This window comes from Phoenix dactylifera, chromosome 12, assembly GCF_051530095.1.
Source record: "Phoenix dactylifera cultivar Ajwa chromosome 12, Ajwa_hap1_PhDact_Kaust_v1.1, whole genome shotgun sequence".
Lineage (NCBI taxonomy): Eukaryota > Viridiplantae > Streptophyta > Magnoliopsida > Arecales > Arecaceae > Phoenix > Phoenix dactylifera.
Window position 1 is genome coordinate 1,343,821 of NC_143201.1, and position 105,266 is coordinate 1,449,086.

General features: G+C 37.1%; 7 protein-coding genes and 1 long non-coding RNA gene across 32 annotated transcripts; 3 read left to right on the forward strand and 5 right to left on the reverse strand.

Moving 5' to 3' along the window:
• The first annotated feature begins 1,903 nt into the window (after positions 1–1,903).
• Positions 1,904–8,205, forward strand: LOC103713096 (uncharacterized). Its single transcript, XM_008799881.6, has 5 exons — positions 1,904–2,597; positions 3,837–3,940; positions 4,677–4,853; positions 5,293–7,184; positions 7,767–8,205. The coding sequence occupies exons 1-5, from the start codon at positions 2,428–2,430 to the stop codon at positions 7,914–7,916; spliced, it is 2,493 nt and encodes an 830-aa protein (XP_008798103.4). The 5' UTR covers positions 1,904–2,427; the 3' UTR covers positions 7,917–8,205.
• Positions 8,206–9,786: 1,581 nt separating this feature from the next.
• On the reverse strand, positions 9,787–16,098 carry LOC103713095 (uncharacterized). The gene is made up of 7 exons (XR_016398099.1): positions 15,949–16,098; positions 13,599–13,666; positions 13,190–13,481; positions 12,908–12,989; positions 12,744–12,825; positions 11,079–11,261; positions 9,787–10,129 (listed from the first exon to the last, which is right to left on the reverse strand). It is a non-coding gene; the product is annotated as an uncharacterized LOC103713095 (long non-coding RNA).
• A 1,271-nt stretch (positions 16,099–17,369) lies between these two features.
• LOC103713093 (uncharacterized) lies at positions 17,370–33,832 on the forward strand. 14 transcript variants are annotated; one of them, XM_008799868.6, is made up of 10 exons: positions 17,370–17,574; positions 23,166–23,316; positions 24,605–24,644; positions 24,908–25,201; positions 25,400–25,485; positions 25,686–25,832; positions 27,411–27,513; positions 31,002–31,114; positions 32,012–32,141; positions 33,474–33,832. In XM_008799868.6, exons 4-9 carry the CDS (start codon positions 24,952–24,954, stop codon positions 32,102–32,104), a joined length of 792 nt encoding a protein of 263 aa, XP_008798090.3. In that variant the 5' UTR covers positions 17,370–17,574; positions 23,166–23,316; positions 24,605–24,644; positions 24,908–24,951; the 3' UTR covers positions 32,105–32,141; positions 33,474–33,832. The 14 variants fall into 14 exon arrangements, with proteins under 14 accessions (XP_008798090.3, XP_088564462.2, XP_088564456.2 ...); XM_088708336.2 differs by having other exon boundaries at positions 24,988–25,201; positions 33,499–33,832; XM_088708330.2 differs by having other exon boundaries at positions 24,988–25,201; positions 31,002–31,144; positions 33,474–33,613.
• A 689-nt stretch (positions 33,833–34,521) lies between these two features.
• Positions 34,522–39,536, reverse strand: LOC103713092 (uncharacterized). Its single transcript, XM_008799867.6, has 3 exons — positions 38,986–39,536; positions 35,147–35,244; positions 34,522–34,884 (listed from the first exon to the last, which is right to left on the reverse strand). Exons 1-2 carry the CDS (start codon positions 39,389–39,391, stop codon positions 35,177–35,179), a joined length of 474 nt encoding a protein of 157 aa, XP_008798089.1. The 5' UTR covers positions 39,392–39,536; the 3' UTR covers positions 34,522–34,884; positions 35,147–35,176.
• A 1,416-nt stretch (positions 39,537–40,952) lies between these two features.
• On the forward strand, positions 40,953–61,784 carry LOC103713091 (pathogenesis-related homeodomain protein-like). Of its 5 annotated transcripts, none has more exons than XR_005513237.3 (12): positions 41,018–41,376; positions 43,089–43,591; positions 46,944–47,109; positions 47,250–47,367; positions 48,607–48,719; positions 48,822–49,208; positions 51,755–51,964; positions 56,667–56,756; positions 58,240–58,290; positions 60,623–60,673; positions 60,762–60,871; positions 61,000–61,089. XR_005513237.3 is itself a non-coding variant. In XM_008799862.6 (12 exons), exons 2-12 carry the CDS (start codon positions 43,269–43,271, stop codon positions 61,493–61,495), a joined length of 2,109 nt encoding a protein of 702 aa, XP_008798084.4. In that variant the 5' UTR covers positions 41,020–41,376; positions 43,089–43,268; the 3' UTR covers positions 61,496–61,784. The 5 variants fall into 5 exon arrangements, 4 of the variants coding, with proteins under 4 accessions (XP_008798086.4, XP_008798084.4, XP_088564527.2 ...); XM_008799862.6 differs by adding an exon at positions 61,184–61,784 and having other exon boundaries at positions 41,020–41,376; positions 60,623–60,871; XM_088708401.2 differs by adding an exon at positions 61,184–61,784 and having other exon boundaries at positions 41,020–41,376; positions 47,270–47,367; positions 60,623–60,871.
• Positions 61,785–63,334: 1,550 nt separating this feature from the next.
• On the reverse strand, positions 63,335–78,165 carry LOC103713145 (uncharacterized). The gene is made up of 7 exons (XM_088708402.2): positions 78,001–78,165; positions 72,859–74,098; positions 71,767–71,827; positions 71,552–71,667; positions 68,333–68,423; positions 66,897–66,944; positions 63,335–63,734 (listed from the first exon to the last, which is right to left on the reverse strand). The coding sequence occupies exons 2-7, from the start codon at positions 74,091–74,093 to the stop codon at positions 63,663–63,665; spliced, it is 1,623 nt and encodes a 540-aa protein (XP_088564528.2). The 5' UTR covers positions 74,094–74,098; positions 78,001–78,165; the 3' UTR covers positions 63,335–63,662.
• A 7,542-nt stretch (positions 78,166–85,707) lies between these two features.
• EMB1997 (para-aminobenzoate (PABA) synthase family protein) lies at positions 85,708–98,841 on the reverse strand. Of its 7 annotated transcripts, none has more exons than XR_005513238.3 (13): positions 98,404–98,841; positions 96,241–96,372; positions 96,047–96,114; positions 95,861–95,925; positions 95,557–95,623; positions 94,862–95,338; positions 94,177–94,437; positions 90,359–90,477; positions 90,154–90,256; positions 89,714–89,796; positions 87,415–88,065; positions 86,705–86,795; positions 85,752–86,596 (listed from the first exon to the last, which is right to left on the reverse strand). XR_005513238.3 is itself a non-coding variant. In XM_039129829.3 (13 exons), exons 1-13 carry the CDS (start codon positions 98,738–98,740, stop codon positions 86,074–86,076), a joined length of 2,805 nt encoding a protein of 934 aa, XP_038985757.3. In that variant the 5' UTR covers positions 98,741–98,841; the 3' UTR covers positions 85,752–86,073. The 7 variants fall into 7 exon arrangements, 6 of the variants coding, with proteins under 6 accessions (XP_038985759.3, XP_038985757.3, XP_038985758.3 ...); XM_039129829.3 differs by lacking the exon at positions 86,705–86,795 and having other exon boundaries at positions 94,862–94,969; positions 95,051–95,338; XM_039129830.3 differs by lacking the exon at positions 86,705–86,795 and having other exon boundaries at positions 94,177–94,412; positions 94,849–94,969; positions 95,051–95,338.
• A 2,975-nt stretch (positions 98,842–101,816) lies between these two features.
• Positions 101,817–105,016, reverse strand: LOC103714119 (protein CHLOROPLAST IMPORT APPARATUS 2-like). Of its 2 annotated transcripts, none has more exons than XM_008801270.6 (3): positions 103,042–105,016; positions 102,194–102,358; positions 101,817–102,083 (listed from the first exon to the last, which is right to left on the reverse strand). In XM_008801270.6, the coding sequence occupies exons 1-3, from the start codon at positions 104,053–104,055 to the stop codon at positions 102,024–102,026; spliced, it is 1,239 nt and encodes a 412-aa protein (XP_008799492.5). In that variant the 5' UTR covers positions 104,056–105,016; the 3' UTR covers positions 101,817–102,023. The 2 variants fall into 2 exon arrangements, with proteins under 2 accessions (XP_008799492.5, XP_038985760.3); XM_039129832.3 differs by having other exon boundaries at positions 102,188–102,358; positions 103,042–104,948.
• Between the last annotated feature and the right edge of the window lie 250 nt (positions 105,017–105,266).

Consider the following 105,266-nt stretch of genomic DNA (forward strand, 5'->3'; position numbering starts at 1 on the left):
CACAAACGCGATCAATTTTTGTCACTTCTAGGTGGCGGTGTTGTGTAGCTTTTGTATGCTCGAGAGGTGTATGCATGAGAAACAGTAAAATAATTTTTTTTTTGACATGTGAAAGAGGAGGAATTATTAGGTAGATTGGATCCATCCTAGACCTAAGGTGAAATTATTTTTGATCGATTTATTTCATTTTAAGATAAAATTATTAGATAAATTGGTTTCATCTTAGATTCTCGATGGATGGATGCAAGGGAATAATACTTTGAATAGATGCTTGGAATACTAGGGGGAGAGAGCCCTACTGTGCCTTCTTACCCAACCCAACATCCTTATCACTATCCATCTTAGTATTGGTGACTAATCTTAAACTTTTGTGAGGACTTATTGGTAGGCATGGGCCCAATTAGATCAGCATAGTATTGGACTCATTTGTTTGGACACTGATCAATAATTCAAAGATCATTTTCAGTTGTGCTGAGTCCAACCCTTGTAGAACTCAGTCGACGGGAACCATGTGTTGGAACTCGCTTGGTTTAACCATAGAACCTAATTCGACTCCAATTGGGCTAAATCGTCTTGTTCTGAACGTCAAGTGATCTGATAAGGCCCAGAATTGAGGAACCTGGTTGACTGGTAAGTTGGTCGTCATTGCCAAGAACCTACCAAGTTTAAAGCGATTGATCAAGAAGTTTCCACCCATTAATAGCAGAGTCCTTCTACGAGAAGTCTAGAATATGCCAAAACGGACACAAGCCATCTTTGATGGAAAAAGTTGCAAAACTCTATCCTTGTAGAAATATAACATCTTTTTCCATTTTTTTGAAGCTAAAGAAGAAAAAAAAAAACAGAAAAGATGGTGCCAAGAATTCGAAAAGCAAAAGGAAAGAGATAGTAATAACAAAAAAAAGCCGTCTTTTATGCATTTTCTTGTACGCCCGACTGATTCAAAAGCAAAGAGGAGGCTCAGCATTTTTTTTTTATAAATACTAATTACTATGTTCATTCTTTTTTGGTAAACTAACTCACATTTGATTTTTTTTATAAAAGGAATTAATTAACAATTCAAATACCAAAGTGGAGTTGAGAAGTATATCTCATGGCCTTTATGGACTCGTTTGGTTCATAATTTTTTTTCCAAAAAATATTTGTTTTGAAAAACTGATGTTTCAAAAAATAATTTTTACAAATTTGGTTAACTATGAAAAAGTGGCGCATTTCAGTATAACTTATATTTGGTTGAGCGTTTATATTTTTAGAAAAGTTTTGTAGAATATCCATTATGCTATTAATAAAAGAAAAAATTCTATCCATTTTTATTTAGAAATTTAAGAGTATTTATGGAAAAAAAGTCGATAAAAATTAAACATTTTCATTTTTCATATAGATTTTTTTTGGTAAAATATGTAAATTTTAATTTCACGGCAACGCTTAACTTTTTTTTTTTCTTAAAAACTTCAATCAAATGTGAGATTTTTTGTTTTTCTTGATCATATTTTTCTCTTCACCCTTTTTTTTTTTTTTTGGTTAAAAAATAGGAGAGGAGGGGGAGGGACCAGCCCACCCGCGTAGCAGCCCCATTACTGGGCCCCCCTTCCACCAGAGAATGTTCGATACAGGTCGCAGGTTTTCGCAGGTTTTCGCGTGCCTTCCCCGACCCGTGGGCTCACCCCACAGGATTCACCGCCTCACGTGTGGGTACGTCACCCCAGCGCCACCTTGGTACAAGTGGAAGGAAAGCATAACCGCCAACAAGCCAGCGGGGCGTGGGGCATCCGGTCCCCTAATTTAATCGACGCCCGCGCGTTTCGAACCCGGGCAACTTGGGCGGAATTATCGCCCCCTTACCACCAGGCTACTACCTTGGTGGCAAAAGCAAAAGAGTCCTAAAAGAGTCCATAAAAGGAATGATAATGAAAACATGGAGCTTTTTTTTTGGAGTGAAGGAATAAAACTCCTAATTTTTCCCCCGGAGTCTCGCTCACCAAATGAGGCCAAGTAAACAGGCCATTAAGGGAAGAAAGGAAACGACTCCCAGTTCTGAATGCCAAGTCCTCCCCCCACCCCATCTCGTCTCCTCCCCACCTCAATGGAACAAATGGCCCCATTTCCCATCTAAACCCCGTCTCTTTTCCGCTAAAATCCCCAATTCTCTTCCCAAATTACGCATTCATATTTTGATCTTTTCCCCAAAGGTCTCAACTTTTTTCGTTCCCCGGTTTCCCCTCACCACAAATTCCCGTTATCTCCCTTTCCAGTCTCCACTTCTCAATCTCTCCATTTTCTCCTTCACAAAATAGCCTTGTTTTCGCCTCAAAGGTGCCTCCTTTATTAGCCTGTGTATACCCTTTTCCCTATCTCCTCTCCTTTTCTTGCGAGGAAACGTCGAATAGGGCGTCTGGGTCTCGGAGGGGGATCGAAGGAAGAAAGGCCATGTCCTCGGCTCCAATCGGGGCTCCATTGCCGGAGCCCTCGCTCCCACCCCGGAAGAGATTCTCGGATCTCCGGAGCGTCCGATGGCGTATCGATCTCGGGATATTGCCGAGCTCGCCGTCGGCTTCGATCGAAGCTCTCCGGCGCGTCACGGCAGATTCTAGGAGGAGGTGAGATTGAACACTTAAAGCTCTTCTCTATGATTTTTGAAGGACTCGATTTCCTGTGACAAAATCCCTTTTTTCCCCTTCTGTGGCAGATTGTTATGGTTTTCATGTACGGGTAGTGATTATTCCGGTTTGTTTTGATAAGGCTTAACGCGTTGAAGCACATAAAAAATAAGCTTTTGATTCAAAGAAAAAAAAAGAGCTTTCGATAAGCTTTTTTTATTTTTTCCTGGGTACTTTTGTTATATTGACATTTTTATGAGGTTTTGATTTTTAGAACCATGTCGCATTCTGTGTTTGATCGACTTCTGTTTGGATTGTGTTTAGAGAAAATTTCCCGACTGTCATCTCAGGAGTGGAATGGCATACTAGGTCTTTATTTTTTATTTTTATAGCCTCCTTTTTTTTTTAAATTTGGAGATCTGCTCAAGGCTATGCCTTCTAACTTATACAACTAATTTATTTTCTTGTGTATCCATAAGAATATGAGGTTTTGATTACCAGTTTTGAATTCATATGTTAAGCTTTTCACTGTGCCTGGTGTCTTGCGTGATTTAGATCTGTTTCTTTTTTTTTTCTCCCCTCCACTTAACTTGCTATCCTTGATGCTGTTTGTATCTCTGATTACCTAAGTCGATTTAACGATTTTCACTGTTGTTGGCACTTTGTTGTTTTGCTGAGCAGGATGGTGGTAAGAGTATTAGAAGTTTAGCAGCAACATTTCTAGTGTGCCAAGACTTTGCTATCTAGAATAGATTTTACTCCTTTTTCTGCGAAGATCACTATATATGTCTATAATATAATCCTGTATGTTTAGCTTAATTAATGTCTATAATCTAATCCTGTATGTTTAGCTTAATTAATGTCTATAATCTAATCCTGTATGTTTAGCTTAATTACTTTTCTTTTGTTGAGAGCCACTCCTGTATGAGAGCCTAGCATTATTATTTTCTTCTGCCTTTTTCTTTTTCCAATGCAATGATGGTTTTCCCCCCAAACGGTAAGTATTAAATCTTAAATTTGCTGCTAATAGCTTGGTAGTTTTTTCACTTTGGCTCTTTATAATTAAAGCACAACCTGCATTTCTATTTGCTGTTCCTCATTGTTTGCTTTGTGTCACTGAATCAATCCTATGTTGGTATGTTCTGTCTTTCTGATCTTATTGTGTACAAAAATAAGCAATTCTTGTAACTTAGCTGGATCTGCCTGATATGTATATTTACTAAGTTTCCCCCTTCACAGATATGCCAGCCTGAGGCGTCGCCTTCTAATCGATCCTCATCTTCCTAAAGATGGAAACAGGTCTCCAGATATTGCCATGGACAATCCCTTGTCACAAGACCCAGGTATATCTACTCTCTTGCTCATGCTTCTGAAAATTTACTCTGAGCCACATAGATGATGCTCATTTTACTTGAGAAAACCCAGCATAAACTATCTTTCCTTGCTTTACCCATTTCCTATATTATCACATGAGTTGAAAAGCTCATAGTTTATTCTGCCTCTAGCTTCTTTGGAAAACTTTATTTATTTTTTTTACTTGTACGCTTTCCTGCTTGGATTTAAACCAACCCATTTCCTCATATCTGACCTTTGGACCTACAATCGGCCTTCTGAAAACGGTTATTTTGGTTATCATCATTTTTCATGATGCCCGTTTTGTATGTTAACTTTGAAAAAATTCTCACGCTGTGATCATCACTTAAGCTCTGAACAACAGTCAAATTTCCGTGCTGAACGAATCTTTTAATTTTTGTGCCATTATACATTCATACCTATAACGCCCATTGATTGTAATCACTAACACCACTTTAGCATGATTTCTATATTGTTGATGTGCCTGGAAGGCTGCAACTCTTTAATCTGTAATCATGAGAAGCTTGTCTAGATATGATACATGCCGTTTACTCCGAGAATACTGTTATGGTAAGACTTATGGAATTCCACAATTAGTAACTTGTGCTATGTATTCCAAAATAAGAAATCAGATGCTTTGATCTCATTATTGCAAAACTGATCCACCCTTTGATTCTGTTTTCTCAAAAAATATTTTACCGATCTTGTTGCATAAAATCATTGCAGACAGCTCATGGGGCCGCTTCTTCCGAAATGCTGAATTGGATAGAATGCTCAACCAAGATCTGTCACGGTTGTATCCAGAAGATGATAGCTACCTTCAAACACCTTCATGCCAGGCTATGTTAAGAAGAATACTATTATTATGGTGTCTTCATCATCCAGAGTATGGATATCGTCAAGGCAAGTTGACCTATCTTTGCTTTTGTTGCATATGCATATCTAAAAGATGATTACAAAGTGGAAGGTCGATCTTTGAATTGTTCTTGATTATTTGACTATCAGTTGAAAGCCTTAATATTGTTTTTTTTTTAAACATGACATAATATTTTGGGGAAAATAGATTTTTTTATGAAAATGGTAAGTAATTATATTTTTGCAAGGCTTTATTTTAAGATAGAATACCTCCTAGAAAGGTTTATATAGTTCCTGATTTTGCATTATATCTGATCCGGCTCTGTTTAAGATCTGGGTGTGATTTCATTGTCTCCAGCTCAGAGTAGGCATCATATTGAAAACATAGTGAACAAGCAAAAGTTATTAATATCATATATGGTCATTTTTCAAAGTTGACCTTTTGATCTTTATACTAAATGACACCGACCTCTATTTTTTTGTGTAGGAATGCATGAACTGTTGGCTCCTCTGGTATATGTACTTCATGTTGACCTGGATCATTTGTCTCGAGTGCAAAATCTCTATCAAAATTGTTTTAAGGATGAATTCGATGGGATATCTTTCCCAGAGAGTGACCTTGTCTCCAATTATGGATTAACAAAATTCACAAACTGGGACACAGTATCTGATAAAGACTGTGATTTCCAAGAAAGCGCACCCACAGTTAGCAGCCTGGATGACCTTGATCCCGACACAAGGGACATATTTTTGTTAAGTGATGCTTATGGAGCAGAAGGTGAGCTAGGTGTTGTCTTAGCTGATAGATTTATGGAACATGATGCCTATTGCATGTTTGATGGCTTGATGAATGGGGCTCATGGCGTGGTTGCCATGGCAGATTTTTTCTCTCCCTCTCCTGCCATTGGATCTAGCACAGGATTACCTCCTATAATTGAAGCCTCATCTGCATTGTATCATTTGCTCTCAATTGTGGACTCATCTCTTCACAGTCATCTTGTTGAGCTTGGTGTGGAACCTCAGTACTTTGCACTCCGATGGCTGCGTGTTCTGTTTGGACGTGAATTTTCCCTTGATGATCTCTTAGTAATTTGGGATGAACTATTTTCTTCTCCCAATAGTACATGCATAGACAATGATGCAGAATATAGTTTCAAGGTGTTATCCTCTCCTCGAGGGGCATTTATTGCAGCAATGGCTGTATCGGTGCTTCTTCACCTGCGGTCTTCACTCCTAGCCACCGAACATGCTACTTCTTGTCTCCAGAGGTTATTAAACTTCCCTAAGAATGTTGACATAAACAAGCTGATAGAAAAGGCCAAGTCATTGCAGGTTCTTGCTTTCGATTCAAACTTCTCCTCGTCTTCATCGCAAAGAAGTCCTGACAGGAATAAGTTGGCGGTTAGCAGAGGTTATAGTCTTCCAACCAGTTTAGCTTCTCCCAAGACTCCACTCCACCCATTACCAGATAGTTATTGGGAAGAGAAATGGAGAGTGTTGCATAAGGCTGAACCTCTTCTCAAGGGGAGTAACTATGATTCAGTTTTGGGTGGAACAATCAAGAAGGCTTTGGTTGAAAGATGTGATCTATCTAGGACAGAATCAGATCCTTCTCCAACAAAGCCTGGGAGTGAGAAAAAGGAATCTCGGTCTTCTGTTAGGCGTAGGCTCTTGGATGATTTGTCTCAAGGTATGAATTCGGAAGCGGATCATGGTAAGTCAGAATGTGAGGAGGTTCCTGGTATTTCAAACAAGGAGTCGGTCTCTGTGGAAGTAGATGCAGGTAACGATATTCCTGAGGAACCGGCTGATAAAAATATTATCGGAAGGATGTCGGACTGCATGGCTGAAGAGGCATGTTTGAGTGGAGAGAATTCTTCAGTCTTTTCCATGGCTACCAGTCCCAATAATAGCATGGGCAATGATCATGAGAATGACTCGGAAAAAAGTAGCGTTACCTCAAATTCATTTATTGGTGATAATGATGAAGAAATAATTCGTGCGGAGGAATGCTGCAATCACAGTGACGATAATCAACCAGTTCAAGACTCTGTAACCACTGCTCCTGCCACCATTATGCCTGAAACAGATGCATCCTTGAAACAGGTAGCAGTTTCGAGGGAACGAAGACCGCTCTCTGGTAAATTTCAGTGGTTTTGGAAGTTCGGTAGAGGCTCTGGTGAAGGGAATGTTGAGAAGGGAGGAAGTGAGGATTTGCAAAGATCCCCTGGTGCTGGAAATGTAAATAAGGATGTCTTAGGCAGTTCAGCTTCTGATGGGTGCTGTAATTCTGGGGTTAGTAGGAAGAAGGATCTTGGTGACATGAAAGTGATGGGCACTTTGAAAAACCTTGGGCAATCCATGCTCGAGAATATTCAGGTAATACATGTGTGATTAGAATTGTAGTAATCTTCTTTTTCACTGCACTTCTATATTCTATGATTCTTTGTCTGAGTATTGCTTAGTACTTAGAGTAAATGGATTTTTTCGAAATTTGACTGTATAAACTTGCAATTTATTAGTGCTAGAGTCCTGTTTTTGTAAAAATAGCATAGAGCTTCATACTCGATATTCCATATAAATTCTCAGTGCCAATATCATCTCTCTCTCTCTCTCTCTCAGATACCTTTTCTGCTTTTTTGCTCCATCAGGTTGTTTAGAACTTTCATTTTTGGCTCAGCAGTTACAGTTTCTAAATTCAAAAGACATCCATTTTCTGCTAAACATATTATTAAATGTTTTTTGGGAAAGATAATGATAATTGTGCACCAACATATATGCAATGTGCATGCATGTCAACAATGTCAATTTTTAGGAACTGCCCTTAGCAAGAGTGACAAATTATTTTGCTTTCCTCTTAGTCAGGACATTGCAATCTTTCAAAGCAGCAGATGAATGTTGCAGGAAGATTCAGATCCCCATTATTGCATTTATTATAATTATGATTATTGGGCTGTTCAGGTGATCGAGGCAGTCTTCCAGCAGGATCGGGGTCAGTCTGGATCGCAGGAGAACTCGTCAAACAACATTCTTGGTGGCAAAGGGCAAGTTACAGCCATTTCAGCTCTCAAGGAGCTTCGGAAGATAAGCAACATATTATGTGAGATGTGAGATGAGTTGATAGATGCGGATGCAAGTTGTAGGTACCATTCTTCCATGGCCCAAGAATAAAAGAATAATCTCTAGGCCTTTCCCCCCTCCCAACCTCTTTACATTATTTGCAATGTATATACCAGTGTCATTCATAAGGAAGATCTGATAGTGAAGAAAAACCATTATCTGATGAGATCTTCCCTTAAGTTGGTGAACAAGTAGGGTGCAGTTACATCAGTAGTAGGCTGCTGTTTTGTAATCGAATGTTTCTATAATATCTAGAGTAAATTATACCAATGAACAGAAATCTTGAAAGTAGTCTGGCTTTCTCCTCCTCCTCTTCCTTATTTTTTTTGCTGGACATAATATTTGGATCTTTGCAATATGATACAAAGTTACTGCAAATAATACCATGGTTCTTGAATATGATGTTAGTGGTAAGTTTTAACGAATATGACTTTAATTGGGGATTGTCCCAATGGTCACACCTGTGTTCGAATTTGGGATGCTGCATTTCAGGTATCTGGGTCCTGGTAATTAAAGAATGATTGAGTCTCCCTTCCTTTCTTTTAGAAAAAAAAAATTCCAGGTATTGGCCAAGAGTAGACAGGGGATGTGCGTCTTAAGCATACAACCTTTAGAACAAAATGTAGTACCATTTTTTAGCTTCAGACAAAGGTGTTGAAAGAAATTTTAGAAGCCTTTTGTTTTCTGATTTTATTAAGTGTATTTGTATGCACGATGTATGAAATGTCCGTTCAAATTCTCGTAAATTATTAGAAAGTAGCTCATATCCGTACTAGCAAAAGAAAAAAAAAAATCTAGAAAGAAGAGAGAGATGATGGCAGTTATACATTGATTTCAGGGAAACCGGATCTTAGAAAGAAGTATACTGCAATTTTGTCAACCCTACCTCCTCTCCCCTTCCTCTCTCTTTCGTTATATAGATTTGATTGGTGACAGAAGTTTCCGAGCAGTCATATAAGCAATTATCTCATTAAAGTTTGCAAGGAATGAGTCAACTTTTCTCCAATATTTTTCTGGATGATGCCGTGTCAATTATTAGTTCAAAGATCCAGATGAATATTGAAAGTATTTAAAGCGTGAATCTTAGTCCAAAACAGAGAACCGAACAAGCAATAGAGATGTGTACATCATTGAATTATAATTGACGTTTTCATTACAATTGCTTGTTTGGATTGGAAAAAAAAAAAAATTCTTCACTAAAATATTTTTCCCAAAAAATTAATATCTAGATATACAATGTTTAGAAAATAACAGTTTATATTTGGTTGAGCATTTATTTTTTAAAATAATTATATAAAATATTTATTATGCTTATAATAAAAACTTAAATATACTTTTAGAAAAAAATATTTTATTTTTTAGCCATTGAAAATTAAACCTTTCTATGTTCTACATAGTTTTTCTTTTCTATAAAATATAAAAATTTTGTTTCCATAAAAAATTATATTTTAGCCGTAAAATAAAAAATAAAAAAATTGGAAACAATAAAAATAAATAAGACAGAAATTATAGAAAATTAGTTCTTCAAGAGCTGATAGTATTTTTTATTTCTTTCTTATACTTTTCTTTTTCTTTTCACTGTGTACATCTCATCCTCCTTAAAGTACTCTTTTATAGTTCTAGGATTATAACGAAGAGATATGATAATCATAATGACAAGACATCTAAAAAACAAGAGAAGATGAAAATGTGGATAAATGTAGACATCCCTAAGAAATAAATGACACATCTAAGAGTTACAAAAGATGAAAAATCCAAGAAGTAGAAAAATCCAAGAGGTGAAAGCTAAATAGTCATCCACCCAAATATGGTGAATTCATAACAGCTTTTTTTATTTTTTCTCTTTAAAACATATATAATATTTTTTTATTTTTTATTTTTTTGTTCACTACATGTTTCTTCCTCCTTGTTTCAATCATGAGGCTATCATGACTTGTCCCTACCTTACAGGAGTCAATTCGGCAAAGTCTTTCTTGCTTCCTTCGCATGTGGGGCAATCAGAGTGATAAGATAAGCCAAAGAAGTGCGACCTTCCGAACCAAACATAACCAGTCAAAAATGGCGACGGCGAGAAGTTTCCGACCGAGAACTTTTAATTGACCGGGGCACTGCAACGGATGAAAGTTACAGCCAGACATTATAGCGATATCCATTCTCGCTTCTGATGATGTGGTATTGAGGTGGCGCTGAACTGGTGGCCCAACCTTTTGTGAACCACAATCACAAATAAGATGAATAAAAAGAAATATTATATTTGATTGATTTTTTAAAAAATAAAAATAAGAGTTCAATATTTTATTGTAAAAAATCTAAATGGAAAAAAAAAATTCAATTTTTATCAGTTAAAAATTATTATTTTTTTTCAAATATACTCTTAAACTTTTTAATAGAATGGAATATTTTTTTTATTTTTAAAAGCATAATAAGTATTCTACACAATTTTATCAAAAAAATCGATCAACCAAATATACAAAAACTATTTTCTCAAGCATCACATGGACATCAATTTTTACAAAAAATATTTCAACATTTTTTTTTTCTTCTGCGAACCAAATAAGTCCTATATCTCATAAACTGCACATCTCCTCTCACCAGGTAAGACCGAAAACTGAACACACAAGGAAGTAGTTTCAGCAACACCACTCTATTTTTTGATATTTTTTAATTACAAAAATAAGAGAACAACTGGCTCGGCTCCCTGTGATTTATAACATTTCACGAATTGCACTAATCCCCTCTTACCATGTCATGCTATAAAATAAGCAGATAAAAAAAATAATATTCAGGGGCACCACTATATTTTCTAACATTTTTAATCACTAAAAAAGAAAATCTTGAAGTTACATAAATGATGGTTACTTCATTATAATATGTTCATGAGATTCTTATTTTTCTGATTATATCTTGATGGATTTTTTTTAAAAAAAATTGAGGAATACCCAAAATAATTATGAAAGATACATAAAATTTTTTACGATAATCAAAATAAAATAACATCAGAAGCAGTCCCATCAGGTTTATTAGATACTTGAATATCCATAATCAACCCAGCTAGTTATTTATTTATTATTTTATTTTTCTAAACAAAGCTGGAACAAGGCTTGATTGTTATACAGAGAGTAATTGACCTTATTTGGATCCAAAACAGGTTACCTAAAAATACCACTCCAAGGCCCGAAGCATTGCTGCTGACATCTTACATGCGACCATGCTCCCAAACTATTTGCTGCTTTGACGGATGCTTGACGCCCCATGGCTTGCACCATTAAGTCTCTCATGAAAAATAAATATATAATAAAAAACAAAAAAGCTTTCTTACTGTCCATTGCGGATAACCTGTACATGGAACCAAGAACTCAGATATTAACCATGTTTCATCCCATGATCATTTATAAACCCTAAAAAACTTGAAAATATCTGCTTGAGTTAGACAAATAAGACCGGCCTATCAACTTATATATGAAAGACAGACCAATGCACCATATTTGTTGACATTTAAGTGTAGCCAAAGCAGCAGTGAAGCACTGATAGAATCAACTGGAGGGCACCACCATATATCATTTCATGAAGGGAATATGATCGAGCAAACAGAAAAAAAAAATGAAAAGCAACTAACCACATCCAAGATGTCCAACTTATAGCTCAATGACTAGAGGCTCATATATGCATCATATGTATCCTTGTGGATGGATGCATGCATGAAACTTCACGACTTACATTATGATGTTACAGGGTGAAACAGTTCGCAAACCATTCCTCCTGGTGTGCTGATCTTACTGTAAGTGAAGATTGTTATTGTGCCTACCAACCAAGAAAACTCAATGGATCACAGGTACAATCCTGTGAGGCACCTTTTCACAGTACATGTTTCAGTACCCGTACCAGTCAGAATACATCGACAAAGTTCAGGGTAAGAATGAAATGCTACCAGTACATAGCATGAGTCCCCTATAAATGCAGACATCTCAAGAGGGAAGTTAGGCTTTTCTATGTGTTCTCTCAAGAGACGAGAAAACTACAAAATTTACCACAGGAAAGGCTGCAGCAGAACTAATAAGAGGAGCTATCAGCTTGTCCTCTAGGTGAGCTAATTTCTTACCATGGATATTTGTTCTGACCTCCAAATTACAACTGCACAAATGAGTGCATTGCGATAACCATACATAAAAGCAAAGAACTACGTAATTTTCTTAAATGAGACTATTAATAGCAAATTAATAGACTACTACTAGTTTCTGTAGTGTGAGAACATCAGCCTTCAGAAGTAGCAGTCAAGGCAGAACAGATGTTTTCCAACATATCCAGCAGTTCACAGAAGTTCATCAGAAAAATTTGTTGTCGGCAAGATAGCCAATCTATTCCCTTAAGGGGTGCAGAGGCACAATGACTATGGCACAGTGAAAGATGAAAGCAGCAATAATAAATATGCTCCTATAAGGAGGGCCAACAAAAATTTCAAATGACCTTGAAATCTGGGAATAAAATCAGTCAGTCATACAGCATGCAGCCAACGAGGTAAAACTAGTATCTATCATCTAAACATTGAAATTGCACAATTGCATGCTCAACAAACAGAATGCACGCATGGGAAACATGTTTTTCCTTCTTCTCAGTAAAAGATGCCATGATATGGTGCGGGTTCAACTCTTGGGGCAGCCACTTTATGCAAAAAAATTGCAACAAAGGCTAGTTTGTTCCCAGTCCACCCCTCCCAAGACCCTGGCTCACTAAAAGCCGCCAAGACTATGGAGTTAAAATAAATGATAAGCTATAATCACCAAAAGACAATCATTTATTAATTAGGTTCTGTTTGCTTACTTGGATGAACATCGGTGATCATCTCTTTTTGCCCGGTCGAAAAGGAGAATGATCAGAACAACACATAGAAGTAAGGCAGGAACTGGAAGGGAACCAACCATATTAGAAGTTTCCTTAAAATGTTTATCTTGAAGAGCATTGATACCACATCAAAAGATGCTTACATGATTAAAAAGAGCCGGCATAGTCCAGCAAAATGCAGCTAATATCTCAGGCACATAGTGGAAGTGACGAGACAAACCCCACCTACCCGACATATGAAATCAGTAAAGCTCATGCCAGAAGCCTCCAAATTTATTTAACAAAGCATAATATCTCACAATGCAAAACGTTCTTCTAAGATAAAGGCCCAGATACAGACCATTCCCAATATTACAAATTGAAGCTTAATAAAATATTTTATTAAAAATGCTAATATATCAGAAGTAGAGCCCAAATAAATTTACCAGCCAGAAGTGAGAAGAAGGCTGCCTTTTGTTTCCCCACTGGTGGTCCGATAGGATGCTACAATCTCATAAAATTCAGCACAAAAAGTCAGAAGAACACCACACTATACTGCAAAAGTATGCAAGATAATTTATGTTGAAAACTGAATCACGCAGAGGATAGAAAACTTTGATGGAGCTTTTCCCCAAACCAAACACTTCCCATTTGTTCTGCGGAATCCTTGTCTTGTCTATCACAGTCATAGTTGATGTATATGTAGAGAAGTCCAGCCACAAGTATAGAGAGTGCAAGCTGCAAATATAAAGGAGTCTATTAGCTAAAAAGAATTCCATGAGAAAGGAAATTATATTTTTACCAGCACTCAGATATCTTTTATACAGCAACTGTGAAAGAGTAAATAAAATTTACCTGTGTACCCAGGAGAAGTATAGACTATGGGACCCACACCAAGCATCCCCAGCAAATATAGAATCCATCTGGCAGAAAGTGAAATAGAACATCATTTAAAGCAAGCCAACACTTGAATCAAGGAAGCAACAGGCAAAGATAAAATACAGAGGAGCACTTAAATCCAGTTCATAGTAGGAGGCTACCGGTGCTACCTGAACACAATAATTTCGAAGTTGTTAAGTGCTCAAACTTTTATATATATGGCCATGGCATGATTTCAGACTCCATAAATGGAGTGCCCAACAAATAAAGCAAGTATTTGCATGGTATCATTGAGTGTCAAGGATAGGTACAAGCAATTGCTAGTGATCCCTGTTATAAAAATTTCATCATGAAAGTTTTCTATGGACTCAACATACTTCGCAATGAGCTGATGCAACTTTTGCTTTTTCCGGGAAGGAGAAGCAGTTCATCAAGGTTACTGGTCTATCTCAAGCTTCAGGCGATATACCTTGATAATGTACCAAAACTTGTCTTTCTAAATCTGATTAATTAGTTACTAATTTCCTACAATGAATTCTATTTGAACAACAAATGCTTCAGGCGATATACCTTGATAATGTACCAAAAACTTGTCTTTCTAAATCTGATTAATTACTTACTAATTTCTTACGATGAATTCTATTTGAACAACACATTTTGTTGAAAAGAAAGCCAGTTTCAAGCATCTTGACATGACCAATTTCAATTTCAATATATAATAAGACCGATCATCACTTAGCACTCCACAATTTTCAAGCTACACCAGAAGAAAATTCCACTCGTGTTTTCTTGGAACCGGCTAGATGGCATCCTTACAGGAGTTTGGAAGCTTGTTCTCATTTCAGCACGTATAAACAACTAAAATCAACCATCAGTGCAATGAATATAGCGTATTATCTGCTGAGGGTACTTAGTAATTATTTTTCTGATCTTTCTTTGTGTATCAAGTATGCTTAAAGCTAGTGAAAATTTATAAAATAAGATTTCCAGGCCACAATTATTACCTTTTTGGGCCCTTTTGGATATTTCAGCAGAAGTTACTAAAGAAAAGAAAAACTTTGGGAATGAAAAGATGCTGCAAAAGAATCCCAACGAAAATATTTACTTTAAAATTTTTCTAAAAGTTGTTTCAACTGTGCGAAATTTTGTGGAAAAGACAGCTATAACAAATACCAGCTATTACAAATTATTCGTGCTCATCATATGCTATTTCTATATAAAGCAATCAATCCTGAAATCCTTCATATGGCATTCCCATTTTTTCTTCCATGTGCACTTGATAGAACCAAAGTGATTGATAATAAACATATTTATGTTTTTATTATAATAATTTTAAAGATTAGATAAATAGATTTATTTTCATTTACTTTTTAATAGATAATGAAAAAAAGCACGAGCCAATCTACACTACAATAAGAAAAAAATTAAAATCATTTGCTAATATTATTAGCAGAAAGCCTAGTTGCATTCCATTACTTCCTCCCAACTCCTGCCTTAATTTTTGACTCCTTTGCAGAACCCACCATCATCTCTAGTGAAGATTTGGAGGCCTAGATATTCTACTCTAATCAGAAGCTCCATGGGAAAGGTTTCAGTCCTGTCTTTGGAGTACCTATTGGAAATGGTGATGGTATAGTTGAGAGCAGCTTGTGCAGTTGTGCATTGATAGTGCAATGGCTTTTAGAACCTAGTGATCTTGATGAAGTGATGGAACCATCCTTTCCCTTAGATCAATCGACTTGCTAAAATAAAACTGCCTAAAATAAAACTAACTACGTTCTAGGAAAAAAAAGGTCTAGAAAAGAGTGTTCTTTTTTTTTTTTTTGTATAAATCGGATATATTACCCCAGAAGAGAGTGATTTAGAGACAGTTCTAGTCATTCCAAATATTTTTTTTTAAAAATAGGTAAAAGTAAAGAAACGAAAAGTGTCATTTTTTGATAAGAAAACAGAAACGGAAAAAAGGCGAAAAAAGAAAAAAAACGCGAAGCGGAGAAACTAGTAGATAATCTCTTGGCATTTCCCTAGAAACTACATCAAACTGAAGAAAAGAAGGATTCTTGGTACCAAAAAACCAGTAAAGAAGGCATGATCTAAAGAAAACCAAGAAGTCAGTTGATAGGCATCGCAAACAAGAATCCGTCTCGCATCACCGTCCAACTAAACTTTCTGTGCCCAACGAATCTCAAGAAAAGATAAAGAAGCGGTAAAAAAATCAGCAAAAAAGAACATCAAAAGAAGGGCAATTCTAGCATCCGATCTATCAGCATTCGGATCGCCCTTCAGGGATTTCAAAAAAAAAAAAGGAGAGGAGAGGAGAGCTCACAGTAGGATGACGGAGGGAGGGCAGAGGGTGAGGAGGGAGATAATGGAAAACGTAGGTGACCAGCGCCGCATGGACGGTCTTCGATTCCCCCATCGCCGCTCTCTCTCTGCCTCTCGCTCGTCTCCGAACAGTGGAAGTGAAGTGGCGCTTGGTCCCTTCTCGTTCTCGTGGTGCCCGTACCTCCGCGTTCAGCACGTGCAATGCACGCGAGCCAAATAACGGGCGAGGGTTTGTAACGGTACAGTCACTCACCGATGCTATACCGATTTATTTCGGCCGATATACGCTCAGATATCCCTAATTAATTAGCTGATATGACATTAAAATATAAGCTGATGATATTTAATCAGTATTTTTTATTTTTATTTTTAAATTAACTCTCCACCAATCTTTTTAAATGTGATATTGAGTTTTTTATCCATGTTTTCTTTCTTGTATGTTATTCAATTTTTGTGTCGGCTGTTGACTTCGATATTTGATATTTCTAGCTTCAAGAGTCTTGGTTCTCATATCCCATATGACTAGTTTTGGGTTTCATGGCTTGAATGAATGCATGAATTCTCACTTTTATTCTGGCATTGTCTTTATTTTTTTTTGATATCAACTTCACAAATGAAATATTAAGAGAATAAAAAAAATGCATATGTGACAAGCAAAATGTATTTAAAGAATTGATGGCTCAATCAAATAATATGGTACCATAGTCCTACAAAAAGCTAATAGTAATCCAAGCCATCCATGATGGTCTAAGGAGATCTAATTAAAGTTATTGTTCTATGAATATACTAAATGAGTGCCATTAAAATATGCTTTTTGTTCAGATCCATGTGATTCTCTTTTTGAAAAATTATTAGATAAAAATATTTATAAATATGTATGAATAACATAAAGAAAACTTGACTTGCCATTTTGAAGTGTAGCTAGATCTAAAATGAGTTCAAACTAACTCAAAATCATTTGCATTATAAGTTATAATTTTGATCATAAATATTTTATGATTACAACTTGTCCATGGTACCTTACAATCAACTAGTGCTTAAAATAATGATGGAATCAACTCATAGTTTGAACCAGGGGTTGGGCCTGATCCAGGACGGCTACTGCCAAAATGTAACCATACAACTTCATGATGTAAAGAGGAAGCATGCTTCCTATAATTTATGTGTGGAGATTGCTCTATCAAGTAGTTAAGTTGAGTGCTTGCTGAGTAAATGGGTGTAGAAAGAGAAGTAATATTTTAAAATTATATTATTTATTTAATTATTTTTGATGGTTCTGGGGGGATGAGTTTTGTAACTCAGCATTTTTTTTAAAAAATCTTCTTAATTTATGTATTTTTTTTGTTTTATTCAAAGTCAGAACTCCGTATAATTACTAAAAAATAGTTATGTTATATATTTATGCATCTGTCTCGGACCCGCATTCCGCATTCTCCCTTCACCCTCTCTATTTTCTCACGTCCTTCGGACTCGTTTGTCTTCTCCCTTTCACCCTTCTCTCCTTCCCTCGGCGAACACCCTGCTGTAACCCTAGAGATCTCCATCGGATCTTTTAGATCTTTTGCATGGGAACGTTATCCGCTCGGAGGATTCAAGAAAATCTCGGAGTCGTTCTTCCAGGGATGAGGTAAGTCCCGGATCGAATGCCGTATGTTTTCCCTGTTTCTTGGTCGTTTTGATGGTTTATGATTTGAACAGCCGCGAATCGTGGTAAGGAATTCGGTTTCTTTGCGTCGATCAGTGTAGTCGTGGTTTGATGTGATTCAGTGCGTTGGGTCAGAACGAATGTTAGGGTAATAATGTCTTAGTGTCTAATGGAAGGGAATAGGAGAGCTTGCGGATCCTGGATTTTAAACTGTTCATAATGGTAATGGCCGACCGTAGAGATATTGGAAGTTGAGTCTTCTTTCTTGGGCGATCTTATGGATGAGGGTTCTGATTTGCAAGAATCTTGAATGTTGACGGATGATAGCATGAGTTCTCTGGACGGAGTTCTTGGGATTGTCGTCTTCAGGAAGAAGAAGGTGAAAGACTGGATCTCATAACATATCACGTTTCAAGACCTATATCTTTTGAGTTGAAAAAGAAAAAGAAAAAGAACTTGGGCCGTAGTAACCAGTTGTGAGAAAACATCAAAGGTGAGTGAAAGATCAAGCTTTGATTCAGTTAGTCTAATATGCAATATAATACGATCCAGCCATTAAATCAAACAATGATAGTATACCTGGGATCTTGTATCTTAAAAATTTATTCAAAAATCAAATTCATTTATGAAATGGCCCAATGAACTATTACTCATTTGAAGATAATTGTCGTTGCAAAGGGTAAATATTTGTCAAAGATTTTCTTCTTCAGAGTGTTTTTATCATCCCATATGTTTTGCATAACCTTTTTATTGATGTTAAGATCTTGCCTTTAGTTATGTTTTATCCATCCATATGGCATTAATTTTATAGTTTAAGATACGATCAACTAAAAGTTGACAATATTTTACAACTATGTTTCACCGGAATGCCATCTATTTGATGGTTCCAAGTTCCTAGTCAAGGCAATTTTTGGTAAGAGAGGGGACTGCCTGGAGTCTTACAAAACCAGCTGGCAGGTACGAAAACTTAATTGTCTAGGGCGGATACATTCATTATTGGTCATATAGTTTAACCGGATGCAATTGAAGAACAACCTTCAAAGATCACAGTTTGATTCAAAGAATCGCCTTCATCTAAATAGAATAAGTTTGAAGCATGAAGCCAGACTGGAACAAAGATTCAAAAAATAGATAATTCACAAAGGGAAAAATCTCATGGTTCTACCAGAGTTTAATGTGAATTTTATCGAAGAATTTGTTGCACCTTGATGGTATACCATGTTTGTATTATTGCAAGGAAAGAATTGCTAAGAAGAGAGCACTTGCAACTGCATGAGAAGATAATGATGATGCTCCATATCCTCTTGTTCCCAGGTACTTTTTAGCACCCCCTCCCAATTTTTCTGAAGAAAATGTTGCAACATTTCCTAGCTTAAGAGGAACTTCTTTTCCATACTTGCCCCTATATTAGGTGATAGTTTGTCTTTCCGACTACAAAAAGCACTCAAAACCCTCTTTCAGCTCTAGATTTGTGACTTCTCCTAGCTTGAAGGTTTTGATTTGTGGGATCTCAGCCTTATCAATTGTATTCATTAATTTTTAGTTTTTTTTGACATAAGAAAAGCTTAGGCAAGTTGTGCATGCGAAAGGGCAACATAGCATTGTTTGGAATAATATTAATTGTTTCTGGGCATAATGACCTATTAATAAGGGTGGGTTACATTCATATGGTATTTTTAATATCTTTTCTAGTTTTAGGGTTGTAAAAATATAAAACATTGTTATGAGCTTGATATGATGGAGTTAAAGAGGATGAGATGTGCACATACATCAGTCTCTAAAATGATGGTTATTGTGTCAAATCAAAGGAAGCATGTGAGGTTTTTTTGCTATTTGTGTTGAATCTGTGAGAATTTGTATAACAAAAAAGGTTTCAGTCTATGACTGTACTTGCTGAAGGAGTTTGAGGTTTTGCTGCCTTAAGCTATGCAAATATTGTTGAGTTTGGAGATTTCTATACTTGAGCTCTCCTAAGGCTTTTTCAATAAAATCTAATATGTTCGATAGTTCATTGATAATTGGATTACCATTGGGCATTTTGGATGGGTGGACAATGATAACAAGTTATGATACTGATAAGTCTGCAGGTTTAGATTAGATCATGAAAGGAATATATCTGGAGTTCATTAGGTGCCTCTCCGTTGAGTAAAAAATGATTATACGAAAAAGAGTGATGGAGGTCTTCTGGTTCTTGGAGGAGTTTTTCATACATCTGGAATCACTCTTTATTATTTGAGGTATTTGATCGAAGACTATATTTATGAGATATCATGCTTCCATCTTTCTAGATTTATGGATTTTATTATGATTGTTATTTAATGTTTTAAAGTGGTTTGCATACTTGAGCACCGTGTAGCTGATGCTAAGGAGAATTTTGCCATCCATATATGTAATGGAGTACACAAAAGTTGTTGCAGCCTAAAAGCTAGTCATCATAGGTACTTCTAAAGATGCATGTCCTTTGAACATGGTCTGATAGAGGAGAGATCAAGCATGTCAATTGTAGGTTAGAACCCTAATTAGTAGCATGGGGTTAAACACCAATATTTGATCTCTTTTGATGAGTTTTTACCTTTTCCCTTTTGCTATGTTAGTCTTTTTAGGTACGCGATCTAAAGTACCATATTAATTATGAGGTCTTGCTAGATTTAAAGTGTAACAATTATTATGATTAAATTAGTAAAATATGTAAACTTTACATTGCTCATGTTTGAACATCACACAATTTTGAGTTTGGTTTGGTGTTGTAAAATACAAAATGATGAGTTGCAGCTGAAAAGTTAGTTGCAACAAGGAAACTTGAAGGTGCTAACCATGCTAGTGTTGAATATGGTCCGTCGAGAAAGGGTCAAACATGTCCAATTTGTAGGTAAGAACCCTAACATGAAAAAGGCATCCATATCCATAAAACATAACCATTGAACCTTGTCCCGGTTATTTGGGGACAGCAGACAATTAAAATAGGCATTACAAATTAATGTATAATATCTTTTAAAGTTTTTTTTTCCTTTTTTTGTGCTTCTCCTTTGTAAATCTCCTCTGGATACAGGTTGAAACTTTATATTGGTTATATATCATGTTTCCATCATCAATACCATGATATCTAAAATTTTGCCCACTGACTCCATTTAGTGAGATTTTGAAAACTATGGATGATTGGAGAAGTATCAAGGAATTAAAATTATGAGCTACTTTATGAAGTTAGGGAGAGGGTAATGAACAAAGAATATAAAACATGATGATAGTGTCATATAAGTAATTTGAATCTATGCATGAAAGCCGATAATGGAAGTCACATTCTTAGTCAAGTGACAGTAAAATATAAAGAAAAGGGAAAAATCTACATATGGTTTATGGTACCAAGAAAGGTGATTTGGTGGGCTTTAAGAAGGAAGGGTGTACATAAATTATACCTTTAAATCTCTGAGGATATGCATGTTGGAGAATCTAGAAGTTTAAGGAGTTGATATGGTACTAAGTTAGTGTACTTTCAGTCATAATAGGCTTGCCACACATATAAGCAATAAGCCCATTTCTTTTAACATTAACTATAGATGAATTTATTTCTTGTCATGAAGATGTACTACTGTACTGCGTATGCCGTTTGCAGATGAGCTAGTGTTGATTGATGAGAAAGCATTAGGTTGAATGCCAAATTGGATTTGTGGAAGAACATTTGAGGATAAGAGCTTAATAATTAGGAGAACAAAGAGTATATGGAAGCAATTTTAGTGAAAATAGAAATAGAGATGAGGCCATAATTAAGATTGATGGATGATAGATACACAAAGTGATCAGTTTTGTTATTTGTGATCTTTTATGTAAAACAATGAAGAGATAGATGAAGATATATGTAATTAAAAATTAGATCTGATTGAATGAGGTGGAGATGTGCTTTACAGTGTCATCATTGACACATACCTTGCCAAATTAAAACGAAAATTTGTAGAACAATAATAAGGCTTATAAAGTTGTATGGATCATAATGTTAGGCAGTAAAGAGGGTTTAAGACAATAAGTTGGATGCCACTAAAATGAGAATGTTAAGGGTTGTGCGGTAAAACTATGAAGGATATAGTAAAAAATATGTATATTAAAGAAGTTATAGAAGTTAGGTAGGTTAAGAATAAAGTGAAAGAGAGATTACATGTCCATGTGGATTGAGGATTCGAGGGTGCTTAAGTAAGGAGAGCTACTTTAATTTGTATTGAAGGATGTAGGAAAAGGAGGGGAAGACCTAATGTGACATAGATGGAGGTTATGAGAGAAGATATGGAAATATTTGAAATAACATCAGAGATAGTCCTAAGTAGAAAAGCTTGCCAAATGAGAATACATAAAGCCAACTCATAGAGTTGGGATGAGGCTAGACAGTTATGGTTATGGTATAATGTTTACGTCATGCTAGAGCTGCATTCTACAATAATTGTGAGAAATAAGAAAAAGAGGTAAGTTTTTCTTTTCATGTGCTTGATTTCATGCAAAAATTATGGTGGAAAGGAATTTTGGTATCCAAATGGATGGAGCGAACTTGTTGGGTTATACGTTAGAAACCTAACCATTATAAATATTTGCAGCTTCATTGTGCCATTGGTACAACAAAGAAGTTGGGCTACTTTTGGGATTTGATTACTGAATTCAAAGGTTAAAGAGTATTTTTCGTTGTTTGGCGGAAGAATTACATGTTTATAGGAATTATTCATGTCTCCTTTATTATTCATTATTTTTTGCCAAGCCCCAAAACCCACTGGTTAGATTAGGAAATCATCCAAAAAAAAAGGGATTGAATGTTGTCTTCCACTGTGTAGATTGCGAGTATATTAATCAAGAATGAGGGTGGTTTGAGGTTGAGATAAACAGTAGAAATGAATGTTGAACCTTCAGCTAAAGGGTCATTGAGGATGAGAGGTGTTTGTGATTAGGACTTTTTGAAGTCAAATGTGATTGAAGATATTGTTGTAAGTTGTAACAGAAATAAAATTCATATCTTTTGTCACCTAAACCCTTAAGCCTAGTCTCAAGTTTCCACATCCAACACTTTAACATGAATATTAATTGGTTTGATTCTTGGGGATAGGTTTGTAGGAATAAATTCTTAGATATTGGAAGGATCTGATATTTAGGCAGACACCTGCACTTGACACATGTAACTAAGTCAATGTAACATTGTTGACATCTTTCAAATTGATTTCTAAGTGCATCTTTAGATAATTTCTGTTATTCAGAAAGTGGACTTAAATGGCAGATTTGCTGTCAAACCCTTTCGTGATACAGATCTTTCTCCTCCGTAAAATATCGAAAGCTTAAAAGTGATGGGTAGAAGTTGCCCTTCCTCTAGATGTTTAACATTTATTGTTTACTCATGTCTTCCTATCCTTATCTCAATCACTTCTTAATATTGATTGATGGTCTATCGCGCCCTAGCTTGCAATTTCTTATTTAGTTTCTCAAATATGTAGGCTCAAGAGTTGTGAATAGTAGTTAGTTTTATTTTGGGTTTGTACTATTATATATTAATTTGGTTCTTGATGCAACCCCACACTTATATGCTTCTTTCTTTTCTTTTTTCCCAGGTGAATCACTTTTTTTGCCCTCTGTCTTTTTTTTTTCGAAGTGAAAAGGAATTCAGCTCAGATAACATTTTTTGCTTCACTAAGAAGATTGCCACTGTCTTGAGTCCCATCTTGAAGATAGCTACTAGTACTCCTGGAGAGATGTCAGAAGGTTTTAGATACTTTCCTTCCGTAAACAATTGATTTTTCCATCTACCATCAGGTCATTAAAAGATTGTTAAAGAGTAAAGACTCCGACCTTTATTTTTATCACGTACTTTTCTCTATTGAACTACACTTTTTCAAGTGTGGGAAGGAGATGTTTCCTTGCCAATTACAACAGATCATTAGCTCAAGATTATGTATAACCTAAAAGGAGATTGTCTTTCATTGAACTCTCATATTCTATAATTTATAGCTAGGATCTGATCGACAAGTTAACAATTACTAAATATTTGCTTTCTATAACAACATTTACTCTATGAACAGGTTTACGGTCATTGCCAGTCAATTTATAAATTACAATGAGTAAAGCTTTTGTGAGATAGAAACAACTGCTGACTATCTGTAGCTTTTGTAGGGTATAAACCATGTGGATAATATTGAATATGCTAGCCTTTCAGGCATAGTACTGAGGCTTAACTCATCTGGGACTACTGTATGTTTCTTATGGGATGCCTATATGTTTTAAAGCATTTTATCTGTATTACAAAAGGGAGGGGGATTTAAAAGGATGGACTTGGTACACGGACCTGATAAAGTGCTAGTTTTGTTATTTTTGTTGTCTTTCATAAGCTTCAAAGGAGCTCGAGGATTGGTTTAATAATACAATAATACAATTAATATAATAGCAAAATCTTCAAAGTTAGCACTCCTAGTTACAAACTAAAATTGGTTTTTGAACCATGTTGGTTTTAAATAATTTTTTCAAACTACGTTCAATAGTTGGGAGTTGGGACCTAAGCTATGCTGTTTTTTATGACGTCTCATATGAAGTGTTTTATTGGGTATGAAATCACATGTATTTTTAAAATTCAAGAATTTGTATTATACTATAAACATAAAGAAATTTTATTTACTGCACTAGGTATCTTTTTTTTTCCCCGAACTAGCTTCAATGGTTTGTTCCAAGATCATGAGATATTATTTGGCTGAATCTTTTGTTGCATGCATAACAGGTAAACTGTTGAGCTGGTCAGTTGATGCTGGTGGAAAGAAGCTTAGCTAAAAAAAAGATATCACATGTATTAGGAAGACAAAATCTATTTTAAGGAGTTAATAATGACTATTTAAATAGACAAAGAGTTCAGTTGATGGTCTGGTTGTCGGTCATCATTAATGGATCTTTTTGTTGTCTATCCTTGAGTAGCATTATCTTTTCTCATCACCCCCAATGCTATTGATTAACATATTGCAGCAGGGAACCTCCTAATTAATGCATTGCACTGCAACATATGCAGGTACCAGGACTAGTTTCCATTAGATGGCATGGAGGTGAAGGTAAGGTGCTTCCTCTGAAGAGAAGGAGTTCCAATCAACTATCTGAGTAATCTTTATTTTTTTTTTCTTGTAACATGCTGTTCAAGACCTTGCCGGCCTGTATGAACTCGGAGACTTAAGTGATATCCTGATGTTACCGCATATACACCTAATCTCGTCCTTTATATGCATTCATCTTGTTTACTCGATTTCTTTAGAGTTTAGACACTTTCTCTTGGTGAGGTGCTTGATTGACATGCTATATATTTTTTTTAATTTTGCAGGGTTTTTGCATTTGAGATGAACTACCAAATTAAGCCATTTGGTGATGTCTGGATATGATTGGATTTTGTTCATAATGCAGTTGGTGTCTACTGGCAGTCGGGCAGAAGAAGCATCAGAGACTGAGCCAATTCTGTCTCAGCCAGCCAATGCTGGCAGTTCCAAGGAGTCCCCATCTTCATGTGAAATCAGCCCTCTGGGTGTTGATGATGATGGTCAAAACATTGATGATGATGAATGTTGCAATCTTGTGAATCAAGACCTACCACAATGCCGAATTTGCCTTGATACTGGAGGTCTTTACTTATTATACTTGGTACATTAAATTTCTCATGGAAATTCTTTTTGTGATAGAGGTGCAACATTTTATCTTATGATAAATATATGCATTAGCTTTCTTTTTCCACACACAGAATATATATTCTGTGCAGTTAAACATTTCTTTCTTCATCTCCTTCCTTTTTTTCGCCATTGAGACTCCTTTTTGCTTTCAGATGATGATCTAATTGCACCCTGCCAATGTAAGGGTACACAGAAGTACGTGCATCGATCATGCCTTGATAACTGGAGATCAACCAAGGTATTGTTTAATATGTTGATCTAATATTCTTTTTTTCACTCAATATACTGCCTAGCAGTGGTTTTTCATCAAATGCTTGAGCCAGTGTGCTTCTGTTCATAAGAGATCTGCCTGCAGTAGTCTGAGATGAATCCATTGGCTAATATGTTGACTGTCTTTGTGGAAGGCAAGCTTACTATCTATTTTCTATCTTCTGTCAGGAAGGCTTTGCATTTGCACACTGTACAGAATGCAGGGCTGTTTTCATACTGCGTGCAAATGTGCCACCAGATCGGTGGTGGTTGAGACTGAAGTTTCAGCTCCTTGTTGTTAGGGATCACGCAATTATATTTGTTGTTGTGCAACTGGTAAATTTTAAAACTATATGCTGTATGGTAACAGGCTTCTAGTTATTCAACTTTACAGAATATCTAAATTTGATCCCATTAATGCAGCTTTTATTTTATATATTTAAATTAGATGTCCCTTTCCTAGGAGAAACTGACAAGGTTCTCTTGGAATCAATATGTTTATCTTTGAATTTAATAAATGTTCAAATTTTCCATTTCGTATAGCTTAGTTTCATGAGTTGCAATTTTAAGAAATAATGAAAGCCTATTACCTTTGTTTAATGTATAAGTGGGTATTCCAAGATAAGATAGTCTTTTAAGAAGTGTTTATTGTACCTTCACCAATTTACCTTACATTGTGTTGTTATATTGAATTAAAACTTTGTCTTGTATTCACTTATCCTGAAAATGTTTTAACTCGCCTGTTTGGAATGCGCTTCTCTCAAATAACTTACTGTCCATTGTAATTAATATATGACATGTGCCTATGTAATAGATGACATTTTGCTAAAAGAGGTCAATAATTCACCTAATAGTTTGGAGCAGTAAAATAGAAGGAAAAGCAACAAGAAAAAAATTTAAAGTAATTAGGAGAAGAATACATTTAGACTCTCATATTAACTATTCCTGCTTGACCTTCAAAAGACCTGCAACATAGATTTCAATTATGTTAACAAGCAAATTCTAAGCAAGTCTTAAAAATCCTAATTTTGTTGGATTATTTCTGAGCTTTCTGGGAACCTAAACTTACTCTACATTTGCTTGTTTCTGAAGCTTAAAGAACTGAACTCAATCCAAAAATGCCTAAAGTTGATGCAAGATATGACATAATCTAGAGTCCTCTTCAAAATATAGCCAATTTTAATACAATGGCATTGGCATTGCTAGAAGTATTGTTGGCAAGGTACGTTGTCTCGGTAGCGGGCCCCATACCGGTCTTATGCTATCATTATGTTAGTACGGTACAGTATGGGGCTGGTTCAGCATACCGAGTGTCAGTGCGGCCTCTGCACCATGTATTGGTACCAAAATAGTACGGTACGGTACGTCCGTACTGCGTGGTTCGGTATAGTACGACGTACTATGAATGTTGGTTCTTGATAGCTAAACTTTGAAGGATTTTCTGAGTTGCCTTTGCTGGATTATCCACTGCAATTGCTTGCAGACACTAGAAACTAGGACTCCACAAATAAGTTTCTGGTAGGTCGTTGCAAAAGTAGTTGAAGAAGAGCAGGGCTGAGTGTGCCTGGTTTAACGAACGGTTTTACTTTTTGCTGTGGAGAGTAGAGAGTGGTCTTAAAAGCTTTGTCAGGGAGCATAATGTTTGGCAAGTTTTCTACTGCATGGGACAAAGGACATTGTCCACTTAGGTGTCATGGAAGCATTTTCTTGTACTAATTCTTCTCAGACTGTTTATTCATAGAATACGTTAGTTCTTTAAAGCTTAAATTTCGATCCAGATATGACCTTTCCATTTAACTACCACTGCGGCACAGCATCTCTTCCCTGTGACACAAATCACAAATTTGATACACTGTTTACCTTTTTGCTTTTGGTTTTGTTTTATGAGTTTCTTTAAGCAAATGTTTTTGACAGGTTGTCGCTTTGTTGAGTATGCTGGTATACAGATTTTATGGCGAGGAACTGCGAGAAATGTTTGGTTATGAGGAACACCCGTATGGATTTTATATAATTGCCAGTATGTTCATATTGTCAACTTCTACTTGATGTAATGCAGTTGCATTTTATTTTAGACAAAAAAATATCTAGTTAGTTATTTTGCAGTTTTCAATTTCTAGAGTAATGCAAATCTTTATTATGCAATTGACAAAAACTTCCATCTCCTTAGCTGAATGAAAGTTGTGTCAGTCCAATTGCATTCAATTTAGTATCTCCATATATGTAATGCTTCATTTTTGGGATCTAATTCTGATCTGTGCATCATGTTGAAACTCATTCCTTTGATAATATTTAATTGAAGATTTCAAACTAGGATCAGTTGCACTGAGGGTCTTCAGATCACTTAACCGTCTAGTTATGCTTCTTCTTACTTTTTGTTCAGTTTTCCAGTGAAGTTAGTGGATGCGGAAATGTTATCTCAATTGGTCAAGGAATATGAAGTTGATTGAATATGGTTCTTGAAATTTGTTTAACAGATGAGGAATTATTATAGCATGCCCATTGTAATCAAAGCTGTTAAGCTCCAAGAAGATAATGGATGCAAAGCTATCCTGTAATCAAATTGCAAAAAGTTATTTATTTTTTATGTGATAAAATTTTTCTTAAAGAATATTTCAGTTCATAAGGTACATGAAGATCACATTTTTGGTTGAATCTTAATTGCCAGAATCCAGAGCAGGTGCGCGAGTGTATACAGGTGCAGGTGCAAGGAAGCAGACATTTTAGAAAAAGTCCTAGCAGTGCTAAGGAAGCAGGCGCCGGTTTAATATTCCAGGAAGATGCTGAAGTGGGTGCATTACACTAGATTGAAAATCCTGGCTACCAAGAGTAAGATAGACTCTATTTGGGCAGTCCTTCCATCTGATTTAGGAAAACTTAATTTAGGAGACAAAAACATCATAGAAGGGAAAATGATGTTTACCATATATCCATATACTAGTACCATGCAACCAAATATGTGTCTTCTAAGACTTCACAGCTAGGCAATGCCCTTCTCTTCCTTGGATGCTCCCTATGTGAATGGGTTGCTTTATAGATATCACATCCCTTTCTTCTAATACTACTGCTTCTGTAATAATTTTTGAAGGGTGAATCTCTTCTCCTCTTAAGTAGGTCTGTCCCTTATGGCAAGTCCATGGTACGCTTTGGTTTTCAAGTAGGCAGTTCTCACAACTTCGGAGTCATGTTAAGCCTCTAGTCCACCATAATATATGGACTGAAGTAAATTCCATAGCTCATCAGGAGATTATATTGGTTTTGCTTCAAATCAAATCCTGAAACTAAACCCTCTGAAAAAAGTGAGACACATCGAACATATCACATCTTGATGAGAACAGTAGTTGTATTAGTAATTGGCACACAAAATTGAAAGTCCCAATAGGATGGGGGGCATCCCGATTGTCCCGTCCTGTTCTTATGAGAAAATGGGAACGCAACAGGGTCGGGACTCTGAAACCCATCTATATAGGGGAGAAGAAGAAAGAGGAAAGAGAAAGGAAGAAAAGATGAAGAAAAGGAAAAAGTGAAAGGAAAGGAGAAGAAAAATGAAAGCAAGAAAGTGAGTGAGAAGAAAAAGAAAGAAAGGAAAGAGAAAGAAGAAGAAAAAGAAAAAAACAAATAAAGGAACAGATGAAAACAAGAAAGAAAAAGGAAAGAAAGGAATGTAGAAGAAAAAGAAAGAAAGGAAGGAAAGAAAGAAAGAATAAAAGGAAAGAAAGAAAGGAAAGAAGAAGGGGAGAGAGATGGAGGATATCTATCAGGATGCATCACCGGGACCGCCACTAGGTTGGGGTGGGACAGCGGGGCGTCCCATTCAATGGAGAAATTAGGACATCCTCATTCCATGGGATTTAAATCCTTGTTGGCATATTGGATGCAACTAATTCAATAGAAGGACTAATTAATGGAGGTTGTTAACTAATTCACAAATATGCATCAGAAGCAATGAATGTGACTGATTCAAGAGGAAGAGTATTTGATTGAAGGTGGTGATTTTGTCATTTGATGATTACATCTTTTTGAATGCCATTGACTGATTCTAGTGCATGGAGTAGTTGACAGATAGTTGGAAAAATCCTAAGGAATAGTTGTTTTTGTTTCTATAAGTTATTTTCTTTGGTTACATGGGTTGATAAGTTAGCTCCTTTTTTTCTGAACTACATATGTAACCCTTATTTTTTCTGATGATTGATTTTTATTTGTCTCTCTGGAATCTAATTTAGAGATAATAAAATTAGGTGCACTTTGTATAGGGAGTGGTTCATTGGGAAGGTTTTAAATTCAGTCCACGAGCTTCGTGGTGACAGTGTCACTCCTCTAAGACTTTACCCAGGAGTTTGAGTTATATATTGTAATTGTGGGTGAATTGCTACTTTCGACCATGTAGGGAGGGGCTGCAAGAGTGTCTTTGGTGGTTCAGGGTGCCTGACCAAGCCAGGCCATGGTCATTTTAAGCACAAACTTGGGTCTGGCCTGAATCTTTATTAGGCTTCAAAATGTAATTTAATTTGTCTGTCATGAATGTTAACATGATAGAAGTGCACCAAAACCATTTCAAAATTATATTTCATGGAGAATTCATGTAATGAGATCATACTGTTTGATTGGGTGGGTGGGTATTGGGTGGGGGGCGATGGAGTAAGTCAGCATAAATATGAATGAAAAAGATGTATTTTCTGATTACTTTATTAATGCTTCATAAATCATCATCATCATCTTGTTATTGCCATCATCTTTACTAGGGGAACATTGACATAATACTGCAAGGGTATTTTGTTGAAGCACATATTTATCTTTGGTAAATGAAAGAGACATGCCAGAAAGATAGTAAAGTAGGTGATGTGAAAAGAAATAAATCAGTGTTGACATTGGTAGACCTGCACAAGGAATTGATCTTAATCATAACTTATGCCTGATTAGTCATAACCCTTCACAGTTATGAATGATTAACTTAGAAAGCTAGTATTGTTAAAGTAGCCATTTGAAAAGAAATAAATCAGTATTGACTTTGGTAGACCCGCACAAAGAATTGATCTTAAATCAAAACTAATGCTTGATAGCTCTTCACAGTTACGAATGGTTATTAATGTCCTCTTATGCTTTAGGATCTGTTTGGTGGACATGCAACCAGCTTATCCATGTAATATCTTCCTTGAGTGGGAAGGTAACTTAAAATGAGGTGGGAGGATGAAAAGTCTGAGGAATTGAGAAAATCTGTAAAGTTTGTAGTCCCAGTATCCTTAGGATACCAAAAGATCATCGTTATGTGGGTCCTGGTGTCTTAAAGAACTGAGAATTGGAGAACAGTAATATCTGGCAATTCCTCAGATTCTCTTTTCCTTCCCTTGCTTTAGTCTTCAAATCTCATATGTGAAAACAAATAGGGTGATCGATTGTCCAAACAGGCCCATACTTCTTCACTGCATTAAGATAGTCGTATCCTGGATCCATACTTGAATTGCTTTCTCATTCATTAATTGGCTCTGATGTCTTTTTTATACCATGCAGTATTAGCTGTTATTCTGGTGGGCTTGCTGTACGGATTCTTCATTGCCATAATATGCGGACAGAGGATCAATGAACGCCATTATCATATTCTAGCAAAACAAGAACTGACAAAGGTTCAGTATGACTGTACTACTAGTTTAGATGTATGAGCTTGTCTGGATCTATCTCCTTCCTGAACTGGAGATGTCTTTCATTTTTCACAAGTGACAGAAATCTGGTTAAATTCTTGTGCATATTTCTGACCACACATATAGATGGGTAAGACTTGGTGGTGGTGTTTAAATGGTAACCTTAGTTCTCTAGATTCTTGCTATCTGACAAACTGCGTAATATGATTTGAACACTTAGAAGTGTAGCCAGCATTTTTTATTTTTTTTTAAATCTTTGTATACATTTTTACCCTACATTACTCATGTACTCAAGCAATCTTCAAGCACTGGTTTCATAAGGTCTGAGAGATATTAAATTTGGCTTTTCACTCACCTGTCTGGTAGCCCAAAGTCAATAAATCACTGGGGCTTAAATGAAGTGTGCACATGAAGAGAAGATAGAATAGTTTCCCTGGTACATTCCTAGTGTTTGCAGCACGAGCACGTTATGTTCCCTTCAATTATTACATGTAGCCAAGTCTTGTAGACATCAGTCTAGTCAGAAATCAGACCAACCTGAAGCTCTGATTTTCTTTTAGCTTGGTAAAGTTCTGATTTTCTTTGGGAGCAATTCCATGTCCATATATAATCTCAAAACTTCTCTTACAAACTCTCCGCATTTTGGAAAGAAACATTTCCGCCGACCTGGGGCGGTGGGAGGGGGGTGGGGGCGTCACTTTCCAAAATGAAAGAGTTTTGTGTTTGTATTCACAAAGCTGTTCATCATGCCATTCTTTTTTCCTTTGCATATTTGTTTTGGCAACAACAATTTTGTTCTTTTTGTTTAGAGCTTTTTGGAATGTCAGTTCATGTTTGATGATATACATAAGATTAATTTATCTAACAGAAGTATAATGCCAGGAATATGTGGTGGAAAGTAGAGACGAAAATAAGAATTTTCCGGAGCTTGAGCCCGCTCATGTTAAGGAGTTGAGAATGCTGGGACTTTACTGAGCTGGATTATGAGCATGAACTACTATCAGGTTCTCTGGTAAGCAGTTGGTTTTGCAAAATGACCTTTCTTACAAATACATCACATGATAAAGGCCAGTATATATAGATGCGTACATAGATACATGCATGCACGCAGGCATATATTGTATGCAAGTGTACTTGTGTGTACATAAACATGTTTTTCAAGTCAATGTAGTTGGTCTCTTGTGACTACCTTGATTTTAAGTTCAGATGCTCAGATATGAATCTTTCCATTTTTCTTACTGTAAGGAGAAAATTTTGTTATGAGTTATTAAATCAGTTTCTACCAACTCCCACCAGGCTAGGCCTCACTGACCTTTGTTGATCTTTGTTAGTGCATGACCTTGACAATCTCAATCAATTCTGTCCTATTTGGGGCCAGCCTGAAGCCTCTTCATTGATTATCAAGGGGTAAAACATTTTTTCAGTTTTTGAAAACTCTATGCAGCAGACGACACTCAAGTGAATGTGGGCATTCAGGTAGGTAACTTTGTGGATTGTGTTAAAGATTATTGAGAAAATTTTTTAGAAGTTACAAACAAATAAAGAGGACTAGTAAATTGGAAATACATTAAGAAAACATAGGAAGAAAATGGTGCATTGTTATTTATCTGAGAACCTAATTTTGTCATATCAAGAAGTAAAATTTCATTATTTCATGTAAGAAAACTTGCCCTTCAATTCAAGTTTATGTAACAAGCAACTCTGCCAAATAATAACAATCAATTAATCGATAGAGTTTGAAATAAACAGTTAGTTAAGAATTACTATAACTTGTAACCAAAGTGCTGGAAAGCAATCAAGAAGGCATGGGGTTCATAGTTTGCCTCTGGCTCAACAAATAGCATAAACCTGCCTCAAAAAATAGTCCTTTCCAAGGCTGGCCGTATGCTGGGGATCGCTTAGGCATTTGGGCCCCGAGTGGGGCAGCTGAGGAGATCTCTAAACCTAGGCAGGCACATATGCAGCCTAAGCGGCTGTTTCTAAAACAATGATGCTAGATCACAATTCCTTTCAGAATGGTAACAGAGAAACAGTTGTTTGGGGTATGTTGACTTGTAATTGAAGAGCATTATCAGCTTGCTGTGTATCAGTCCAACAATGGACTTTGAGAACTCCCATTGCTATGTTTGCTATGCTGATAGAGGATCTTAGCTAGATTTTTTTTCTAGGGAAAAGAAAATTGTGCTTTGTCCCTATCAAGTACTGGGACTCAAGGCTGCATTCACTCCCATAACGAGCTTGACTTTAATTTTATCAAGTTTGACTTCATAAGCATTTCAGCAGAATCTTGTCATGCATTTCTTCAAAGATTAATCCTTGGTTTGACTCTTATAATTTTCTCCAGTTACCTAGTGAAATCTACCTTGTAGATACCAGATGATCGACCACAGCACAAGCCAAATCAACTACAACATAATTGGAGTCTGGAGACAACTGCTACGAAGAAAGATGTAATTACAAAACATATGGAGATGGTTTTTGATTTTTTTCCCCCACTTACAAGGCCAACCTTGCAACTTCTCTCTCCTTTTCATATATATATAAACTATTTTGCATATAAAAATGTTTATGCACATTAATGTGCTGCAAATGTTGAGCTGTCTCGTTCCATGAAATGTTGACATGGAAAAGTCACAAGCATTTTATGATGTTACCCTGTACTTAATAAAGGATTCTAATTTACAAACTGTAGCATTTGACATATAGTTATGTTGTATAACTGATACAAAAAGGTTAGATTAACGAAGAATTACAATTTATTGTCAACGTGTACATGCTTGTGTTGTTGATCAGCCTAATAAAGCTTGGCAGACCAAGTATACTCTCCTGGTTTGTGTTTCCGCATCCTATTCTCGCTCTGCCAGTGTTCGGACATCCTATGAGCCAGGAGTTGCAATCGTTATAAATTTTATCGTGTGTTGAAATATGCGTTCGGGTTAAATCCACAAGTGGCTCGAGTCCCTTGGCCAGGCCCAAGCGGCTCCAATTCCAGGAAAAACAAGGCACTCCAGTATTGGCCTCTTAGGTCAAAAAGGCTGATTAACGCTTGAAATCTAATACACCCGTGAATACTTTTTTTATTAAAAAAAACCCGAAATAAGCTCGCCCAGGTATGAGCCTGAATTTTATTAACTCCCATCCTAATCAGGCATGGGCCCAACCGGGTCAATCAACGGATGTCCTGCACGTGATTCTGAATATACGGGGAGATGGAAGGCAGTCCTCATCGCTATCAACAACGGTAAGATAGTCACGAACTCGACGCAAACGCCTTGCAAGATGGAAGCCACGGAAGCAAGTACCGAGGTAGGTTCAAGAGAAAAAGTGTTCAAGATGACAACGTTGGCGCGTTAAGCTAATGTTTGATCGCAAGGCAAACATCATAGGATCGATTTATCTAAATCTGAATTGCTTTGATACAAAGAGGAACACATTCCTCAGAAGGACCAGGCTCTACAATTCCAGTTTGTTATTTTTTTTACCCCGATCCTCATGCAATGAGCTAGGGAGCTGCGAAGATGGGGGAAACCCTAACTCATAACAATATAAGGTCGCACATCATGAAATCAGAGATACATTATAATACTATTTTTTCTTTTTTTGGTAACTATGATACTAAATATTTTTAAAACTACAGTAACATCACAAGAAGCTTAGCAGGGACGCATTGATGGTCTGTACTTCCAGGTTCACTCAACCAGCTCCACCTCTACTTACATCACTCCCACAGTTGTTTATCTACAATGCATCCAAGCCTGCACATGAAAACAGAAAACGTCAAATAATAGGCATCACTAATAATGAGTACCAGAAATCAGCAAACCCACTTGACCTCAAAAAATTCGATCTGTCTCAACATTAATAAAAAAATTGCAACCCATTGTCTGCAAACATGCCGAGGTAGGCATGAACATTCTGACATGCATGCTCAGGTCAGCTATTGCTATTGTTGGAGCAAGACTAATAAAAGTTTGAAAGGACATAATCTATAACAGGATCCTACGGAGTTTTGTTTACCCCGATTTCAACTTTGCTGGGTACAGAGCATCACTCTTCGTCATCAGACTGTGCTGTGGCCTTCTTCGGTTTCCTTTTCACACGGCGTGAAGAAGTACCTGCAGTCAAAACGCCAGGTTCCCAAAATAATCTGATCAGTAAATCTTATAATGCATTAGTATCATGCTAGCTTCATCTCATTGCATGATCTGCATTAACGCATCCAGAACCACAAAGGAAGCTTCTCAACCCATGTTAGTAATTACCTTACACGGCGAGGCAGCAAAAAAAGCTATCAAATTGAATTCATTCCACAAAAAAACTTGCAAGAGCCATTTTACAGTATGCTAGCCCCACAAGTAACATCGGGAAAAAAAAAGTCTGAAGATTGGTTAAGAAGTCCTGACAATATTGACAAAAGTTGACATAAAATACAGGAAAAATTGCAATAAATAATGAGAAAGTCTTTGCTTATCACAACCAAAATTTGTCAAACTATCAGGATCTACTATCCAAGCAATATAGCCCTGCATAAAGAGGTGAAAGTGATCAATTGATAAAATACATCATCTCTAAATCGTATTTATTTTGGATCAGCCTTTTGTTATAGTCTCACATTGACTAACAAAAGGGGCGCCATATGGGTTTATTATCCTATAATCTTCTCTGCTTTATGAAAGAGTTGCACAGCACATACTTTAGTAACAAAAGAGGAAATATGGTATATTCAACACTTCATTAGTGCAGTCTTTTTCTTAGGCGCATAAAGATTACTGAAGATGGAGATAAACAAATTCAGCAGAATCCATGTTACAAGCCTGTCTTTGCCAACAATGACATGAGTTTATCTTGACCAGTATCAGCTAAGCCATATAGAAACCAGCAAATTATGTAGCACAAACAATGCTTCTTGTGGGCACCATGACCCACAACATTCTTATCCCCGAGAAGAACTAGACGAGAAGACCCAAAACTTTTTGTTTGTAAAGTCACCTGATCTGAAGCACAATTCATGAAATAAATTTTAAAATCGGCGACCAATCAAACTGACGTTCCTCTCACTATTATTGAATCATATACAGTTAGTTCATAGCCACCATAGGCTTCTCCCATAAAAAATGTCATCATCTATCCTTGCCAAAACTTTGCAAATGCAGGCATCTTTCCATTTTTGAAGGCTTTGATTAGGGTTTTAAATACCGGTGGGATAGCAAGTGTCCTACCATCAACCATCCCGAGTGTTGGGACAAGATAAGCCGCGAAGTGGATGGGGAAGGGACGAGACATCCACCATTCCCAGCATTGGTACATGGGGCGTTTTGTTCCAAGGGAAAACAGGAATGTCCCTGTCCCCATGATATTTAACACTTTGATTTTGTTAGTCATCCTTGTATTTATGTTTCCTCCCTAAGATCTATTCAGACAAACTACAAATTCTCTCAGGTCCTAACACCAAGTAAGGACAAAAGAGAACTAGCCAAGTAAATTAGATGAGACAAAAAGATACAATATCTCGGAACATCCGTTATACAGAATGGCTAACTTGTACAACAAGAAGCCATCTAATATTCATCAACACTAGCTCATATATTAGTCCCTCATAAATCAATAAAAGTACATCATTAACATTGTTATGCTGATGTCTTCTAGCTTTTCTCTAATAAGATAGTATGGCAGGAACTCAGAAAATTCATTATAAGATTTTAAATTCAAATGACTAGCAGATATGTCCATAATTTTAAAATTGTATTAAATCATTCTCCAAGAAGGGGAAAAATCCTACTTGCTTGTCAACCAGAACTTGCATTATTTTGCTGATTATAGTTACAGAGCAACTTTCTGTTTATGGCAACCTTATTCTTAGCCGACAAGCTTTGTCCCCGTATATTTCAAAATAACCCTATAAGTCTTTCTCTAGTCTATTTCCAGTAAGACTTACATGGTTATAACTGACAACTTTTCAACTCTTTCACAAGTCTTCCATCCATGTTGATAATTCTACTGCACTTTCATATAGGAAAAAACAGTGAACTTCAAATCAGCATGACCTAGAGAATTCAGAAATCACAAATTTGATAAAAGATCAAATCTTCAATTTAGCTATTTACGAGCTGAAAACAAAGTGGACCTTGGGTTAGTTTGCCGTTAATTTACAATTTAAATCAAATGCAACTGACAACAACAGGCCTGACAGACAACAACAATCCAAGATAATTTTTCAACAGAAGCTATTACAAAAATTAGAATGTTGAGAATCTATAAACGAACCCACAAAATAAACAATGTTTTACATGATCAACGTACTGGAAAATAATATTGCAAACTCTTGCTATTAATGAGGAAAAGATCATGAGCAAGCTGCACCACAAAAATTCATATAACCAGCACAAAATAATCCCTTTAAGCATAAATATGGCCAATGAAAAAATGAACAGACCATGTTAAATTTCAAAATCAGCATGGGCGATTTCAGATGCCTCATTACAAAAAAATGATTCTACAAGGGGTTTGAATTTCAGCAAGTTTATTTTCTTTCACTTCAAGGAGTTCAAAAAAGCAGGAGATGTTTCCTTATGTTTCACTATTTTTTCTTGATCCAAAGAGAATCTACATTAGTCAAACTAGAGCAAAGAAACTTAAAACAAGAAACTTTGAAGAAGGCAAATTCAGCGGTAACAATTGATCACTTCGATCAAATCACGAGGTAACTGAAGGGTAAGGCATTCTTGAAGCTACAAATGGAATAAAAAGGCAAAGACTATGATGAAGAACAAGAGTTTTAGAATTACAATGGTGTGGTTTCATTTAAGGCTCACCATTAGAGTAAATTTCAACTCAAGCAACTGATAGAAAATTTAGGAGAGAACTGGAAGGACCTAAACATGGACTTCTATTATTAAGGAAGAAGATTATGGTACTTGGGAGTGGCATGAAACAAAACCACATATAGTACAATCAAACAATGAACAAGAAATGTATTTCGGAGCAAAGGAAAAACTACACTTATGAATTGAAATTCCAAAGCAATAGGTCCTCAAAAATTTAAACACATACAATCTCACTATCATTTCTGTAGCAGTATCCCTTGATATCAAAGGTATCAAAGAGGTGAGCCTTCCTTGATTCGCTATATGTGGATGGTAAGATGCTGGTAATGACCAAGTTGCAAAGAAGAAATTCTAGCAGATTGCACATAGTGCAGCTTCAACTTGAGAAAATAGAGTATGCAACAGGAACCAGGGAATGATTCTTCTACTACTTCCTTTTAATTTGGTGTATGTGAGAGTTTCTGTTACACGATCAACTTAGTGTAGTACATAGCAACCAGAAGAATGTGTGTGCCTGCGTGTTGTTGATCAACTTAATGTAGTGCTATACCAACCAGAAGAATGTATATAGTTGCATATTAAAGTGATTCAAGTTTTTCTTTTCTTTTAGTTTCTTTCTTTTCTTTTCTTTTTTTCTTTTTTTTTGTTGGGTGTTTGTTGGGGGGGGGGGGGGGGGGGGGGGGTCAGAATCTATCTAGCTATCATGAGATGATGCTGTATTTCCCTAATCTAACGGAGAGGAGAAAAGTAGATCAAAAACTATGACTTGTAAGCATGAGAACATAAATTGACAGAATTAAGATTTGAGGGGAGAAAATCCTCCCTGAAACATGTATGCGAAGAATCAGATGAAACACTAATACTCCCAGATTATAAACAACCAAAAGATTAAAGTAAAGAAAACCCACAAGATGGATATGTTCTTTCGACATTATATTAATGGATAAGAAATTTAATGCGTCAAGAATTTTCCATAAACAGAGCAGATGAAATCAGAGGGAGCAGCTGGAGGACAGTAGACGATCCGGTTACCTTCCAGGAAGTGGGATGACGACGGCCACCCTCGGTTCGTCATGAAGGAGAGGGTCTCCTCCTCCGTCCACGGATTGGAGAGCTTCTCGATGAGCTCGGCTACTCGGTGGGCCTGCTTCCGCGGCGGGACCCAGTAGGAGGCGCCCGGGATGAAGGGGAGCCAATCGGGGGCGGATCGACGGATGATGATGCTGTGGATGGCGTCTTCGAAGCGGCGGACGCCGATGACCTCGATCTCGACCTCGCCCTCGCTGGGCTCGGCGGCCTCGAGGTCCCTCTCCGCGCGGTGGGAGCGGGCGCGGAGGCTGACGAAGCAGGCGGCGGACAGCGGGAGAAGCGGGGATCGGGCGGCGGAGAGGTGGGACGGATGACCTCTGATTAGGGTTTGGGAGAGGATTCGAGCCATCGGAAGAAGACGAGAAGAGACAAGGTAGAGATGGGGAGGACAGAGATTAGGCCGGAAGAAAGAGGATAGAGTTATATATATATATAAGAGAGCGGTGCTGGTGCCACGGCGTCGTCGGGAAGTCGGTTCGAGGAAGCGGAATCGTGCACGGAGGTGTCGAGACCAGCAAGTCAGTAGCCTCGATAACGTTGAGGGGCCTTTGGTAACCCCAACACGGTCACCACGGTAATCTAAGATTTCGATGACTCGAATGCTGGAATGATTTAATATTCAGTGATCTAAGATTAATATGTTTGATAAGTCATGATTCAGTAATAAAAAATAAAATAAATAAAAATAATATATTAAATATTTTTATTATATAAATATAAAATATAATAATATATTTTTACTATAATTTAAAATTATTCTTCAATAATAATATGATTAGTAAATTTTTTGGCTAAATTGAGGGATATTTTTGTCTTTAACTTCCAATCTAGGATCACAATTTCCGACCTCAAGGACGGATATTCCATCATCGGGTTGGGCGGTGGATTGAGGAGTGAAGGTGATTTAGGATTACCGCCACGTAGGATCACCGTGGTGCAACCAAACGCGGTAATCTCATCACCTCCACTCACATCATCCTTGATCATGAGACGATCACCCCATACCAAACGTCCCTGAAACATTACGGCGCTGTAACATTTTTTTTTTCTTTTTGAAATGGATAATTCATACAATTTTTTTTTTAGCGCCAATACATGTTCAATGCCAGAGGGCTCTAGACAGCTCACCATCCTCAACTGATAAGATGCCACTGGAATGACTAGCCACATATAAAGCTACTCAGTCTGTAGCTTTATTTGGCTCTTTAAATACATGCTTGATCTGAAAGATTATTCCGTTGCTCGACATTGCCCAAATATTCCAAAGTAAGGGCGATCCTTTCTCATTCTAGTGGAGGCCGAGTCCTGTAATGTTATCTTTTACAGAAACGGATGCACTCCATCGAGAGATTTTTGTTCTCAGTTGATGATGTAGAAGTGATCATCTACCATACACAAATCTCAGTGCATTAACATGGTATTGGTTGGGTGCTCTCTATATATGTATACATGTGGTAGATCAAAAAATTTGAAAATTGAGGAGCGCATGCCCTAAATCACCAATTGGTAGATCAAATGGTGAAACCATATGCACATAGATATGCATATATAAATATATATATACATATATGTATGTGCATATATATGTATATGTATGCCTGCATCATCGTCATCCAAAAGCAAGTTTAATACTACCCTCTTCATGCTAGTTGAAGAAAATGCAAACTTGACACAAAAAATTTGTTAAAAAGATATTTTTATTTTTCGGGATGGTACACTAATAGTGTTGGATAATGAATGGGCTACAAGATTACGATTGAGTCGTTCTAACTAAAAATTTTGAAATCCAAATACATGTGAGTATAATTTGGTCGAAGTAGAAAGGATGAAGCTATATATTTTTTCAAATGAGAAGCTGGAAAAAAAGAAATTATAGAATTATAAGAATTTCGAGTTACTTGAGATGCGATGACTTGGAAATACTGGAAAATAAAAGCAGCAGCAGAAACAGGGAAAAAAAAATGTGAGGATGCCTGGTCTGGGTAATTCAAATATTTTCGGAATTTTGAAGATAGTTTATTTTACCGGTGTCATCTTTAGATTTCATCAACGTTCATAAATTTATATGCCGCCTCAAGATGCCCTTTATGGCTCCGCTTCGGCCCCTTAACCCTGTTTTTCTAACGCTCTGAGGAGTCCGTGTAATCCCCTGGTCAACCGCGTCGTCTTCCTCCTCTTTCGAGCTCCATTACCGTCCATCGGGACCGCCCCACCACGCTAACGATGGTCTCTGGCATCAGACGGAGACGACTAGGGTAAGAGTCGGGGTTTCGGAGAGGATTTCGAGTTGATGGGGTCGAGGATGGAGCGAGGTTCTCAAGATTCTTCCTAAAGGTGCGATCCTTTGTTTCCTTCTTTCCTTCTTTGTTTCTTTCTACCTGGGGCAACCTCAACACAGGAAATGGATGTCATTAGGATTTGATGGTTCAAATCCTCGTTCACGATCGCAGCATGTTGGATGCGCCCTTAATCGGGACAAATTTGATGCCAATTCGTGACGGATTGGGCCAAAGCCTAGGAAGTGTTCTTTAATATCTTCTTTATGTGAGAATAGGAGGTGGTGGGGTGGAGGATTAAGTAAGGTCATCAAGATCTTTCCTTTCTGAGGGTATGCGGGTTCTTTTCGGGGGAAGGTTTTCCCGTAGCTGTTTTTCCCTTTCAAAGACTGCTGATGGTGCCATTAATAACTCGATCAAGAATTCATTCTGTTGGGATGTGATTTCAATGGCTTTAGGGTTCTGCAAGGCGGAATGAAGCTATTTGAATAACTTTAAATATCTCCTGGTGATGCTAATTATATATTCAAGTGCTGTTCTTTCATGTGCTTGAAACCCATGGATGTCTTAACTCGATAGTTCTCTGATCCAGTCAACCTTAAGCTCATCTGTTGCATATTTTGACCTATATCTCGTACTTTGATAGTGCATTCCTAATTTTTGAGTCAAGTCTGGAACCCAAGAACCAAAGAAATCAGATTGAGAGTAATAGACTGATTTGGCATGTTGACTTTGAGGCTAATCGGATCGTTGACAATATATGAGGAGGGAGAGTGATGAGTAAAACTTGAATTTTTGTCATTGCATAATAGAATTGTGATTCTGGTAATCTAATATCATTAAGATTAACTTTGTAAAAATGTGTTTGTACATTTGTTTTGCCCCCATATGAATAGTAAAACATTGGCTAGATCATGGAGAAGGCTTCAATGGATTCCTGAACTTCAACCTTGTCGGTGGCCAGTGTTCAGGTTTAATTTTGCAAAGGCAAAGAAGAGTTTACACCTATATTTCTGAAGTCATGGTGCAAGGTGTGGCTGAATCTCTTCTTACCAGCTGTTTTGGAGAGGGCAGAGGGGGCCATGACTGAACAAGTTCTTGCTTGGCTTGGGGCTTATGTTGGATCACAAAGTCCGTTTGTATGCAAACGCTGTTATAATCACTCCCTTTCAGGATGCCTGCATCCAGTCCATCTTCGTAACATGCAATTCTTTTAAATAAGAGTGCTGATACATTTCCCCATGCACCTCCTTTGAAAGGGTGTAAGCCTAGTTTTTAGTGTGTTAGAAGGAGGGTTTTGGTTGTTAATTTTGGGCCAAAATGCTAACTTTGCCCTTGGCAGATCACAAAAATCACGAGTTATGGCTTTTTTGTGGAGACTTTGGGGGAGATGAACAATTTTCCTCTAAATAAAACTATACTATTATCCACATGAGGGCGGGGATTTTCTCAGAGTAAATCAAAATATTTCCTATATTGCTTGTCATTGTTATTAAATTATGCTGTAATTAACATTCTGCTACCATGTCATTGCTTGGTGCTAATATATTTGCAGTTAATACTGATTTTTTCTTTAAATTGATATGCACGCGGTCACAATGTAATACTGCTGCAAGCAGTCTGTATAATATGCATGTGTTTATTGATTTTCAGATACCGTTATTTAGCACAGTGTGTTTTTCCATTTTGAGTATATCCCATATTTTAAGATGGTTCTAGCATATATCTATATGTAACTTAAAAGAGTTTCCTGGTTTGTTGGTTCATCAGGTCCTTGAGCTTTTTCTAAGAGAAGAAAAGGTGTGAACTTATGGAAAAACATTAATTTACTCCAAGTCCAGAAGGTCTTATCTTCTCAGGAAGGAGCTCTGTTCTAAGATCACTTCGTCATCAACAAATAAGAATTCTTGTAACATTTCCTGCAATGAGAATTGCAAACTCAAAGGGAGAATGAGGAAGAAGAATATTCCCAATGGCAAGCCTGGGGAAACTCTGCAGAGAATTTCTGATAGCAGTGCTGCTAAGGGTCGATTTTCCTTACAGTTTCTAGGCAATAACAGTTCTTGTATTTGTCATAAAGGAAATAAGAAGATTGCAGCTGGTGATAGTGCAATCACACTGGAGAAAAGGAAAAGGTTGAAGAGGAAAGAAAAAAATACAGAGCATGATGAAGTTTCTCGTCTGCAAAGAAGAGCAAAGTATTTGCTCATCAGAATGAAACTGGAGCAGAATCTTATTGATGCATACTCTGGAGATGGCTGGAATGGTCAGAGGTATGCAAATCTTATGTAATAGAAATTTTCATCCAAGAAGATACAGGGGAAATAAGTATGGGGAAAACCCTTCAAGATGAAAGTTTATTCATTTTTAACTGTGATAATTCTTGGTTATGTTAAACTTTCACACAAGTTTGTATGCAAACCTAAATTTGTGTCAATACTAATTTTACTTTTAATACTTTGGAAATTAAACAGAAATGCTTGTTTACTGTAGATACATGCTTCTTTATCTTGTCTATATTTTTCAACCTCTAAATTTCATCTGTTAAATAGCTGACATGTGTTGCTATTCTTTTGATGAGCTAGGCTTCTAAAGTAGGTATTCAGTGACTAGGAACTGTAACACGCTAACATTACATTATCATGGTGAGCTCATTTGAATAAATTTTAATCAACATCATATTTTACTGAAAACTTGAAGACAAGGCAATATTGCAATAGCAACACAATACTCTATTGTTGAGGGTAAAGGTCTTGTGGGTACCAAGCTCATCATGTAAAGACAATAAGCTTACAATAGCAATTGTTTAATCATGTACACTGATATGTCTTTGTCTTACATGGACTGTGATTGAACACAAATCATAAAATAGCTCTAGACATGAATTAGATGAGCAAAGTCAAGTAGCACCTGTCCTATCTTAAATTATATCAAGAATTAGTTATATTGGGGCATTAATCTTTTATTTACTCATGAAGGTCTCTAATTGTTAGTGACTTTACTTATCTTAAATTGATATTTGCTTTTTTTTTTATGTGCATGACTAGTTGCACGCTAAATTAGAGATTAAAAATTTAATCTAATCATTAAATCATAAACAATTTGACTTTGAAGCAACTATCAAAGATCCTCTTGAATAATTTCAGGACCAAAAGGGGTAACTAGTTGTCATTACTAATTCCATTTTTAGGAGGGCTAGTTGCTTGTTCTTTATCTGTCTATACTCTATATTATGAAGAATCAAACACCACTTGGATGTTACTTGCTCAGGTACTACTGATCAGTAGGTTGGCTATAGTGTCATTATTGGTACATGGATAACGTGACTTTTCTATAAAGAAACAGTAGTTTCCAAAGTTTAGCTTGATTTTAGGTTGTACATGGGTTTTGGTTACCACTTCAAACAAGGGTGGCAGCAAGGTCCGGTACGGTACCGGTCCGGTCCGGTCCGTACCGGCCGGTACCGATACCGTACCGGCCGGTATGCGGTGGTTTCAAAAACCACAGCGCGCGGCGCTGTGGTTCTTAAAAAAAAAAAAAAATCGTACCGGTGCGAACCGGCTGGTTCGCACCAGTACGAGGCCGGTACCGGCCGGTACGGGCTCCGAACCGGCCGGTATGGGGCCGAACCGGCCGGTACGCACCCGTACCGGCCGGTTCGGATCCGTTCCGGTACCGGTCTAGGACCGGACCGGTACGTACCGGCCCGTACCGGCCGGTACGGGCCGGTACGGCATTCCATGGGTGGCAGTGGGTCTATTTTGGGTTGGGTTCTAATAATATTCAAACCTAGATTTAGAATATTGTGTTAGTATCTAAATCCAATTCTCAAGAAGGAATCCATCTAGAATAATATCTAATTACAGTTGGGTTCTAGATTGGATTTTAGGTCCTGATTCCCATCTCTCTCTATCTGTCTGTCTATTTGTTTGTTTGTGTAGAGATGGGTTGTCGCTGAGTGGCTTGGAAGTTTTAGGGACTCATAATAATGGTAGGGGAAGGCGATTTGGAGTAGGGAGAATGGGACATGGAGGCTTGGATGTTGGGCAACATCGACAAATGGGGGGAAGGGGTAGGTGGACAGGGAGGGGCTTGCAACTTTTGAGAGGGATGGATGGGTGGTGTTTGTTTGTTGTATGTGTTTGGGTGGGGGGGGGGATTCGTGGATGAGGATGGATGAGGGCCACTAGGGAGGGATTGGGCACAGGTAGCTACCTTGTGATAGGGAAATGGGTGTGCAGGGAAGGGATAATGGGATTTTGGTTGGGATGGGGTTGTAGCAGCCATTAGTTAGTGGGGAGGGGTGGGCGGGGATGGAGGGCTTCAACAGGGTGTTTTGGAGGGCTACAGAGAAGTGTTGATGGTTAGAAAGGAGGTGCCAACCGTGTGTTTGTATTGGGGGAGGGGGTGGAAGTATAATTTGGAGGGTGGATGGATGGATGGAGGGAGGGAGGGAGGGAGGGGGGGATGTTAGTATTGCTTATACCGATTTCTTGTCTCAACTATGTCAATATTTGCTATCCAACATGACCACTTGATGTAGACAAGAAACTGCCTTTCTGGAACTGGATGAAGAAGGTAATACATGGGATTGAGAAAACCTAGGTGTTTCATTAAAATATACTGCATTTGTATATATATACAGGGGTTTAGGTCTATTCTACTCTACCTAATATATATATATATACACACCTATAATATACATATACCTATAATATATATACACACACACACACACACACATATATACACACACATATATATACATATACACATATACACATATATATACATATACACATATACACATATATATACATATACACATATATATACATATATACAGATACACATATATATACATATATACATATATACATCTATATACATATATACATATATATATATATATATATATATATATATATATATATATATATGGGTCGGGTTCAAGTTACACCAGGTCTACCAAAAGGGTTCAAGTTACACTAGGTCTAACTTTGGTAGAGTTGCACCTTTTTTGAGTTGGATGATGGGGGTCCTACATCAATGATCCAAGCCACCGGATGTGATCCACTGCGTCTAAGTTGCTTACATGCCAAATATCATGTGATTTGGTAACCCTAGCCTATGCATCAAAAGGTAAAATATTGGATAGTTTAAATAACATGAAAAAATTGACCAGATGATGCATAGGCTAGAGATCTCCAAATCATATGATTTCTGATGTCTAAGCAATTTAGAGGTAGTAGATCACATCCAATAGCTCAAATCTTTGATATGGGACTCCCATTGTCCAATTCAGAAAAAAGAGTGTAACTCTACTCGGTGTAACTTGATCTTGACCCTATATGTATGTGCATGTGTATTATGAAAATAAATAATCTTCAATTTTTGATCATACAAGTTGATGATTTGATGACTTTTGCTGCCACCGTTTTTTTGCAATATCATTATAACTCCTATTCTTTACTTTATATAAGTGTACCAAAATAGTTAAATGAAGTCATGATGATTACATTCTGCATCAGTGCCATAAGAATGGATAATAGTGTTTGTAGTAATCATTTTGTTTATTACAAATTTTGCTAAAGTTTTTTGTTTCCTCCATATGTTTCTTTCCAGTCGAGAAAAAATCAAGCCAGAGAATGAGTTGCAAAGAGCTAAGAAGCAGATATTGACATGTAAACTTGGAATCCGTGACGCAATTCATCAGCTTGATTTGCTTAGCTCTATAGGAAGCATAGAAGATTCTGTAATGCATCCAGATGGTTCTGTTTTCCATGAATATGTATGTACAAGTCACTTGAGTAGAAAGCGTAATTATTTAGATTGTGTTGACAATTTTATAACTAAAGTTTGTACTACATTATTTTGTTTGGCATGCTTTTCAGAGTTCTGCATGTTTATGTAAGTATTTTTTTTCTTTAGATTTTTTGTGCAAAATGCAGATCTCATGAAGCTTTTCCAGATAATGACATCATACTATGTGATGGGACCTGCAACTGTGGTTTTCATCAGAAATGTATGGAGCCTCCACTGGAAATTAGTAAGTACTTTTTTTCTTTAGGTATCTTCTACATTCATTGTTAAACATTTAGTTTATCATCATTGTTGTCATCCTGATTTTCTTGTCTTATGCATTCGTCATTACTCTTTTCTGCAAAATTGTTGCTTCATAGAAATACTTACTTAGAGCTCCTGCTAAATATCAAATACTAAATGCTGAGTCTGTTGATTTTGTAGCAGATATAAAGCTATAGCAGGATATGATATCCCACAGTTCAATTTTTTGATCCAAGTTTTTTATTTTCCTTTGCAGCTTCTATTTTTCTGGATGTTAAGCATTTCGAATTATACATGTGTATCAGCATATGTGTAGGATGTAGTGCTATGATGGTAGGCTAGAGGGTCGGAGGAGTTGTAGTGCAGTGATGAAGGGGTGGCTGAGTAAAGATGGTGATGGCAGTGATAGGGCTTTATTGTTGCAGAGAGATGGCTGTGTGGTGACAAGGGATAATGCTAATTGTAGTGATAGGCATATAATGGCAGTTCCAGGGCTAGTAGTGGGGCTGGGTGGTTTTAGGTGATAAAAAAAAGGGTTGCAAGGTGGTGCAGTTATGGCAACAATGTTGGTTGAGAAGATGGAGAGAAGGAATGTAGAAAGTGAGAGGGAGATTGCTTTGTATGTCTTTATGTGTATGTGTGGAATTTGATTTGGTAGGAAGCTACACATAATCAAGTGTAGAAGCAGTTGTTTTTTCCTTAAATGCTAAACATCATTGTGGATCATTCAAACTGAAAATCCACACTGTCCATATTGATTAACATGTTTTTATATGTGTATGGACCAAAATTCACCCAGTCTTGGGCCTTTACAACCATGAAATCAACCATATGTTTTGTAGTTTAATTTTGAACTTTTGATGCAGAAGTAAGAAATCCCTTCACATTTGGTACTTTATTTTAGCCATTTTGGTTAATGAAGACCATGATGTGCATTGGCGATTGTGGATTATTATTTTGGATATTTAGATGGTCCTCCGCGCCTTTTGGTGCTCAGGCATAGCCTATGTGGTCTTGCCCCAGGAAAATTGAAGCTGTGGCCACATACACAGACATATGCACAAGCCTGTCAATGCTAATATTTGCTTCTAACTGAGGGATTTTGTTCACTCTCTAGTTCTTAAACCTGTTATTGCCTCTCTTAATTTTTTTCCATGATGCAGGTAGTTGTTATGATGATGACAACTTTGTTTGTGAAACTGACTTCAGTCTCTTACCTCAGTTCCTCCTGGAGACCAAGGATGGCTTTGCAAATTTTGTGAGTGTAAAATGGAAATTCTAGAAGCCATTAATGCACATCTAGGCACTTGCTTCACTGCAAACAGTAGATGGGAGGTTGGTACTCTCTTCAAGTTACTTGTTCAATGGGAAATTATTTAAAAAAAAGCTGTCAGCCTATCCAGTTATGTTTCTTTAATATATTGATTTTGTGAATAGGACATCTTCAAGGAAGCAACTACTGACCCTGATGTTGAAACATATCTCAATCCTGCTGAAGAGTGGCCATCTGAGGATTCTGAAGATGAAGATTACAATCCTGAAATAAATGAAAAAAGCAGTAGCAGAACAGACATAGAGGAAAACATGACTGCTGATTCTAGTAGTTCAAGCAGCATATTTTGTTCGTCTGACGAAGCTATGTCATATTCTGAATCTGTACATACTAATGGCAATGGGAAATCTCGTCATGTTGAACAAAAAGACAGGAGCAAGGCTAACTTTGTTGTTTCTATCATCAATGCTGAATCTGGAGAAACTGATGACTGCGAGATCATGAATTACCAAAGGCAGCGAAGAGATGTTGACTATAAAAAACTTCATGATGTGAGTTCCACGGACCATATGCATTCACCAATTAAGAATCACATTTGAGTTCCTGTGGGTGCTGAATTTACCAAGTCATCTGCCAAGTCTATAATCTGAGAAGGTTAAATAAAGGATGGATGGGCAAAAATATTCTAATTTCATAACAAATGGTGAAGCTTTCAATAAACTACTACATCCCTAGAAGGTGACTGAAAAGTTAATAATTAGGAAAGGAGAACCAGTGCTTCCAGCTCATGCAAGACATCATTATCAAAAATTGTATGCACCAATGCACAAGCTGCGCGATCTGATGCATCTTTTAGATATCTGCTGAGAGACTAATTTTGCAATTCTCTGCTCTTTTCCAATCTGTCTTACTATAGTAACTGGTACTAGGCCTTTTTTATCAGTCTTCATTAGCCATTGTTATTTTCTAGAAACTACTTTCTGTTTTACTTAAATGAGTTGTGCTAGCAACAGAATGTAGAATTAGTAGACTATTGAAACATCTGAACAAGAGTTAATTGCTAGGAAAGCCTTGAGTTAGGAAGATGGAGATTGCATGAATTAGGTCCTTCTAGGTTATAGCACCTTGGGAAGAAGCATTAAATGTATCAATTCTCTAGTTGAATATTTTTTAAAGAACATCAATAGCTTAAGCTATTTTATTACAGTTAAAGAATGACAGTTTTAAGGCACTCGTAAGTTACCTTACTTACTAGTGCATATATTATAAAGTATGACCTTTTGCAGGTGCACATGCTTTTGAAGATATCTCATTGATAAAAACTGTTTATTGCATGATTTCACCTGTCTAAGATGCCTTGTTCTATTGTAGTACTACATTTAAATGTTCTGAAATTTTTTATTGTCAAACCAGCTCTCAAGATTTGTAGCCATTGATCTTCAAGTTTCAAAAGGTGCCTTTTAGATGGGAGAAAACCAAATGAACTTGGTACATAAGGCTGAAAAGTGAAAACAGATCAGACATTAATATTTCCATATCCATATGAATAAAGATATGGATATTCACTGGTTGCTAAAATATGTACAATTGTATCATATGTATTTTAAATGGGTACCAACGTATATGAGTTGGATATTAATATATGAATATAAATGCAGATATAAATTGAATAGTTAAAAATTGTGGATATATATATAACAGCCGACGACCAGTTCGGTATAGTACGGATCCATTCCTTGCCATTTCGGGATGTACCGAAATAGGGAGAGGAAGGGAGAGAGGGAGAAGGAGAGGGAGGGAGAGGGAGAGGGGGAGAGAGAGGCCCTTTCAATGGGGAGCTTCGAGAAGAGAGGGAGAGAGAGGGAGAGAGGGGCGAGGAAGAAGGAGAAGTAGGGGGAGGGAGAGAGGCCGAGTCCCATCAACAAGGAGCTTGGAGAGCCTTGGATCCAGCAGTGGGGACCCCAAAAGAGAGGAAGAGAGAGACTCACTAGATTCGTCAATAGGGACAAGGGCTTCGAACATCGGCGAGGGCTTTAATAGGGATGATTGACGAGGGTTTCGATGGGGATGACTGACAAGGGCTTCGAACGAGAGATACTTCATGCCTTGATAAACCATTTTGATTCGAAGGGGGTGTACCATGCCTGTAACCGACCGGTCCGGGTACATCCCGAGCCGGCTGGTTCGGCAAGGTTTGGCTTACCTTGGTCTCCACTTTCTTTTTTATTTTCTAATACAAAGAAAATTGTCATAAAAAAAGAAAGAAATAACTGCATCTACTTAATCGATGTCTCTTTTAGTGGATCCCAATAATTCTATGAAGTTACACACTTTGATTAATAGGTTGGCTATCAAGGATGCAATCAACCAAATTAAAGATGGCATTGTGTGGAAAGAAAAAAATGGATTGAAAAATGCTGATGTTGTCACTAATTTTATTTTTGAGTTTATGAGTGCCATAGGGGACTAAATAGGTTTGAAAATGGATTTGGATATTTGAATACAAATCAAATATTTGTGTCTCCATATATGTGTCCACCTTTCTTTGAAGAATGCAAATATGAATAGGGATGCTATTGTTTGTGTCCATATCCATATAGATTCAGATATAAAAATGGATTTGGATGGTGATATTATCAGATCCATTATGATCCCATATCTTTACACCATTAATAATATAAACAAGGAATGAGGCATCATGTGATGATGCCATGTAACTGCTTGGCATACATTGGCATATATGCACTGGCCTGCACCTCTTCCATTTATTAGTAAGGCATTGGCATGGTACAAGCTGGGAGGCACATTAATTACTGAACAATTTGATTCATACAGTTCTGCCCAATAATTAGCCATAATTTCTCTGCGGGAGTGTTATTTCCTTTTTTTTTCTCTTCTGGTCTAGTACCTGGTACCAATTCTTAACAATGTCAGTCAGTCAAATTGTCGAGACAAATTTGCAAGACCCAAAACACTCATTGTTTCGATAATTACTTGTTTCTAGTCATTTACTAGTTCTATTTTCTTAAACTAATATTTCCAACTCAGATGTGCGTTCCATAGTTGTCCCTTCAAGTTTGTTCTTTATTCTCCACAGGAAATGTTTGGGAAGGATCTGACTGACAATGAACACCAAAGTGAAGATGAAGACTGGTGTCCCCGTAGGAGTAAGAGATGGATAAAATCAACCACTGAAACTATTGTGGCTAATTGTGTGAATGAGGATGGATGTGCAAATATGGTATTGACCGAGAAAATATCACATGAGAAGAAAGCCCTTTTCAGGATTCCTCCCAATGCAGTTGAGGTAATCAAACTTTCATTGCTGATGAAAACTTTAATTTATATGCATTATTTTTTCTTGAATGCTGTATTTGGTAGTAATTTATTCAGAGTGAAATAAAAGACCTGCAGATAGTATATATTATTAGATATCGGTAGCTCGTGGAGTGAATATTGGCATGCTGCGGTTTTGCCCTATGCATTTGGACTAAGGTATGGACGCTTGCTTATGGGCAGTGAACCACTTCCGTTTGCATTTAGACTAAGGTATTGATGCTTTCATATAATATCCATACAAGAGAAGCCTATATCATATGTGCATGCACAGGAAGCCAAAACACAGACACACACAGGCAAAGAAAGAAGATGACGAAGAATAAATAAAGGAGAGCTGATGAACGTACTGTTAGACGTTCTCATATTGCTGCTCTGTGAGTTTGAAAATTCAGTAGCTGTTTTATTGGATTGGTTCTATGAAAAATGAAAGTGTGCAGAACTGCAGATGAAATAATAAAGGAAAGTGCCACTTTAGTTATCACAGTAGAGTGGAATGAGAGTATCAAATGCAATTTTCAGGATGAAGTCAACAAAATCAAAAAAACATATGCAATAGTATGTGTTGCTCTAAAAAGCAGTCTATGTGGCCTCACATGCAGCCGAATATGCTTGTACCACTTTCTGACGGCCCCTGAACAGTGGATCTAGGTGTATGTAGAATGGTCGCATAGTGAATGACCAAGTGGCTTGCATAAGCCTAAGCCATGGATTACATGGTCCCCCATGTCCTCTATTGTTTCTGAAATTTCATTTAGCTGTTTCTAAATGTTATATTCTTTTATCTCTTAACATGATTTTATATATCTTTTAATATTTTATGAAATATGAACTGCATAGGCACCTGCTTAGGTGGATGCCTATTGCTTAGGCTTTTTGTGGCGCCTTGATCACCTACATACTGTGGCCACTTTTTGAAACTCCGATAGTATGAGTCTTTGTGTGGTCTTGAGCATTGATCCTCTATCAACTTCTCAACTTCTTAACTTTTCAATAGATGAGGATATTGAGGAAGCTCAAGAAGCAATTTACAATTTGTTGATTTATAGGATTTTTGGTTCAGACTGTCGGGGTAAGTAAAGGTCTTGGGAGAAGGAAGAGAGGAGCGAGCAAGTAGTGGTGCCATGTGGGGTATCAAATGATGCTTACGACAACCATTTATTAAACAGATTTGGGAACGTTTACCAAGTGGTTCTTTTCATGAATTTATGTAGTGTTGGAGTGAGATATTGTCATGTAAACAAGATAAGTGCCAACTAACAATATTAAATAGGATTATGGTCTGCTATCAAAGGAATAAAGTTTTTCATGAAGCTTCATTAAAGTACTGATGTGCATGTATCATATATAGCATGCAATTAAATTATAATTTTTTTTTCAAATAGAACAATCAGCTGGTTGCTGTCTTTTTTGTGGTAGACAACAAAATGGTGTACTCTGATGGAACGAATTCTATCAACTCCCTACAATCCCCAAGAAGCTGGTTATAATCAATTACTTTGTAAATCTGAATAGTAATTTAATGGAATTACCTTCTGGTTTCTCTATGCCACAAACAAAAAAATAGCGCACTCCGCTAATCAAACCAGAAATGAAGTTTTGTTGTCCTTTGAAGAGTTAGCAACCTTGAGATTCGATAAGCAGGAAAAAAAGATAAAGCATCTTTATCTAGGAAGTTCTTGGACCTTATAAAGGAAAGGGGAGTGGAACTGGATATCCCTGGTTAGAATAGAAAGAAGGATAATCTCAAAGGTGATCATGTTCCAAGAAGTTAAGGGACCATCAATAGTCAATTGTGGCTGACTAGATAGTCGATTATGGATGACTAGCTATCAAAAAAATGGTCGCTAGCACTATTAGTTTGGACATTAAGACATTAACAATGGCTGACTATGATTGACCAACTGTGATTTGATGCAAGTTAAACAAGCCATCGGCCAAAATGAAATAGGATTTTCAGCTATATTTTGTAGTTTAAAGAGATGGGTATGTAAAGGGCACTAGGATGTGCAAATTTGAGAGTTTGATATTTGTAGTTACATGTCTAGAATGTGATTTGGTGATAATATTATATTTTTGTTTGGTAGTTGATATGTATTATGGTGGGACCAAAGCTATTACTAATAACATCTGATTACATCCTTGAGAGCTTGATTTCTATAGTTGCATGTCAAGAACTGTGTTTTGTTAATATTTTCTTTTGTTTGATGGCTGTTGTGTATAAGGCAGCCAATATACAAATTAAATTATGGTTAATGGGACTCAAGTTTATTGTTCATAGCATCTAACTACATCATTTACATTTTTAATTGCCCCTTGGGAGATGTATTAGGTTCTTTGAACAAAGGGTTTTAAATACCAGTATTGAGCCCCATACCAGTTTTGTTCTGAACTGGTATGATATCAGTACCGTTACTATCAAAAAGACTAAAAACAATTAGTATGCAAATGATATGATTGGTATAGACATTGGGTATATGACCTGTACAATCAATACAGATTGGTTTAAGAGACAATTGGTTTCCTGCGCCTTTACCAATACTATTTTTCTGTTGGAATGGCATGGCACCGTACCAAATTGACAGTATTTAAATCCTTGCTTTGAAATATATGAGTATAACAATTGCCTGGCAACGCATAAATTTTTAAATTCATAGATTTAGATCACAATGTATACTTCATCTCTTTAAACGATGAATTCCTAGTAAATCTACGAACAAATGTTATATATTTATTGGAGGGATAAGTTGCTTGATGATTTCTCGAGAAAAATTGTGAGTCATCATGGATAGGGTGTTGATGCTCTACCTCTGGACATTCACCAGGTTTTGAAAATTTAATCTCAACATTGTTAATCATTCATTTCATAATCAGGGTCCATTGGAGATTTAGGAATATTTAGTTTAAGTTGATTGGGCATTGTTTAGTCTTTATGCGCCTATTATACTATGCAACATATTATAAAGTGGATAAGAGGGATGTGGTGGTTAGGAGGTTTTATGGTGGATAGCTGGTGCTATTTCCCCAAAGCAGTCTGCTAAACATTTCAACATGCTTGCTAAATATCAAATCAATACCTTACAAATATCCAAAAAAAAAAATCAATACTTTTCAACAACTTCATGCAAAAAATATGAAAAAAAAATTCAAGGGCAAAGATATAAAAAAAACTGTCCATCTAAAATCATAATATCTTGTCAACATTCATATAGTGTGAAGGTTTACAATCTAATGAGAACTACCATCATCCACCAAAAATAACAGCATCACTTATAAGATGAAAATGTCCACAATCACATAACATATAGAAGAAAGATGTTTACAATCACATAAAATAATTCACTTCTCTTTCTCCTCCACTCCACTCTTTGTTCGGCTAGGGCATGAAATAACTAGATGACCTGTTTTTTAAACAACATATTATACCAACTGATTGATGGATGGGTCCAATTGGTAACCATTCCAACCTGCTGTGAAATAAATCGCCAGCTTCGAACCCATAGCAGAGCAGTCGCTGTAGCAGGTTGTTGCCTGGTATAACAGCTTCTTCTACTCAAGGGCCATATAGCAGCACTATGATACTTAGCATAGCATTTTTGGGCGGAAACAAATAAAAGCCAAAGCTGCTGATTTCTACTTAAAACAATGATTCTATAATGTTATGGTGGATCTTGAAGGTACTTGATGCTTCACAAAATTGGAGGGTGCACTAGTATGAAGGGTGATTCACAAAATACTGTGGGTTGGTTGAATGGAGATCATATATGTCCCCCCTTCCATGTGTGGAAGGGGGGAGATATGCCAACATTAGAGAGCTGCTTGTGACATGGCAACTGACCAACATATGCCAACATTAGAGAGCTGCTTGTGACATGGCATCCGACCAACTTTTTGTGCGCTAACATGATCTTTTAAGGGATGCACTTCCTATCTAGATTAACTTATTTCTAGTAGGACCTCTTGCTTTCCTCTAAACTTGGTTGTTTCCTTTGCATAGCTCTCGTTTGTACTGCTACTGCCTTTCTCTTTCTTAAATTCCTCCTCCTGCATAATAATATAAGGGGAAAGGATGATAAAAAATTAAGGTTAATGAAGAGTACATATGAAATCAGATTCTCTTTCCTTAATAGCACAAGTTACTGTTGAAGCCAAAACAATAGATGATTGCCAGGCAAGAGTCCATATGCCAAGCAACTAGTATCTGTGCCTCTGTCATCAAAACTAACCTATACAATCTCCTGCCATCCATGATGATGTTATTCAGATTCACTTGAGTTGTGTCGATGTTTTCTTGTCAATGATTATTGCTTGCTGTAATATCTTTTTTATGGTGCTCCATGATTGCTATTGCATCCATATGAGACCTTTTGAGATGGCACTGGATCTCAACTTCTTACATGAAGGTGATGTTGGCAAATGCCTAAATAGAAAGGTGTGAAGAAATTTTTTGAAGCTTTACGATAAAATAAAGGGATAGAATCGACAGAGAAGAATGCAAAAGTTGGTTCCTATTAGGGACAGTAGGGAATGATGCAAGGGTTGTGGGTTATGGTGGTGGATTTTAACTGCAATTTGTTGAATTTACTTGTTCACTTTGTGGTGGAATTAGATTTCATCTGCATTTCATAATACTTCACACATAATATCAGTCAATTTTTCATGTATTGCAACAGAAGCTTCGCCAGGTTTTTGCTGAGAATGAACTTCCTTCAAGGACAGTCAAAGAAAATCTCTCAAAACAGTTGGGTATTTCATCTCAGAAGGTAAACACATTATTTCTCTGTGATTACACCAATATTTATGTTGAAACTAATGTAAATATGAATTTTGTAGCATATGTAATTTAATATGCCAATGCAATAAGCAATTTATCTTAAAAATTTCTTTTCTTTTTATTGATTCTACTCGTGCATACCAAGTTGTGAGAGATCCATATTTATGCTGAAATTTTTGATAATAATATAGCTCGGGAGTTTGCCCCTGAGATTTAGTACTTTGCCAAGTGTAAAAGTCGTGTGAGTTATGCCCCATTATTGGTTTTTGTTTTTGAACATTCTCATATCGTGGATCTTATTAAGTAAATTACATTAAACTAGCATGTGCATATAAATCTTCGCTAGATACCTTTCTTTGAGGGATAACCTGCCTACCCATCGCCATACCTATCGACAAAACTAGAGGAGCCCGACCTTAAAAAATGCTTTCAGTTACCAAGGTGGTCTTCCACTGTTGCCCTAGCAATAGCATTGCACAAGAACTTACTATGATCAATTCAACATAACATAGACTGGCACTGATGGTTGTCTTGAGTGCAAGCTCTGCCCTTCACTTTAAGTGTTTAACCTGGGTGGCCCAGTTGGTACCAACAAGACAAATCTGCTGTGGTCGCTCATGCATATGCTACATGGTCCAATGTCACCCATTGACATGCCATCAAAATTAAGCTTTTTAGAAGTCCCAAAGGATGAAGCTGCCCTATCATTTTCAAATGACTTAGCATGCCCGATTGCAAATAATGCCCAGTTCCTAATCTGAAAGTTGTAGAGCACTGCGTCAAGACAGTCCAATATCAAATTCTTAATATTTTCAACAACACAACCCCTATGTATTGCACCTACAACCCCCCCCCCCCCCCCCCCCCCCCCCCCCCCACCAAAAAAAAAAAAAAAACACCCACACACACACACACGAAAAAAGAAGGAATAAAAAGGAACACTGTTTTGGATGCACAAAGACATACATCAAGACATTTGACGGAGCAATGGGTTGATATAGATTTAGGATCAGAGGACACAACAGCCAAGAGGAGAATGTCTCAGTTATCATCTCATCCAAGTGCCAGGCTGTGGGATAAGCCTGCAAAAGACTCCACCTGTTACAAGTGCCTTGCTAGGGATGCTATCGTACTACAACTGCTGCTTTTTAGGGTTCATTGCAAAGGTTTGTAGTTAGAGTGGAACATACAGTTGTGCAACTACACAACTCCAAAAAATTCCTTTAGTTCTGGTTGCTACTATTGTCATTCATCATCATGGTACCCTAAAGCAAAAAATTAGATTGATATAGATTCTGCTGGAAGAGGCTTTTCAGGCTCCACAAGTTTCAGCAGTTCAGCAATTTTCCTTTGTTAAAGCAATCAGATCAAATTTAGTTATATCATTTTGTCTTAAAATGATATAACTAAATTTTGTCTTATAAAGCTTCTTTAATTCTCATCTAACCCATTTTGTTCTCTGCTATTCACAGGTGAGCAAGTGGTTTAAAAATGCAAGATATGCTGCTCTTAAAATGAGAAAGGTCACTTAATCATCAGTTAATTTCTCTCGTTATATATATTCACAAGAGTGGATGCTATTTGAAAGGTTATTTATTGGGAAAAAGCTATATATCACCCACCAGATCACCACTCAGATCACTGTTCCAATGTGGGAATTGTTGATTGGCCGAGCAGAAAGTGGGGCCAGACTGACACCATGGAGCTGCCCATGTACTGCACCAGTCTCCAATGCCACATCAGCCCGGTGAACTGGGTGGTGATCTGACAGGTGATCAGTAGCATTACTCTATTTATTATCCTTTTCTTGCTTCTTTTGGTTCCTTTCTTTTATATGCAAAATTAATATGCTATGTTCCCTTCAAGTCATGGATCGTTTCAATTATCTTTTGGGGCTGATAGAAACGATCAGAATTTTCAAGTCATCATTCCATAATTTTTGGTCAGAATTAAACAATATTGATTATTGAATGCCTCCTTGCATGACTTGATTTCTTCTCAGATAAAGATATTAGATTTTTTTTTGTGTGTATCATCCAAAAGAATCATTCTGTTGAACATGCTTCCCTTTATGGATCCCCTTTTGACATGTTCCATGTAGTTTTGACACTAAGAAATGGCAGCTCTGAAGCTTTGCAAGCCTTGCTAAGCAATGATCTAATGCTAAATACCAGCCCTGCTTAATTAGCGCATGAATCACTGAATTAGTTTAGTGTGCGCAATAGATGGAATTAGCAAACATGCCAATTTTAATGGCATCAGGTGCAAAACTTCTTTCTTCATGATACACAACTTAAATTATACCTTATGCTTATCAGCCACCTACTCATTGACCTACATAGATGTTCTTCACTACTTATGTATATCTATAAACTGTCTGTTTTGCTTAGCATAATAATTTGTGCCACATCTAACCACTTTTCCTTTATCAACAATTTCAGAAATTAACATAAATATGTCTTCTTGTGTACATCGTTTGGAACTGAGACATGGACTTATAGACCTTGTAGTTTTATGATTTAGAGTTTGATATTAAGTTACCTCTTTGCATGTCATCTGCAAATACTCATTGATCGATATCCCTTTTCCTTGCTTATGTATAATAATTTGTGCCATGTCTAACCTCTTTTCCTTTATCAACAATTTCAGAAATTAACATAAAGATGTCATTTCATGCTACATTGTTTGAAATTGAGAGATGGACTCAAACCTTGTAGTTTTGTGGTTAATAGTTAGAACTCTCTCTGTTTCTGTGCATATCATATGCATATACTCCTTGATCCATATCCCATTGCCCTCGCTCATGAATGTTGCAGGATACATTCCATGCATTAAGGAAGATTTTCCAACCATGCCAGCAAACACACCTAATCCTAGAGCTTGCCAAGCATACCCTGAACTCAATATGCTTTCTGTATTATCATCCATGCACTTTTTGGAGCTACTAAGCCAGATTTTTGTTTCCTTTTTCTTTATGCCACCTGTCTTTCTTCTCTCCCAAGCAACCTTTTCTTTGACTGGTATAGGTGCGTGGAGAGGAGACAAGTTGAAGATGTTTACTGAAGGCTACATGAGGCTGCCATAAAGTTCTCATTTGTTAAGTGGTAGAGTTTCTTAAGCAGAAAGTGGATTTTACTCTGCTGCCGCACTGGTTTTATAGCAGATGATGCTCTATGGAATTCTTATGGTTCAACATTTGCAGTTCAATGTTGAGTCTGTATATTGTTCATAAATCGGGAAAAAAATAATAACCTTTTTTCTTTAGAAGATTATCAGAGGCTAATCCCCATCTTTCTACCCTTGAGGGCGAATCCAACTAGCATCAAACCCTCACCCTCTTGCCTAAGTGGCAAGAGGTGGTAGCTTATGATCATTTCCAACAAGGAAACTATCCTTGTTGCGAGGTTCACAAGGAACTGACTGGTTTACCTCCTCCTTTTCAACAGCCTCCAAAATGTATGGTTATCTCGTTTGGAAGGACTAATTAGCATCATTGCCAGCTTTTGTTAAAAAAGCAGTGAGTCAAAACAATCAGAAATATTTTGGAATTCAAAGTCTAATTATTGAATGAGATGTTTTCCACATCATGGACTTTATTCAGTGCTAATTGTTTACCAAGAACTTAGTTTTTCATTCAATCCGATTAAGGTCATATCCTTTATCAGCACAAGCCTTTTCTCAGAATATGCATGCAAGACATTTGGTACATATTCTCTTTGGTTGGATATTCAAGTATAGAGTAAATAGATGATGTACATCCTAGATTCAGTTTGGTTTTTGTTACTAAATATTATATCATATTCCTTCAGCATCAGTTATAAAATATTTAATGTCATTCTTCAATCTTGATTACAGGCAGGAATCACCAAACCACATCATGTTCATAGTATCACCAAAAGATCAAGAGTAAGTTCTGGAAAGGCTGGAAGCTTCGATGAAGTTACATCAGTTGACAATTCTATTTTGCTACCCTTGTCATCCATCATTCATGTAGGCAGAAATCTGAGAAAGATTCTCCAGAAAAAGAATAAAAAATCAATGAATATCCCTTTGAGAATGCACCTTAAAACAGCAGCCAATACAGAGTCCACAAAAGAATTTCAGGTAATACATCAGACATCGTGGTCTTATCAGACGCATGTTTTCTTCTTCAGTTTGTTTTAGCTTTACTAGTTGTGTTTTATCCTTCAAGGATCAGATGTGATAATGCCCTTGATCTGGTGTTATTGCAGGATCTCAGAACCAGTCTTACTGAGACCCAATGCCCCTCCATTTCTATCAATAGAAATTTGTCGAAGGAGCTAGGTTTACCACATGGTCAGGTATAACAGAATATTTGACATTATGCATGAACTGCACAATTTTATGTTAATTGCACTTCCCTGGGCTATGCAAACTTGATTATTCTGTATATAGGTGAGCACATCATTTACCAACACCATGAACCTTAAGCAAGAAGTAAGTGGTCTAAGAAGAAAGTTTACTCTGGGGAGAACATCCAGAGCCGAGGGATGTAATGTATTTCAGATAGATGAGATGACTGAGAGCGAGCAGCTCTACATGGCTGAGATTGAAAGATTGTGTAGTCTTCAAGATAGGCTTTGGAACTTGAAGAAGGCATTGCTATCGTGCAAATATAATGATTATGAATCAGTCAAAACTCATTCAACTGAAGAAAATGTGATCTATGTTCCTGAAGCTGAGGTAAAGGAAAAGACATTTATCTGAAGGTCATCTCATAAAAGTTATCACTGTTCAACATCTATAGTATTACAACAGGCAGTTGAGCTAACGAGTACTTGTAAAATTGTACAAAAATTTTGCTTTATTTAATGACTATAACCCTCAATTCTTTTTGGACTCCTATGTATAATTACAGAATTTCTTTCTGTTTGTGCAAGAACAGATTAGTGTGATGGGGAAACAAATACGATAGGACCATTATGTTGGACAACTGATCATGATGGACATGAAAATATGTTAACAATTATTAAAAGATGCATGTCTTCTGGTTCAATATGATTATGTTCTGCTACAGTTTGAATGTTTTGTTTGAATCAAAGGAGTTTGGATTAGATGCAATCAAAACTTACAGCAATAGCCACCAGGTACAATTTTATAATACTGATAAGAAGGCAACCCCCAGAGAGGTGATCAAACCAGATTTACATCCCATCAGCTATAATCTGAGATCAATACCTTTCAATATATTTGTCTGTTGGTCAACTGCTGAATAAATTTCAGGGGTTTACCTCCCTTTCATTCAAAAGTTAAAAAAGAAAAAAGAAAAAAAAAGAAGCTGAATAAATACAAATTACACAGTTTAATTAATATAGGCATGTCGAGATAGGAAATGTTCCAGTGAGAACTGCAGACTTGCTCAGAAGCCATATTGCAAGTTATATACTGCTAAGTTAGCTTAAAAAAGTAATCAATAATTTACTTGAACTGTGCAAGTGAAAATACATGTCCCAGAAAGAGAAAATGATTTCTAATAGGTTTTCATGATTAAAAAAAACAGAACAAATAATTGTTTTTTTTTTAACAGTTGCTGCTCAAGCGATGAAAATGGATGCAAGAAAACTTCTCATACTTTTGTGACTCTAGAACAGGTCAACTGAAAAAATTACATAGTTGAGATTGTTTACATGTATAAGCTTAAAGGTTTTCTGTATTTCTACTACAATTCTTTTTTGCGCTGAATAAAATCAAGCAATTCTGTCATTGGATTCTTTTGTTTACGAGAAAAAATGCTGCCCGCCACTAATCCTTTTTATGCTGTTCTTGTTCCGTATGATATAAACAAATTTCTGCTAATTATTTGTATGCTGAAACTCCTATAGACTTGTAAGATTATATCAAGTACTTGTATATAAAGCTGACAAAAGAACAATGTACAAATATAACTTTTTTCAAGTCCCATAAAAAGCAGAATCTATAGGACTTGGCCTTATCCCAAAAGTAGCATGGGGATTATAATTGGTGAGAAAACACATATTAACAGAATAGCATTCTTTTATTCTCAATACCTAGTTGTTTCACTTCAGACAACATTTAAGAGCTGAGTTCATCTATCCCTTTTCTTCAATAACCTGTGCATGTATGTATCTAGTTAATCGGTATGATGAAATCAAGAATACACCACACTTCACACCTTCACAGATTTAAGAAGAATATATTATCTTAACTTCATGACTTTCAGAAGGAAACATAACTCAAGTCCCAAATAAATTATAACTTCAGCACAAGTTTAATCAAATATTCTGTCAACAGATGGAGAAATATATTCATGGTAATGCTGTTGATACCACAAATTGTGAAGCACATAGAAATGGTAGTCATATTTTAAACATTTTTTTTTTTTGGGTACAAAAACAATTTTTTTTCTGGGAAGGATGATCCACCCATCAATTGAACAGTCCCTGCACTTGGTTTACTTTTTGGGCCATAAGAAAGCTCTTGATCCTCAGTTCAAAACACAATAACTATGTGAGAGCCCATACTCACATAGTACTGGTGACAGGTCTATAGTAAAAGCTTGAGGGAAAAAGAAAAGGGGGCTCAGCATTATAACAAAATGCTCAGATATATAATTTTTAATCCAGTTGCCTCTCCACTATTACAGTCGACCTTGCCAGGCCATGGTGATTACAATATTTCTTGATGCCAATCCTCAAAACTGGTCATAAAAGTCAGCTAATCCAGGTGGTACAAACAGCCGATTGTTGTCTTTGTAATTGCCCATGTGAAAGTGCAGCCACTCGGATAAAATACAGAAAATAATGCTAGCACAATTGGAATAACTGCATAGCTTTCTAATAATACAACTGAATTGTGCAAAATGCGTAGTATAGCGCACACAATTAACTTTCATTGATTATCACCTTTCAAAAGGTTACAGCCTCTGCTCAGGACCATTAATTCTTGTTTGACCAGGTTTCTGCTTGTTGGCTAGACGCGGCCTCAGCTGCATGGCATTTAAATCAATAATTGTAAGTACTAATTTGCATGCTGGCCACACAACTTGCCAAAGTACTAAGAATAGAGCTAATTTATATATTATGAGTATTCATGAAAGAAGAGGGGATGCAGCCTCAGCTGCATCGCATTTAAATCAATAATAGTAAGTATTAACCTGTATGCTGACCACACAACTTACCCAAATTATTAAGAATTTATGAGTTAATTTGTAGGTTATGAAGTATTCAAGAAGCAAAAGGGATTAAATATATTGGGCCAACAAAAAAGGGTAAATAGGAGATGCAACAATGATGCAACCTCTAAATGACAATGTCTTGTGCATTGCATCTTTGATATGTTCATGCAGTTAGGAACCAAATATCAGCTCTTAGTGTGATTTTTCCCCTAATTATGCTCAACATTGTGGGAAAATTCGAAGCCTTAACATGATAAAAAAGCTATCGGGTACCCACATAACAAAAGTTTGAAGAATTTGCAAGATCAGCACACCACCTCTAAATTTGAACAGACCATATCATCATAGTAAAGTTCTATAATGAAGCCTCATACATCACTATATCATCAATTTAACTAACTTCATAAAAAAACAATGAATGGGTATCCATTTGTAAGTGGTAACAGTTATTAGACTAAGAAAAATGAGTACCCATGCAAGAGTTAGAATGGAGAGTTCCTGATAACTTTCCCAATGATGATATAGAAAGAAATCCTAGAAGACCCTACCAAAAGCATCTGCCGCTTTACTTGCTTGTTACAATATAGAGAGATATGAACCATGATCCAAGATACAGATTAATAATAATTTTACAAAAAGAAATAACACATGAATTTCCCGACATCACTTAAGTGAAAAACCAATGTAATTAAATTAAGTCCAATTGATTATCATGCCTCCAACAAGTCTTGCACCTCACATCGAATCACCTCCTATAAGAAGTTTGGACTTCCTACTTTCAGTTAATTACCAACATGCTTGCCCCCATCTGCAGCAGCAGCAGTACTAAGGACTAATTTCGCATTGCCTTTGGAGAGCTAAAAAGCACCTAAAAGCTCTTTTGGATAATTTTGAACTGTTTCGTAAAAATCTTGAAACAACTTTCTAGCTCCTCCAAAACCTGAAAAAGGTCGCCTAGAGAAAAGCTCTAATTTGAAACTTCTACACAAAAGCTCTCCTTAAGATGTGTCGTGAAGCTCCTTGTTGAACAGAAATTCACCCGAGAAACTGGGGTTCGAGTCCCAGCAACAGAATTTTGAAACAATAATTTAAAATACTTTTTATTGCCATAATCATGCAATTAAGGATTTTGACTTTAATCTTAGCTCCTACAATACTTCTGCCCATAATCAGGGTTCTAAGAATGACCTAAATCCAAATTCAATCACAGCAAAACTCAACAAACTAGCCCTTCGACAAATAAATCTTTTCATGCTAACAGCTTATTTGGTCATTATGCCATATATTAATGTGGTCACTCACTCATGTTTTTAACTTTCGGACAGCTGGTGATCTTTCTCTGTGTTGTCCAGCCAAACCTTACGTTTCAGCATGTTCCTTCATATCAAAGCTGCTCCCAAATGGAGAAAGCATGTGTCTTAAAGTTGTTTAACCATCAATGACCACTACAGAACTAAAAAGAATATGGTTCCACAGGATACCCATATCTACTTCAGTTGCTAAGTCTTCACCGTAACAGTCAAAAATTCCAAGTCAAGAAGCATGAAATGTCATAGTTTACACAAGACTCAAAACTATCTTGAACAAAAGTGAAAATGGAAAGTATCGTGATCAGAAATAAGTCCTTCCCAGGAAATACATGAGGTAATTTACAGGGAATCTCTACCGACATCTAGTCTGCTACTTGAAATATTGAACCAAAACAAGCCGCAATAAGCAGAATTGGGAAATGCCCCGAGGACATGATACTTTTACAGGCAATCTCTATTGACAACTAGTCTGGAAATTAATGCAAAATAAGCTTGCTATAGTCAGAATGTGGAAATGTCTCATGGACACGACTCCTACTAGAAAATGGAGGCATTAAAGGAATGCTAAGAAGCAGATTGTTACAAAAGTATTCTTCTCTTCCACAAATACTGATACATCTACCTTTCCTTTCATCTCAAACCCTGAAACAATTCTATGCTTGTATGCAAGGTTATTTGACTACAAGAAGAGGTATATACCATGCTCTGCAACCTATGAAAGAACAAGGAAAATAAATACCAAAGATATGATAAAATCATTTCCTAATATCTGCATATATGCCAAATATGTTTTTAGGGAAACCATCATTCAGAAATTTAAGACCACTGGAGCATCTCCAGGTACATGGCTCTTTGCTAGATGATAATCTTTCATGAGAGTCTTGGAAATATTTGAATTCCAAAATTGTGCCATTGAGATTGTCACCCTTATATGAGAAGAGAAAATGCCCATATGTTCAATGTGTCACAACAACTTGATCCTTGAATAACAAGTACCACTTGCTAACTTACTGTCGTCAAGCGTGCCTTCCAACTACTACACAGAACTTTCCAAATATACAAAAGGTTTCACTTTTGGATGTGGAGCCCATAAATGAGTACATCAAGATCTAAAGGTGTATGATTGAAGAACAAAAGTGTAAAGCACCTGTGGTCCAATGGTTACCATACATTTCTCAAATACCATCTATCTCCACATTTTTAAATCCATCAGTCAAAAAATGTTTTGGGCAACAAAAGGTCATTAAGCTTCAGACATCTAAGATGTATATTCAAGCATTAAAAGGAAATGACTAATTTCTATCAGTGAAATGTAAAGCCAATTAATTAAATGCCACTAGCATGGATTGAAGTGCAGCACTAAAACAGTCCACACCGGCTGTATCGTACCATACTAATAAGGTACTAGTATAGGTATATCCTTGGTACCTTACCATACTGACACATGGTATTACATCTCAATCTTGCTGTACTGGCACCAACAGGCATACCATGTCACAGTATGGACTATGGATTGTAGTAGTAAGGTATTGGTACCAAGTCTTAAAAAATCGCACTGGACAACTTGGGCGAGCAGAGAAACCCAAAGAACAAACTGTATTAAAATTTACATTATATATGGGGAGTATTTCAGAGCATGACAGGAGAGGGCTAGTTGACGTACCATCTCTATATACTTTAGATGCTTGAGAATGGTCTCTGTTTCCAGCTCCTAAAATAGCATAAAACCCAGCATCAAGAAAAGCATGCAAAGAAGAAAGCAAAAAAATCAAGGAGTAAAAAGAGTGAAGTGAAACTTAAACAGCTAGTGGGAATACAAAAGTCAATAGTGCATCTCAATTTTAAATGGCAAGCATTGAGGCTATCCTTGCACAACCTTAACCATCCAGCCTTTTCCCAACTACTTGGGGTTGGTTATCCTTACATATACTACAAAACTAAATTGAAAAACCCATAAATACTCTTTTGAATGCTTGTGAGTGTGCACGCTTCTTGACACTCATGCATTGCGCCAAAGATCTTTTCTTTAGACTAATAACTGTGGGTGTTAAAAAGGGAACACACTCCAAGATAAACCATGAAGCTGTACCATTCAGCCAAAACAGAAATATTTACAAAATTAACCATGATGCTGCCTATTATCAGAAATTATCAGGTAGTACATTGATCAGTTCCTTTGTTTGCTGCAAATTTTTGGAGTTCAAATACCTATTAAAATTGTGTCTAACCACCACAAGTGTAAAAACATGAAATCAAGAAGCCGGTGCATGTCAGGTTTTAACAACAAAAATCATGATCTAAACACTCAAATTTATCTTTAACCTAACAAAGATAATAATCTAATTTGGTCTATGAAATGTTCTATCTATTACTGTCAAAAATAATGAAATCAACAAACATACAAGTATATTTTGCAAGAAACAGCATGTAGGATGCGACTGGACGAGTGACTTGGGGAACGAACTGTGATGCAATAGCAGAAAATCAGATTACCTGGCCATCTCAGTAATGGTAGCAACGTACAGAAAAACCAGGAAAAATTCCAGAGGTTAACTAAAAACCAGGAAATGTTCCAGAGGTTAACTATCACATAGTCACACAGTGGTTTTATGAAAAATCACATTAGAAATCAGAGCATAAACTGAAGATAAATGCAATATTATAACCTCAATTACAACCTAATAAAGATAAAAAGCTAATTTGGTCTATGCATTGTTCTATCTATTACTGTCGAAAATAATGAAATCAACAAACATACAAGTGTATTTTGCAAGAAACAACATGTAGGATGTGATTGGATGAGTGAACCAGGGAATGAACTGTGATGCAACAGCAGAAAATCAGATTACCTGGCCATCACAGTAATTGTAGCAACATACAAGAAAACCAGGAAACATCCAGAGGTTAACTAAAAACCAGGAAATGTTCCAGAGGTTAACTATCACATAGTCAGTGGTTTTATGAAAAATCACATTAGAAATCAGAGCATAAACTGAAGACATATATACAATATTACTACCTCCATCACAACCAAATAGACTACTTTCATCTAAAAGTTTGTATATTGAGAGTGAGATGAAGAACTAATGCAATTCTGACCTGAGGAACAGCACAGTCGGCATGGATTGGATCCCAAAGTACAGCACAAGAACAATCCCAATCATCAGTTTGAACTACAAAAAGAGGTGCCCTGAAATGGAAGCAGAGAGCATCATGTTACATAGTTTGCATTTCTAACTGACTGTTACTCGCACAATTTCTATTATTTAAAGGACAAGAACTCATTCTGGTAGCTGCTTGTTGCATCAGTCCGCCTCTTACAAGCTGCAAATTACATATCTAGGCTGTTAATGAACGACAAATTACAATTCTAGTTTGCAACTGTATGTTACTGCTAGCCGAGTACTGCCAGTTCATTTGCCTGGCATGTGCTCCAGCCTGGTTCTGCTCATGAAAGCTGGGATACGACTAATACTTTCTGTAGCTCAATAAAGTAGCCACATGGGATTAAATACTGATCCTATTAGTACTAAAAATTCTAATAATGCTTCTACTAACAATTTATTATGCTATTTTTTAGACTTCCTTTATTAAAGACTGGGCAGCTACTGGTGGCAAGAATTTCTGTCATTTAGGAGTACTGATTGGGGTTAGGCTCGTGGCTGCTTATTGTGATTATTTATATTTGTCTTATTCCTTTTCTTCTTTTCACACATGTTTCCCAATCAATATAGATATTTTTTTAACTATTAGAGAAAGAATAGTTGTCTCATTAAGCATGCCATTGAGAGAATTGGGTTCTGGAAATTTGGAAAGCACACAGAAATAACTACAGAAAGTATAAACGCCTAATCAAGTGTGATACAACTGCAACAAATGAAAAGGCATTTTCTGCACTATATCAAGAACTTCTAAACGTCACTCAAATGCAAAAGCAGCAATGATACTGGAGAGGCACATTAGATAAAATGTAATCATCCTTATCCATAAACTAATAACACCCTATGCAAGAAGGAATGCGTCAAGAAAACAAGAGTGTAGGGGTGTCCAAGATCTAGATAAGGATTAAGGAGTGTCAAGAAGATGATAATAAGTATATATAAGTTAAAAAGTGTGTGTGTTTTTAAACCAAGGATGATGAAATTACAATAGTTTTGTGCAGAAAACTGAGCTTGGGAAACCTTCCAAACAAATACTAAAAGTCTGATGAGCTCCGATGGAATAGTTGGAGTATTAAATCTCACTCATGCCAATAATATCAAATATAACATTTAAATCCCGAAAGAGTATAAAATATCCTAAATAAATGTAAAATCTCAAGTATGAAATTTGAGAATCCAAAATCTTTGAGAATTAATAGTCCTTGTTGATGCTTATGTACAGTATATGGATGCACTAGCGAGACATAAATTACTTAATTTAAGATTTGTCGTTACATGAAGTAACCCTTTCACATAAATTTTTCTCTAGCAAACCTTCTGAAGGCATTTGACAAATAGACTCTTCCAAATTTCTACCAAAAAAAAAGTAATAGAACATTTAGAGTTCTACTCCATAAGCAACCTCCACTTGACAATTTGAACTTTTAATTGTCACTTGCTATCATAGTTGTAACAAGAAGCAACTGGCTTCGTTGTAAAAGATAAATGACTCGTCTTTTGGCTGCATAAGAAAGGCCTTGAGTGAAGCTTATATGGAATCATCAAAAACATACATAAGTGAGAGATGTCAAACCAAAAAGGCTATAGCTTTACTCCAAAAAGAAAAAAAAAGACAGACATATGGTGGGCACCTTTGGAAGAATTTGAAATTTTGAACTACATGAAATACACTGACGTTGTTGCATATTGGTCAGCATCTTGGACGATAAAAAGGATTCATGCACATAATGTCACAAAAATGAGAATGTTGATGGGAGACATGAGGTAACAAGAAACTCAGGAGTTTCCAGAATAAAGAATAACTTGCTGGAGAATCATATGACATTGTATTAATGCATGCAGCAAAAACCAAATAAAGCCTTAGTAAAAGGGCTTAACTTTAGATGAAGACAAGAACTGCAGAAAGACTTGAATCAGACATGATGGAAGTTGTCCAAGAATTTAGATACAAAACTTAGCTAAATAAAGATTTAAAAGAACATTGGAAAGGGACCCTCCCTAACAATTGGTATTTGGTTTATAGACATTTTATACATTACAGATAGAATAGACTTTCATTTTGACTCCTCCATTATTGATTTAAGGGAGATTTACTCTCCCTCTCCCTCTCCCCCATTCCCCCCCATCTCTCTCCCTCTTTCTCGCTCTGTCTCCCTCTCCTTCCCTCTCTCTCTCTCTCTTATATCTCCAGAACTTTGGTGATATTTATGGGTCAAGGAAAAGAACACTTACGAGCCCAGGTGGTAAGATTAGAGGGTTGACACTAACATCCAGTTATAAAAAGCAGGTAAAACTATAAAATGAATTAAAGTTCAGTATCCAATATCCATGAACACTAGAGGATCCCCTATCTTATGCAACAGTTCACAATCTAAACATGGAAAAGCCTGGAATGGCATTAAAGGTAGTCCTAAATAAAATGCTTGGTGAATGAGGATTCACAAAGCCAACCCCAAATAGTTGCGACAAGGTTTGATGGTTATGTTTATAGACAAAATCATGATACAAAAACCTGAATAAACCTACCCAGCAAAGGATGATCACATATACCTCCAGCCAGTAAGATTTAATATGATATGTTTCCCCTTAAAGAAACTGAATAAAGAAACAAAAAAGAATAAAAGAAAGATGAACAAAAGAGTTAAGTAAAAGAATACCATACGATATTTTAAAATGAAAAAGGAAAACAAAGCAAGGAAGTAAAGGGAATTGACTTGTGTCTGTACAGATACCCATACTTTGATTTGTAAGCCACGGTAACCGCTACGTACGGTCAACTGACATGAAAGCCACTTTAAACAGGACTGTGGTTGTAATCTAAAAGCAGGTCCAAAACTGAAACCCAAAAAAATCAGCTAAATAACACTTGTGTGCATTGAGCAACATAATCAAACAAGATCTAGTTAACAAATCTTTCGAAAATCTTCTACATATGTTTACAATTCATGCCAAAACCTCTATGTTTATGAGCTAATTTCAATTTGCTGCTGCTAATACAATCATACTACTGCCACCATCATGACTGCTAAAGATTCGTACATCATGATCTGATCAGCAACTATCCCTTAACTTATAAAAGAAAAACCGTTGCTCTTCAACGAAAATGACAAACAATATCTATAGATGCATCCACACATGAATTTGCCAAGAAGCTTACCTACGCCACTTGCCGCATATAGTCCCATCATCATTCTCGCTTGTATAAATTACCTCCCTACACTGGACCCAATTACCGATAGAAGTGGATTTGGATGGCTTGTAAAAGTTCCAACCCTAAGAAAACAGGCAAAATGCTCAGACAAAATAGACATTACATAGCAATGGAAACAATATACTAAGATAATTGATCAAGACAAATTTCTTAGGTCTTACATCCAGACTAAAATATTCAGCAGGATCCACTTCCAAGGGTTCCCAGTAAGAATCGCAATCACTAGAATCACGGATAAAACAATAAGAAATTAGAAATAACATGAAGCATGGACAAGAAACAAGGAATGAAGAGGTAATGTGGTGTTCTAACTAGAAACATGTGCAAATACCCTTGTGGGAGAAGAGGTATACACACACATATATACAAGAAGTTTGTAGCAGGAAGAAGGGTGCAAAAATGATAAAACTCATAATGCATTATCAGTTGCTTTAGAAAATTACATTACTGTATCAAATAGCAAGATTAAGTTGTTTCTATCATGAAGCTAACTAGCATCTTAGTTGACCATTTAGATCTCCAGTGACAATACTACTGACCCAACCTCCAGAATGCATATGCCATGCCAGCCAGCGGCCCGCACATCCCTGACAAGCGCTTGAACCCTTGGATCAAACTATCTTAATTTTCTACATAATTTAAAGAGATTTAGAGAATGGCTGCACATGACTACTTGAAAGAACTTGATTCTTATGCAATAAACAAGTCATAAGATGTTACATTATGACTACTGCTTAATGTCAACTTTGCCAGATATGCCTGTACTAAATGGAGCCATATGCCATCATCATGCCTTCTGTAAGAGTTTTGAAGGAAGAGGTTCAACATCATACAACCACCTGGTGTGGGAAGTTTGAGTTGTGCATGACTTTAGGTTGCTCAGGTAAGTGATACATATTGGTACCAATGGTATATACCAAAACTGACTGGTACAGATAGTTTCAGCATCCCGGCACCCATACCAATGCCAATTTTGTGTCAAAACTGTATGATACGAATAGTACATACTGACTTGCTGACTTTTGAATCCTTACTTAAAACTACATCATTATTGTGATTTGATAATACTAATTTGGCTCAAGATATAAGGTGGGTAATGGGAAGTGCTATAGAATCTTAAGAGATCATTATTGTGGTTTCAACTTCAACAGAAGGGAACAAATGTCACTTAAAGTTAATCTATTAACATGCACACAGCTACTAAACTTCCAAGAATTACAAGAATGAATATGAGAGGCATTGGTAGGACGTACCCAAAAATTGGACCAGACCACTCAGGAACTTCTGCTTGAAAATCTTTACCAATTCGAACCCCAGATGTATATGGCTCACTGTCACTCAACATGAAAGATATTGGATTTAGATCCCCATGAGACATTGTTTTCCTATGCCCAGACATTTCGCCCATGATTTTAATTGTTTTTCCAGATTTGTGATCTAGAACAGACTTTGGTCTCTTTTTGAAACAAGGCTGACAATACCATTCATCAACTGGTAGTTTTCGTACTCTAGGATTGCAACAAGACACATGAAATGCTTCTTCACAATTGTCACAAATTAGCATCTTCAATGGATTTTCCAAATGACCGCATATTTTGCATGGTTGAGAAGGCATGGCATCATCGTTGCCTAGGACTTCTAAAGAAGCACATGCACTGGTATCCCGTACTCCCCCAAGCAATCCATGATGTTTAAGCACAGAGATGCATAACTCTTTTGCTGAAGTAAACTCCCAGAATAGTTCTGCACCAACATTATCTGATGAAGAGCACTCACTAGGGTCCTCCATCTCAGTTTTTATGAGATCTGAACCATGTCCAATGATAGATTTTGATGATGAATATCGGTCAATTGTACCAGCATTGTGCTCTGGAGAAGATTTCTGAAGACAGCTGATAGATGATTCTACAGGCACTTTGTCATCTTGAATAGAACTTCTCTTACCGGGCACAGTATTTGGAGATGGATCCTGTAGATTGCTTTGTTCACAAATTGATAAATTTCCATCATCATGAGTATCTCCGGAACTTACAAGTATAGTCGTATTTCTATCAAGGCCATCTTTCTGGACTCTCAAGGGATGGTCTTCAGAAGTTATGCTAGAATGATAGCTGGCACTTTCTTTAGTACTTTCTGTTGCATTTTCTTCAGATAGAAGAGCAACAGTGTTCCTCTGCAGCTTCCTTCGTTTGTAGACGAGACTGTCCCGCTTGGGCACAGAACTGGCACACATTTTGTTCGCACTTGATATATCAGAACAGGTTGAGAATTCTATAAACCGCAAACTAGATAATTTGCTTTCTTCCTCTCCAACAGTTATAGCTTTTCTGCAGCTATCCAACGGGCATTCATCACAAATTGGAGGCCTCTGCCAAGTTTCACCATAGTGTGACCGATCATATAAGTCCATGTTCTGCTGTTCTTCATATTCAGATGCAAAAGATAGTGGTGTACTGATAGAATTAGGAAGGGAGCTCTGGATCAGCATTTCACCTGTTCAAATCATGAGTGTATCCTGGATGGATTAAAATTCCCTAATACATATTTTAGGATATGCGATATAAGAATCATTCCAGGAAGTCACTTGTGAGCCTAAGTATCCTGAAACATATAATAAGGATCAGATAAGGAATATTGTGACAACAAAAACCTAGAGGTAGAATCTGGATAGTAACTTTCATTCTCATTGCTAACAAAGATAAGTATGGACGTATGCATGTAATCAGATGTCAATATACCAGTAATGTAACTGACCAGTCTTACGGCAACTAAATAAGATTGACTTTGCAATCATGTTTTGTCCTTCATTAGACTTTAAAGTATCAGCTATATTAACCCAAAATAGAAAATCATAAATTGCATCAACTATATTCAAGAAGACCGTGAAGAGAATATGCATGATTAGCATAAGATCTATGCTTTAAGTTAATAAGACAGCACAATCAATGGAGATCACAAGAAGAGCACCATCTTAATGGAGGGAAGCTCGCAAGCTAGAGAATTACCATCCTCCTAATTCTCACAAGCAAAATAAAGAAGCTAAACCTGCCTTATTCTCACAAGAACAATGCGTACAATATTTATATTAAAATAAAGAGAGAAGTTTCTTTTGCACAGCCCTTGGCCCTTTTTTATAAGCTTTAATTCCCAACAGAATAAGGCAAAGAGCCTCACACTCCTATTCTGACACAAAGAACTATTGATAAAGAAAAGTTCTGTTTCATAAAGCATAAAAGTCTTCTAACAGCATTCCTGTAACCTACTTGGCGACTGACTTTGACACACAGTATGCCGCCAACACTTATTAAAAGTAATTTAAAAAGCTATTGAAACTAAAGTTTCCTAGTTACCAGATGATATTTTATAGTTTCTCAGCTTTCTACTATACTGTTTCTACCATGACTTTGTTCCGAGTCCTCCAATTTGGTTTCTTCAACAATCCCACAGAAGCTCAAAATTGTCCACGACCTGTTCTACATCAGTTGATATCATTATGATGATAACTAAGCAAAATCTTACAAAGAAAGAATGCTATCCCATGTCACTATCGAAGCCTTCATGAATTCTATAGATCATATATCAGAATTCCTACCACCATCCAAGAAAAAATAGCATGAACAAATGGGTGTTCCATTAGAATATACTAGTTGATACTAGAATCCCTAATTGAAAATAGAGCAGTCTGCTTTCGGAGTGTCTTATACTTTAACAGAATCAAGTTCAACAACCAAAAATTCAACTCAACTTAACTAACCCTTGATCCCAAACTAGTTGGAGCCAGCTCAAGTTCAACAACCACAAGTTAAAGCCCAGAACTTTAAATTCTGAAGAATATTGTCTAGATCATGCCAAAGAACTATCTAACTTGGTCCTTTGTCAAAAAGGTTGCTTGATTAGCAAGATAAGCAGAAAAAAAAGGAACATCTGTTGTTTTGGCTTTATAAGCACCTAAAAACTTGAGCAAACCAATCTCATGTTGCAGTAAATGAGAAGGCAAACAAAGAAGGAAAAACTAGAGGGTTGACAGTAGATCAGAAACTGGCTTCTCATAAATTTTCTAGCTCAACCCTACTGTAGTTTCTATCTCCATGTAGTTTCTTGACATCCATCAACAAAACGCTTCAAAGAAAGATGAACAGAATCTCAAGCCTTTTTGATCTCTTCAACATACATGAACGAGTGAGTGAATTTCACATACACAAGTTACTTACATTTCCTACTCTTCTTGATCGCAAAACACACTGTACACAATTAAGAATTATCATACTAGGTTGTGAACAACAAATCTTCTTCACCACCATATAAATAATATGATTATCAAGTTCCAAACCACTGAATGTGTTTCTTTAAAGCAAGTTGTCATGATGGATATTGTTACAGAAGCAGGCATGCAAATTTCATTTTTCTTTATTAACTCCATTCGATAAGTTTGATTTAAAGAGGGGAAATAATTTAGTTGAACAATTTTTTTACAATAATTCTAGGCTTCATATTGCTAGCTTAATATAAGAATAGAAGGAGTACAATGGACCCTGTCACCGCCACTCAACCAAGATCAAACATATTAAATTTAACCCAGGTCAGTGGAAATATTGTCATTCCGCTTACCCAGCCTATCTCAAAGATCAGAATTCGACCTGGATTAAGCTTAGCTAGTTTCCACCTCCTTCAATCAACTGGTTAATTGTTGCAACTCTAGAAAATAGTGTTGGTCAAATTCATCTCACCTAAGCCAATTGGCTCATGTAACCACTCCTAGATAAAAACAACAACCACCAAACAAAAAGAGAAATTATGACAGAAATAGCAATTCCAGGCAGGGATCATCGCCACTTACCTAAGTATAACTATTCTTGCACCAAAATAGGCCCGTAGGTTTCAAGTCACCATGGCCTATATGTGCAGGCATGATGTTATCCTCAAGAAAATGAAGATCTGAAGGTTCCATTTATTTGATAGTGAAGAGAAGCCCAAGATCTTAGCCATCTTTGTAAGTGACTTATATCTAGATGAAACGAGATCTTGGTTTATCTCAGCCAAGACGGAAGGCTGGAAAAACATGGAAAGAACTATGTAGGAACCAAGATATCAAAATATCGGCCAATATACTAAATCTTATATTAACTATCATTTTAAGGCATTTTTTAATTTAATAATTAGATAAAACTAGTGAAGATCGAAATCATAGCATTATAGAATTCGAATTCATGTCTCAAAGACATTGCAGTTTATATTGGCCAAGACAATGAAGATTGAGATTTTATATATATTAATGAGTGCCCAATATGAATACAAACCAGTATCTTGGCCAAGACATTAGATGAGATGTAAATGTTGTCAATATTCTTTCCCTTTCTTTCCTCATGTACTTTAGTGCATAGAGTAGTTTTCAAGGCTTAAATCAATGCTCAATCCACTCATGTTTTCTAGGCTCAATGCAGCCTGGATAAGTTAGCCCCCCATCCAAAAAGAAAGAAAGCAAGAAAAGTTGTGGTTTCAATATCAAATCATGAGGGCTACCAAATGTTTTGTGTGTGTGTGTGTGTGTGTTGGGGGGGGGGGGGGGGGAGGATCAAACATAACCCTAGCATCCATCCAAGATTTGCCAGAAAACAAGGACTTTTGAGGAAAAAAAAATGTGGCAGAGGAAGCAGGGGTATAAAGTATCTGATCCAACCCCAATACTGGCTTCCATCCAAGATTTCCCCAACAAATTACTTTTTTCTCAAACATCCGATCCAACCCTAACCTAGATTCCATCCAAGAATAAGATACCCAAACCCTAACCCCAGCCAAACTTTCCAAAGAAACATCTTCTACAACTTGGCTTGGTAATATTTGTTGCTTGAGCAGGAGAATGTTATGAAAGAAAAGGACTTGGTCTTTGAGAAAGGGGAAAAATAGCAAGAAAAGTACAGATCAATGGACACGCACATAGGGCGATAGCAGATGATGCAGATGAATTCCCCTAATGCTGTGAGACCAACCAAACCCTTCAAGTGATTACTTATCCGGACAATTTCACAATAGAGGTCAATCAGGCCATTACAATCCTGCCAACGGGTTCTCATTAACCAAAAAACTCGAAACCCTAATCCAAAACGTCCCACACTAAAAAAACCTCATATCTACCAAAGCGGAACATAAAAAAAACAGATAGATATGCAATAAACAAAGTAGATAGCTTCCAAGAACGCCTAAAACCATCACAAAAGCATGTCAAACCACATGAGAAGCAGCATCACGTTTCAAGATCAAAAAGAAATGGGCAAACATTGATTAGTTTTTCTTAAATCAAAAAAGAAAAGAAAACAATCTAGGCAGGAATAATCAAACAAAAGCATAAAAATCGGCAGATATACAGAAGAGAAATTCGAGGATTGAATTTACCCAACTTCCCAAAGGACAGTCCCCTTTGAGGCTTTTCTCGGGGTAGAACGAGGAAAAGGGTCCGTTCCCCCAATTCTCCTCAAAGCCAACCCAAAGTGGGTTTTTTTGAATGGGTTTATACCCTTGGGATTTAAGGGTGGGTGGTTTGTCCTCAAACTGACTGAAGTCGCTTCCCAAAAGTGTCCACCGTTAGATAGATTTATTGTCCTGAATAACTTGTCCGCAGGAACAATGTACTTAAACTGTATCTCCCAAGAATAACCAGTTAGATGCATCGATCTGAGCCGTCCGATCGATACGTTCCCTCTCGGTTGTATTGTGAGATTGAGCAGATGTATGTTTGAGCATCCATGAATTTTGATTGGTGAAATAGTAAATATCAAGCCAATCGATGCATTAATATGTTGATCCGAAGTTTTAGAGTATCCTGGAAGTTTCGAGAATAAGATTTATTTAATGGATGGCTCAGATTGGAAATCTTGTTTATTGATGACAATTCGAAAGCTGAAAGACACCTACATTGTACTACGAAGCGCCGTTTCGGTTCATTAATTATCTTGTAAATAAGTTGAATTTGGGCTGTATTCATGCAAGATTCTGAACCAAGCCTAACAAGGTAAGCATTGTTTGCGGTATTATACCATATTTACTTTTAGCAGGTTAATTAAGTTTCTATTCTTGAGCAATATAGGTTCGATAAGTTTGAAATCTAGTTTTGGTAGCAATACATGCAATAATAGTTACAAACTTACTGTTACTTGGATGTGTGATCTCTTGTTTTGAGTTTTGTCATATTTAGTTTGACTATAGTTTTAAATAGAACTACCTTGTGACAGTGAAACTATCAAATTTATATATATGTTTCATGTTAGTAATTCTGTTATTTTTTTTATATTTTTAATGGATCACTACCCATAGATCTTGTACAGTTTTATTAAGTTTCAAATCTAGTTTTAGTAATCCATATATTTTTAATAATACTTACAAACTTATTGTTACTTGGATATGTGATCTCTTGTTTTGATTATTGTCATATTTAGTTTGCCTGTCGTTTTAAATAGAACTATCTTGTGAGAGTGAAACTACCAAATTTATGTATATGTTTCATGTTAGCAATTTTTTTTTCATATTTTTAATGGATCACTAACCATATATCTTGTACCCCCATCGAGCATTGTTTAACTCGAGGCAAGATCTCTAACTTTGGCCAACATCTACAATATCATACAACTTGTTGAGATGGAGATATCAGGAACCATATCACACAATGTTTGCATTTTAATTTGTTGAGCCTTTATAGAAAGAAGTTGTATGATATAGCAACACTAAAAGCTTCAACCATAGTCCGAAAAAGAAGAGTTTTCCTTCTTTCCTGATAGGAAGAAATAGTGGCAGATCATTCACAATGCCATACCAAATAGACTGATCATTACTTTCGACTTCTTGTAGAAATTCATCGACATGAACCGATGATAGTTCTAATACCTTCTAAATTCTCACATAGTGAAGTTATTCCTTATTGAAGAATGATAAATTTATGACTTAAAAGGACAGAGATACAGAAGGAAAAAGCTTTTTCTCCCTATAAAACCTCCCTGAAACAGCTGCGACTTGTGGTTTTTTTGTGAACCACCAAGGGCAAAGTTGATTTTTTATCCTCAACTGAAGCAAACTTGAAACCCCTTTTGTATCACACTGAAACCCCACTTCAAAATCTATCTGGAAAGCGCTCTTACATAATACCTCCATAAATACTGTAAAACAGAATATGCTCCATCCCCATTTGAATTCTAGAAGACACTTTCCTCGAACTGCTTACTAAGATAGCCCCCCAAAGAATAATGTTCTTCTAACCTGAAATAATCCAAGAATCAAGACCTCAAACCACATAGACAAGATTCTTAGATTACACCATTTACTCCTCAATGTATACCATCTTATGTTTCAACAATAGCAGGACTCGAAATATATTCTGATAATAAACTTTGAATTTCATGCAATATAAGATCCATGCCTTTCAAGGAGATACTGTCATAAACATCCATGCTTATTCTAGCATTGTGGCATTTACCTAAAGTTATCATGGTTTGCTAAAATCTAATCTAACTGGCACTTTGGCTGAACTTGGAACCAAATAAATAATGAGCAAGAACTTATAATTGTTTTTATACTAAGACACATAACCTCGTGTGTGATGTATAAGCCAAAATCAGAATTGATAGCAACAAACAAAAATGATGACAACTATTAAGTCAAGAAAAGCAACCGTATACGTAGTTATATCGGTTCGGTGGTACCATGAACTATGGCAGTCAAAATTGAAAAAAAGATAGCTTCAAGGGAGATAAAAAGTTAATTCTATGGAATCATCACAGCTCTGACTGTGGAAATTTCATGACTTGGTAGATGGCAAAGACAGCTTCTTAAACATGTCCTCTATTGTCATCTGAATTTGAATGATTGAATATGCAAATCACTAGAATTTCAACTTCATTCATTTTGGAGAAATGTGAACTATAATGACACTAAAATCATTAAAGAATCCTTACATCCACAGATTACAGAAGAAACAAATTTATCTTGATTATGCGATGTCAATAATAGTGTATAGTCAGGAGATAAAGAATTCAGTAAGATGTCCTATCGTATTACCATAAGTAACTACTCCCCCTTTCTGGTAAATATACATTAGTTGGAAGATCTGTGTTTTTAGCGAAAAAAAAAAAAGGATCTGTGTTCTGTTATGAAAAAAGTGCATATCATAGATTTGGTGGCCATACTCTGGGTTTTATGCAACTTGGAAGCATCTGAAGTTACGATACCTTGTGTAGAAAGAGTGAATACAGACCTGAAACAAAACCAAGAAAATGCCTTCCTAAGTAATATTCCCAGTAAACATCAAACATTGACTTAAATCACTCAAAATCCAACTTCAGAATGCAAGAAATTGTGTGTATGTGTGTATAAGCATATTCTCCGATCCATCTTTCATACACCCACGTTGTCTGAAGTCTGAACTGAAATCCATGACAAGTGGAACCAAAAAGATAGATCTGAAGTGGGTTAGTCACAGTATCTCTTCAAACGCCGAAGGACTCCTTTGAAACCTTATTTTTATAGCTGAACTCAAGAGAAGGTATCTTTGAGCTTAGTGAAATATGAACTGCTAGGGTTATTGGAGATGCATTGCCTCAATAAAAGCCTTCATTGTAAACAACATTGTATATCCCTACTCCTTCATTGCAGGATTTACTAACTACCGGCTGTATCATTGGCTTGGCTGCTCAAGTGAATCATGGAACATTAGGAAACTCTTCATCTACTTTTTTCATGATGCTGCTGCCATAAATTTCATGCATAATAAATTAAAGCTTAATGAATTACTGAACAAACCATAAACTTCTGTAAGGTATCTTGCACCTTAATGGAAGATTTGTCTTGTTGCATATTTAAGAGGTTGGAAATGGAAGGCATTGTTCCATGAGGATGTCTAAAAGATCATGATGGAAGAGAGCCATGAAAGTGAAAACAGCCAAATTTGAAGTCTTGGTGTTAAAAATATTCATGCAAGACAAGGCTCCTATGAGAGAATGCACAGATATTTAGACTCCAGGGGGTTATCGGCTAGCCAATCAAACATCATGTCCTCCTTGAAGGATGCTGGTAGGTATGGCCAGAATACAATAAGAGTACTATAGAAAATGCAGGATAATATGCACATTTTTCCGGCCAACAGGACTTATCTCAGCTGGTTGGCACTCTCTCTCCTTAGGGTAGATCTCACATACTCAGCTCAGGATGGTGACATTCCCACCATATTGCTCAAAAAATCAAAAGAAAAAAGAAAATAAAAGAAAGAAAATGCACTCATTATCATGACTTCTTTTTACCATCAACTACAAAAAAATTCATTGACTAATTGAGAAAACTTAAGATGGAACAACGAACCTTCTTATAGTTAGAGGATAACCTTTGATCATTAGGGAGGACTTGTAGATTTAACAGCACGGTGAACCTGTTGTATATCTAAGTTCAACGGAATCAGCAGTAGAATTACTTTCGATGCAGGAAACTAATAAAGAGGCAAACTCAGCATCATAACATGGAGTACAGACTCAGCTACTGCTGGTAGTTCCTGGTCCACCTACCGTCAGCCAATAGCTAGAGATACTGGGTATGAGGCTTTATTACTGAAAACACACTTTTGTTAGTATTCAAATATTTTCTTTTTAATTATAATTGAATATGACCAGGTGTTTAGTCTTGGACACATCTTGTCAATCTATAAGCAAAACCTACCTAAGATTAGTTGCATCCTGTTCTCCTGTTCAAGAATCTCCCAGTTACTTTATTCACAAATCAAAGGTCATCTGAAGCATCTGATACTAAGAAGTCCTAGAGCTCATGGGATCTCTGTTCTTCTACGCATTGAGAAATGCATTTGGAATGCCACCATCTGAAAACCAACATGCATTAGTCATGTTGCCAGATATTACAGCTATAAGATTCCTCGACAGCTAAGTTTCTCCTCTGAGTTGATGAATGGCGGCATCATTCATTTGACTATGAACAACAGAAACAATTAGCTAGAGTAAGCACATCAGCTGTCAAAAGTGGATCGACAGACTCCATCATCATAAATAGAGATAGATAGATGTGATTCATTCCAAATAATGTTGAGATTGTACAATACCTTATCTCCAGGGACTGTCAGTGAAAAAAAAAATGCGATGCCACTTAACACATTGATTGAAACATCGTCTTTTCATGATGCTCATGACTATTTTGATAACTAGCTGTGCTTGCAAAATAAAGATAGGAGTCATCTCGTCATAAGGAACCAGATGGACATTAGTGCAGAGTCATGGGGAGTCTTCATGCATGACTTTGGTATATGCACAGAACATGGTTTATTCGCACTCAGATTATTCAAATAACTGTTTTCTTTTATCAATTAAATTTTGTGAAAAGGTTATTGCAAAGAGCAGATCGAGTTCGGCATTTGTTTTGAGTTGAAGAATACCAAAATGCTCTTGACAAAATATCTGGCATAAAAGGATAACAAGCAGAGCATCGGTAGCATAGTTGGAACTTGGGAAGCTTGTGAATATATGCAGAAATCGTAGTCTCTTCTCTCTGCAATAACTCCTACCAAAGTTCAGACAACTGTAGTAGTATTGTTTACTTCTAAAAATGTAAAAAAGAAACAAAAAAGAAAAACTAGGTAGCATGGAATTTTATATTGAAAAAGAGTTAAGGAAAATAGTTTGTGATTAGAAGAATGTGATATACTGAAGCAAACTAATAAAAGCAGAAGATAATACTAGAGTTTAATAGTCTAGAAGAAATATTTTTTCGCCCTAGAATAATCTAATGTTGCAATTTTGAGAAAAAGCCACCATTTTTATTCTTGTGGGGAAGGCATCCTCACGGTAACCACAAAAGCTTCCAGTTAATGGTTTTTCTCACAGGAAATACTGTAACTGTTGGTGGTTTTGAGAACGAGCACTTGAGATTAACCTCATTTTTAGTTTTTCGCATTTCAATGATACTTACATTAAAATGAGGATAAATGCAAACCATTCAGGAGGTTCGTGATATTGCAAGAACTAGGAATGCATGTGATTGAACTAAGGTAATCAAAATTCCGGTTAAAAATGGTAGAAAGCAGTAAAAGCTGCACTAGGAATGCAGAAATGATAGAATGAACCCAAATATTCATATCATTTACAATTTATATAAAGAAACTTGACCTTATAGGAGGTGTTAATTCTAAACCAATGAGAAAGCTTACTTTCTGCTAACTACTATCTATGGATATCATATTAGCATCAAACCTTTTGAAATTTAGCTGGGAAATTTGAGAAGGACATGAGTGCAGTATTACAGATACTTGATGATAAATAAAATTCAATTATATTGATCGCTACTACCAATTGAGTGCATTTATAAAAAGCATGTAGTATTAGAAGAAATATTGGTAATCTCAAGCTTAGCAAGGATGCTGCAGCTAAAGAAATGTATGGAAGCAAGAAAGCAACATAGTATGCTGGCTGAAATGTGGGCTTATATTAGGTGGGTGGCAATTAGATTCAGTGATTATAAATCGTAATTGTATGACATAATTGCTTAAAACCGTAGAGTAAAATCAACAACTAGATTTTACAACATTGGTTTCCTCGGGCTTCCCCAGAAAGAAAAGTTAATTGCAGGATATAAAAGCTTTGCTCTTAGTTGATGCCAACTCATACTTCACAGACAAAAGTTAAAAGGCCTCTCTCTCTCTCTCTCTCTCTCTCTCTCTCTGGGGGCCCCTCACCACCCCCTCCGCGCCCGTGCGTGCATGTGTGCACACCTTGGGATAAACTTTCTTTTTTATGCACATAAGTAGGTGAACTCATCTATCTTTCGCGCTGTTTATGTAGAAAAACAATCTTAAGGGCGCTCATCTTAATGCTATCCATTGTTGGTGCTTATAGATATATGGAAGATCCTACACGCACACATACGTGTGCATGGATCATGCACACGTGCATGCAAGCATGTGCAAGCGTGCGAACGTGCGTGCAGAGAGAGAGAATTTCTTTTGAAAGAAAGCCTTGCTTGCATAGTTCGAAAGTTCTTTTTACTGCATGGATGAACAACGCAAGGTTTTACTAATAGAAACCATTATCCAACCTCCTTCATGCAAACTTTAACCAATGAAAAGAGGTTCGCTTAGTTGCTGATCGGGATCGAGCAGTGAACGCACACGTAGCATAGGGGGGGCCATGGCTAATCCATGAGTAGCACGCACCCCAAGAGCTCCAATAGCGGCTTTCGTTGGAAATCCATTTATTCAAGGTCATCCCCTTTTTTTACATCCCCATGCCATCATATAGGAGGGATATGGGGGCACAAAATAAAAAGGAAAGAATGGGATGGGTTGATATGGGTATGGTAGAAAAATTGACTCACTATCATGACTTTCATTAGCAAACTTCTCGACGAAAACTATTCTTTCCTTTCCAGCTTGCAGTCAAAGAGAGCAGAGATTGGAACAATCCCTAATCGAGGTAACAAAAAAGCCAACTCCAATGCCAGCTATCAATTTGAAGGAGATGCAGGAAATGAAATTTTTAGTGCTTCTCAAGATTAAGGTCCCCTAGCTACTTGAAAACTTTATAAAAATTGTCTATATTGAAAGGGTTGACATTGATTTAGTGCTTTGTTTATATATATTAGCAGGCAGGAGATACAAGTTGCTAGGATAGTCTGAAAACATGTCAACTTTTAAGGTTTGGGAGAAGATAGAACTGAACCAGTTGGACGGATGAATTAAATTAAGAGCTCATAAAGAAATCACACGAGTCCCCTCTTCCTTACTATATTCATTTGCTCATGATTTACACACAGAAAAGTTTCCAATAAACTATATAGCATCGAGCAATAATGCGGCATTAATTCAATTAAATATTTAGATTTACTTCAGATGGATGCATCATGAAAATAAGAGTTTTGCGCAAAAAGATACTTTATTAGTAGTGTAGAATGTTGTGTTCTAATTAGTAGGTTTTCTTCTCATGGACCTGATAGGTACTTAAAACTATTTCACATTTTCACTTCATAAAATTTCACACCTTCACTCAGACACATCAGCATGTTATTCAAGTAATACAATATACACACAACAATGTGCAGAGCATTTTATAATTGATCATGGTGGCAATATAACATCAACAGTCAATTCAATCAGAAAACTCAAATCTCAGGGAAATTATAACAAATGTACGCTGCACGAAATTTTCCATCAGCTTCTCAAAACAACATATAGTTACACTAATCGGTATCAAAGCAATAAAGATGCCTCCCGTATTCAGTTATTACCACCATGTAAGACTCCCAATCAGGACATTAATACAAAAACAAAAAGCTATAAAGCATCCTCAGCGCCTTCCGTAATCGGTTATTACCACCGTGCAACACTCCCAAATCAGGGATATTAATACAGAAACAGGGAAAAGAATCAATTAAATACTTGCTAACACTTATTGAATGTAAGATATCTTGTGATAGTTGTATTATGCCCCAGCACCACGTCATGCGACCGTCTTGAATGAGCTGTCACAAAAATCCAATTCACTGGTGCATTCTTCAACAACCTTCGTTGGGGCCTTTGCTTTTAACATCATTTCAGCATACTCATCTTCTGTGTTTGATAATGCCACGATTGCCCCACCAGCTCCTACTGAAGCTTCTCCCTTGTGTATAACAGCAGTCCTAATTACTATGTTCAGATCAAACGTCTGATTGTATGAGAAGAATCCAATGGATCCTGAGTAGACACCTCTTGAGCAGCTCTCTAGAGAATCTAGAAGCTCCATTGATCTTAGCTTTGGTGCTCCAGTCATCGAGCCGCCTGGAAAGGCAGCTCTAACACAATCAATAGGGCTTACATTTGATTTCTTCTTCCCCTGGATAGTACTGACCAAAGTGTGAACAGTTGCATATGACTCCACCCCCATTAGACGAGGCACATGAACGCTGCCAGGTTCACATACCCGACCAAGATCATTCCTTAGAAGATCTACGATCATCAAATTTTCAGCCTGGTCTTTTTCACTATTGAAATGATATTTAAAGGGGGAAAAAAAAGACCAATGTAAGCGGCTTATCTAAAACAGTAAAATCCAAAATTTATGCATTCATTGATGAAATGAAGAATCCTACATAAAATGAAAGGATATATGGCATTACTGACAAGTAGATTCTGCCAGCACTATGGTCTTTTCACCGCATGAGCAAGGTTCAAGAAGATAAGCTGATGGACAAGAACATCTAGAGTGAAACAGGTATGATACCAAATTCACAGACAACAGAATTGATGGACAGGGAAAAATGTTTATCATTTAGGAACACAAAAGGATCAGTCAAAATATTCCTCCACACTTGGAATCTAACAAGTACCAAATTAGGAGAATGGCAAGCAAGCTTATTGCATGGGAATAACAAATCTACTGCAATTTGAGAAAAATGCCCTAAGCCTTTTATGCCTTTCATATCTTTTAAGTTGATAGGATAACATCTGTCGTGGCACAAACATTTTGTCATGAGCCAAAATTGGTTTCTTCTCCGTGCATTAAAAAAATTATGCTAAAAAAAGGAGGAGATTTTGGGAGTAGATGAATTCTAGCTTTGTTATGAGACACTTGTGGAAAAAAAATACTCCTTGATATATGGACAAACTTAAGCAACAAGCAAAATGAAATTGATGCCCCTTAGATCATAAAGCCTTAGAAAATGTAGGATAACTCAATTGTTTTCTAAGCTGCAGATGTAATCATATGCAATTTTAAAAACTAATCACATTTTCATATTTGGAAAGTTTTCCAAAAACCACAGAGAGAGAGAGAGAGAGAGAGAATGATCAGTATGCTTACCTGTATTGCAGTTGTAATCTGAGATGTTCATCTTCCTCAGGTGTTCGACCACGAGTTATAGTACCCTTAATAGGCTTTGCCTCCAGTATATCATTCCCATCCAATCGCAGAAACCTTTCGGGAGATGAACAGCAGATGCATAGATTTTCGTTGGTAAAATTCAGCCAGGCAGCATATGGAGCTGGATTTTGATCTCTTAGATTAATATAGAGTCTCAAGGCATTTATTTTGTCCACCCTCATTCTCATTTGTGTTGTTAAACACAATTCATAACTTTCTCCATCCCTAATGAACTTCAGACACTTCTCAATGTCTTCAATATATTGATTCTTTGATTTATCAACAACAAAATTATCCTTATTCGGGTTAGAAGGTCTAGACGATGACTTCTGTATGTTGAGCTTTTTAGTAGCCTTAGCTTTTAATCTGAGAAGCCTCTTCTCAGTTTCAACTATCCATGATATCTCTTTCAAGTTTTCACATGATCCCATTTTAGTATGGGAACTATGTGTCTCATATAGGGACAGAATGTATACATCTCCATTCCAATGATCAATCACTACAAGGTTATCAGCAAAGAAGAAGCAAGCATCTGGAGTTGTTGATTTGTGGCTGTTAGATGATGCGCCACATTCAACTTTAAGATTGTACCTGCTTGATTGGTCAATCAGAGTTAGCAAAAAAAAATGTGTTTCAGCTGCAATAACATAAAATAAGTGGCAAGGAAATAAAAAAGATTAAAGGTACATTCAGAGGTTAAAACAAAAACAAAAATTCGTTTCAAAGGACAAACTGCAGCCAAAATCAGATACTAAAAATAAAGATTTCACCTGTCCATATAATCTTCAAGTCAACTTTTCAAATTTGATAATAAATCAGATGAAATTTTGTCATATTAAGAGATCAATCTGCTTGAGGTACGGCTGATGTTTAGACTTTCAAGCCTTCCTCCATGTTAAGGATTATTTAAGCATTCTACCATATTTCCATTCCATTAGTTAACAAAATAATACATCACAATACCTTCTACTCAATATCAATTTAAGGAGATAAGAACTTGACAGCAATGTTTAGAACCCGATGACCCCTCCTGACCTGCTGAAGTGGCCAGGTCATGGGTTACCAATCTGACCGCAGGTCAACAACTGGTAGACCGGGTCACAATTTTTTTTTTTTCAATCCTACCCTCTGAATATCTTTAAAAAGGGATGGGGGGTTCATTCCTTCCCAGTTCAAGGCAAAGGAAGAGGAGAGGAAGAGGGAAGAAGAAAGAAAGGGAGAGGAGGAGAGGAAGCCAAGGGAAGGCGGAGGGAGGAAAATTTTTCTTGGACTGCCAGCCCTCCTCCCAAACTAACAACAGGATGTATTCTTCTTCTCGTGTCCAGCCAGCAACTCCACCATCATGGATCCGGCGACAGAAGGCTCCTCCTATATACATCTGGCAACAAAGAGATCATCCACCACTGTTCCAAGGATGACAAGATGATCCACCGATGATACAGCAATGGTGATGTGATCTGCCAACAATCTGATAGCATCGATGTCCTCTGAGGAGGATGGATTCAGCAACAATCAGCCTCCCTTCATAGATCTGGCATTCAGACTTCAATCAACAGAATGGGCAGAACCAGTTCAACCTGCCCAGGTTACGAGGTTCAACCATTTGACCCACCAGATAAAATGGGTTTCTTAAAAATTTGGTTCTTGGGGCAGCCTAGAGCTCCCAGGTGGCAGTTTGGGTGGGTTGATCCCCCAAGTCTTAGAGCATTGCTTCACAGTGTAGATCCACCACAAATGGAAGTTACTTGTCACAGCTATGCTGAACACATTCAAATTGGCATGGGTACTTCATAATAAGTTAAATGAACGTGATACATAACTCAAGTGTACACCCTGTTCCTTAATGCACAAATAACATTTTATCTTGTTTTGCATGCTTTCCTCGAGTGAAAGAAAGACCATGTGGATTTGTTATGTACTCATAACAGTTTTTATGAATTAACCTATTAAAATTAGCCATTTTTCAGTGTTACAATAGTTCTCTCTTTCTTTTTCCCCCTTCTTTCCTTTGTAATGGTTCTCATAAATTAGTTATAAGTTACAACCATAAGCATAAGCAGTGTTTGTTATGGTTATGAATATGGTATAAATGATGCAAGAGATACAGCGAAGACATGATTTACATTTGGTGATCCTAGAACTCATAATGAATGAAATTTAACACATTGTTTCACAAAAAAAAAGGGCATTATCAGATAGTTAGAAAAAACATGGTAGAAAAATGAAACTGAAAACATACCCGATGAAGCCAATGAATCCACCACAGAAGTCAAATGGCAACCCTTCATAATCCTTCTTGTCATAACGAAATGATTGTAATTCCTGACAGAAATGTCACAATTGAGAGAGAGAGAGAGAGAGAGAGAGAGAGAGAGAGAGAGAGAGAGAGAAGGGGGGGGGGGGGGGGGGGGGGGGAGGGTCCATTAATGCACATGCATCTAAATTTTCCCCCCATACTGCATGACTATTTTATACAGCCGCATAGCATGGAAGAGTTGGCAAGCGAATAAAGTTGTAGGAAAATTGATGAAATTGCAAATTGTATAAAGGTAACGATTAAAAAAATAAACTTAATATCCTCAAGCTAGTCAAGAATATATTCATGACCTTCCGCATTTTACTACTTTTATAGTTCAAAACTTCAAAAAAATGAAAAAAATTGCACAACATAATGTATACCTTGTTCAGAAAATCAAATAAACCATCTCTGAGAAATGTTGTTTGCACTGACCCATAACCATCTTGAATTGATAAGTAACCTCCAAAATTGTTTGTTATTTTACTGCAATACAGTGTTTAATCCTATGTCATTGCCTTGAAACATTCAAGATAAGTTGCAGTGACTTTTCAAAACACATGACATGCAAGTGAGGCAAGTCTGGACCTGCTTTTGTGTCCAACTCCACGGAGGGTATGTTCAGATATTTGATCAGAAAGCCTAAATGTTATTTGCTTCCATAAAGATCCCCCTTTACCACCCATGAAAGAAAAGCGTGCCCTGCTCTGAAAATAATAGATGTCACAACTTACAATCAAGCTAGTTGATGATGTTAAGAAGAATCAAAACTTCATAATAACAACAATTATAATATATATCTATATACATGCTTATGAAGACACTTAGATAATTGTGTATATAAGTTAATAAAGAAAAATGTCCATTCAGTGTGTTCTTTTCTTAATAACTCATAAATTAAAATTTTGGGGCAAGAAGCAAACTTATCAGCAAAAAAATAAAACTATGGGCTGCATGAGTGAACTGTAATTTTAAATTTCATAGTAATGATAATAATCAATCAAAAAACTTTTCTTGAGCTTAGTTTACATCAAGGTCTACTGTGCCGGTACTGAGCACCATACTGGTTGCCCGGCGATACGAGTCGGTATGGGCCCGCATCGTGTCGTGCTGGGCCTGTGCCGACACAGCAGATGAGGCAAGGAAGAGAGCGAACGAGAGAGAGCAAACGGGAGAGAGGAAAGAGAGAGAGAGAGAGAAGAAAGGGAGGGAGAGAGGAGGCTGGCGAAGGCCGGTGCCCAGGCAGGAGGCTGAGGTCGCGGCCGAGTTCCTGTTACAATCAAAACAGGGGTCCATCTGCTAAAAAAATTTATGATTTTTAAGTGAAGTCGGCAAATTATTTACTGAATTCACTTAAATATCTCAAAATTAAATATATATATATATATATATTAAAAAATTAAGTGAAGTTGGGAACGGGTTTGCCGACTTCAACTTAAAATGTGAAAAAATAAAAGGGGCCCCCTTCGGGCCCCTGTTTCGAACAAAACAGGGGACTGAATGTAAAGCCCCGCCTCCACTCTCCCCGACCTCCGCCTCCTCTGCGCAGAGGCTCCCCGGCCTTTATTGGTCGGCCTCGGGCTGGCCTCTCTTCCTTCCTCTCCCTCTTCCTCCCTCCCACTCTCTCTTCTCTTTTTTCTTCTCCTTCTCTCCCTCCGGCGACGATGTCTCGATTTGGTTGCCGTAACCATCCCGGTAAGCCGCCGGTACGACTCAGAATGTCCCAAACTGGGCGGTTCGGGACGGTTCCTCCGACTATGGTTTAAATAGAACATATATTCCTTGATATTAAGAAAAAAAAAATAACACAAGGGTAATAAATTAATAATGGTTTGCATGGCTGCTTCTTTAGATAGTAAGATTGAGGTTACCCACTTATCAAGAGGGATACTTCTCCATTTTTTTACCTCAAGTGAAGAGTGTGAGGTGCAGCTAAAGAGTCAACTTATTAACAAAGTAACATAAGAAAAATCATGTCTTTGCATTTCAATTCAAGCAAATAATCTGAGGTATGGCACAAGACTCTACAAAGCATCATAGGCGATCCCTGGGGAGCCTAAATTGATTGCCAAGCATAAGTGGAGGCAGTTGACTCACAAGTGTCCAAGGAGCTTAAAAGTTTGTGGCGTTAAGCAGTTTCTAGGTAGCAGCAAATTTGAAAATTCACCAAAACAATCATATGCAGGATTTCAGCATGAGACCAGTTTCATCGCATTCATCATCAAGCCTTCCAACACAAGTTGAATCATATCACTTGAGGGTTGAACGATAATATGGCTAGAAAAATGGAGCTATGTCAGTGCAGTCCGATTCTATAAATTGACGGCTAGAACTTACCATCAGAAGGCAATTGACAGTGACAAGACCACCATTAGTACAGTTTTTCATTCATTCATTTGATGATATTACCACAAGTGGACATACATGATTTAAATAATAGAAGATCCAATATTTCACAATTGTATCTAGAATAACTGAAAAAGTGGAAACAAGACTAGGTATAATTTGATCGTCATGAACCAATCCAAAATTGTTGTAGACCAAACCAATCATTAGTTTTCAACCATGGGTCGAATGAAATCCAATCCATATATCAGTAGCTAAAAGAATAATAAAAAAAGCTTTTATTGTGTTGCTTAAGTTATTGAGGAATTTCTGAATCCGAGAATTAAGAATGACAAGTTCTTCATTATCCGGAATAAAATAAGCACTTAGAATAGCGAAAGAAAATCTAAGTCATCTACAAGTTACCAGACAGCAGTCGGTATACCATCCAATCGTCATCGGCAGTAAATAGGTCACCATCTATTGGGTTTTAGAATCCAAATTGCCCTTAAGTTGCATGGTTTGTTTCTAGAAGCCTTACTTTGCAAGTTTCTCAAGTCATAGTCAAGTTTTACGGGATTTACAAATTTCTACCAATATGAGGGCCCTAAAACATTTTAAATAAACTTCGTACCCCACTCTTTTGAATCATAATAAATATTAAATTGAATTGAAGCTTCCTTGGTTCTCTTTGTGAGAGTTCCTAGTGGTGTGACTGTCTCACCGTGGTGCTAACTCCATAGCAACCTTCATGCGACTCGAAGACTCCTCTTCTTCCAGTGCGACTCTGGAAGGTCTTGCACAAAGCTAAGCTAGTGCAAGATCAGATGAAACATTGGAAGCCCAAGTAAAACCAATGGAAATCTAGTTGGATCCAAAGATTTGGTTGGTGCAATCCAACTAGCCTAGATTATTTTGCTTATAAATCTTCTTTGCTCCGTACTAATTTAGATTCAAACCCTTCTAGTTGTAATTATTTTTCAAGTTATTTTTTTCTTGTTTTCAAAAGTATTATAAAAATAAAAATATTGTTTTATTTTCCACAATTATATAAAACTCTAAGTCTTGTTCGGGATAGGAGAGGCCTTTCTCAGTCACTGCTAGCTTTATCCTAGCAGTATTTGCAACCCATTTGTCTTCTACCTGCAGGCATCTTTGACCTATCACTTCTGCAACCCAATTAGGTTAACTCTTTCCTCCATGCTTGCACCCTGACCTCACACAGCAGGATCCACGCATCCCTGGTGGCATCATAGAAAGAATCGCATCACCAATTCAGTTTAGTCTATATTGAACCTACTTTGCTCTCAATTAACCAAGGCCAGGTCTACTGAAATCTCACTTATACGTACGCCATCATTAATTACTTCAACCAAACTCTCTTCAAGTCTTCACCTTCTTTACCCCTTAAAGACATAAAATAAGATCCCTCCATAGTACATTCTCCTCTACCCTGAGTAACAGCATAAACCATCGCATAGGCTTTCCTCTCTTTATAATTATAGGTGGTATCCATAACCTTTCCATGCTGTACTAATATCTAAACAAACCAAACTTGTTTTACCATGCATCCACCACAAATCTCCACGTTAGTTACCACCATCCTATGACCATAGGCCCACAGTTTGCTTAATACTCTGATGCCATAAATTAAAGCAGCATTTATGATCATCTTGAGTATTTCTTCAACAGTCAAGAAATTCAAGGCATGAGAGACAGGAGAACATGGTAGAAATAAATAAATTCAGTATACAAAGTAAAAAACACAAAGGTGAAACATGTAAACACTTTGATGAATTTTTAAGATTATGTTTTTTCTCTTCAACAAACATTGGATGAATTGTACTAGTATTAGAAGCCAACAGTGTATTGTTGCTACTATATCAACTTTATAAAGTTTAGACTTGCATGTTTCAGTCAATAAATTTACATGACGTGTAAAATGAAGAGCATCATGGGGAGTTTCAACAGATTTCAGAGTACTATCCTAGCTTTTATCAGCATATATATTAGAAAACATCAAAGGAAACAAAATATCTTGGCAAAGTCAATTACCTAACATAAACTGAAATTAACTATACCTGATCTTTTGAGGAGCTATCTAACCAAAATGTGTCTTCAGCATGTTCATCTCCAAACAGCTGACAGAAAATGTTTTCTGACCCACCTACCTGACTTGCTAAGCCATCAATCTTCTTCCATTGCATTCTTAAATACTTTACCGCCATGCTTTTAAATGCAAGAATTGAAGTTTTGCACATGTCTAAGCTGTGGGTCATGTCTGCTTTTTTATTTAATATCTTGCACCTGGGAAATTCTGATGATTGACATGCATGAGACACCTGCATCATGTCAGTGATAAAAAAATACTCTAAAATAAGCAAATATTACTGAGTTACAGTACATGTTTATATAGCTAAACATCTTAATCTATCATAGTGAGGTAAATCAAGTTAAAAGTACCAGCCTATCTGTGTCAGGCTAGTTGCAGCATCCAGCACTGGGTTGGCACAGTATCTATTAAATTCCTTTTTAAATTTTTTAATCAAAAAGAGCACTTATGTCCTTTTCTTTTTCCTATTTTTATTTTTTGTTTCAGCATGACGCATGCCACAGGATGGCACACCCTATGCTAACTGCACTTAAAATTTGTTATTAAGTATAACAATTGTAAAAGGATGAAACTAAGAATGACGGTGGAGCTTTACAATATATAGGACAAGAATATCATACTAAAAACATTTGCTGTTTACCACTATTGTGAACCTTTCTTTCATGAAGCAGTGACATCCTCAACCCATAGTCAATTGTCATCTTTTTGAAGTTCTTAAATATTTGCCTTCCATGAGAAGTAGCAATACTCTCAGGATGAAACTGAATGCCAAAAAAACAATTAGATGACAAATTTGAATGAAGATCAGATGTTAAAAACCAGGGCAAGTTAATACAGGATACCTGTACACCATAATGAGGCTGATTAGAGTGCATGACCCCCATAAGTACTTTTGTGCTCTTTAAGTCATTAGCATTGTTGTTAATAGTGGATAATCCTTTACCCTTTATCTTGCCATCTAAAAGACCTACTGGTTGTAGAGTTGATTTATCCCCAAAAGCATTAGGGATAATATCAGATTGTTGGGTTCCCAGAAAAGAAAGTGTATGCACAGAAGTAGCCCATGCTATGGGAATAAGTTCCTCAGGAAGTGAGTCTGCATCGATTACAAGTGAATGATACCTCACAACCTGCAATTTAATAAAGTTCAGGTTTACATGCAATAGAGCGAGTCCACGATTGCAGTAACTAGATATGAGAAAAAAGAAATTCTTACTTCTAATTTGATAGATATGCAAATGATATTGTGGATTTCTAAAGGAAAATGTTGCAAAGCATGTATGTATCATGAACTAGACTAAAAGCATATATAGAGTCAAGGTTGTTGATAAACGTGGAAAGGACTCACCTTAAAACCAGAATTTATTCCTGATGGAATTGCTTTGAAAAGATCACATCCTGTGTGATCAATTTCACTGAAGAAACAAGAAATTAGTTAATAAACGCCACACTAGAACCAGAGTGCATGCTAATTTTCTACAAAAACACAACTAAGATGATTTTTAATCAATGGAACCTAACCCCAAATATGTGGACCAATTATAACGAAATAGTAAAGAGTTTACATAAATCAGGAAGATGTTTAACCACTCTAAAAGGCAAATTTATATCTCTGTAAAATACAAATTATGCTAGAACATTGGAGACTTAACCTGAGGCGTCCATGAATTGGTTCGGGGGCATGGACAATTTGAGCACCATGTACAAATCCCAAGGCCTGTGATAGTTGGAATTAATAGAAAAAGAATAATTAAAAAAATAAAACAGTGATATAATCAAGTAATGAAAAATAAACACCAGAAATTCTTCAAAGATCACCAGAATGTTATAGCAAGAACCTGGTGGCCAAGACAAACACCCAAGATTGGAATATCCTTGCACTCACTAAGTATTTTAAGGCATATTCCTGTAAAGCCATAAAATTTTCCCATTTACCAATTAAACAATCTTACGCTGGTTGATGGAACTTCGAAAAGTACCAAGTACAGAAGAAAATTGCATGAGGAAGAAATCATATGAATTTACCACTAACCTACATCTTTAGGACATGTTGGAGATCCTGGTCCAGGAGATATGACAATATTATCGAAAGCCTTCTCAATATACAGGCAATGGTATATGTGTTCCCATGTCCATTCATCATTATGAACCACCACAGGAGGCACTGAGCAATAAAGCAAACAATTACTGAATGGCAAGCAAGAAGAAGAATGTTGTTAAGTGTGAAGTGGAAATGGACATTAAATTAATAATTCATGTGACAAAAACAACTTGTGCTTAATATTTTTAGTTTACAACAATGAATTTGATATATCTAACAATAAACATAAGCCACAAGCTTTATTCATTTATTTGAGATTAATTTTATCATTTACTTATTTGTTTTTGCGAAGTCTACATCTTCAATCAACAGCCATTTCTTGAGTCCCACGTGATAATCTCCATAAAGTTCTCAGACATCCACCTCATAACACCTCCATATGACTTCAAGCCCTAGAACATATGAGTGTCTCCTTCATAATTTCATCATCTATCACCAAACCATCTCAACCTAGGATATCATGTTCATATAAAATTGAACACTAATGCTTCTTAAGTATGGTCGAATGCTTTTCTTTTTTATATGCTATACTTTGAATCTTTTTGAACAAAATGGAGTCCAGATACTTCATGAATGTGGCAAGATAAGTCCCAAATACCTCCAAGGATGAGGAGCACTTCCTTTCCTTCTTTCTCTTCTTTTCTTTTTAATAAATGATATCATTTTAGTTTTAGTACAATGAATTTGATATATCCAACAATAAACATAAGCCACAAGCTTTATTCATTTATTTGAGATTAATTTTATCATTTACTTATTTGTTTTTGCAAAGTCTACATCTTCAATCAACAGCCATTTCTTGAGTCCCACGTGATAATCTCCATAAAGTTCTCATATGTCCGCCTCATAACACCTCCATATGACTTCCAGCCCTAGAACATATGAGTGTCTCCTTCATAATTTCATCATCTATCACCAGACCATCTCAACCTAGAAAATCATGTTCATATAAAATTGAACACTAATGCTTCTTAAGTATGGTCGAATGCTTTTCTTTTTTATATGCTATACTTTTAATCTTTTTGAACAAAATGGAGTCCAGATACTTCATGAATGTGGCAAGATAAGTCCCAAATACCTCCAAGGATGAGGAGCACTTCCTTTCCTTCTTTCTCTTCCATTCTTTTTAATAAATGATAACATTTTAATGATGGAGACGATGTATTATGAAATTTTACGGCTTGTCATGATGATGCTATTGTTGTGATAACTCATTATGCAGTATGGGTAGCTTTCCACATGTATGTAAAAAACATGTGCTTATTGATCATGTTTTAGATTTTCCATATCGTTATGTTTGTGCTATGTCATACCCATAGCCTGCATTTGTGTCCATGTGTCATATATATCAATTGGTTTTCAACAATTCATCCTTGATCACACACTTCTGTTCATTATTAACTTCTGACTTTGACCTGCCCTTCTAAGTTAAATCTAACGTGTTACAAGACCTACTGGTTATTCAATCTGTACAATTCTAACACAATAATACAAAACATTGCTTTGATAATAACAACGCAATGTAGATTACGCTCTGTTATGCTTGTCATCCAGCTCTCAAAACATTTTCCTTCAAATCCGCAAGAAGAAAATAAAAGAACAATGAGAATATTTCAGACATTCGGAATCATGGTTTGATTATGATTAAATGTCAAACAATATGTAAAGTAGTCCTGATATAGTGCTTGCAAACCCAGCTTGCACAGATCCAAGACCTTATTCTAACCTAAGACATGCCCACACTCCAGTTCTCTCTTTTACTACAATTCAGGCCAGCTCCAAAACATCCCAATGTCACCACATGTATTAGAATACTTCGAATATTTTGAAATAGAATTCTCTTATGAAATCTTAAAACTACAAAATCGTATAACTCTGAGCAAATCTCGATTCAAGAACCACCGCGGGCATCATGGAAATGAATAATTACCATCAAGAAAGCAAGATCAAGGAAAAAAGAAAGGAAAGAAACAATCTTTGCACAGAGACGATGCAATTAAGCCGAGCACTTGTGATTCCAAGATTCAAGAAAGCACGCTAGTATTTAAAAAAAAAGAAGAAAGAGACCGGGACCGAGGGGAGAGCTCGTCTCACCGCCATTAACAACCGAGAGTTCTTGATATATGTTGTAGGTGTAGCTGTCGTAGTTGTCGATCAACAGCGTCCGCACGACCTCCTCCTCCAAGATCTCCTCCTTGCCGTCGTCATCTTTCCGGCGGCGCTCCATCCCTCCAGCATGGCCGCGCCGCCAGGCCATCACCAGCGGCCGGAAGGCTCGGGCAGCGGCCTCGGGATTCGGGGCGAGGGAGCGAGAGGAGGACCCCGGCGACGGCGAAGGCCGCGGCGCGAGGCCGCGCGGGTGGGCTCTGGAGCTCAGGCTCCACGAGGTGGAGGACGAAGGCGGTGACCGGATCACGAGACTAGTTCCCATCGTTCCCTTCGTGTTCTTGTTCCTTCCAACGGTTGGAAATATATATAAGAGAGGGAAGCGAGAAGTTGGAGAGGAGGCGGAGGCGGACAAGTCGCAGGGGAGCGCGAGCCGGCCCTCTCTATATTCGTCGAGTTGGGAGTTCCGGTGTTCGCGCAGGGAATGTATTGTTATCGTGGAGCCAAGATAGAGACAGGAGTGGGATAGCGTTGCCTTGGAATGCGGAACGGTGCCTTGGCGCTCTAGGGCAAGCGTCAGCCGCGCATCCACATGGATTTTTCCATAGCCTTGATAACCATCAAGGAGTTCCGCATAGAGGCCTTGGACATTGAATAGGAGTTCACTACCAAATCTATACCCACTTGTGGGATATGTATGCCGCCTTTTGGACAGTCTCGACTCTTTCTGGGTCGCGGACTGAGTCACCTCCTCCGTAGCTCATCACTTCGCAGTTTTCTTATGGGATGGCACTAGCCCCATTCCGCAAGGTCTCGATCGTGTTTTGTTTTCTGATTGCTCGTGGCGTATCCACATCTATGTGTAGTGAGATGCCAGTTTACCCAAAAAAAAAAACATTGAATAGAATGTCTCCTGGGCAATCATAATATTATCAGATACATTCCTTTCAGGCACAAAATCTCATTGTTCATCTAACATCAGATTCTGCACTAAAGGCTTCTTATGATTAACAATAATTTTTGCAACTAGAGAGTAGCACGAAGGCCGATGGGGCGATGGTCTTTGACTTCTCCGAGAGAGTCCTCCTTAGGAATCAAAACAATATGAGAACGTTTCCACCACATTTGAGTTGTTCTGAAAATTTCTTGAATTGTTGCAAGATCATTGGACTTCACTATAGACCAAAAAGATTCATAAAACAATGGCTGGAAACCATCAGAGGCCCTATAAGATGGAAGTTGAGAAAGTGCCAATTTAATCTCTTCAACTGAGATTTCCTTAACAAGATAATCATTTAATCTAGATTGCACCAATTGTCACCAAAGAAATTTAAAATAATTATTGATATGTCTGATTCATCCTCAGTCAACTCCCCATCAGGTCTCATAGTGGAGTTAATTTTATTTTTCCGTCTGCGAATAACAGCAGAGAAGTGGAAGAATAGTGCATTAGAATCCCTCTCCAAGCCATCGGATGTGGGACTTTTGGTGCTAGTAAATCTTTTGAAGCATCAAAACTTTATTATATTCTGAAAATCTTTCTAGAGAGGGCAATTAGCAGCTGATGAAGTTTCTAAATTCCAAAACCTCTTTCGTTTGTCTGAATTGTTACCCCTCCAGTTTCTCCTGATTGAAATAGATAACATTGAAATCTCCTATTAATAGAATCATATCTATAAGATTTACATTGTGGAATCATATTTTGGTAAAGTCATTCGACTAATGTTTTTCGTGCCTAGAAGGAAGATGTTATTGTGATATCAGTTTCAATCCACTAACATGATAATATAGCTTAGTTGAATCAATGAATCTTATTGAACATATTCATCATGCTCCTTAAGAATCATACCAATAAGAGTTACATTTTAGAAACTAAATTTCACGGCATCTCGTTGGGTCCACCGTGACACACTTTTTGAAATGTCAACAAAAAATTGTAGGCATTCGGCATGAGCATCATTAGAGGTGGTTGTTTACATAAAGTCTCACTCATTGCTTCCACTCACCTACTTATTTTTTTTAAAAAAGGTAGTGCTATTCTAGTTCAAGCATTTTCGACCGTTGTATGGTACTACCAAGCTGAACTAGAGGATACGTTTCGGATCATCCAACCAAATTTCTTGTAACTACACTATACTCCTTGCAAGCTTTTATTACATTGATTTGCCTCTTGTTAAGCCATCTCTTGATGTGCCAATCATCAGGACATCCCAACAAAAGATCTCGGATTCAGATGAGTTTTGTAAAGGCTCGGATCGCAAGCAAATACTCTCAGAGGATTTATGAAGTTATTATAGTGGAGAATATGATAGTAGCATAGTTTATTTTAGTTATGATTAAGGTTGTCGTCATGACAAGTTAGGGCGATGAAGAAAAGCGGATATTTAAACTAACTTTGGTGGTAAGTAGTATCCTGCACCAATCATCAACTGCTATATAAAGTAACCGGATAGGGGATTTATAACAATAACTCTTTTTGTGCTTGTTTTGTGAAATTTTCTTCTAATCAATATCTCTTTTAAACTTTTGATGCCATTGTTTCTTTGATATAGTTATCTGGTGATTGCAATTCTGAACTTCTAAACCTTATTATGAATATATTGTAAACAATTTTTACCGCAAAGTATGATAGCTCGAAATAAAAAAAGAAAAGGCAATGATAAGAATGCAAATGGTCAAGTCATAATAAACTAGATTATGAGTCATTTTTTTGGTGAGCCTGGATCACAAGTTACTGACTTAACCAATAATCGAAAGCCAAGCTTTGACATGTTATGAAACACATCATGTTGCTCAAATGCAAATGGGAAAGAGAATGTTAGAGAGAGAGGATGGAAGTAGTGAAATGTTAGGAGAGGGGAGAAAAAGCTGACATTGATGACACCCAACTAACCATTGTAACTGGGACATAAGTTAACCTACGCTTGCAGGAACATAAATATATTAAATTGTTATCTTTTAAATCAACATTGTTTTCAGAATTGGCTTTGATAGTTCAAGGAAAATCCATCTGTATCTTATGAGAATGACTGGAAATCAATATTAGGAAATTTCTTCAACATTTTAGGTCTGATTCCAAGAGAAAACCTGTTAACAAGGTTGCCCTGCAGATTGGTTACTCCCTAAAATTGACCTTGTTGAGATCCACCCCTTTTTCATTGTTTTCTGACTTTCAGATATCACATTCAGACAAAAATAAACAAGCCGTATCTATCACAGATCCAACAACCCCGCTGCTCAATTGGATGGCGCAGGGGCGAATTTGTGTTTGACCCGTCTCTCGATATTGGTTTTTGTTTTTCCCATGGGAGATCACATGAGATCTAGAGCAGTGGGATGTAATGGATACAACCTCTTCCCAAAGAAATTAAAGAAAAAAAAAAAGTAAACTTAAGTTGAAGTTTTAAGAATAATCAAAGGCAAAATTTACTGAATTTAATTATTTTCTCTGACATTCACTTCAAAGTTCAAACCTCCCATTTGGTGGCTCTCAAATTCATCAAAGAGCCTCTCTCTTTCTCTCTATTCTATCCATATTCAAAAGTTTCAGCAAGAAGAATTTCACAAGCCTGAACAAAAGTACTGTATTCCTCCAAGAACTCATGAATCTATTGGCTCTCCCCCTCTAACGCTTGCTGGAGAAGGGAAGGTCTTTTAACGAACCGGCCCTGAAAGGAACAAAGGAGAACCCAACCACCCAAAATTTATTAGAATTCCTTAACTTAATTTAAGTGGGAGGGGTATGGACCAAAACAGAAGAGACAAATCTTACACTTGCCTTCATCCGGGGCCGTCGGTCGGCGTTCACCTTCCGGACCTGGTACCGGATCTTCTTGGAGAAGAGCCGGGTCCTCCGCTTCTCCTTGTACCTTAGCACGCTCGCCTCCCGCACCCCGCCGCCGCTGCCGGCCTCTGGAAACAGATCGATGTCGGCTAGCTTGGCCTGCCAATTTATCAACTAGACACTCAGGAATCAAGATATATGTGGCCTCATGATCAGAAACAGTCGCCACATAGAAGATATAGCTGGAGGTTTTTCTATTCATTTGTCGTTCAAAATTATAGCTGGTTTTTGCATTGTAACAGTGTAATATTTTACAAAATTAATCCGAACTCTTTTTAACACATTAATTATCCGTACAGAAAAAACAGAACGTTTCCTCAGATGTCCGCATAGGAATTCCTATGCACGCGTCCGACCAGTTGCCGGACGCCGGCCGTCCGGGGAGACATCAGAATCCACAACGAACTCCGGGTGACGGAAATACCCCCATGTGGTTGGACATTCTAGTTATCTTACTAGGGGCATGATTGGGATGTTAGAAAGCGGGAAAAGTAAATGGATAGGGAACTACAAACGGTCACTAAATTTAAATTTACAAGCTGCTGATAGATTGCTATAGGGTGAGAGCTTGCTGCTAATCTGTATCCAATTTTTCACTAGTTTAGACAATCCCCACCATCCGATCAGCCGGCGCATTCCTCTATGGCCGGAGCTGAGATCAATCAAAACTCCGCCGCCAGATGGTTGGGATTTTATCTAGATAGCTGGTGAAATGTGAAGCCATGGTTAGCATTGCAGAGTATCTCAAAATTATGGGTCAAGAAGAGAGCTTTGATACATACGAGAGCTTCGGCGGAAGAATGAGGCGAGTCGGGACCATCGGCAAATACGGAACCATGGCCAGACCATGCCTTGAGGACCTCCTCATGGTTCAATTTGAGTCCCAAACCAGACTTCAAGTTCCCCGGTTTGGCGGCGGCGGCGGTGGTCTGCATGTCGCCTACTTCCTCCTTCTCTACCTTCTTCTTCTTCTTCTTCTTCTTCTCTGATGACGGCGTCGAGGTCTTAAATTTGGGGACAATCTCTTGCATGGGAACAGTCGGAGAGCTCCACCATTCCCTATCATCGGAATGCCTCAACGCCCGGTGCAAGTCTCTTCGGAACTGAAATCCAAAGCCGAGCTCCAGCTTGCCGCCTAAGCCGAACCCCATCAGGCTCCGAAGGGAGGGATTGATGTGGGAATTGCCATTGATGAGTTCTTCCTTGTCGTCGGCATTGGTGGCGGCGTTCATGCTGAGGTTGCCCATGATGCTATCAATGCCCTCTTCGGCCTCCTCGTCAAGGATGGATTCCGCATCGAAGTCCTCCTCAAGGGGGTCCGGAGAGGAGTGCTCTCGGAATTCATTTCCCGCCGAGCTCGTGCACTTCTTCTCGAAGGAGCTCTTCAGCGTGGGCTCGATTCGAAAGGCTGGTTTTTCAGGGGACGACTCGCGGATGAGGAATGCGGCATCGCCGGGGACAGGGAAGGGAGGGAGGAGCTCGGAGCAGGACTCGGAGAAGGAGCCGAATAGCTTGGTTTGCTTGGATATATTCCTTGAACTCTTCTTGGTGAAGAAGATGTTGGGGTATATGGTGGAGAGGAGGGCGGCAGCCTCATTGTAGGTCTGGTGAGGCCTTTTTCGAGGGGTTCGAGCCTTCTTGATGGAGATGGTGCGCGAGGAGTGGCTCGACTCCGAGAGGGTGGAGGAAGGAGAGGAGGTGTGGGAGGACCGGGCCGACGAGGAGGAGGAGGAGGGTTTGACGATATCGAGGTCGAACCCATAGGTTCGGCTGCCGCCGCTGAGGCACGAAGACATCGTTTCTTGAAGAAGCTATAAAATAATAGTGATTGCAGAGTCTATGGGGCTTGGAATCCTAAAACCAGATGGTCCTAAAACCCTAAACCCAGATGCAGTTGTCTTCCTCTAGTTGTCAAAAAACTTCAGATGAAGAAGCAAAGGGAGAAATGGAATAAAAATTTCCACTTTGCTAAAACCCTAAAACCCCACTTCACGGAAAATATATATTATGCTATTGGGGCGACCTCAATCGAATTCCATGAAAAATATCTCAGGAAACCTGAAAAATCCAGGCCCTATAAGAGAAATTAAACCTCGGGAAATGGTTTCTTTAAAACCTATTAAACCCCACAAAAACCCTACCAGCTGCCGCCACCAACAAAAAGAAGAAAAGAGAGAGAAAGTAAGATGGGGATTAGAAGAAAGAAAAAAAACACGACTGAATCCTGGGCGTCCCCGAAGCTCGAAAACGCCGGCTAATTCCTCTCCAAGACGCGAAATTTACACCTGAAAAGGCGCGAATGAAAGGAACAGAGGATCAAAAAGAAAACTTTCCAATCCCAAAATCGCCGCGGAAGGCTCCTGGTTTCAGAGAAGAAAACAGGGGAAGCGCTTCTTAAAGAAACCCGGCAAGAATTCCAACGAAGATAGGCATCTTGGAAGCTCGAAATGGAATAGGGACTCCGATGGGTAAAGGGTACGAATCCATACCTAAACTAAAACAGAAAGAAACACCCGGAAAGAAGAACGAAAGAAAGAAAGAAAGGGGAAAGAAGGACGAAAGAGTCGGCAATCTCGAGAGAGCAAAAGAGAAGGGAGGAAAGGTGTCGAAATCTCGTAGTGGAGGGAAGAAGGGAAAGAGAGTGGTCAGTGCGTGAGGACTGAGGAGGGATTCGAGAGGGCCGAGCGACGGGATTTTAGAGAGAAAGAGCAGGGGAAGCGACAGGGCTAGCTTTCACCATGGACCCCTGCAGGCCCCACTTCCTCTGTCTCTCTCTCCCCCTCATATTCTACTGGTAATCGTGCTCATAGAAATTATTTCCTCTTGTGATATGACCCTTGTGTCCCTCCCTAACAACATCAAAAAAAAAATATAAATATATAACCTCACTTATACTTTTCAATTTCACCAAAATAGCCCTAGATAATTTTGAAACCTCGAATATCAAAAATAGCAAAAAAAAAAGGGAGTCTCATTAGCCATTAATTTTATTGGTTATAAAAATATT

What these genes read in the sequence shown, in the direction of transcription:
- LOC103713096 (XM_008799881.6), top strand. Translation starts at nt 2,428, where the DNA reads ATGTCCTCGGCTCCAATCGGGGCTCCATTGCCGGAGCCCTCGCTCCCA. An exon ending in TCCCTTGTCACAAGACCCAG is followed by an intron (nt 3,941 to 4,676) that starts GTATATCTACTC and finishes AAATCATTGCAG; the next exon opens with ACAGCTCATGGGGCCGCTTC. An exon ending in AGAGTATGGATATCGTCAAG is followed by an intron (nt 4,854 to 5,292) that starts GCAAGTTGACCT and finishes TTTTTTGTGTAG; the next exon opens with GAATGCATGAACTGTTGGCT.
- EMB1997 (XM_039129827.3), bottom strand. Translation starts at nt 98,740, where the DNA reads ATGGGAACTAGTCTCGTGATCCGGTCACCGCCTTCGTCCTCCACCTCG. An exon ending in GTGTTTGTCTTGGCCACCAG is followed by an intron (nt 95,926 to 96,046) that starts GTTCTTGCTATA and finishes CAACTATCACAG; the next exon opens with GCCTTGGGATTTGTACATGG. An exon ending in GGAGTTGGACACAAAAGCAG is followed by an intron (nt 90,257 to 90,358) that starts GTCCAGACTTGC and finishes ACTGTATTGCAG; the next exon opens with TAAAATAACAAACAATTTTG.
- LOC103714119 (XM_039129832.3), bottom strand. Translation starts at nt 104,055, where the DNA reads ATGTCTTCGTGCCTCAGCGGCGGCAGCCGAACCTATGGGTTCGACCTC. An exon ending in ATTCTTCCGCCGAAGCTCTC is followed by an intron (nt 102,359 to 103,041) that starts GTATGTATCAAA and finishes ATAAATTGGCAG; the next exon opens with GCCAAGCTAGCCGACATCGA. An exon ending in GGCCCCGGATGAAGGCAAGT is followed by an intron (nt 102,084 to 102,187) that starts GTAAGATTTGTC and finishes TGTTCCTTTCAG; the next exon opens with GGCCGGTTCGTTAAAAGACC.
- LOC103713092 (XM_008799867.6), bottom strand. Translation starts at nt 39,391, where the DNA reads ATGGCTCGAATCCTCTCCCAAACCCTAATCAGAGGTCATCCGTCCCAC. An exon ending in GTCATCCCACTTCCTGGAAG is followed by an intron (nt 35,245 to 38,985) that starts GTAACCGGATCG and finishes TTTTGACTGCAG; the next exon opens with GTACTTCTTCACGCCGTGTG.
- LOC103713091 (XM_008799862.6), top strand. Translation starts at nt 43,269, where the DNA reads ATGAGGAAGAAGAATATTCCCAATGGCAAGCCTGGGGAAACTCTGCAG. An exon ending in GATGGCTGGAATGGTCAGAG is followed by an intron (nt 43,592 to 46,943) that starts GTATGCAAATCT and finishes GTTTCTTTCCAG; the next exon opens with TCGAGAAAAAATCAAGCCAG. An exon ending in CTGCTCTTAAAATGAGAAAG is followed by an intron (nt 58,291 to 60,622) that starts GTCACTTAATCA and finishes TCTTGATTACAG; the next exon opens with GCAGGAATCACCAAACCACA.
- LOC103713145 (XM_088708402.2), bottom strand. Translation starts at nt 74,093, where the DNA reads ATGCTGATCCAGAGCTCCCTTCCTAATTCTATCAGTACACCACTATCT. An exon ending in TGGTCTGGTCCAATTTTTGG is followed by an intron (nt 71,828 to 72,858) that starts GTACGTCCTACC and finishes CCGTGATTCTAG; the next exon opens with TGATTGCGATTCTTACTGGG. An exon ending in CTGAATATTTTAGTCTGGAT is followed by an intron (nt 71,668 to 71,766) that starts GTAAGACCTAAG and finishes CTGTTTTCTTAG; the next exon opens with GGTTGGAACTTTTACAAGCC.
- LOC103713093 (XM_089926697.1), top strand. Translation starts at nt 24,952, where the DNA reads ATGTCTGGATATGATTGGATTTTGTTCATAATGCAGTTGGTGTCTACT. An exon ending in ATAACTGGAGATCAACCAAG is followed by an intron (nt 25,486 to 25,685) that starts GTATTGTTTAAT and finishes ATCTTCTGTCAG; the next exon opens with GAAGGCTTTGCATTTGCACA. An exon ending in TATTTGTTGTTGTGCAACTG is followed by an intron (nt 25,833 to 27,410) that starts GTAAATTTTAAA and finishes TGTTTTTGACAG; the next exon opens with GTTGTCGCTTTGTTGAGTAT.